At 44.4% G+C, this 144179-nt stretch overlaps 2 protein-coding genes across 3 annotated transcripts; one reads left to right on the forward strand and one right to left on the reverse strand.

Moving 5' to 3' along the window:
- The first annotated feature begins 656 nt into the window (after nt 1-656).
- On the forward strand, nt 657-5180 carry LOC130188672 (uncharacterized). 2 transcript variants are annotated; one of them, XM_056407093.1, is made up of 14 exons: nt 657-805; nt 980-1071; nt 1269-1397; nt 1513-1558; nt 1664-1714; nt 1812-1908; nt 2013-2102; nt 2172-2297; nt 2411-2479; nt 2631-2684; nt 2801-2854; nt 3471-3560; nt 3796-3895; nt 3996-5180. In XM_056407093.1, exons 1-14 carry the CDS (start codon nt 745-747, stop codon nt 4029-4031), a joined length of 1095 nt encoding a protein of 364 aa, XP_056263068.1. In that variant the 5' UTR covers nt 657-744; the 3' UTR covers nt 4032-5180. The 2 variants fall into 2 exon arrangements, with proteins under 2 accessions (XP_056263068.1, XP_056263067.1); XM_056407092.1 differs by having other exon boundaries at nt 662-805; nt 980-1086.
- A 2032-nt stretch (nt 5181-7212) lies between these two features.
- adgrl1a (adhesion G protein-coupled receptor L1a) lies at nt 7213-98062 on the reverse strand. The gene is given in 28 exon segments (XM_056407378.1): nt 7213-13223; nt 13299-13370; nt 13373-13573; nt 13717-13734; nt 16866-16988; nt 19731-19827; nt 20835-20990; nt 21201-21369; nt 21485-21576; nt 21741-21807; nt 22111-22331; nt 22583-22792; nt 23371-23544; nt 23641-23849; nt 24989-25111; nt 25258-25438; nt 27099-27137; nt 27327-27512; nt 28338-28441; nt 29769-30062; nt 31112-31439; nt 32654-32918; nt 33145-33352; nt 42468-42482; nt 48627-48736; nt 49837-50050; nt 61801-61985; nt 96381-98062. Coding segments are annotated over 27 exon segments (4590 nt in total). The 5' UTR covers nt 61871-61985; nt 96381-98062; the 3' UTR covers nt 7213-12579.
- Between the last annotated feature and the right edge of the window lie 46117 nt (nt 98063-144179).

The raw sequence follows: 144179 nt of genomic DNA on the forward strand, positions 1-144179 counted from the left end.
TGCAGGATACGCTCCTCTACTGACTCCTCTGAGCAGTCTGTTCATACTGTGTCTCTGACCTGAAGGACAATGGCCTCCCCTTGTGTTGGGTTGCAAAATTACAAATCCTCAATGTTGCCACATTTATAATATACTATATATATATATATATATAATATCAGTTCAATCAACAAAACCTACAGGTTAGAAACTTAACCCTCCCGGGTCTTGCGACGCGTGTCATGTCTCAGTCCCATTTTTGTCATTTTGGTGAATGTTGTGACGGACCACATTTCTACTCAAAAAATGCTAGTAAAAAAATTGGTTTTAGACATTTATTTACAAGTATCTACTATTTTATTCATATGTATCACTGCTTTTGTGAACCAAAGACCTTCGGTGAACCAATTTCAAACACCAAGGCAGTTTGTTCACACGAGTAGAGGTTTGATTTAAGAAGAGAGCTGAGATTTTTTTATTTTGTAAAACACATGGGTATGTGTCATTTGCAAGTTCCTTTAAAAGGTAACTTTAAGAAATTGTGTAAAATCGAGAAAATGACCCCAGATCCCATAGGGTTAAGTAATTAATTTATAAAATCCGAACACTGTCGCAAATGTATATCTTGAATTTAACTGAATGATGCAACTTAGTGAATGTGGGTGAAACTAGTTCTTGAATGACACACCTACTGCTTCGAGTGCATTACTTCCTCATTGAGAAATCGTTCTACATTTTGGCGGCTCTCTCCATTCCTTCGACAAAATGAACATTTATACTGGTCTAACCTTCATGAGTTTTGTTTTCTGTATCAGCACATCATCAGGTAAGACATGGAGCATGGCGAATATGTCTTTATCTCAGTTTATTTCTGTTTTTCAGGACATTCTTTACTTCCTTTAGCCTTGTTTCGGTCATGTTGTCTCATTGCTATCTCAAGATGTTTATAGGGAGCTACAAGTGTGTTTATGATTTCCTGTACATATGTTTTGTCTCACAGAATGCTCTCTGAAAAACATCTCCTGCAGCGACATTAAAACTGATGGGGGATTCACGTTCCCCCATGAGTGTCCTCAAGGCAGCGTGATTGAGGTGTACGATAATGGGGTATTTCCATTTACTTTCACCCTCTGTAGTTGTTCATCATTTGTTTTTCGAAGGTTTTATGGTGCGATAATATGTGTGTTTGATGAAAGTAAAAGACATAAAGGGGAAGGGATCAAGAGAAAGGGAAGGTTTGATGAAGTTGCCAATAACTCCTTGTTAATCACAGCTTCTCTCCCCAACAGACCCTGGTTGCCCTCGCTGGGCCTGGCATTCCGAAGACAAAGTTATCGGATAAAAAGATAATCATTGGCAACGATTCAGTCGTGACAAGAAACTGTCGAGACCTGAAAATAAAATGCTTTGTTCCTGTCGTGAGTCTCCCCCTATAACATGTACTTCTATGAATTTAATCCATAAAAGGCATATAGCACCTGTGAAATACAAACTCTGCACTCTCACAATACAGACTTTGATTTTGCTTTTCAGAAAAACGACACTGTAAAAGAAACCTGTTTGGATTATAAAGTTACTGGTGAGGCGATGAGATGTTGTAAATGACTGATTCACCTTTGAATCTTATATTGCTGATCATTGATACGTACATACGACATATATCACTATTTTATGCTCCGAACAGGGATGCCCAACCCAGATCCCGTTCAGCCACCAACAAAAGAGAACGACATCAGTGAGTGGAAGTTTATTCTGAGCGACATTGTTCTTATTCAAGGGCCTCCCAATGTTTTTGTTGATGATAACTTGTTTTCATTTGGTCTGTCCTCCAGATGCTTTAACAATCACCCTTTGGGTTCTCGGCGGGCCTTTCGTTGGGGCCAGTGTTTTAATTGTGGTTGTTATGGTTTGGCTTTGTTGCTGTAAAAAGTGAGTTAAATTCCATTTGCAATTGGAATCGACTATTAATGTCATATTTTCATTTACCTACACAGTGTCGGATTCATAAATATTTGTTGTGTTTCCTATGTTAGTAAGTCCTCGGGAGTCCCCTGGGATCTACAATACCTACGTTCTTGTCTTATAAACAACATTTCACAGACACAAAACAACGGTGATATCAGGTGAGTGAACGTTCAGGAGCTACCTTTAGGCGAGTTGGAGACATCCTCATCCTTTCTTTTTCATTGTAGGCTCAGTGAAATATCTGCCACTGATCCACGTGGAAGTGGTGGAAGTGATGGAAGTGGTGGAAGTGGTGGAAGTGGTGGAAGTGCTATCGAGCATGGAAACACACTTGAAAGTGTGCATTCTCACAGGTTATGCTGCCACGTTAAAAATTATTTATCAAAACCATCACTATCAAAAGTGTTTCATACAATAATTAGAAGTCTGGACTGTAATCTGCTCAAAGCTCCCTTTGTCTCCACAGTATCGATGCCACGGCTCCTCAGTCCTTTCGTCTGGACTCCACCACACAGGGAATCCAGGCGACTGAAAGGTGAGAATGAAAGCTGTTCTCTTTTGCTTGTGCCTGTAGCTCCACTTCCTTTGAGGATTCAGGTGAAGTGTCTCTTTAACTGGACCGGTATCGTTCATGAGATTTCTCAGAGGAGATTCAGAGCCTTTCTTATCCAGTATTTGTTTTGCAGTGGACTCGTGATGTCAGATGGCAACGGGGCCTCGAATCATCGAGCCATGAACAGGTAAGTGCTGGATAGAGTGTGTTAATTATTGGCAGTATGTTTTAGAGTTAATAATGTTGTATTATTGGTTAATTAACACACTTATTTAACAACTATTGTGTTTGTGTGCCCCGTAGCTTGAGGGATGATCCAGGAGGAGTGAATGACAACAACAGAAAAGCAATTCTTGAGTAAGTCTGTATTCTGCTAATTATAATATCATATAGAGTTAGAGATTTATTATAATTGTTTTACCTTTTTGTATCACATTTGTGATGTTTTAAGTGTGTTTGAGGTGGGACTTTGTCCTGAGCGGTAAATCGCTTCTTCAGTATAAAGTATGTGTTCATAATTGTATCAGCATTTTACCACAACTAACACATTATGGTAACTTCTGTTTCGGATGTCTGCAACATGAAGAATAATCAAATAAAATGTAGGAAATAGGATAAACTATTATTTCCTGAATCTTTGAATAAAAGTGTAAAAAAAGAAGAGAGCATCCTGGAGCTTCGGCCAATGTCAGCTGGGATCGACTCCAGCTGACATTGGCCGAATGCAGGCAGAGTGCATCCTGGGTAGGTCAGCAGACTACATCGCAGGGCTCTATAGATTGATGCCAAATCTTTGATCAAATTTTCTTTTAATTTATTTTTATTTTGTACCTTGGATAATTGGATTAGCCATCATTGATGTGAAATCCAATTGTCCAAGGTACACAAATGCACATAGGTACTGAATAAACGAGCTCCAGATGTTGTTCTATGCACATCTGTGAAGTGGTAACAGCTGGGAATTCCTCTCCAGGACCGGGGAGATGCTCAGTGGATGGACTGCTGGTGTTCGTGGTCCTGAAGATCATGGGCATGAAGACCAACCGCTGCTGTCGAATCAGAGGTGAGACCTCCCCTTCCACTGTCACTTTCCAATTCTCCAGTCCTTCATACCTTGTTTCATTGTGCCTGATGTTTGGACAGCTGTCAGGAGTAGCTTTAGGAACTGCTCCCCTACCTCCACACCAAATCTGACTTCAGAACTTGCCTGACGTCTGCATGGAGAGTGGGCAATAACCACGCTTTGCTGTTTTTCTGCAGAGGCTCATGTCTCCATTCCTTGTTGTTTCTGTCTCCAGAGCTGCCAACCGAGGTCTTGACATGACAGGGAAACCCGCAGCTTTGGTGCACAAGCGCGGCGTTGACCCGGACCGGGTCAGCAGGCGCTCGACTGAACCCGTAAGTGGGAGGCTTTCTCTATGCTTCATAATACATTTTCTCTGGAAATGCTGTTTTTTATTATTTATCTGATTTGGAAATTGTTCTGTTTGCTGCACAGGACACTGACGTGGAGTCAACGGATGAACATGAATAACTGCAGTTTACATGAATAATTATTTATAAAATAGATACATAAAGAATAAATACATTATATTTAGAATAATAATAATAACTTAAGTATACTCACAGTCAGGCTATGTGGTGAATTTACTGGCAGCTCCTTTGGGATCAACTTGCATCTAAATAATAATTTCATCACATGATGAGCTTGCTATTCAGTGTATTCATTGGCATGTGATCAGTCAATCAGACGGATTAGATAGCATATTCATTTGGGTAATTATTTTTAAATATACATTAATAGCAACAACAACAACAGCAAAAAACAACAGTTCTACTGAGAATATAAAGTACATGACTTGACCAAAGGATGGGTGGACCATGCCAGCTAAAGAACCACATACAGAGCTGTATATTAATATATTTGTATAACAGGTATAATGTATGGTATAATACATATTTATGAACTAAACATACAGTATATATATCGTTTTTATTTCTATCAGATTTTATATACAGTATATATATATGTATATTTATATTATAACTAAATATAATGTATGCTCTTAACGAGATAATGCATACCATAAATGCATCTTTTATATATCTTTAATTTCTTTGAGAATTTTCTTTGAAATGTGTTGTAATTTCATATGTATACAATCAGTTAAGTAAGCCAGTCATTACTTACATGTTTAATCATATCACCTGAATCACAACACCTTCTTTTCCTTTTTTGTAATACTCTGTATTTGTGAATTTGGAGATCTTATTGTATTTTCATGTATTTTAACTCTAAATCTGTCCTTCTGTACACATGACATATATTGCACCTGTCCATCCTGGAGAGGGATCCTCCTCTGTTGCTCTCCTGAAGGTTTCTTCCCTTTTTTCCCCGTGAAGGGTTATTTGGGAGTTTTTCCTGATCCGATGTGAGGTATTGGGACAGGGATGTCTATGTGTACAGATTGTAAAGCCCTCTGAGACAAATTTGTGAAATTGGGCTATACAAATAAACTGAATGGAATTGAATTATTGTGATTCTGTATTTTTCTTTTCTTGGTTAAGTTTTTTAGCTGCATTACTTTAGCTTTTTAAGTTGATCAATTTGTATTGAAATGATGGTATTATTAAATACAGTACGATCAATTATATTTTTCAAATAAATTGTTTAAATCTTGGACTTCATTGCCTGGTCATTTTTTACCCTGGTTTCTAATCTAACAATTGAGGGCAACCCAGCAGAAGTATCAACCTTTTACCACAAGGGGGCAGTAAATACTCATGAGTCCTGCACCACTGAACGACAAAACAACTTAATTACACCTCTCATTACTTTTGTTGAATGACGCTAATGCAATTATATGCGTATTTATTCCTGATCATTTTACTTTCACCTATAAGCCATATATTTTAGATACTGTATTGATATGTCAAACACTATGGGTGGGGCTAAAAGGCTTTTTTTCATTAAATGAAGGCCTCCTCATGGTTGTAATTTGTTGTAAGTTGATTTAGTTTCATTTGATGTCTGAATCTTCTAGTATAGGGCTTTGATTTGTTAATAAACCAATAAAGGAATGGTATAATTACATTAAACATCACTTGGTAGTTAAAGTGTTAGAAACCTATATACTTTAGAGATGTGTTACTCCTGTGGCTTGATGTATAGTTTAATTACATTTACCCACAAACACGGGTTCGGGCTGAATTTAATACTCCCATCTCTCTATCTCTTGGGATCTGCTGAGTTGTTGATACTCAATGTCTTGTTCTATTTTAAGTATTCCCAAATGAGCAATGACCTTGAAAAAGCCCCCTTTTTACCTCTCTGGTGCACTGAGTACCCAGAGGAGAGTGAATCAAGGTGGTTGTCGCTCGTGTTTGGTGCGTCTGTGTGTGAAAGCGTTACTGTACCAGTGGAAAGAGGGTGATTGAATGGTCAAAGCCTCAGAGCCTCCCCTCTCAGGGAGTCTCACTGAGGGGACGTGAGTGAGGCAGGGGCTGCAGGGCAGATGAGCATCACGCGTCGCCATACATGTACACTGTGACATGGGTGGAGAAAAAAAGCATGGAGGCTGTAATTATGGAGGAATCCTGTATGCTCCGATACACATAATAATTAGAGATTGGCTAATTAGTTATCAAACACACTCGGCTGTGAACGGAATCATGAGCAGTCAAGGAAACCCAACTCAGTGGGAGCTGAACACTGATCACACCACTTCGGGCATAAGAAGGCTTCAGGGAAGCTAGATGGGCTGCAATAACACAGACACTTAGTTGTCTGATCCCTAACTGATCTCTCGGTGATCACAATGTTTATGATTCCTCTGGAGTGTACTAAAGGTCGCCTACAGTTGTGTGCTTCTGTGGCTTAGCGGACAGCTGCAAGCAAACAGGGCTGCATTCAGAAGTCACTCAGTAGGCCTAAGCTGTACTCGCACGGCAGTTATTAAAAGATTACATTGGGGATCACACCACGCTGTATGATTAATTAACCTTGACTGATGCTTTGTAAAGAGGAATCCAGCTGAGCGAGTATATGCCCACAGGTCTGCTTGTACATACGTGTGAGAAGGTTGAAGGCAGTTGGTCACGATGGTACTAAGTCAGGGTGAAACAAAACTTTAGCTTTCTCCAGATTAGTATGGGACCCGTCCCCCCGACCTTCCCGGTGCACGGATCTATTACTAGTCCCTGTCTGAACACTCAAAGTGTTGTTGGGGTTTGTCTCCCTAAACGGACTTCTTGCTTTTTCTCTGCACCTCTTTGATCTCTTTGTGTCGTATTCTTTTGCCACATACCAGTATTTGGCTTACTCATCATCTAAACCACCGGGTCAAATCTGCATAAGCAAACAGTGTGTTGTTCAAAGGGGAGCTGACACAGGAAGAGACTCGGTTGCTTGCCTTCAGTCCCCTGCCTCCCACAGCGACGAGCAGCACAATGCTGACGTATCCTGCAGCGCAGCACATGAATAAAACATAGCCACTGTATTAGTGCTAAAAGATGTCTTTTCATTTCCAGTCTGAATCATGAGGTAGGTATATTGAAGTGCATATCCATGTGGCACCGCGAAAGATTCATTTTTAAATCATGTCTGTGTGCTTTGATCACTCGGGCATCAATTGTGCTGCACATCGGCGTAAAACCACACACAACAAATGAGCTGTTTGAGATGTTCCCAAAGAAACCCTGACGCATAAACAGTGTATATTTTCAGTAGTTTTTTATTAATATGTGCTGATACAAGGTCGTTATGACCTGCGATGACGCAAACACTCACACACAAAAATCATCCCCTTTGGCCCAGACAGCTGTCGAAGCAACAATCGTGAGAAAATGAAACAAAAAGAACCGATTAACATTATTCTTTAAAGAAAAATAGAAGCAGAATCAAGGTGTTATATTAACCTCAGTTTACAAATGTCTCAGTGGTACATGATCAATTATGTATTTTATAGAAAAGTCACAGAAAGCTCTGTAAATGGTGGTAGATGTAGAACCCGACATGACACAATAATAGCACTCATCGTTTCTACCAATGCCTACGGCCCGTTATGTAAAACCACTATTTCAGGGATGTACAATACTGTCCAGGTTCTACTGTGCTGAGCTAATTAATACAGCCCTTAGCTGAGACTCAGAACACCCCACTCACACCTGCTACAGCCAGCTATTCTACCTCTGATGATGGACACAGGTCGTCTCAGGCAGCATTTTCTGGCCTGTCGCCACGGACGATCATGGGATGGAGATCATTACAGCCAAGGACAGGCACATGCAGGCACAGTTCTGCTCCTCCACGCTCTCAGAGACGGTGCACTCGGCGGAGGAAAAGGAAGAAATAGAAAAGTAAAAACATGCCTACAGATTCATCCTGCTGTATGTGTATATATGTTAACGAGAAAGCAGCAGATGCATGTCTTTCTCCAAGTCAGTGTATAAAACTACCTATCCTGACTGAGGATACTATATGATACTAAAAGATATGTTTGTTTTGGTTTTGGACCTTGGGGTCTCTATGTAGAGTGCGCCTCGCAGGTTTAAGAGAAGCCCATCCTACACAAAGCCCCTCTGATGTTGGTCCCACCCTGTGCATCAAAGATGGCCTGAATTTGCTGGCACAGCACCACGGACACATACTCAACACGAAAGAGAAACAGCACAATCCTCATCACTGGGGTTATGCCATACCCCTAGATATTCTTAAAACAACTCTATAAGTGTCTATAAGAGTCATCTGGACACGTAACAACAGACCGATAACAAAATAGTACTACTTTATCATTGTTAACATTTGCCTTTTAAAAATCTGTATAGTAAAATCCGCATTTGTTTCTAAAAATCTTGCTCTACTCAGGCTGATGCGGCAGTGGATTCATTTTCACATTTCTTTAAGGAAGCATCCATTAACCAAACAACAATCACGCCATCGCTCTCCCTCCACAGACAGATGTATTCAATGAACAAACTTGAGATCTGACATGCCAACTCGATCAATTCAGACAATAAAGTGATGACCTCTGGACTGCAAACCACCAACAGAAACCCTCTGAAACAAAGCAGCACATCAATCTCCTTATCTCCAGATCCTCCCGGCAAACCCGCCTTCACCCGCCATCTTCTCTCTCTAGAACGGCCTGAGGCGATGCTGATGTTGTCTCCTCTCGGTCTGGTATTCGCAGACATAATGACCTCCTCTGCTGCAGTTAAACTCACACACCCACCTCCTTAGAACCCTCCTGGTGTAATATGGGCCACACAAATCATTGGTAAAAATAAATAGATAAATAAAAAGATCTGTGTGTGCAGGGGTCAACTGTGAGTCAACGTAAAAAGCCTGCTGGGACCTCCGCTGTCTAATGACAGACTGAACAATGCCACCGCTCACTCTCCACTGACACTAAACTGCAGGGGTGAGACAGCACAGTGTCAAAGGTTGGGCGTCCCACCCTTTAAACAACTTCCCACCGAACCACTGGAGCATGTGCACGACAGGCTCGCTACCGATATCGATGCGAGGAGTTTTGTCCAGCTGAGACGGAAAAAGAAAGTAGAAAAAAGAGCGAGGGCGAGTTCACTGCAGTAAATTAGTACCCACTGTGCGATTATTCTAATCACAGGTTTGGAGGGCTATGAATGGTGCAGAAACTCCCGTTGTGTCAGCCTCCATCCAACAGCATGCGCTGCAGACCTCCTATAATCACTATCATTTACCACAGTACAGCACTCCTCTTTTTATTGAGGGATTAATCTGGGATAAACAAAGCTTTTGACAAAACAAATTAACACTCTCAAAGAAGTGCTGCACTAATGGAGTCCATTGAGATTGATATTAAAATGTGCATGATATGCGGGGGAGGGGGAGGAGAAGAAACAGAGGAAAGAGGTGCTGGAAAAGAAAAGAAAAAGGGAAGCAGGCCCAAGGTGACGCACATTCCTCCTCTCAAGGGGCAGCCTGTCTCAACAGTGCTCCTCACCTCGTGGCGAGTCCCGGCTGAGCAGTAGAGATCAGCATCGGCACATTATGTCAAACACAATGAGGGAGGGATGGAGTTAATGATGATGCTGATGAGAATGATGGTTATAAAGATGATGATGGCCGTCTTGAGGATCCCAATAACACTTCTAGCCCTGGAGTGAATTGTTTCATCTTCCGTTCTGCTTGTTAAAATACATTCAGTTGTCCTCAGTTGACCAGCGAGTGCCACCACCGAGCCACGAGAGCCACGCTTCACACTGTCCGGCGCCGCGGCAGAGCGGAACACATGTGCATATTGTCTTTTCATTTGTAAACACGGACAGCTCCCAGGTTCAGCTGCACATCCAAGTCATGTACCCTCACAGGAGTATTGCCCCCCCCCCCCCCCCCGTCTCTCTGAGCCTCATCGCGCTCCGTGCCCCGTACAATAGCCCAAGTGATTTGAATAACAAGAATACATGGTGGAGAATCCTTGTAATCCCTCTCCTTTATCTGTCTTAACCCCCTCTCTCTTTCAGCCCCACGAGCCACAGCTAAACGCTGTCCTTTGGGTTCTCTTAGAAGTGGGACAGCCAGGCTCTAACAAAATGTCACACTGCACTGGAAGCATCTATGTTCTGCTCCCGTTCTGTCCGCACATCACACTCTTTCACTTAGCGCAGCTTGAGGAGGGAGACAGAAGAAATCAAATGAAACAACCCATGAACAAATCAATGTGAATTAGTATTCGAAAAAATATATTTTAAAAACTGATAAATAAACCATAACAAATACAGCGTAGAAGAAGGCAAACTCAGTATTTTTTTAAAGGTCAGGCAGATTTCAGCTGGGTGAAAGGAGCCTCCTGAGCGTCTCTCTCTTGACAGCTAATTTCTCAAATGTATCGCTTGCATAAGGTGGCCTATTGGAAACATGTTCCTCCCGATCAGTCAACCCCGCTTGTCATTTTCATGGTATATGGTTATCATATGTCATCCCGAGGCTGTCTGATTCATCCTGTCCTCCTTGTACATAAACGCCACGGGAAGAGTAACTTCCATTGGAGGCGGAGAAGTCTGGCAGGTCTCTGAGATGCATCCCCCTTTTGTCTGATGAGCATTCAAGTCATGTCACACACACACACAACAAAAACTTAAAAAGTGTGCGCACATACAAAAGTCTGGTGTGCACAGCTCGCACACATTGGACACGTAACACACACAAGCAGCCATTCAGACACATTCATACTTACACACACACGCATGGGAAATTGAGGAATTGTCACATTAGGCTGTGGATAAATGCTGCATCTATCCTTAAGAAACAGCAAAATGCAATATTCTCTGATAGCAATCATTATTATACATGCTAAAACCCATGTTGTTAAAAGTATGTAATCTGGTTATATCTTCCAAATAATACAAGAATAAACCAAATCCCTTTGTGGACTCTGTCGCTCACACAATGCTTTATCGTGCCTGTGAGGCACACAATGACATTTTGACGACATTTATCTTGCTTGCCTCACAACCCCCGCTGCCTCCTGCAATTCCACCCCGGGAATGGCAAAGGTCAAACATTAACAACATGTAACGGATTATATTACATAAAAATTGTGCCGGAATATTTTTTTTCGTTCCGTTATATCATTTGTATAAATACAATCTACTACACATTTTAATCTGTCTGTCTCTCTCTCTGCCTTTCTCCATTTTTCACTGAGTGGCACACAAGAGCGAGAGATCGGGAGAGCGAGAGATCAAGCAACAGGGGAGAGAGAGAGAGAGAGAGAGAGAGAGAGAGAGTTCATCATTCAGTTCACAAACTCCAAAACATTTTATTTTTTTCTTTCGTTGGTTTGTTGCAGTACAAGAAGTCATTTTTCATATTATTTGTTACTTTGTGTTGCTTTTGATCATCTGGTGTCTTTATTTACATCGTAGGAATAAAGTAGATTCATGTGTGGTTCCTATGTACACGGCTATACCAGTTGGTCGACCAGTGAGTTGGCGGTGTTCACAGTCTTGCTTGTCACAACCACACACAGGAAACAAGTCCATTTCAACTGGCTAGGCTCTAACAGCAAAGTACAGGGGGAGGGAGGGGGGCGACACCATCCACTCTTGCAGCCCCCAGAGGATGCAGACCCAAAAGTCAACAAATTGAATACTCTCTTCAAAACAAAAGCAAGGCAGTCATTTAACTTTTCAAATGCCTGAAGCAAACAACCAGAGAGAACAGTGGAGATGATTGGCCAGCCTTATGGATGCAGGTTCTGCTGCTCTAGAGGGCGAGTGCAGCGGCTCTTCAGTCTCCGTCTCCGCCTCTACTCCACTTCTGTCCATTGTCGTTGATTCACAGCAAGAGAAAATGAAGGCACCTACTCTGAATCTGCTCCCACTGCCTGCTTGGAACAAAGGCTCTTGTTCCCTTTTACTTAGATGGAGTACTGTTTTCACTTTTGATGTTCAGTAATGAGCACTTCTGGATGTGTGTGTTTGTGTGTGTCTGTGTGTGTGTGTGTTTGTGTGTGTGTGTGTGTTTGCCTTGACAATGCTCTAGTTTTTGTTCTGGCTCAATAAAAGATATTTTTGGCAACAATGAGGAGCTTTCGGTGAGACATTTTTGTAGGTTATAATAGTGTACTATTTTCCCCGTCTCCACAGCTAACTACTCCGATCAAATGATGATTAAAAAAAGAACTATGGACGTAAAAGGGAAATAAGAGTAAATATAACATGATATTCCCATCTCAGGAAGCAGGTCTGAAGAGAAATTACACACAAAAAACGAAGCTTCTAAGTTTTTAACTATCTGAAGGTAAAGGGGGTGGATCGGTACATTCAGAGTGCTGGACTTGGCCTTAGGGTACCAAAGGAACTGGGGATAACTGGGGTTGGAGAGACACCCACCACTCATCTCCTTAAGACGAGGGAGGGTTCAAGATAAAGGCTGACCCTCCTGAAGGTCCCTCTGCTCATCTGTTAGCTAAATAAAAGTCAAGAGAAAGAAAGGCAACCAAACAAGCAGAACGTGGAGAGACACGAGAACGAGGTGGGCTGGGAGGCGGCTTTGGCCATCACATTAGTCTCCAACTTCCTCCTCCAGGCTCCAGTCACAGGCTGGTGACCAGCTGCATCTGTCCGTCTCCCTCATTGTGGGCAGGCTCCTGGGCCTGGTGTCCCTCCCCACTCCGGGGTGAAGCCTGGTAGAAGGTCTGCATGGGGGCCCCACGGGAGCCCAGGGCGGGCCTCCCGGAGCTGTAGTATAGCTCCTCAGGGGGCTGGGCTGAACGGGGGACCACCTCCAGGGGCTCGGGGCTGCTGTCGGGGTAAGGTGATTCTCGCAGGTTGGTGATGCTGGTGTACAGGGAGTCGCGGGCGGGGGAGTCTGGCGCTCGGTTGCCCGCCTGCCCACTGGCACTCTGGCCGCTCTGGCCGCTGCGGCCGAGGCTCTCGGTGAGGTCGGCCGTGTAGCTCTCTGACTCCTCTGGGTCGCTCTGGTAGAGGACCGTCTGGGCTCGCTGCAACAGCAGGGGCTCCTCCAGAGCTTTATAAAGCAGCTCCACATCCTGCGGGGTGCGCTGCCGCCCCTCTCTCATGAAGTCCTCGTCTTCATCCGTGCTCATAGACAGCTCTGGCCCGGCAGCTGTTGTCCCCCGACCGACTCCACCGTGAGGACGTCCCCTGGCCAGGCTGCCACACACCCTGTCCCCTACATCACCTCCAACTCCTCCTCCTCCAACTCCTCCTCCAACTCCTCCTCCTCCTCCTCCTCCTCCTCCTCCTCCTCCTCCTCCTCCTCCTCCTCCTCCTCCTCCTCCTCCACCTCCACCTCCTCTTAGGTTGTTGTGCACAAGCTCAGAGATGATCATTTTTTCGAAGGCAGCGGCATCAGAGAGGTTTGTCGGATGCCGCCGCCTCCCGGTGCCTCTGAGCCACGGGGATTGAGGGGAGGGGGACTGTCCCCGCCCCCACCACCAAGGAAGTCACAGCTGCCCCCGCCTACACCCCCTGGGCCAGTGCGCAGGGAGTAGCTGTTATTGAAGTTACCATTCAAGGGCAGGGTTTCCATCCCACAGGGGTCGCGGGCCTTTGATAACGTGCTCTCTGGACCCAAACACAAATAGAAGAGAGACAGGAGACAGAGGGTTTTGTCATTATTATCATACAGTTAGATAAAAGTGTTGGTAAGAACAGAGGAATACATATTAGATAGTAAAATTACGTGAACTGGGGTGAATTAAACTTACTTGGATCACGGAAGGTTCCTATGTGTCCCAGAAAGTCATGTGAAGTGAATACAATGAAAGACACTAGTCAGAAAGTGTTCTTTAAGGGTGTAACATTAAGTTGATAAATTCATTATTAAGACATTTCAAAAGGGAACCATTAACGGAATAAAAAATATCCCTGTCCATTGACCCCTTTTCCTTTCTCTCTATCTCTGTCACACTCGATATCACACGCTCCATCTCTTAACACGCAGAAACCCATGCACAGTCATATTAACTCTGATTTTTGCAAACTTGGATCTGTTTGTTTGACACCGAATTCCTCCAACATTTACATCTCAGCCAAAGAAAATAATACAATAATATAATAAATACTCTGGATATTTGTGGTGATGCTTGGAGAAATACATAATTCACACAAAAACATTGTACAGGAGCAGTTATGTTTATTTTACGACCTCTAACACACCACAGATGTTGTGCTTTATCTCTCAAATTCCGATCACTTCAAAAGTATTTTACTTCTTTTTTTTGGATGTGTAGTATAAATGTAATCAACGTTCTTCAGTGGCGGTTTGGGTAATTAGACATTCTAATGAAGTGCTCTCCCTATTTCCTCTCTCACTCTCTTCTAAAAATGTCTTGGCTGCCAAGCCCGTGGCCATCAGGCTTGACGTATTGTGCAGAGAGGTTTTAAAATATTTAACAGAAACGCCTCCTTACATTTCAGTCCTCAGACACGCGGCCTGATACTGCGGGTGCACCCTCAGCCAGCACCCAGCCACACGCAGACACAGTTCACCCTTACCAAGTAAATATTAGAGCTGGAGTGAAGAAATTACCAGAACATTCAGCTCAAAAACACACACACACACACATACGTACACACACACATACACACATACACACCTACTGTCCCAGGACACAGAGCTGCCTGGTCCTTTTCTGCAGCCCGTCATGATTTAAACTACTTTTTCTGCCTGGGAACAGAAAAACTGTCCTCAAGATATTTGGCAGTCACAGCTGTAGCTAAACTTCTTAATCAATTTGTGGCTGTTCTCATGAAGATTCGAGATCTGACCAGATGGCTGTTTAGGCTGTAAGCGCTGTTTGGCTCAGTTCTGCTCAGCTTCGGGAATCTGTCTGACAGCTACAAAGTCTGAAAGAACAACAGACTATTGCACACGCACACACTCATGTGTACACACACACACACACACACACACACACACACACACACACACACAAAAGAAGCTAAAAGCTATATATCAGAAGCTAAAACGAAATGCTGAGATTACATGATGGGTTGTAGTATTTATTGATCATTTATTTATATTCATGATACGTCATTTGTTTCTGAGTTATATTATTTATTTCATTCAAAATGCTTCATTATTCGTCTCAGGATTACAAAAACTCCAGTCAAGCTCGTGTTCTACTTTTGTCCCTTGCTCCTCGAAATACCTTTCTACAAACAGGAAGTTCAAGGTGTCGTAGGCCAACGTCTATGAAGATACCCACATGTGTTGTCGCCACTCATCAACAGGTCGACATTATCTTTTGAAGATAAAAAGAGCTGCGACCCCGAACGGTAAACCAACACCTGGCCTTTAGAAATTGAAACTTTTCAAACAGAGAACGGAGAGAAGGACTGGTGAGTGGCTTTTTGTTTACCATGCCTGCTCTTCTCCTCCAGCAGCGACAGCGTGGAGATAACACGGGACTACTGGGACTCGAACAGCTCTCCTGTTGCAGGACAAAGCCACGGCCCATGTCGGCTCTCAGATCACCATGACAACCCTCAGCAAAAGTCGCGTTGACACGGCCCTGGATGAGCAACGCAGGCCCATACCATGGTGCTGCAGCACGCACAATGCAAAGGTTACCTTGCCAAGCAAGTGTGAAGCTTCGGAGGACACGGGGAGAGCAAAAGCTCTGCAATCTAGGAAATACTGTTGACGGTTGCGTCTGTTGTCAGAGAAAACAAAAGATGAATAAGGAGAACGCTGCCACAAATCCTATAAAGCGATGAGTGGGAAACAATATATATATATATATATAATGTTCTTGACAGCATCACTGTACAAATGCAAGACATGTTTGTCCAGCTGAAAGAGCTCGATATGCGTGGCTTAGTTGAAAGCAGACATGTCTGCTAAACTTGATGACAACACATTGAAGAGCCTGTCCATACGTGCAAAATCCTTCAATCTGATTAGATTAAAGTTTGATTTTGTGGGATAATACTGTTCACAAACAGTCCCGGTAATGCGCCGGTACAGCTGCTTACTTAATTGACAGACACTGATCTGCAGGAGACCCGAGGCCACAACGCGTTTGAAGCTGGTCATTAATATCGCCACATCTGTGATGTGTAACAGCGTCTAACAGCACCAGCAATTTCAAACAAAAAATATTTTGCCCTTTGTTTTAATGGTTGTCATATTTTGCGATGACATCACCTTAAAAGCCCAATTCGACAGCTCCAGTAGAGGATAAAAAAAAAGAAAAGACATTCGTTACAGCCCTACATTATTTCTTTATTTTGGTAATCCTTATATTAGCCTTGTGTATGTCGTCTGATGTTAGGATATCTACATCTTTATTTATACTGGTGCACCGCCATCAGACGTGCGTGTGGGTTTTCTATTGAGCAAGCGATTCATGGCTTTTCTACCGGTGCGCCAACACGAATATTGATATCTTTTTTTCTTTTCCCTGGTGGGTTTTCGCATGTATGTTAAACTTTTCCACATTTGGTAGTTGGTGAATAAGCTGTTTCTGATGATGTGCTCCACCAAAATGTCTCTCTTTTGTTCTTTATCCTGGTGTGCCGGCGCCAGATGCTCATTGTGTGTGTGGGTGTGCTGTTGTGCATTCTGTAGGAGTGAATGAGCCGTTTGCTCCTCTCTCTTTGTTGTTTGTCTGGCTCACTAATATTAATTGTGAAGTATATTTCATGTATCTATGTGTATTGTAGGCTGATGATATGCCACACGGATTTGTTCACTGCAAAGATTCCTCCGCACACACACACACACACGGTGATGCATTTATGTCTAACATGTCAAACGGTCAGAAGGACAGCGACTGCCTACTGCATACACACACACACACACACATACTGACAAGGGCGCACACACACACTGGAGTGTTTCGGAGCTAACCGGTAGAGTTGAAGACACCAGGGGAGGGTGGTGTGAAGCTCTCAGCCAGCAGAGTGTTGTAGGGAGAGGTGCCAGTGCGAGTCTGTAACACCGGGTTCGTCAAAAGGTGGTTGCCCATGGTCGCTGCAAGACACAAACATTTAAGAAATAAACAGTCATGAATAGGCTCTTATCTTTCTCTCAAATGTAAGCAAAGCAATCACAAGCAGAAACGCAACACACAATAGGTGTAACGCTCTGAACTTCACGTTTCCAGACTCGGTAATAACATCTGGAATCATAAAAAATATTTACTGTTTATTCAGATGGGGTCATTTTTTGTTATGCCTGTGCTTTATGGAGTAATGCATTTCACTTTGTTCTCCTCAATGTTTATGACCGCTGATTGTAACCTTTGAGTAAAAATACAATTGCAGGGGAAAGGTGCCGTTTGCAGCATTGCCATTATTTGTTTCCCTTTTGGCTCCTGACAATGAAGTCAGATGGGGTAGAACAGTAATGCATGCCATTATGCAGTCTAGCAGTGCAGCCATTGAAACACAGTTAATTTCCCAGTGCAATGTGAATGCCACTACAAGACAAATATAATTCAAGGAAATGGCACACGGAATGCTGTATAATGCCCATGTATGGCTCCAGCCTGAGGCAACTCCAACAGAAATGCCATGAAATTAAGAATAGGACAGCATGACGGAGAGTCGTCCCAGGCAAAGTGCAACCTTCAGGTCTCACGCCATACCGTTCATCACACAGCAAGGGAGCAGGGAATTCAAAAATAAAATATAATGTGCACTCACACAGCTATTTATTTGTCATTTCCCCTCTTACACTTCCGCTGTCCATCTTTCTGGCATGCCCTCTCCCTCTCTTCTCTGGCTCGTTTGGCTGCGTCTTGACTAAACCACATTGCCTCAGTTCCTCGTGCCAGAATTTTTACAAACAACACCAAATTAGTTGGGATTGGCTCTGTGTGCGTACCTCACAGGAATATCCTGTAGAAAATTAAAGGAACTAGTTTTAAGTGGGAAGAGAAAGTAGGGCACGGGGATCCATGGGAGGCTCTGTGTGTGTGTGTGTTCTTCATGCCGTGTTCTGGACACATTACTATTCTCATTTGTCGTTGATAAAGAAGTGAAGTGGAGGAATCAAAGAGATCCTAGATGCCAGTAATACCGACGCAGCGTCTCGTCTCCAGATTTGGCCTCTTTAATTCCTCCTCCATGATGGCGCCTCTCTCTGTCTCTCGCTTCTCTTCTCCCTCCCTCCATTCCGTCTTTAACTTACTGCCAACTGACAAACTTTTCTCAGAAGCAGAAAAAATAAAGGCTTCACCGCACAGTTGTTTTGTGTTTGACAGCAAAACATGGAAGGATCCACATTGTGTGTCTCAACAGCCCTGGTGATTGCTCTGTCGTGACGAATAGCCCCGGAAACTGACCCGCCCGACCACACACACACACACACACACACATACATAGATAGATACGTACACCCCCTCATCCGTGCAGCTCACTTGGTCACCCTCTCCCTCACCCCCTGCCTTGCTACTGTCACTCTGCTCGATTAGAATAATTACCCCCTGTTCATTCACACGCTAATCAGTTCATTAAAAACAAAATGGATGAAATTAGCATAGAGAGTGAAGGCTGATTTAGCAACTGCCTCTGTTGCCATCATCAACACCCCCACCTCCACGATCCGGAACCTGAGCCAACCTGGACGGTCTCCGTGTTACTGATCAGTGATGACTGCAGCGGTGACGCCACCAGTTGCTGAGGCTGAGACAATCAGTGACTGCATACACATTTGTCACTTCTTAAATAATTGCTAGTGTGCTATTCATGTGCTGTGGGGAGTTCAGAGGGGAGGGCACGCGTCACTGCATTCAGGAAAAGAAGAAAATGGATGCAATTGATCCCATGACACTATAAAAACGAGTTCAAACTAGGGGTGGCAATCTCCGGTTAACTCGCAGCTATAACAATGTTTTTCTATTATGATGAATCACAACACATGCAATTCTATATACCCTTTTACTGCCAACGTCACAACTACATCACTGAAAAGACTGGAGGAAAACACAAATCACCTCAAAGAGTGGGCTGAAGTTAAACATCGAATATGTCATCTTGTTGTATTGTTGGGTGCCAGAATCAATATCTCATACATTTGAGAGTATAAACTGTGATACGAAGCTCTAGAGAGCAACAATATCAACACAAACTGGAAATCACAAAACAAATGAAGAAGCTAAGATGAATGACTCTTCTTTAATGATGCACTATTTCATTGCAACTGGCTGCAGACCAGCTCTGGGTTGAAAAACAGTGATAGCCTGTTGTGGATGTGATCTATGATGTAGCCAGGTGGAGACACTCCCTCTTTCCTTAGGATAAATGAGTATTAATGACTTTAAATACCCCAGAAAAATATTAAGAGAATTACAACAACAGGAATATATTATGACCCACCCACACACATCTTTACAGAGCAGTGTTTGAGCTCCATCCTGTATAAGTGCCACAAACCCACCAGCCAGCCTCCAATCATGTGTGATTCAATTCAAACCCTTCCTGCTGCTAACTGCTCTTTGCTGGCTGCCCTTCTGGCTGCACGGCGATCTGAATCATTAGTTGACCCTAATACACCCGGCATGGGACCACATATTTCATCGTCCTATATACTGTCACATGTGCACATTTAACACTGAATCCCAGTGCTTGGCCTGGGCTGGTCCACTCATACTTCATGTGTTTTTGGTCAATACGTCTATACGAGTGTGCTGGACTCTCTAGGTTTTGTGTGCATTTAAGCGCGTACAACTTAACAGAGGGGAAGCAGAGCAGTGATAGAGGGAGGCCTCACCGCGGTTGAGTGTCGGGGTGCTATTGATATCTCCCGCCATGAAAGACGATTCCGTCTGCTTTCGAACCGTGTCGTTCCACATCCTGCGGATCCGACTCTGGAAGAAGGAGCAGAGCTCAGTGAGTGGCAGCAAACAGACAACAAGTTAAATATAGAAACGCGCCAGGTAGACTTTGGAACTCAGTGGGGCTGCTGTAATCAAAACTGTGGGGCTCGCTCTAATCCGCAAAAGAACAATAGGAAAACACGGCAGACAAAGAGATCGAGGCGTTGGGTAAAGAGGCACACAGCCATGTCATGTTATCATGAGGGGGGCTAATACACTGAGATGTGTAAGACATGATTGCAGTAGTTGATCCAGTTGTTCTTTGGAAGCGTCTTGTTACAGTGTGGGGAAGCTTGTTTGTTGATTGTGAGGACTTACTGTCAATGTGTGTGTACAGTATGTGTCTGTGCCAGCGTGCACAGTATTTCCGGATGTCTCGTATGGTGCCTGTGTCTATATATAGTACATGGGCTTCAAAGGACATCTTTAATAATCAGTCATGTTCTGCGTGAAGCACAGGCCTGCCAGTAATGGATGGAAACTTAAAAGTGAAAAACTGGTCACATCACCATCATATTTATTTAATTCTGCTCTGTCACTGAGAAAAATATTTATTGTGACACTGGTGTTTCACTTTTAAGTCTTTTTGTCGTTTAGCAAATGAAAAAAATGTGACTGTGCTGAAAAGTCAATGAAGCAAGTAAGTAAATTTGTGTGCTTCACAAAAGTAATCGTGAGTCATTTGTGTCGATCAGGTGCACTCATTTCGTATCTTACATAGCAGACCTTTTAAAATATAGCAGCAGGGCGAGGAAATGTCCATTGTTTACAAAGCTTTAATCTTTCTTTTACCACCCTATTTGACATTGTTATAAAAAACCCATCAGATGGTATCAAGAGAGTCTGGGGGGCTGATTTCCACAGAAATAATCTTGCCGCTCAGGCAGATTTATTTTAAATGTGTTCAAAGAACAATAACATTTAAAAACCTGACAGTGCTCTGTGTGCACTGCTTAGTATGCGCCATCGTTCTCGGTGTGGGTTGGTCTTGCACGCACCTGTCGGTGGGCGGCTGCGTGGCGAGCTTGGCTACCGCTGTAGTAGCGGTTGTTGGCACGTAAGCCCGAGTTCTTCAGGGAGCCGTGGGAGCTGGTGGTGGAGGTGCGGCTGCAGCAGTAGGAGTGACGCAGACACTTACTGTACTCCTTATGGACCTGTAAAGAAACAACACCACCGGCACAGCGGGGAGGTTTTAAAGCCGCTCGTAAACACAAACACTTAGTATCAAAAGCAGGGACCCAATGTGGAGCAGCAGAGGCTTTTAACACACAGCAACAGCAAAATACAATCACTCTGAACATGTACGCTGAATATATATTTATACTTTTTATTTATATTTATATAGACTAGTCTTTCGTCGTTACCTTCTTCTGAAGGGCACAGTGGAAGATGAAGATGAACATGCCCTGGAAGGCGTTGAAGGTGGTGAAGAGGTAGGCCATGATGACCGTGTTCTCATTGATAAAGAGGAGGCCAAAAGCCCACGTCATTCCCAACAGGAACAGTAGAGCAATGGCCCCCAGAGCCCACGATCTGATGGACATGGAAATATTGATAAATAATGACTTGCTACACAGAGTTACTGAATCAATGAGGAATTCATCTGGCTGTGTTATTTGTCACAAATGATTAAATAATTAGAACTCACTTGATGTTATCCAGGCGGCTGGAGTCAGGTTTGAGTGCTGAAGAGTTGCGGATCATCTTGTGTAAAGTGATCATGAGGAAAATGAGGTTGAGCTACGGATGGAAGATAGGAAGAATCAAATAAATGTGTCGTAAACTTTACAGTCTTTGCACCATTAATAACCTCATGAAAGCAAGCATGGTGAAATACTTTTGGTATGACTGGGTGATATCATGACAGCGTGGGGAATAATACTGTGTGAGAGTAAAGCTAATACCGTAATAACAAATGAAACGGGTCCAATGAAGCTCCAGATGAAGTAGTTATCCACTCGCAGCCAGCATCTGGAGTGGCACAAAGGAGGAGAGAGAGTTACACACAACTAAGCTCACCAACACACCCACACACCACACACTCACACTCACTCAGACACACACAGGCAGGATTGCACACACTGTTTCCCTGTCTCAGCGGATTATTTTACAAAGGCTAATCATCAGGCTTTGGCGAAGTGTGTTCAGAAAAGCCAGTCCGCTGGGAGGTGCAAGAGCCGTTCACACAGCACTGCATATTACATTTCCAGCTGGGGGAATAGCATAATCCAACTTCTCAATCTGCAGGTGCAAAACACCTGTCTTCACACGTACGCTTTCTTGGTCCCATAGCTCCTGTAGTCTATGGCCGCGGAGATGCCCACCACCAGTGCGGGAAAGCAGTAGCCGCACAGATAGTAGTACTTTTTGCGGGAGTACTCGCTCTCAAAGACCTCCACCAGCATGAGATAGAGTTGCACACCCTCCAGACACATCCAGGAGAAGGCAGCCAAGAAGAAGAAATGCAGAAGGCCTGCAAAGATGGGACAGGCAATCTGAAGACAGCAGGAAGGGAGAGATTAGAGAGAAGAGAAGAAGTGGAGAAGGATTGAAAATATTAGAATTAAAGAGGAGAAATGCTTGAGATCACGGACGTAGTTTTGAAAAATGAAAACCTGACCTGATGATGTTGAGTTTTATAGAAGAATATGTTTTTTTAAAGAGACGTATGTCGTTTTCGAGAAAACAAGCAACACTTTTTTCACGAGTGAGACCCCAACATCTTTGACACTTGGCTCAAACTCACATGGTATTCCGTCTTGTCGATGCCGATGAGGAAGAGCAGCTCGGCGATGAAGAGATTGATGCAAAGGTTCTTGTGGATGGTGTTGCGGTCGGTCTGTAGACCCCGCAGGAAGCAGAATGTGGAGATGCAGATGGCTAGACACACTAGGGAGATGACAATCCCCACCCAGGTGATCACAAAGAGGATCAGTTCATGCATTCGCTCCTGGTACTGAGGTCCGGGCAGCGTCGCATAAAGACGGGGGTTGAGAGAGTGGAGGGGGATAGGGTAAAGACAGAGGGCAGGGAGACATAGATACACAGCAGGATCAGATAAATAGAGCAGGAAAAATATAGGAGGACCGGGGAATGGGAGATGGATAGAGATAGGTGGGAGAATAGTGGAAGGAGGAAACAATAGAGGGATAGATGGACAGAACAGGGGGAGGGGAGAGAAAGAGCAAAATTGCTTTATTTAATATTTGTAAATATATGCAAGGAGCTAAAGTGTAGAGACAAGAGACAAGACATCCTGAAATACATGACATTTAAATTCATGTGAATGTCTGCGAGAAGTAGCGGGACATGAATTTTTAAGCATGTGCCTCCCTGAATGTCGGAGTGAAAGAAGGAAAATCGAAAAATTCAAAACAAAGAGCTTGTCAGCCTTGAGAGGGTACATTAATGTGCATGTGTGTGAGGGTGTGTGACTGAGAGCCGGCGAACGCTAATGCTCGCACGAATGAACGTCTGCATAAATTACTCCGCCTCAATGTTAACCGTGTGCCTGCCACGCCCTTGTTTACTCACATCGGGCTCGCGGTGGGCCATGAGCACGGCGAAGTTGGTGAGGTGGCTGCAGGAGCAGGTGGTGTGTGTGTTGTTGGTGTCCAGCAGCTTGCAGCCCTGCGACGACCACTGGCCCGTCATGGAGCGCTCAGAGTAGTTCCAGAAGGAGCAGTTGGGAGTGTTGTAGTTATCCATCTGGCAGAGACAGAAAAACAAAGCATGTGATGATGGAAACATTTTTTAATTGCTGTCTGTGTGAATGAAAGTAGGATATTGGCTGCATGAAGCCACCTGTAGGTGTTTGAGAGTGAAGACCACCGGCTCGATGAGAAACACCCTGCTGGACTCTTTGTTGATGGAGGCAGCGATTACATGCGAGTTGACCGCCAGGCGCTTCTTGTCGTGGCTCGGCCCGTCAACTTCCATCTTCAAAGTGGCGTTCTCAGTGGACAGGAAGGATCCCAGGTTTTTATAAAGAATGAACACCACCTTGACTTGTCCTGCACATGGAGGAGGAGAGAAACACATAAAGGTGAAGAGAAAGAGAGTGAAAGGAAAAGCCAGCAAAAAAAAGGCAAATTTAAAAAGGAAGATGCAGACAGAACAAAAGAGAGGAGGGAGGAGGAGTAGGAAGGAGGAGGGGGAAGTAAAACAAAAAGACCAAATACAGAAATGGGGGCATAATATGGTAATAGCAGTGAGAGTGACAGAGATAGAGAGTGGGGAGTGACAGGGTGAGCGAGAGGGAGACAGAGAGAGAGAGTTAGTGAAGGTTAGAATGATGGTAAGGACCGTTTCATTTTGACTGGGGGAAGAGAGCGAGATTTAATGTGGAGGGCAATGGAACATTCATCCCTCAAGCATTCACATATCTCTTATTATTCCATATGAATATTTCATGTGCGTTTGTTTCAATCATTCTAATCTCGTTCCCACTGCAGAGCCGAGCGGAGACAGAAAACAGAAAGAGGTATGGGATGAGAGGCCACGGAGGGAGGAGGGGAGAGATGGAGAGAGGGATGACAGTGGTGGGGGTTAGAAACAAGAGAGATGAGAGAGGGGGATAAGATGGCGAGGAGACGGAGCGAGGGGATGGAATGGGGAAGAGAGAAGAGAGGGAGTGCTGAGATTGCTCTGTCAGACTGGGGCCGATTGTAATCTACACGCCTCCCCAGCTATTCTATTAAGACTGCTGTTAAGAAACCATCAAGAAAAGAAATTGTCTCAGCAATTTTCTTAATCTGATTAGCCTATTATTATGAACCAATAATTTAGTCAACTGCATGCAGATTGTTTTAAGCTGGCATGAAATGGAAACATAAAAGTGGGCTGCACAGGACAGTATAGTTCTAGTATAGTCAGGCCGTGGGGTGATGACGGGGTCAGGTGAGGACGGGGTGGGGTAAGGAGACAGAGTCGGGTGAGGACAGGTTGGGGTGAGGACGGGGTGAGGACGGGGTGAGGACGGGGATGGAGTGAGGACAGGTTGGGGTGAGGACGGGGTGAGGTGAGGACGGGGTGAGAAGACAGGGTGGGGTCAGGATGGGTGGGGTGAGGACAGGTTGGGGTGAGGACGGGGTCGGGTGAGGACGGGGTCGGGTCAGGACGGGGTCGGGTGAGGACGGGGTGGGGTGCTGACCGTTGCGACTGTACTGTTTGATAGTGGAAGCTGAAAGCTGGATGGTGCTGTCGCTGGCATAATTCTGAGGGAAGGACAAGTCCTGCAGGTCCATCTCTGTGTTCAGGACGTGCACCTCGAGATCTGATGGAGGAAACACAGCACGCAGAAGTTAAATGAAGACTTCCACAGTCAAATATGCAAAGATACAGTGAGATCCACAGCCTGGAGGTTTATTATAGGTTCATCCATCCATATCATCAACACCACCATCAACGCTGCTTCCTTACCAATGCTGGGCGCTCGGTCAGAAAACCGATTCCCATACATGTTGTTGGCCAGCAGGAACGCTCCCTTCTCCAGCACGTCCAGCAGCATGGTGGCCGTGTGGGCCTGCTCGGTGCTGTTCATGTCCTGCCACGACTCCAGGGCCTCAGGGCGCAGCAAGTTGTCCACTGTCTGCACCACCGCCTGGAACACGCAGAACGCAAAGCACTCTTTACCAACACCGAGAACACTTTATGAAACCCAGAGTCATCGACAAGGAACGAGCAACAAACAAATCAAGATCCCACATTAATGAACAAATCGTTTACACGTACCTCCAGATATGATGTGAATATTTAAATACATTTAAATGCTCTGAATACTGATGTTTTTTCTCTTTCTCCTCCTTATGTCATTCAAAATATAATCACTCTTTACCACTTAATCTTTAGTAGCTATTTCTCAGTCCACTAGGATTTTGTAATTGCAAGGTAAATATCCACTCATCACTGTTTATTATGATATTTTACTGCACATGAGGGAAGAAAAACATGATACTATGCAGAATTACACATTACTACAGTGGTAGCTTATTATGAGTCACTCCAGAGACCGTCTGTTCTCGGTTTTCAGCTAGTTATTATCAGTTGGTTCTTGATGAGTTTATCACATGCCCTTGGTAATCAATCACTCAGTTTTTTGTGTCATATTGTGAAGTGAAATCATATTAATTTAAAGGACAAAATCCCTACAATTCCACTACAAATTCCTAGAAACTCCCTCCTCCCCTGCACTACATCTATTACTGTGCTATGTCAGACATATTACTTTTCTATTTCACACTTACAATTCATTTAATGGCAATTTTGATGGTTGTATCAGCTATCCAATTTATTGGAGTAGCCTGCTTGATGAATCATGTAATTCTCTTGCTCAGGCCTCTCAAAATGAAGGATTGAGTGCTCCGTGGAATAAAGAGCATTGCTGTTAACAAAATGAATTCGGCATCAGAATGCGCTCCGTCGGCTAGAAAAGAAAAAGACGGAGGGTGTTTTTGGTTCATCATCTGAACGCTACGGAGCTAACTTGCAGCGAGTGACAAAAAACACTGGTCGGTTACACACTACACAGCAGCTCCTAAATTCATCGTGCGCCAACAGAGATGGGTAGGTGTGGTATCTTATTACAGTCTGCTGTCGACGGGTCAAGATACACGAAAGACTGTGTGCTGCAGAGCGCCGCATTTCATCATTACGGAGAGGCATACACATGGCCTTTTCATGATATTAGATTACAGCTTTCTCACAACCAGAGATATTGCACACATATTGTAAAAGAACAGAAGGGTGTAGTAACACAAACTGTTGCCTTTCATATAGTACCTATACTCAAATTACATTTTCCCAGAGCAACAGATGGTGTATCTTTTGGTGCAATGCACATGAAAAGGGCCAATATTATACACGTAGGCTGAAATAGTCCAACACAGATAAGATTATGTCAAAGACAGATGACCTCCATATGAGCTGACCCCATATTTCAAACATATGCACACCGTGAGCATATGCAAAAACTACAAACCAGCTTTCACTGCTCTGGGATATACTGCAACAACGTCTGCCAGGAGTTATACCGAAACTTACTCTCACTGCTCTTTGGGAAAAACACAGAAAAAAACAAACCAGAAATTCTATAAGTGATGATTCCAAAGGCAATATAAATCAAAATACCGAGCACTGAGCCAAAGGAATCTCATCTTCAATCCCGTTCTACTCAAGGATTTATCTTCCTTCAGTTATTCTAAGTCGCAGAGCAGTCCTCCTCCACAGGCATGTAAAGCAGGCAGATAAAAGAGAAAAGCTACCTGGATGTAGGCCCGACAGGTCCGCTCTCGCTTCTGGAGCTGAAAGGGAGAAAAAACAAAGGATGGAATTAAGCAGCGAAAAAAAAAAAATCCCTAAATTAAAAACTCACTTGTCCTTGCATGTGCACTAGGGGGGGTACATTTGCATTAACCTCAGCACCCTTTTCTAATGCTTGAATTAAATACAGGCGCGTGTGTGCTTATGCGTGGGTTTACACGTTGCGCTACCTTGTTGTAGTTTCGTGCAGCTGACTCCTTGTTTGCGGGCCTCAGGGCCTGAAGCTGGGCGTCCAATATGTCCAGCAGTTGCTCGATCAATCGCACGGACGAGCTGACATCTCCGGCCTGGATGCGACCCCGCGTGTGGTTCACCAGCTCTCCGGCTATGTTGGCTGCGTTCTCACCGCTCTTTATCTGCACGCGACCACAAGCAAACGCAAACGTGATGACATGACGGTACGATGACACAGCTGGTCTGGTTTTATTCATTGAGTTCCTATTCACAGTGACTGTTAAAGGTGTACATGGAGACGATTAGCATCCTCTCTTGCATCATTGTAAACAATGATGGACCTTGTAGAACACATCGTGAACTTTTTCTGCTCCCTTGTGCCGTTTCACTTGCAAAATCACACCCCTAGCAACCACTTTGCAATTGCAATTGATTTTCGCCTAAAAGGATCCTATAATGGATTCTTTCAACTGTGTTACTTTTCACCGTGATGCTGGGTTACCTTCCAGGCACACAGAGTAACTTATAAAAAATCTTTGAGAGGGTAGGCATGGCTCAATAATCTGGGTTATAAATTCACATTTATATGAACTGAAATCTGATTACTGCCCAAATTGGAATGAATCATATTACTACTTTGAATATCAGTGAGTCGAGGTCAAATCATGAAGTTCAGCTTCTGCACAGGTATAATGCATCATATGAGGCGATGGTGGAGAAATTGAAGCGGCAGAGCACTGATCAGGCTCCGGGGCCATAAGCCTGATTTTTCAAAAATCATTTAACCAACTGTGATTAAAGTATATTATGGAAAGAGGAGGGTTAATTAAGTATCAAGAGCATATGCCTCGTAATGAAGGGCCAGTTGAAAAAGAGTCTGTGTTTTAATCAGGCCAGCCTTGGAGATATGTTAATGTTTGTGTGGCGGTGGACAGGGAGGAGGGTCAGGGCGGTGGGGCAGAGGAAGGGGACAGACCCGTGGCCAGGGGGTATGCTCCAGGTCTCACCTTCTGGGCCACCTGGTTGACCCACGGGGAGGTGCAGTTACTCAGGTCAGGACCCCGCGGGTTCCACATGACCTGCTCCACCATGCACTGGAACGAAGCGATGCCTGGAGACGAGCAGAGGGAGCGGAAACAGAGGAGCGGGAAGTAATGGAGAGATAATAAGCGTTAGGTTTCTGCAATTAAAAAGGAAAGTGTGGAGGAGAGGAATGAGCACAAAAAAAGTGTGATGGAATTATCTTTCTCTGTCCAGTCAAAACGGAAGGAAATGAATTTTAAAAATGCAATAGTCAAAGTGTTTGAAGATGAGAAGTTAAGAAAGGAGGAAGGAGGAAGAGTAAAAATGGGTCACAAGTGGAAATGGTTCAGTAATGGAGTGTAGAGCAGTGAGAAAGTAAGGGGGCGGAACGGGGCTTCATGCACGAAAAGGAACGGTTTAAAAGAAATACATGCAGTTGTACGACATGGCATTTACTGTGCGCACACACACATCAGGTATCATACCTCACTGTCAAATCAAAACACCTTAAGTAAAGCACCTTCCACCAACTCTCATTTCCAGCCTGGTTTTTCGTGTTCCGTGGGTTCAGAGAAAGGACACCACGCAGAGATAAAACCAGAGAAGGCTCTATATACTGCTGCTAAAACAAATAACCAACGTCATGTCACAAAGACAAGTCTGGGAAACGAGGAGATGAAAGACCACAGAAAGAGAGAGAGAGAGAGAGAGATAAAAGCACAACAGTAGAGCAGAGATGACAGACAACACAGCAACGCCTCACAGTTGGAGAGGGATCAGAGCAGATGTGGCATTGCATTTCACAACGCCCTCTTCTTCTCTCTCTCTCTCTCTCTCATTGGCTTTTGTTTTCTACTCTCTCCTGCTTTTCTCTATACTCTCCTCCAGCGACCTCAGATATTAGTGCTCTGCCAATATGGTGCAATGAAGCCAGCTGCTAATACAACGTTACTGTTTTTCACAGAGAGAACATATAGAAAAAGGGAAAGGCGTTGGAGAGGGAGACGGAGGGAGACGTCTTTTAGATTGCTGCATGTTAAGAAGTATAGAAACTAGCATGAAGGTAGGTAAAAACCTGTGTTCTCTAGCATTTCATTTCATTATTTGCCACATCCAATCAGCTGTTTCTGTGGGAGATGAGCCTTTCATATGTGGAGGACGGGCTTTCATCTGCGAGTCCTCTGGGACTGTGCCCACTGGTGGGACCCACGCGGGGACAGAAGAGGACAACAGTGGAAAAAAACAACTGTGAGCGCACAAACATGCTGATCACTTGGGCACATGCTGAGAGATGTATTCCATGCATACAAAAACATGCCCTGGGAGTACACTCTGACATGATGATGACGATTGTTTAATGGAGAGGAAAAAAATGCACACCAGTTAAAATAATATACACATATAGACGTCCTCACCTAGAGACCCTTTGGGACATGGGCGGTCTACTGTTTCTCCTCGCTGCGTGGTGGGCCACCGGACACCGCGGACCAGCTTGGCATCACAGATATGGTTCTCCGGGCCTTGAGGAGGGCGAGCTGGCCGGCGAGTGACAGGCACAGTGGCTGTGATTGGGCGAAGATCAGGGTGCTTGTTGATGGAGCCGATTGGGCGTGAGGTGGGGGCCAGAGGGCGGGCGGTAGAGGGGCTGGCACTGGAGATGAAGGGCCGGGCTGGAGGAGTGGTGGTCTCTTGGGGGGGGGTGAGAGGGCCTGAGGTAATCCAAGAGTAGTGCACAGAGAACAAACCAGTTAGAGGCCACAAATGAGAACCAGAGTGAGTGAAGACAGAGTTATTTAAGGATGTAAGAGATTTGTTAAAAAGCATCAAAAGCCAACAGATATCAAGAGAGTGAAGGACATATGGATGTGAATTTAAGATGTCTCCCAGAAGTTGAGTTCAAAAGTGCGCGTGACAATAATTGGGGTGATACAATTTTTTTTTAGCCTCTCAAAGCCTTCTTTCCAGAGAGATGAGAGAAGCTGGGGAGGAGGTGCAGAGAACGCACCATCTCAAGAAAGGGAGAAGTAAATAATTGATCAAATGTATCAGAGAAGTCACCATCACTAACAACCAAACCTAATGCAAAGATAAAAGCAACACATCCCAACTACAAAATCCTTGCTGATCAAACGCAGAACTGAAAGTTGCTGCCTGTGTCTGCCTCTTCTCTCTCTGGGCCTTATACGAGCTGCAGGCCTTTATGCGGCTCAGATCTCGGCCTACAATACATCCAAACTTCCCTCTCATATTGATGACCTGCCAGAAAGCAGTGAGGTGTCCTCGTTTTATCCTCCAATTTATTGTTTCAGAATGACTTTTTCATTATCCATGAAATAGAGAAGTTGATAATGAAGCGCTGTCGCAGTCAAACCTGAGAGGCTGCTCTTTACTGTAACTATGGCTGGGGATATAATGATTTGCTATCCGAGGAACACATTCTGCATGAGCCCAGGTCAAGAAAAAAGCATCTTTTGTTTACCAAACACTAATAAAGGTTCTTCAAGATTTCATGTCATATGAAAATAAAATAATGACAAAAGAAATCCAGTCATTGCAAGAGCATAACCCACCGTGGGTCAGGGGACGATGTTATCTGCAGTCGCTGCTGAATGAGCGATGTGCATTGTGAATTAGCTAGCCAGTGGGACTCTCACATCACGGGGCATCAAATGAAGTGCTCCTGTGGTGTCGGTATCACAGCTGCTGTGCTTCTCTACGTACTGTGTTTCTGCGTGTTCTCAGTGGGGTCACGTCTTACCCGTGGTGGGGTCTGGTGGGCCAAACTCCAGCGGGTAGCGCAGCACATGATAGTTGTTCCAGACATAAAGCTGGTTGTCTCGAGGGTTGTAGTCCACAGAGGAGATGTACTGATAGGGGTTGGGGAAAGGGATGTTGACGGGCTCCTCGCGGGCTCGGTTGGTATTGTAGGAGTACATCATCAGGTCGCCGCCTGCTTCGCTGTCATCGTCCTGGTAGACGGACCGCACGGCGTAGAGCACACCACACGCCATGAAGGCATTGGACGCCATCCTCTTGTCAAAGCTGGTCTCCCAGGTGCCTTCAAAACGCAGCGTGTAAGGGTTCACCTGTAGGCAAAGGAGAAGGGCCAAGGCTTATTGTATAAAGGATCATAGGGCGAAGCTTGAAGAAGCAGTTTGGTTTGGGTGTGGGGGTTTTACTTTTTAATTCAGTTTCTCAGCTTTAGAGATCATAAAAGTTAAATACCTTCACGACGAAAAGAGCAAGTCTTTTTGCATTAGATTTTTGCCATTTTCAGTTTTTTACAGATATTCAAAAAGTAATGATACCTTCATCTTTGGCTTTGGTGAAGATATTTTTCTTTGCTTTAATGCAAAGCTGCTTCAACTCAATATGCTGATGATGAAATGCAGAGGGGGAATCGGGACTTCCAGGTGTTTGTTGCACTCTGAGTAGAAAACAACTCCCCAGGACCAAAACAATTCCTTAATGAGGAAAGTGATCACTTCCTTTTTCAATACTTTGTTGCGCCATTATTCCAATCTACACCCTCATAGCTCATGCAGCGTTTTGATATCGTAGATGGATAGCAAAACTTATACGGTTAGAAAAACAATTTCATGGTTAGGTCAAAGATCGTGATTATAAATGGGACCTGTCTATCCGAGCAACACATTAATTCAAACTCTGTTTGTGTGGAAACTTGCTGGCTGATTGCAGTTTTGTTTGTAAAGAAACAAAGAACCTTGTATTAAAATCTAAATGTCCCAAAGTTCACAGAGATGGATTGTGTTTTTCGAGTTTATCAAGTAAGCAGGGTAAAGGAATCTGATTTGTTTAAAACGGTGTACATAATATATGACTCAAAACTATTTCTATACAAACATGTCCATTATCTTTAACCGCCTATCCCCATGATATCACTGGCTGACACAAAGACAGACTACCATTAACACATTTACACCGACGGGCAATTTAGAGTCATCAATTAACCCAAGCTGCATGTCTTTGGGAGGAAGAAAACCCACACTCAACATGTCCCATTTTAAGTCATTAAATCTGACTGATTACAATGTTTTCAGCCATAAAGAAACTAGTTGTGGAGCTGCACATCATATATTAAAATATTTGTATATGAGGGGATTTTAAATGAGGCCCAGCCTTTTGCAGATCACTTCACGTGACTCTTTCCATCTCATGTAATCTCGATAGTAAGTCATTCACGTGTGACATATGACCTTCCGCCTGACTAGTCAGATGAGATTAAGATATAATCCACATCTCATCTCATCCTCTCTTCTGTGCAACGCTGCTCTCCCACCTGGCTGACTACCAGTCGTCCATTGTTGGCCTCCGTGGCGTAGATCACCCAGAGGCCGTTCTCATCCACAGCCAGGTCAATGTCCGATTTCCCTCCCCAGCGGTAGGGTGAGGTGTCGTGGTAGTTGGCGTTTGTGATGATGGCCTCGCCGCTCTTGATGCGCGTCCGTAGGTCGTACTTGACAATGTTTCGTGTGCGTTCTTTGTTGTAAAACACTGCACCATCGTACACCACAAACCCTGTGCCGTCAACTCTGTTGGGCAACCTGTTGGGAGAGAGTCACATGAGCGAAGCAGGAATCGAGGAGAAGTCCATTCATCACCTCGGCATGAGTGTCATGACACAATCCTACACGATGGCCACACTGTGAGCAAGTCGACGCCACAGTGGGAGCATTCTGCCATCACCATTTATATCCACATCAAAAGCCAATAAATCAATACAGAAACAAATGCTCCTTGATTATCCAGGGCAGGGGGAGGCGCCCTTACTTGTAGGTGGTGGTTGCTCGGTTCTGTTTGAAGTCTTCCCAGGAAGCGTACTCGAACAGCATGTCAGTTCGATAGGGGGTCCAGGGCATGACGTACAGGCGGTCCCCAGACTGCAGCGGGTCCTTACACCACGCCCCGGCCTGGTGCTCCGTCTCCTGCAAAGAGCTGGCCGCCTGAAGCCGCAGCAGCTTACCCGGACAGACAAAGACTGGAGCAGGGGAGGCGTGTCGCAGCAGAGAGGAGCAGAAAGAGGAACAAAGGAAAAGAGATAGAAAATGAAAACAAAGCATTGTATTAGTGAAAGATATCATGGAGATGGCAGGGGAGGGATAGAGGACATGGGAAATAGCCAAAGACCATAAAGTATAGAATAGAAGAGAAAGACACGTAAGAGACAGAACGAAGATGTGAGTAGATACAAGTAAGTTGAGGATTGAAAAGGAGACAAAGAGTTGGAGAAGAATAATTGTTAGAGGCAAGAGTGTGGAGTGGGGAGATACAATATCAGATTTAAAATGAAGGAACAAATAAAGGCTCATTTGTAGAACATCAGCATTGTGGTCGGAAAGCGTCTGAATATGATAAATTAAAGATTTCTGGCTAGAGCTGCGGCTTAGTTGTAGTCCCTAATTTAATTTATCTTGGCCTACTTTTTATTTGATTGTGCATTTTCTATTTCAAAGGCTTTGCTCGGCTACAGGGTGGTAAAACGGTAAATGTGCAGCTTGTTTTATTAGGACTCAAATGTTGGCTCTCAGTCAAGTGTAATGCCTCAAAGAAAAAAGCATCCCAGGGTAAAGATGAGAGGTTGGCCAGGCCTCCTCTTCCTCCACACACACACACACACCCACACACACACACCGACACCGACACACACACACACATTCAGACACAAACAACAGCCCGCACTCCGAACGGAAACAGATGCACACACACAAATCCATGGGAACCCCGACACACAATCTGTATACCAAACAGGAACACACAGAGGATGTCTACTTTAGGCAGGTGGAGGTCATCCACTGGGGACTGGTGCAAATTGGCTGGCGGACGCACTGTGTCCCTGCCTGACAGAGAGAGTGCCCTGGGAAACACTGGGCACGTCAGGTGATATATGAGGAACGCTGCTGGCATCCTCACCACTCTGACATCACAGTGGTAGCGGCAATAGAGAGAGAGAGAGAGAGAAAGAGGAGTCCCCACATCTCCTCTGCCAATTTATATATGTGGCTCTCTGGCATTGGGTTGCGACAGAACCAGACACCTGCTGGTCACCACATGATTGAACGTATCTCTGAACTAATTGGACACTGCAGGGGCAATAGGACACAGACGACATACAGCACACACAGATGCATAGACACAGACACACACACACAGACACACACACACACACACACAAGTACACACGAATAGCACACGGCATGCATGCAAAAGCATGCATACGCTGTCACACATTGAATGTTAGAGTGATGGATCAGTGAGCGCTCAAACTGCCTTGAATACTGCATGTATTCCGGAGCAGGAGGTGAATCATAATAGAGAAATGGAGCAGCTTCAGGCTTCTGGAAATCCAGCTTTCTCTTTCCGCTGCCTGTCGTGCTGCTGCTGTTGTTGTTAGTGGCTGGTGATCTGTGGTGCTGGGCCACTTAGGAATCAGCCTGTTCTGTCTAAGGGGGTCCAACAGGGATTGAGACCAGCAGCCAAACAGGCATCTAATCAAGCTCAGGCATAAACAAACAGTCTGAAGACAAACGCTTCACAGGGAGGAGGCTTGTCATGCTCCATTGTCGAGCCGAAATGCTCCCATGAAAGCAGGAATGCCTCAGGTGTTTGCTTTGCTAATATGAACATGAAATAATGGTGGGAGCAATGGTTAAATATGGCACTTTCACACAGCTAAACAATGCTTTTCTTGATTTACGTCTATGCCAATTCGAATACTTTTGACATGTTTATTAATCCGAAGTTCACTGCAAAAAACAAAAATCTGAAGTTGTGCTCCATAGCATTTCAAATATAGGCTGTAAAGGGTGAGCTATTATCCGAGGAGAATACTAAAGGATGGTAAAAAACAACCACTAAAAGTAGGACACAAAAGTACAATGCTACTGTAAATAGAGAAATAAACGGCATGCAGAAAGCAATGCAGCGGCATGTAGGTAGGTGACCCATAAACAAAGCCAGGAACACTCTCAAGGTAGAATAAAGGACAAAGAGACATAATCTTCTACCCCGAAAAAGCTCGAAGTGGCCCTGCTCGCTGGTCTTTAAGTTGTACATGATGCTCTTGTCATGGGGAGAGATGCAGCTTGTTGCCAAGGACAAAATGTGAAGGAGGACTCTCCCTGCATACTTATTACCCTTCGGGGATAAAGAGGAGCAAAGAAGTAAATAAGTCAACATTAGTAGGCTTAACATGCTTTGAGCTGTTGCTGAGTTTTGACACCCAATAGTTAGCTCCACGATATTGTCGTCTCAATCACTGTCAATGCAAACCTTGACTGCCGAGTGGCTAGCTAACTGGGGACTTTAAAATGAATAGTTGCATGTGTACCTCATTGACCTGGGTTAAACCCCCTAATGCTGCGCGAGTGTCAGAAGGTCACAGGTCAATGTAGCCTACTGTGTGTGTGTTTATGTTTTCAAGGAGGTTTAAGAACAACTGCAAGCTACACAAAATGTGCAGTCAATTTCATCGCATACTTTTTTGCATATTTTCATCCTGGAAGATGTTTCCAGCCCTGTGATGATGGGATGAGTCCTGAGTACAGTACAGTAAAGGGCAGAAACATACTGTCTGCATATGCCACTGGACTGATGGCTGGACCTTAATTATCATTGCTCAATAGAAGAAAACAAACATTGTAAATATACAAGTGTTTTTTTATACACTTCTTTTAATATTATTATTATTGATATTTATAAACAATAATAATAGTTTAGGATCTGATCTGGAGCTTTAGAGGAAGAGGCATAATGTTCTGTGTCTTGATTGGCTAAAAAACGTGTGAGGAAGAGACAAGAATGCACTACAATCTATCTATCTCCCCCCTAAATTGTATTGCACCTAACCTTCTAGCCCTGTCCTAAATAGGGTTCATCGTCACAACAACACTGCGGCACAGCATAGACCAACTGTCACGGACCTCCTCCTCCTCCTCCTCCTCCTCCTACATGCTCCTCTCTCACCCTCCTCTCCCATACAATCCCTGCTGGCTGCCGATCAGCGAGCCTCGGTTTATTCTAATGAACCGAGCGTTGGGTGGGACGCTGTCAAAAGGAGCTCATCAGGGGCCTCCAAGCTGTACTGTAAACACACACACACACACACACACACACACAAACACACATACAGACACACAGGCCAAACCGAGACAGTGGCCACACTTCACACCCTGCAAACCCTGCCTAGGGGGGCTTCATTAACTCTGACCTGCGATCCCCAGCCTTCCCGGCTGCTTCTCTGTTTACCAGCACTATCTGTGTCCGCTTCACTCTGCCTCGTTCTCTCTCTCCTGCTAGCTGTGAAGGCCGATGATAGAAGTGGTAAGCCGGAGCAGGCAAACCCTAACAGTAGAGACGATAGTACAAAAGGCTATTATGACCACTATTATGAATTAGGTATTGGGCAACAGGCATTAAACATTAGGCGTACATCTTGAGATTAGGCATTATCCTAGTCTGGCTAGAGCAGGTTAGCTGGAGTGAGGGCCATCTGGGATTATGTGAGATAGTTAGATTAATAGATTAATTCCGGTTTTGGTGCAGATAGAATTCTTGCAGTCAGTAAAGACATTAGGCAGCGCAAACACAGCAATTCTTTACCCCAACAACTAGCCAGATGGCTAATAAAACGTACCTTATCAGGGATTAAAACCCAGGCTGTAGCTATCATACTCTAGCATGCCAATTACTGCCACACATACAGGGAAATACTGCTGTAATAATTGACTATTTATCTCCATAATCCCCTACCCAGGCACAGGTCAGCTGTTACTTGTCAATATGAGGCTGCAGTACAAAATTATTAAAGTGCTCGTACTTTTCAGAAAATGACAGTAAATATCTCCCATTAGTGACTCGCTGCAATTTGTGATCGACTGGTAACGCAATTAAAAGTGCACGCTGACAGCTTTAGGCTAAATTTAGACTTTTCATTTTGGTTGTCTGCGATCCATGGTGTTTTTATGTTTGATGTGACAGCGCCATGGTGATGGTTAATGTAAGACTTTGATGATCTAAATACCCCCTGCCAATGGCTGGCAGCTGTTTCTAAAGGAGCGTGGTCATGTTTTTTTTATTGTTGTTATACTTTTGCTACAGGGATCTGAGAGCTCTGCTGGGCTAGGCCTTTTCCCAGTTCACAAACATGGCCTGCTCACAGGACTGACTGCTGAGAGCATGCTGCTCTAATTGAATCCTACACCTGTTACTGGCAGGTGCAGTACGTAGGCAGCAGGGGGCAGAGTGGAGCATGGCACGGTACCCCTGTGTCCATGCGGGACAGTTAATGGGCTTTAAGGGCTCGTGTGTGTGCATGAGTGTGCAGTGGGTCTCCTGATGGTATGTTGATGTGCATTCAGCAGCGTGGGTGTAGGTGTGTGTGTGTGTGTGTGTGTGTGTGTGTGTGTGTGTGTGTAGGCATGCCTGTGTGCAGTTCAGTAAGACAGAAAGGCAGAGAGATACAAGAAAAAAAGTGGAAAAAGGATTTGAGTGTCTTCTGTGTGTGCAAACAAGAAGAGAGCGAGAGGAGTGAGGTAAGGAAGAGTACATAGGTTATTTCCTGTGAAATGAGAATTAGGAGTGAGTTCATCTGCTGAGGATTGACATAAAGTGAGAGAGACAGAGAGAATATAGAAATAAGGAGAGCGCCGAAAGGGGTTCCCATTGTGTTTCTGCTTCCTTTTAGTATCCCAGGGGGTCAAGTCATGGGAGTAAAAACACAATAGAGGACAAACAGCCATGCAAAGACGGACACACTCCCTGAGGACACACAGACTCTTGGGCAATGCGCAAACGCAAGCACGCACACACACACACACACACACACACACACACACACACTCCAGACCAGTGGCGGCTCCTGAAAAAATTCTCAGGGGGGGCAATTTTTTTGTTAATGATTAACCCTCCCAAAACCACAGAACTTCAGACAGCTGTCTAACAATGCCATCAAGTCATGTGACTCCAGTCAGTGTGACGACTGTGACTGAACTCTGTCTGTGAGCTTGTAGTTAGTTCATAAACAGACAGACAGTCTGACGCCGTCTGTGAGCTGTCTGTCAGTAATCCAGCTCCTGGTCTTTGATTTGGTGATTTTTTTCAACAATATTTAAATAATTATAATAATAATAAATATGAGATCCCCATTTGTGATTCCTGCATCTGTGCTTTTTCAAATAATAGAAGAAATACAATTGCAATCACTTTCAAGTAAACCAGATTGCTCCACCAGACAAGAAAAAGCTAAATGTTGAGCTTTTGTTTTGAAGGACAACAGCAGAAAACCCAACTCACGGAGGTAAGACCTGGCAAGTCGCCAAGAATCTCGGCTGTCGCGCATGCGCAGGCACAACTTGTAAATACCGTAACGTAAACATTTACATTAAGGTACAGGCATTTCAACATTTATTTATTCATGACTTAGTTTTATGTCGGTGTACTTTGACCGTGTGTAATATGTGGAGTTGTGAATAAAGTCTCTTTCTGCATTTCCTGCGCTCACTGTCTGTCCTACCTCTTCCTCTTGTGGAGAGCAACACTGACAACACTGTCAGAGAACCCACCAGGCGTTCTTTAACATCAGGCGGAGATCTTTTCTGACGTCCATCTTCCAGTCAGGAAGAAAACGTTTTTTTGTTCGAGAATGAGGAACAATGTGTTTCTGATTTTATCTTCATTTTATTTTGGAGAGCGACAGGGAACATCTCCGAGGTCGACCGATCGACGTGTTGGCGACCACTGCTCTAGGAGGTCCTACTTCTATTGTTGCCGATGTGTCTTCATTGTTACGCCGACCGAAAGGTCTCTTTCAAGAAAGAAAGAATTGAATCGCTGTTGTTGCCTGCCTGGGCCGACTGAATACGCCTCTGTGTCTGAAGCTGTATACGCGTTTTGACGTACGTCGATTACTGATGACAAGACCTGGAGGGCGAGTCCTCCCCAGAATAGAAGAGAATGAATTGAGAGCTCTGTTTAAAAAAAAAAAATTAATTTTATCAATGGAGGAGGGGAGGGTCTTTTTTTTTTTCATTTTTCGCCCAGTCAAGGGGGGGCGGGGCCATTTGAAGCACGACTTTAGGCTGGCTGAATGACTGTTACCTGATTGGACAATGACATACAGAGGCAGAGCAGACGTCTAGTGGTAGAATGCGACTTTTTTCTTTTCCCCCGAGGCAGTGCGTCGCCCCAATCGCCCTTATGGACAAGCCGCCCCTGCTCCAGACAGTGGAACAGGCAGGTGTCAAACCGGCACCTTTATCAACCCAAACATTCACCCCAGAGAATACCCTTCACTGATACCAAAAGCTGGCACAGCTAGAGATAACGTCCATTGAGAGCAAAGTCTTATCTGCGTTGGACTGAAGCTGACACTGATTGACAGGAAAGTTGGTCTGGACATGGCTGCAGATACAGTAAGCGACATGGGGGGGGGAGTTGTACACGATAGACTACTGACTGTTCGCCGAGCATAGCCTGGACTGCCACCGCCCTGCACGATCCTAATCTAAATCTGGCCTCCCGAAGGTGCTAAAGGTGCTGAGATTCATATTCATGTCCACCTGCCTCACTCACTCACCTCCCTGTTATTTGGCTCTAATAATGCAATAACTGCTGCATGTAGTCGATCCCCGCACTCTTCCCTATCTCCCTGTGCCACTAAACAGGGTGTCTGCACTGCCTCGGTCACATGACTATGCTTGTGTGTGGTGGGTCATCTCTAATGAGGTGATTCTGCCTGACTCATCGTCTCCATTGCTACCGCTCTCCCTCTCGTTTTCCATTTGCGGCGATCTCTTTGTGTTTTTCTGTCGCACGATTGCAGTTGTTTTTCACTCATTCCCTCTCACTTTTCCAAAAATCACAGGTAGAGAGCATTTTTTTTGAGCAATGGCTCTGTCCTTGTAAGCCCCTCTTCCCTCCTCGTTTTGTCCCTTTTTCTTTGGAAGCAAACAGACTGGAGGTGAGAAAAATATAGCGGACACTCGTTTGGTCCTGTCAGCAGTGATAAATGAAATACTGTAATGATGTGGGTAGTGCACTCTGCTAGACTGTCAGCAAAAAGGGTGAGAAAAGGGACAGAGGGAGTGATGGGAAGAAGGGGAGGTGGCTGACGCCGACATGGTCTTAAAATAGCCGAACAGTATGTAGGTTGACAGAGTGTTGGACATTCATTGAGCAGGATCTCCTGCATGTGACATCATCACAGCACGGTGCACGTCATCCCAATCCCAATCTGTCAATCAGCTAATCAATCAGTGAGGATTAATTTGACAGACACGGACAAGACACAGGCCTGGAATGTTAATTCAGCCATAAACGGAGAGGAGAAGTGTATTTAGGTGGGTAAGTGCAGACATTAGAGAGGGGTTTTCATCTCAGTGTTAGTGGGAGGGAGAGTAAATGAAAATAACTAGTTGGGTGAGGTGGAAGCAGGAGCAGGAGGATGGTTTTGTAGCTTGCTATTCCACCGCAAGCAGGGGGAGTGAGCTAAAATGACTGCTTGCGGTGGGAAAAAATGTGAGATGTTAATGAAAATGGACACGACAACAGACGAAGGGGTCCATAAACCGTTAATGGCAACCTCTATCTATGAGTTAAATCCTCCAACGGATGGATCCAGCCATGGGGCCAGACAGGGAAATGGCTGAGGCTGAGACAGATGTAAGTAGGGGGGTTCAGAGAGAGTTGAGGAGGGTGAGGACCCGAGAGAGGGACTTAAGGCTCATTGGGACTGGCAGTGATGGCCACTACTCTCACCCTGACCGTGGCAATGGGTCAGCTCTATCTCTCCTCTTTAAGAAGCTAGTGATTGGGGTGCCTGGCCATGCTGATTGGGGCTCTTTAGGAGTGCTTGTGGCGAGGCCTGCCTGTATCAGAGGCCATTATGAGAAGCTGGAGCACTCCCTGCAGGGGATACACCTCCCTCCCCCATCCCATCCCCTCTCCTCCCCCTCCGGAGCCTCATTGAACACATAAGAAAACAGGAGGAATTGACTGATGTGGATGGGTATTGGGTGAGTGTGTGTGTTTGTGTGTGTTTGTGTGGGGGGGGGCACAAGTTCACAGTGCATGTGCAATAAAGAGAGCAGAGACAAACTGTAGAAAGAGAGGGAGAAGGAGTGTAAAAGATGCTCAAGAGAGCCTGCAGCTGCTTGTGATGGCCAGATGTGATCTGAGAGATAAACCAATCAGAGGAAGACGAGAGAGAGAGAGCAAGAGAAGAGGAGGATGAGAAACTGAGACAAATAAGAAGTAAGGAGACAGTGAAATAATAGGAGTTAGATGGAAGTGTGATTAATTGAAAAAGGAAGAGCAAGACAGAATGAGAGAAGGACACTGAAGCACCTGGAAATGGGATACTGTAAAATTATACTGAGAGCAACTTTGGCCAGTTATTGTGTTAACTTAACACAATGTTTTGCTTCGAGATTACAGCAATAACAAACTTTGAATCGGTCCTGAGAAACCAAAACAAGAGGGGAGGGGATTCAGTGTGAAGAAAATGAGCAGCTGGGTAATGAGAGCATTTTTTCTTAGCTCTGGAGGGACAAATAAATCGCAATAGCAAAATGAGATGATAGATACTTGAAATGTAATGAGAAATGTTAATTGTCAGTTGTATGTGAGGCAACATTGTGAGATAGTTTTGGAAAGGCATGAAAAAGAGAGGAGAGATTTGCCATCCATGAGATGATATGAATGTATGTGGTCAGTACATTTAGGCTGAGATGTACTTGGTAAAGGAAAGGAATGAAGTTAATCGCTCGTTTATCTCTCATAGACCCCCATGATGTGTTTGTATTTGTGTGTGTGTGTGTGTATGTGTGCGTGCGTGCGTGTTGGTCAGGCTGGTGTCATCAAGGAGGAAATCTAGAAGGATTTTAGAGTTTTGGTTATAGTTTAAAGCAAGATAGAAAGAAAAGGGCAGAGGAGGCGATTACAGAACGAGAAAGAAAGGGGAAGGATACCAACATCAAACATGACCACAACACAAGGTGCTGGGTTAGGAGGGGATATGGGGGGAGGAAGGGAGACAAGGGAGGAGGAGAAGGGAGGAAGGAGCGAGCTGTGGTTGTTATGTTCATTGTGGTCTTTACCTTTTTGATCCACTTCTATTCAAGCATCGGAAAAAGGAGAAAGAAGGAGATAGAAAGATGAAAGAGAAAGACAGTAAAGAAGAGAGAGAGAGAGGGAAGAAAACGAAAGAAAAACAGGTGCAGGAAAAAAGAGAAAATTGAGATTAAATAAAACGCTGTCCTTTCTCTCTCTCTTACTCTCTCTCTTTCTTACTCTCTTTTTAAAGCAAGTTATCTGTCTTTTTTATGGTTGGCTACTCAGAGAAAGGATGACTCAAATGGAAAATGAGGAGGGGAAATGGCCTGACCTGGGTTTAAATCCATTTCCATTTCATTTCAGCTTTATCAATAATCCCCCAACAACACAATTCTCCCCCAACCACACACTCTCGACCCCACCTCCCACCCACTTCCCCTTACGCCCGAAAAGTGCAGCTCCAGGAACCTGTTTGGAGAGAGAAACCGAGGGAGAGCCTCTTTGCGTTGGAGTCCTCTTCAGCTGTGGAAGCAAACAAAGAATGGGAAAGGTTGAGAAAGCGATGAGGTGATGGTAGATGGGAAGGTGGCGATGGGGATGTCTCTAGCTGAGGCTCGTCTTCAGCGGGATTGTGGAATCCCTCTCTCTCAATGTACAGTCTGTGTTGACATTAAAGCGGCCCCTCGGACGAAGGAAAGTGGCGCTTTAGGCTTTGCTCAATTTACAGAGTTAGGATGCTCGCTATAGAAGCCAGCGAAAACACTCAACCCATCGACCGTCCAATCAATGGGGAGCTGCTGGCTTGCCTGACCGATGCTGGCTCATCAAAGAAAAAGAGAACAAACAACAGGGGAAAGGGAGGGCTTGACAGAGTGGAACGTCTCAGAAACACAGAGAGAAACTAACAGACACGGTCGGGGGGGGGGGGGGGTGGGGATGGTAGAGACAAAGGAGAAATGAAAGCAATGTCTAGCGCGGACTCATCTCACGCGAATCAATAGGTTGGCGTGTCGAGTCACACCGAGGCGACTGACAGCAGGTAAGGCACGGCTCCCTCCACATCCATGACGCTGTTTGGCACCTGCTTGAGTTGCCTCGCCCTGGGAGGTCCGTGAGCATCTCAGCTCAGCCTTTCGCATCACAGGGCTGGCACGCGCCTTTCGTCTGCGTCTGCTGAGGCGCAAGCGCCTTGCGAGCGGATCGTCGTGTCTCTCGGGAAGACACGCGTCAAAAGGCACGTGGCTGGTGGAGCCCTGCTGCGGCCGTGATTGTCATGTATGTGACGAGGGAGGTCTGATGTCCCGGGGGAGCCCTGTGAAATTGTCTCGACGCCTTGCAGGGTTACTCATAAATAAGGAACACAAGGGGAAAGAGAGAGCAAGAAAGAGGTGGAAAGAGAGAAATAGTGAGCAAAATATAAAGGAAAAGAAGGGATCAGCTGCAGTAGCCCGATCTGAGTGGGGGATGGCCTCGCATCTAGCCAGCGATACAGCAGAGGCCGTATCAGTATCAGCCGCACCACTGATCATTTATCATCTTGTGCCAAGATCAAACTGGACAAACAGCCCGCATGGCGACCCGGGGAATGGAAGCCATGTTCAGCCTCGAGGAGTAAACATAGTCGTAGAACGCTGGGGCAGGGGGCAAGAAATCATTACATCCCCGCCACCAACTGTGAGTGCAATCATTAGCTCTAAGATCAGGGGAGGGAGAGATCAACCGGAGAACAGCCTGCTTTCATCCTCACTGAAACAACTGCGGGTGGGCGGGAGGGGATTCAGGATTCAGTGGAGCTCGAACATAGACGCGTCTACTGACAGCAGAGCTTGTTCACAACCATTTATATTTAACATTTTATGAATGGACTGCGAAGTATGTTTCCCTGACCAAATGATATGTGTGATGCACAGCAGTGAAGTGTGAAGAGAGAGAGAAAAGACAGAAAGCAAAAAAGAAAGAAAATATCTTTATATACTGCAAAAAAGGAGAAGACGAATATTGGTGGAAGACTGCTGACTTCATTTCTTCTGCTTTTGGTCGACCTGAAAAATAGACACGAAGCACACTCGCACACAAGATCATCAGACGTAGCCAAGGACACACACACACACACACACAAAGAGAATAGAGACAGAAACTCATCAAACTGTCCTCACAGTGAGCAGGGGGTTAGTTTAAGGCCACCTTGGTTGTTTGTCTGATTCATTCAGCATTTCTTTTTCAGGGCCCTTTTGAGAAATAAGCCACTGCCCTCTCTCCCCTTAATCACTCTGCTCAGCGCTCTCTACAACCCTATCAATTACTCCCACACTAATGAATACAGCTAGAAACACACATTCTCAAGCACGCACACACACACACACACAGACACAGACACACACACACAGACACACACACACACACTGCAGGACATCTTCAGCCTCGTCCGTCAATTTCACAGTGCTGAGAGATTGTGTGTCCTATCCAGCTTCTTCCATCCTCTCTCCTTCTCTCACTTTAAATCGTTCAAAGAGTTATCCCATTCAACGGCCCGAGCAAAGCCGCCTGCTTCTCATTCTCCAAGCATTTATGAGCTACATCAAAGTGTTTCCTTTTCTTCCCCTGAAAACCTGTCATATTACAATGCCATTATTCCTTCTCCTGACAAACTCTACCCAACAAGTCAACTATCATTTCCAGCGGCTTAGTGTCCAGAAAGCAGTGTCTCATAATGAATAGGCAGCTGAATACATTTGTGGCAAGGAATCGTGTTCATGAACGGAAACAGTGGCAGAGCCACACGATATGGATTTTAAAAATGCAGAATACGGAGTTACTTCAGGAGGCGCTTTTACAGGCAGCTCTTTAGCTACCTGCACACTGTGCATATCAGCAGAAGAAATCGCAGCTGATAAAGTAGCAGAGGCACCACACTAAGTCTCATGGCTCTGGCATAGCTAGCATGGATGGCCTTAGTGGAGAGCATTAGGAGTCAATAATGATGGAGCACTGTGTCCCGGAGGAGGAGGGGATGGGGGACAGGTGGAGTTCTCTCGCAGGGTAGATTTACTTTGACTCAGTTTACATCTGTGCTCAGACTGCAGGGTAGGGTTTCCACTGCAGTAAATACACGCCGCAGCTGTGTGCGTGGATCCGTGATGTCTTAATGTTGCCCACAAGTCTACAGCAGGCTGTGACAGTGCAAAATGAGAGTTGTGTTGAGCCGTTTTGTCTTGCTTTGTTCTGGCTGGCAAGAACAATTCTCTGTGGCGGGAGGCCTCGCAGGGCTTTTTGGCTCGATGAGATATGACTTGACTTGTTGGCGGATAGTATTCTGCCAAGTCGATCCCACGCGCTGCAACAAACACACACGTTCCGGACATTTGTTTGAGCTCAGCTGACAGAGATTTGTGTCTGTGTGTGTGTTTGTGTTTGTGTTTGCGTGTCAGCTCGGGCTCTGGCTGTCACCTCGCCGTTTCAGGTGACTGGTGACATGGCGCCGGTGTCACACGCACATGGAGGACCCTGTCAGGCGTTAGCATCACACACAGTCATCAACGTGGCTGCACATCATCTCAGCTGCCATGACGCACGACCTCAACACATCATCTCTTTTTGGTTCACCTTTATTGTCGACATTACCTCTTAAAAACATGCGTCGGCCTTGGGTGATGCCAGAGTGCCCAGCGTTGCCAGCCAGATGTGAACAATGGGGCATTACCGGAGCGATTAGCAGCAGCAAATTCAATTAATCTTGACAAATCTCTGCTGAGGCAGAACTGAAGAGAGCAACGCGCCCCCTCTCCGGGTAATTAAAAGTGGCCGAGTTGAGTGGCGTGCGGTGCGACTAAGTTTTGGGACGAACAGCGACAGCTCTGAGTCTGAATGTGTCAGGTCGCATTTACTTTGTCAAATGAGAACAAACTTGTGGAGCAGCCCGTGGTGTAAGTTGTGTGCGTGCGTACTTGTTTCTCTTTCTGGGCGCGTGAGCGACTGTAACGTTGTGCTTCTCCTCCGGAGGAGAGTGGCAGAGGACAGGGGTAATTGGCTCTTCTTTGTCAGCTCAGACAGGCAGGACTTTTCATCATAGAGGGATCAACTTCCAATTTTCTAAGCCACGCCACACTTCAGACGCAATCATGATTGTTTTTTTTCTCCAAACAGGGCGGGGAAAAATGCAAGTCAGCAGCTATTTAATCGTCCCTTTGATTGCCTCGCAGAGAGAGAGAGAGAGCAAGCTCCCTTGTGCAGTCAGAGGGAAAACAACAAGGTTAAAATGCATGAGGAGAAGGAGGCAGGTATAACTCCACAATGCTACCGTGGCCCTCTGTGGACTCTACACTACAGGACACTAAGCCACCGCACAGAACTTCCAGAGAGCAAACTAAAGTCAGACGCCTGGAGAGGATCCGTCTGAAAGACAGGTGTAGACGGCAGAGGAGACTTGAGAAGAACACTTGTTGCCACTTGGGCGGCAGTGACGAAAAGATTCACACCGAAGAAAAATTCCCAATGGGAAGAAACTCAGCTAACTTCTTATCTGTGACTGGTGCTGCAACCGGACTCAACAGAGACTCTCAAAAGGTAAACCAAGGGCACCAAGGAACGGAGCAGAGCGAGGGCAAAGACTGAGGGAGGTGCTGGAGCTTCTCCGAGCCTCTCCATCCGAGCTGGATGGTTGGATATTTGAATGTTTGTTCCACCTGTAGAAGAAAGATAATGACAGAGACAGCAGAAGAGACTGAATAAAATGATATGTGTCACAGACAGAGAACATAAAGAAAAGAATAATGAGAATATTGGTGGTTGATGGTTAAAGATTAAAAAGTGTAGACGGGAGGTGAAATAGAGAAAAGCACAATACAGAAAGAGAGCAAACGGGTGATATTGACTGTGAGAGATAACAAGCAAAAGAAGGATGAAGCAGAGACCTCGGAGAGAAGAAATGAGATGGAGAGGAAGAAGAGAGTAAAGGAGGTTAACGGCTTGGCGACGACTCCGACCCCGTGGCTCGCCGCAACATCTGTGCCTGAGGAAAAAGCAGAGAGAATCACCCCATATCCCCACCCCAATCAATCAAACAGCCCCTTGACCCAGAGAAGACCCGCGTCTCACAGTTCCCCACCACCCCAACACACTTAATCTTCCTTGCACCCCTTCCTGCACCATGATGATGCTTCTGTCTGGTGCCCCTCCCCTCCAGCCAGGTGTTCCCGCACAATGAGGGGATCAATGCTGGAGTAATAATACATGAGAGGGAGGAGGGGAGACTGAGCGGAGATTTTCACATGAACGAGGATCAACACAACGCCATATCATTTGTCGTGTGTCTGCTCCCTTGGCTGTGTGCTTTAGCTTGTGTGTGCATGCTTGCTCTGGGGAAGACGAGTCAGAGGGAGGAAGAATGAGAGCAACTGTGTGTTCCCCTTTTGCAAGTGTGAGGTAGACTTGTGCGTGTGTGCGTGTGTGCGTGTGTGTCACACCTGCCCCGGAGCTCTGAGCAGCCGTTACCATGGGGACATTAAAATGTGTGGTGCTCCAGGTCATGTGGTCTAAAATAAACCCTTTTCTCTTTGTGCTAACATTCCTATTGTGAGGTGCAGCACACACACAACGTCCCCTGCACCCAATTTTAATTTTAATTTCAAATCCAAGGGACTGCAAAGGTGTTTGGCAACCGATAAAGGCAGTGCATGCCCCAGGGTCAATCAGTGTGTGAGTGTGTTGGCCGGTGTGTGTTACACTGTTGTGATCGACAATAAGGGCTGACCCCATGTTTGCAGTGGGTCTGTGTGAAGTGCTTATCGGACCCTGTGTTTCCCACCCCCATGTGAAAATCCCTCTCAGCGACGTTTGCGTTGCTCTGTCGATAAAGAAAAAAGGTTTAGCGTTCTGTGCAAGTGTGTGCATGTGTGTGTGTGTGTGTGTGTGTGAGTCTGTGCATTGTAAGTGTATGATAGAGAGAGAGAGAGAGAGAGAGAGAGAGAGAGAGGCACAACACAAGAGAGAGAAAGCAGGTGAGGATGACCGTCTGTCGTGTTTTGTTGTGCTTGTGTTGAAAACAAAGCCGTAGAGAGCAACTGTGCCCGTATAGGTGTGAGTTTTTTTGTGTGGGGTTGAAAAGGGGGTGGGGGATTCAGGTTGGAGGATGGGGGAGGGGGGGGGAGGTGAATGGGGTGAGGGGGTTGGGGAGGTGGGGAGGGTGACAGGGTCTCGGTACTCACTGTAGGGAACACACTCGTACTGGATCTCCAGGTACTTGTAGGTCCCTGGACAAGGATCTGGGAACACATCCGACCCCGCTACCACCACACACTGGGTGCGGTTATTACACCTGAGAGAGGAGACAGACGGGGGAAGGAAGGGAGAGAGAGAGGGAGAAAGAGTGGATGAAGTAAGTGATACAAGAAAAGAACGAAGAGTGGCATTGTAAGAAAGGCAAAGAGGAGCGGGTGCAAAAAAAAACATCTTCAGGCTCTGAAAGATGAGGAGAACGGTAGGGAAGGGAGTAATTTCACACTAGACTAGATCATGTGACAGCTACACCCGAGGGGAGTTGGGAAACAGAGAGGGGGGAGGGACGGGGAAAAGGAGAGGGATGAAGGATAGAGAGAGAAGGAAGCGGGGAGGTAAGAGGCAAAGAGGGCGAGTGACGTAAGAGGCTCTCTCCTGGGGGATTGTGAGTGGGAGCAATTAGAGGTGAGAGAAGAGGGAAGGACGCGAGGGGCGAAGGCAAATACTCCACCGCCACATGCACAAGGAAAACATTCATATGCACATAATACCTAAACCGCAGCGCTGCATGCCTTCTCACGTTTACACACCCAGAGAAACACCCAGATGAAAAGACACACACACACACACAGCTCACTCATCACATACTCCTTCTCTATCCAGCTTTTAGCATCTCTCCCCTCTGCTCTCTCTCTCTCTTATTCCCTTCACATCTCAAATCTCTGCTGAACTCACTCCCTCATCCCATCATTTATATCAGTCTCTCTTCCTCCTTTACCCCTTCCATTCCCCACTCCACCCCTTTCGCTGCCACTTCCCTCCCTCCCTTGCTCTCTCCCGACGATAGCACCCTGTGCCTCCATTACATGCGTGATGGATAGCTGGGAGAGGGCTTCCATTGATCTGAGCTCAGAGGAAGCAGATGCTGAGCGCAAACCCAGTGAGCAGCTGTAAGAAGCCCAACAAACACTCCAGAACATTCACATGCATACTCGTAATAAACCACCATATGCATGAACGCCCGTCAATACGGAGCGGTGTCAGGGATGCTGAGTTCAGTATTTCACACAAGACATGAACACCTCAGGAGGAAAAACAGGACATTCTGGAGGAATTATGTTGTGAGGGTATCTTGTTCCTTTGGCCAATAGCAGGCTCCGTACAAACACACATACACGATCCAAACAGATCAATAGTTACCTCTGGGACATTATCTTAAAGGCGTCGGGCAGGTAGCACTGCACGTTCTCCATCTGGTAGGGGTCTGCGTCACAGATCTTGTCATCTGTGCGGCCGTAGTTGGCCGTTTCAATCATGATGACATCACTTCCAGGGCAGCGCAGCTCAATCGGGTAGCCTTCACACGCCAGCTCTCGACGCATCAAGCCGAAGGGCATCATTGACCGGCTCAGACCTGTAGTGGAAAAAGGGAGAGAGGTAAAGTTATTGATAATTCAATGAACCTTAATTCTTTTAGCAGCCACTTTATTATTCGACCACATTGTAAATATGATGTGTAGTAGTTGACAAGGAATGAAAGTGGTTCCCATTGTCCTCATGTAGAACACAAATGAGCTTTTATCGACTCGCCTCGCAGTAACGTTTCGGCACTGTTGATTCACAGCCTCACAATCCAGTTTTCACATTGGAACATCGCAGACACATCTTGGCATGATGGAATTGCAGCCGTCCCGGCTTTTCCCAGAAGATATTGCACCACTTGTGAAACAAACTGTGAGAGTTTCAAATGCTAACAAACTCCTACACACAGCCCGGCAGCCGCTTATCACACTCCAGAAAAGAACTGTGTGTCTCCCGCAGCATCCTTCCAGTCTATTCCGCCACCTCGGTGGGGTGTTAGAGCAGCACCTTGGCATTCCCTCTGAATAAGAGAGGAATTCAGGGTAGAGGCAGCAAAGAAAGAGAATTAGTGTCTCTGTACACCGGCACCTCTGGCGTGTACACCATTTGCACAGCCGCTGCTGTTAATCAGCCATCTGAGAGGCATGTCAATTCACCGCTGTGACCAGCAGCAGGGCTCTGTGTGGAGATGGGTCAGCAGGGACAGCGAGGTATTCAGGGTTAATCGCTCAGCCAAGCTGAGAGGCATGAAAGAGGGCTGCAAAGAGGCGCTGAGAGAGACACTTGTTGTCTACCAGCTCTCTTAATAACTGCATACCTATCCAACTTCTCTTTATTCAGCCACACACACACACACACACACTGACACAGACACAGACACAAATGACAAAATGGCTGCCGGCTTCCTTTCCAGCACAGGTGGAGACAGGGGCGCAGAAACAGAACAGAAGTAGAGACAGAGTGAGTAATCTGGCAGTGAACGTCTCTGTGGTGTTGAAGGACAGCCAGTGTTCCTCTGTGCCGAGGCTCGAGCCAGCGACTGTGAGAGCTGCTGTCCCTGGTCCTGAACGGATAAACCCTCTTTGGGGGGAAATGACTGCTGCATCAGAGACTGGTATGTGCTGTCCTGAAGGAGTCGAGGGCTTTGATTGGGCTCTGCTTTCCATCGTCAGCGGGGCGGACATGACACGTAGTAAGCTGATAGTGGGCATACTGTCATATCTAAACAGAGCAGCTCATGTGCCACTTAAGCAGGCTGGAATTTAGAAGATCTCTGTAAACTGAGGCTCCCCGTGCACAGCCTTTCACCCTGCCAGACGGGCTCAGCAGCGGACGAGGGCACTGAGTCAGCCCCTCTCTCCCACTTCTTTTAGTGCAGAAACCCACAGAGCGGGACTGTTTTCACTCGCTGACACTGAGCTACACTGCTTAGGTTGCAGCCGCTGTCCATTCAGGCGCAGTGCCCATCTGGGTCAATGTCAATGTCAGTCATCCCCGACGTGCTCCGCAGCCGTGCGCTACATGATTCACTGCCAATCGGACTTTCTCATATTTCTAAATGCCACCCATTTATGCAGCAGGGACTTGAGTTCAGTTGTGTAACTCACAACATTAAGGCTGAATGACTAGCACAGACAGACTTCAAATATTGTTATGCCTCGCCAGCATGCAGTGCCAGTGCCAAATCACAAAGGCCTAGATGCAAAAACGCATACTAATTAAAGCACGCAGAGATGCAAACAGCAGGCGAGGCCCGACAGACAGATCCGCACGCAAAAAAACCCACACAAGCAAATTAGCACGTTCACAGTTAAGAGCTCACATACTTGCATGCATGCAAAGTCGTAGTGTCACAGTGGGATTACAATGCATAGTGTCAGTGTGTGGCCTTGTTCTCTTAACTACCCTGTGGTGTAAGTACACAACAGCGTACAGCTGGCCAGCTATTAGAACCACAGAGTGAGCCAAGATGAGTGTTAAACTGAAGCGGACCACCAGGAGCGATCGCGCTCATTCCACTTAGCCCTATTCAGAGGCGGCACACCACATGTTAAACATACTTTATATACAAAACACACTTGATATGGTAACTATTTCTGGCTATTCAGGGCAGACTGTGACGCCAATGAGCGCTAATACTTCAGTGGAGGGGCTCAGCTCCTGGGCAAAACAGCCCAAGGAGGAGTTTATTTTCTTGGCTATTGGTTGAGTTAGAACAGGGGTGTGTTAACGGGACAGAATTATATAATGTCTGCACTGTTTTTGATCAATAATGGGCCATTGCATTGCTGATAGTTATGCTGCTCAGTTTGTGTTTGTGAAGATTATTCCAGCGTGTTACCATGACTGTTATGTCTGGTATATCGCTTTTATTTTGAGAATATTGAATCAACGTAAACATTGGAAAAGTAACGTCACCAGCCCAATTTCACACCGAGTGTAATATGTGAACCTAAATCTCTTAACTTTTTCCAGGCATTTCTGTAACACCCTGTTCTGTGTCTCCTGTGTTCCGTGTCTCCTGTGTCTCCTCTGTGTCTTCTGTCTTAATTGTTTAATTCCCTGCACCTGCCCTCAGCCACTCTTGTCTCGTTACTGTCTGATGTCGTACACCTGTGTTTCCCCCCCTATATATTGTGTCAGTCTTTCCCTTGTCTCCTGTCGGATTGTCGTCTCTAGTTCCGTGTCCTTTTCCCGTCGTCCTGTCTGTCTTCCTGGTTCTGCCTGTTGACCCTGCCTGCCCTGAACCTGGATTCTCTGCCTGCCCCTTTTGGACCTTGTTTTTTGTAAACTGTTTTGCCTCATTAAAGAGTGCTTTTTTTGTTATTCATATTGCGTCCAGTCTGTCTCTCTGCGCCTGAGCCTCACCCCGTCACTAGAACCTGACAATTTCTTTTTCTGGCCTGACTGTTACTGTATACATTTAGCCATAATTGAGCACACTCATTATTGAGCTTCAATGCTGACAGCAACCACCGTAACTAGCCTATTTCTGCCACCACTGCGATTTTCTACTTATGCCATAGTGTATCATATTTCACACCTACATTGTTTGACATGTTCGAGGTTGAAGGTGTAATTCACCATGTAAATACAGCAGGGATGTATCTTACATATTGATTTGCGGAGAGATTTCTGAATGGCGTATATATACACAAACAGGTGTGGGACTTAACTTCAGGCACTCACTGTCTGTGTGTTTGTGTGTGTGTTTGAGAGAGAAAGAGAGAGTGTGTGTGTGCACGTAGTTGTGTGTCATCCAGATGGCCTGAGGCCTAGCTGGAGCCGTGGGTTGGCTCTGAGATGAGATGAGCAGAGGATAAGCTTAGACTGGCCATGGGCTACGATTGTCCTTCACTCTGCAGGAATCCATTAAGGTTTCAGGGTCTCTTCAGCAAACACACACACACACACACACACACACACACACATACAGATGCACACAGACTCACACACGGCCATTTAGTCGTGCCTGTCAGAATCATAATAGCTGGATGACAAAGTGTCTTCAGCAGCAGCCATATGTATAGGTGGATCTAATCCCACTCTGTGAGGCTATGACTCATCTCCCATGGTATATAAAACTGTGTTAATACCTGTCAACCGCAAGAAATGGTGTCCAATTGTCCCACGTACTGATGCTGATATGAGCCAATTTGATAATTACAGAAGTGGCAGTGTGCAAGAGACGGAAAGGAGTGAGTGAGCAGGGCCTGGTGTCACGACAGGGCAGCTGGTGTGAGGGGCTGAAGTGGCTGTCTTCATAATAGAAGCTCCGTACAAATTAAGAGCAAGAGAGAACCGATTTGATTTGACTCATTATCCTCACACAGTAATGTAAGCATGAGGGTGACTAGATGTTTGGACCCTCAGACAAGAACATCATTCTGAAGAAGCTAAGCCAGGCTTTGCACAAGCTCATTCGTTCCAAGTCTCATGTACACACACACACACACACACACACACACGCACCCACACCCACACACAAACACAAACACAAACACACACAAATATTTGCCAGGTTTTAACATCATTTCGAGATGAGGAGACATGAACTGCAACCAAGAGTTTAGACCAGCACTTAAAATGAGATCTGGTTTTGTTATTTGAAGACTGATTTGGAGAAAGATTTCTGAGAAGTTCACAGTGTGAATAGAAAAGAGATTTCTCTTCATTGGAACATGATGATGAAAAACATTCCTCAGCGGTGTGCTTTCAAACATAAAAGCACTTTGATTTGATCATAATTTGACCTTTGACTGCGTTATCACAGAGAATCTACAGCGTGTTTTCTCTGAAATAATTGAGTTGGGCCTCACAGGTAGCCACGAGCCAGAGACTCTGATAGCAACTTTGCAATTGACTCACAATAGGACATTATGTAGAGCTTTGTGGCCCGAAGGCTGACTTGTTAGCTGGATGGCTGACCGTCTTTCGGGGGCTGGAATGTAAACAGCCCTTGTTAGCCCATCTGTGTGTTCCAGCAGTCGTCTCCTAATGTTACTCATCATCATGGCACTGAAGCAAAGTGACAGGGAATATTCTTGCGAAGTTGTAGTTGCATGTTTCTGATGATGTGGGATTATTATTATATCCCCGTCCTTAAAATTAATTTCAAGTGGCATGAAGGCATTCAAGTGGCATTATCCTCTTTTTGTCCAGAGATCGTAGTGGACTATTACTGTTAAAGTATACTGAATACATATACCCATGCCTTTTAAGTCAGCTCTGGATAAACTATTAAAGTCCATCATGAGTTTCAGGTTAGTTCCTTCGTAAACGTGACAGAAATAACAACTCATTCTACAGCCATCGGACAAAACTAAGAGGTATCAGTCATAGGAATCCCTCTCGAGTGCAGAATTAACCCAACAAATGTCTCCAGTAGTTTATCAGCTTAGTGCTGCATCTTAGCGACTCGTTTAGCACTGCAAGTTAGCGTAATGACTCGCTGGAGCATGGCCTGTTAGCACAGACAAGCTGAGGCGATGCGGCCACAACTGTCAAATCCAGGCGGCCGTCAAGCTGAGGAGTTGTGACAAAGTGACATCCTGAGACAAACCTAAAGGCCTAACATGGGGGTGCAGGGGGTGGGGGCTGTGTACGATTGTGGGACTGTGCCTGTGTGTGTGTGCGTTGATGGGATGGGGTAACGCTGGCCTCACAGCTAGGATGCTATCTCATCTCCTCTGACTCCTTCGCCTGTCTAAGCGAAGGAGACCGGGGAGATGAGATGAGGGGCGACTGTATGGGGAGTCACCCGTCGTGCTATAAGGTCAGAACACAAAGCGGCGCCAAAATGACACACATCCACGGTGATGGAGCCGATTCCAGCCAACACACAGGAAAGGAGAAAAGGAACGGCAGAGCAAATTAGATGTGGAGAGGGTAACAATAGAAAAAGGTAGGAACCATCAAACCAGATGCCGGCCGAAGATGAACATGACGACCGTTCTTTGTGAAGGCACAAGGTCACCGGCATAAAAAGAGTGAGGCAGACAGATTTGTGGGAGCGAGGACCTCATATTGTTCTGATCCACTCAGCACATATAGCCTCTCTCCCCAGCAGCCCTCTAACTGAACTGCATTACAGCGCAGTCCATAACATTACATCATTCAGAGGATAATTTACCCCCAATACACCACCTCATGCAACCCATACTCATGCATTTGCAATGATGCATGCGCGCACACACACACAAACACACACATAAACACTAGAGTTCTTGCAGGTACACAAGCCCTAGCGCTCATCCACCCTCATCCTCGAGAAGTCTCAGTGTTTGTTGACAAACTTTGCTGTGGGGGGAACAAGAAGGCATAGCAGAGAGATCAAGACAGGCGGTTAAAAAACCGCTGAGACACAAAGCAACACACATACGCACACACACACACAAACTTGAGGAGGGAGGCGAGACAGGACGTGCTCATACTGTCAAACAACTTCATTGCTGGCCCTGGCGCCTAATTATGCAATAAAAGCGCCTCAGCGGGGGGGAAACAGCAAAGCCCAAAATAAAAATCAACCTGCCTAAAAAGTAAGAGATTCACCTGGTGTAAAATATCCTCCATCTCCCCAGGGATGGAAGCTGTGCTACAGGCCCAACACAACTCTATTCTGTTCTCTGTTCCCAGCACATATCACAAGAGGCAGGCCAGCAGACGGTGAGTGAGACCTAGATTCATATGAACATTGTGGTGGAGTACAACTGCAGGGGATGCAGGGGGAAAGCCACAGGGATGAGGGGAGGATAGGGAAGCAGAGAGAGGGAAGTTAGGAAGGTGGTGAGAGGCTGAAGCAAATAAAGTGAGAAGAAAGAGGAGGGTGTGAGAAATAAAGTGTGAAGCAGAGAGAAGGGGACTGGGTGAGTGTACCATGCAAGGCCTGCTGTCAGAACGATGTGGTTGCACATTGGGAAGCGTTGCAAGCCGCATCCAGAGACCAGTTAGGAAAGATGAGCGTCAAAGTTCATTGAATGTATTTTAACTCTAAATCTGTCCTTCTGGACACATGACATCTATTGCACCTGTCCATCCTGGAGAGGGATCCTCCTCTGTTGCTCTCCTGAAGGTTTCTTCCCTTTTTTCCCCCTGAAGGGTTATTTGGGAGTTTTTCCTGATCCGATGCGAGGTTTTGGGGCAGGGATGTCTATGTGTACAGATTGTAAAGCACTCCGAGACAAATTTGTAATTTGTGAAATTGGGCGATACAAATAAACTGAAATTGAAATTGAAATGCCGCTGCATTAGACACTTAATTAACCTCCGTGTGCAGTAAGTCAAAGGCTTGGATGTGTTGACGGAGTGTGTCTGGGTGTATTTTGCCGTGCATGTTTATGAGCTGATCGATCTGTTTGCCAGTCGATATCTACACTGCGCAGCATTGCAAGTGCCTTCATTCTTCATTTGAATAAAAAATGAATTTGACTGTAAAACGCTACTGAAGCCCTCTTATTCTTGTATGCCATCTTGTTCACCTGCAGTGCAATAAACATACTGTATGTCTCCTCGACTCTTTGTGTTTTCTTTTTTTCTTTTTCAACTCAGCAACATCCCTTGATCCCTCATCAAATTTCAACCACCCGGAAACTCTCTCATTTACCCTCCCCACCCGTCCTCTTCCCCCCGTTCTCTCCATGTCTCCTCCATCCCTCCCTCTTGTCCTGACCCTTCACTTCCAGTTTTCCCCTCTTCCCTTCCCATCCTTTTCCCTTCCTCCATCCCCCCCCTCTCAATTTTACCAGCATCCTCGCTCATCCATCTCTCTTTTGCTGCGTTTCTCTCTCTGCCCTCGTCTTCTAGCCGTTAGCTGCGACTGGTAATTATGAATCTGTAGTCCACAAAACACACGAGAAGCGAATGCACACATTCTCAAGCTCACAACATGTGTGATGTACCAGCATTCCTGCACGCACTCCCAAACCAGGACACTAACACACACACACACACACACACAGTCCTTCACGGCTACAAAGCCTCAAAGTTGCACGGTGAGGCCCTGAGCGAAAAGAGGCAGCTATCACACGACTGCACAAACAGGAACACAGTCCCCAATCCTTTATTAGGAGTTTGTTCGCGGCACACAAATCAATGTACAAAAACTAACATACCCCGTGACACACAACCAGAAGCAAACACAAACACGCAAACAAAATGGGCACATGCACAAACACACGTACACTAACAGTGTGAACAAATGAATAAACAAAAAGGCACAGCCGCCGTATGCAGGCGGCGACACATGAAAGCCGTGCGCGTCATCTTCAAAGGGAGGTTTGAAAGAACACACCGCCACTCCGCCTCGGCCTCTCCCTCCTTCTACCCGCCCGCCCCCGACTACCAATATGTGTTCAAAGGCCAACCATTAACCTTTCACTCACACAGGCCTCTCTGTGATATACTGCTCTCAGCCAAGGGCTTTGAAGAGCACAGCCACCACCAAGACTGGGAAGGGAGCAGAGGAGGTAAAGGAAGATAGAAAGAGGGAAAAGGGAGAGAAAGGAAAGAGGAAGGAGGAAATGATAACAAGAGATAGTACTGTAGGCATAGGGTAAGGAAAGAAAGCAGAGCCAGGGGAGTGACACTCGAGGAGGGAGGCTGGGTAGAAAGAAGGGTAAAGTGATTGGCAGAAGAGGGAGGAGGTGAAATAGAAGCTGGAAAATGGAAAAGAGGAGGAGAATGGAAGCAGTAGAGGGAATAGGAGTGGAAGGCCGGCAAAAAGAGGGGAGTTCGGGGGAAGGACATCACGACGCAGAGAGAGGGAGTAATAGCTGTGGCGTTAGGGGAGAGAAAGCAGAGAGATTGGTTGAAAATGAGTGCAGAGTGAGAGAAATGAGAAGCACCGACTGTTGCTCTAAAGATGGGAGGCAACGAAAGCTTGAAAAGAGGAGAAGAAGAAAAGGGGGAAAGGGCTTTACAGCTGTTTCTTTATTGCAAAATCCAAATGATATACGCTGCAATATTCACAAGCCGTTGGATTAGTAATTAGTGTCAGCTAGAAATTTGGATTTCAGCTTTATGAAAGAAAAAATACAGTAAAACATATTCAAAGGTCATTTTCAGACAAAATTAAAGCATTTACTTGTCTCTATACACACATAACTAGCCCGTTCTGATGGTCTAAAACACAAAGTTATTAGAAACTTGAAATTGCCAGTTGTCTTTAACGTTCTGAAATTAAAGTAAGTAAGTCATCCGTCTGTATTCTGCAGCTCATACTCATGTCACAGAAAATTGGAGCTAGCATTTATTGTGCTGTTGTATTTGTTGATATAATTAAGGATACGTCCCAAAATTAGTTTCAAGTTGACAAAACACACAATAAAGCAATATTCTGTTGAGCAAATTATACAACAACAAGAAGCAAGAAGCCCAGTGCACATACAGGAACGCGCTTAGCGGCACTATCTCTTTATTGCCTCCTCTCGAGATATTATTGCTACAAGCCTGTCAGAGAATCAATTCTTATGAATTAGTGAGTAGGTTGCAATTTTGAAATTATCATTTTAATATTGTAGTATTGCAGGAGTCTCTCTCTCTCTCTCTTTTTCTCTCTCTTTCTCTCTATCTTTGCAACAATTAAATATATGAGCTGTGGTTTCAGGTCAAGTATAATGTTATTTACTTTGAGCAACACTTAGACCCAAAACAACTGTCGGCTCAGTCATAACCAGGCATCTGGCTCACAGAGGCATTCTTCATGTGGCCCTCCGTGAAAAATATCTAGCCATCCCTGCATTACAGAAAGCAAAATACTGCATCGAGATCAGTCTCCATTCAGACATTGTCACCATCCAAGGACAGTTGAGAGACTAAACCACTTTGTTGAGAAGATGTGTAAAACATCTTTAAAAAAAAAAAAATCGATTCCCCAATCCTTAAATAATAACTCCCGTTCAGGAGCAAAGGCACAGAAGACAAGAGACGAGGAAAGAAGGGGAAGACAGATAATGTCTGCGTGTGCACTAAAGGACCACGGGTCTTTCCACGCGACTGATCTGAGAGCAGAGGCTCAAATACTGGGGAGACGAGAACAGATTCCACCAGTCAGCAGCCGCCGGTGTCCTGATACGAGTGGCACACACACACACACACACACACACACACACACACATACACACACATGGACATACATGTACACATTTACAAATGAACACACCTCACACGTATTACAGGCTGAAATGACCCACAAGTGGGCTTCTTATGGTCCAGCTTTCACCACCGGTGCACATAAATACAAACACACACATACACACACACACACACGCCGAAGCTTGTGCTGTGCTAAATGAAAGCTCTGTGTCAGGACTTCATCATGTACGGCGCAGCTGCCTGCAATGCCTGCCACATTAAGCAAGCCTAATGGGCTTTCAGAGCAGCAACACTTCGTATGAAGGGCGGTACATTCTCAAGCATTCTGTGGAATCAGCGGGACATTCACTCTGTCGGGGTTTGCATGTCAGTCTATCAGTGAGCCCGCCGGGTCGGGCAGGTGGAGTAGTTCTCTGTATATTTCAAGAAACATGACTTTATTTGCTGAGGCTAATTTGGGTTTGCATACACAGATGAAAATATTGCTTTTGTTTCACACTGCCACTGTATTTCAAAGATAAGTGGGGAATTTGGATTTAACAAGATAATAGGGCAGGTGAGTGAGGGCTGTGGTACAGAGCGGGGAAGAAGTACGTGTACACAGCTGGCGAGGAACACTTGCATTGCAGAGCTGGTTCCAGAGGAGAATAACTGTGTCAGTGTTAGGGGTAAATATTAGAATGTGCAGCCAGGAGTAGCGTAAGGTTAAAGCATGGCAGATTAGTTGGGACACGGAGGCGGAGCAGAGGTACACATTAGACTGTGAAGCCATGTGTGATGATCCTGCAGGTTTCCAAATGAGCTCTGATTAGCCCGAGAGTGAATTTGGCGTCTCCCATCGCATCAAAAACCCTGCCCTCTTCCTTCAGACTCTAAATTCCTTGCTTCCTTTTCTTATTCTCTCTCTTGCTCTCTGATCACACGAACAGTATACAGAGAATACATTGCAGCCAAAATTCAGCTGCCAACATTATGAGCACCAGAGCGGTGTGGGTGTGCACGAGCATGTGTCTACGTGCGTGCCCGTGTGCCGAATCCCATTAGAAATATTCTTTATTTCATCAAACCAAATGTTGCGCCAGTGCTTTGGGGCTGAATATAGATAACCGTCAATTGATTATTAATGCATTATTAATACCCCCCAAGTGCCAGGTCATACAGATAGTTGGATTATTTTCACACCCACACACACGCACAAACAAACACGTCACCAGAGGCCAAATGTGTCCGATGGAACAGAGCGTACGCTGCTCGAATTCAATGTTACAAAAGCAGCCAAATTAAGATTGAAATAAATATCACCTACTCCAATTAGAAAATTAGAACTGCACCTGGCCAATCAGAGCTCACACACAGGGAAACTAAAGCCACCGCTGACACAGGTGTACACAACTTTTACATTTTAACCTCCGTCGACTCCTCCTGCTTCATCACTTGCCCCTCCCTGTGGCGACTGTGTCTCTCATGCTCCTCCCCCTGCTCGTCCGAGCTGTCCATCACCCGGTGGCTCGTTGGCACGGAGATGACTGAGAGCATAGAGCAGATGGTGTGCCGCTGTCTGTGCGGCAGGCCACTAGCAGGACACCCAGCAGCCCCTCCCTTCCCGCCTTGGTCCTCCGCCTCCCCCTGCAATCCCTGTTCCTTCCCTCCTACACATCCTCCAACACACACACACACACACACACCCTGCAGCATCACTGCAGCCCAACCAGGTCACCTGCTGCCAGGCTAGCGGCTAGCTCACACACAATGACATTTCTCATGGTACATGGCACATTCAAGGAGGTCACACATATGGCGCCATTACATGCACGGATTCCCCCTTATATTCTCGCCACGCTCCAACTAACATCAAGATGACACGAAATGTTATTGGCATTCACACACATTCTATTCCCTGTAGAGGCCGTTTGGTTAATCAAGTGCAGTGCTTCTAGCCTGGTCAGCAAGTCAATATACTTACAACCTCCATCACGGAGCTGACATAAATATTACATCCTCATCGGCTACAACCTGGTCAGGCCACTTACAGTGAACCCGACAGGAGCTCATGTGCTACATTACAAGCTGGTTCAGTGGAGCAGCACAACATTATCTGTGTTACTGAATATATGAATGAACAAAGATGAATAAATACAAATACATTGTGAATGGACCTCATTTTAGTGACAGTATAAAAAATACCACATAATGTCAATGTTCATTACGCACCTGGCGAGGACGGAGCAACGTTGTTGAAAGCCACAGCACAGGTGAGGATTATCCAGGCTGCTAGAGCCATGTTGGGGGCAGGGCAGGGGGCAGGGCAAGGGGGGGTGCTAAAGGGTCGAGGCGGTCAGCAGGCACAGGTGAGCGGGGTGGCACCTCCTCAGCTTACACCCTCCCGGAGGGAGATCCTGCAGAAAGAAACGGGATGAGAACATCAGAGAGGTTAGGGCCTTGTACACATACCTCCTTCTGTTTCATGGATGGTGGAGGTTTTCTTCCATTTATTCCACGTGAAAGTTTTTTTTCTTCTATTTCTTGGGAGTTTTTCCTGATCCGATGTGAGGTCCTGGGACGGGGATGTCGTATGTGTTCAGATTGTAAAGAGGAAAATACATCATTTATGCTAAAAAATAAACTGAATTGAATTAAATGTATCTGTATGTTCATAAAGAGCAATTATTCTACTTCTACTCTTTTTCACCCTTCTCCGTACGTCATTTGAATTAGACGGCGTAAACTGATTTATTCTGCATTCATCACTGAAATATGTGATAATAACCTCACAAACCTGAATGGCTCTCGAGTGGTAGAGCATACTAACTGGTAGCACAGCAGGCGGAGGAGAGGAGAGGAGAGGCTCCCCTGTGATGGTCAGGTATAATGATCAGACAGGGAGATCTGAGGCCATTTTGTGCAGGATGGCATGGCAACAGCTGTTACCACTACCAGCTCATCACTCGACAGCATTTGAACGCTTGATTGAATCCGACGTTCGACATATGTTGTCGGGCTGTAAACGGGGCTGTATTCATTCAACATGTGAGAAATGCGCGTCTTGTGTGCGTGCATTTGCGCGTAGCCTATACGGGCACGCACACAAAGCCAGGCGGTGAGAAGCGGTGACTCTGTCGGCAGTGCCGTGGGGCTTACACATCTCAGTAACCTAATAAAATAAATCATAATCTGGAACTTTAGCTCTGATTTCCTCGAGAAACGGTTCTGCCCCTCCGGGTGCTGAAAGGCAGAGAACAGGAGAGACGGTATTGTTGGAGCTAAAGCTCCTCCTGCTGAGCTCGCTGATGAAACAGACAGATTGGACTGCCGGACTCTATCTGTGTGCACTTTTATAGTTATTTTGAAGGGGGTTTAGGATTTCCTTTGATCTCACCAACCCTCTATCTCCTTTATTTGATTGATCCTTACAACTTGAAACTAGAAGAGGACATAATATAATAGATTAAGCATGCACACACACACACACACACAGGCTTAGCTACTATTCAGAACTTCGTGTTGACTTTTAAATTACTTCATTCATTTCGGAAATTCTGAGTCAGAATATCTTCAGCTGACCCATACAATGACATGTTCAGCCTAATCAACTATTGGACAGCTCCAATTCTACAAAAGTGTCCCTGGCTGACAAGCCAACAGACCTTTTCAGAGCCAAACATATTCGACGGAAGCAAATATGTCATTCTAAACCACACACAAACTCAAATATTTTTGTTTCACAATCTGTTTCAGCCATAAAGCGTACAGATGCTGGATTGAGAACATACAGCAGAATCTGTGAAAATACTGTGAATTTTTCACCCCAATAACCGGATTTTAAAATCAAATTATAAATGAAACATTTGGAGCTCTAACACTGGCAGGAAACCAAAGCACTTTTGTAATCTTTTGATCTTTGAATGTTTGCTCAACAATACACACATCAACATGCAGGCGTGGCACAGCTCCCTTCTCCTGGCAGCCAAGATGGCAGGTCCTGAGTGACTGGGTGTTTTCACCCTCACTTTTCGTCATCACCGATTTGGCTTCCCCTCCACCTCTTCAGCCCCTCCTCTTCCTGACCTTCTCTGATATTTACCCTCCTCCCCTGTGGCATCGCCCGGCCCGCAGCCACCGACCTGCCTGGGTGTCGCCGCGTGGATTAGTATGTTGGATGTCGTAGAGTACGAGAAAGCGAGAGAGAAGGGGGAGAGCAAACAGCGAAGTGGGAGAGAGAACGCGAGCAGAGCAGGGTACAAAGCACATCCGCAGCAGCTGTTGTCTACACCAGCGTTTATTTCTATAACATGCACAGCACACAAACACAACCTCTGCACGAGTGAAGACTGTGCCTTAATTTGTGTTTGTTTGCGACCACCCTCTATGACCAGAAGCTGAGAGAAAAGGACACGCTCAGAGGGAGGGCAGGAGAGACAAAGAAAGAGTAGAAAGCCATAAACAAATAGCAATAGACATGTGATGTGGTGCTGTAGAGGCCGAGGCCGCGCCGCCCCCATTCTCGCTGTGTTATTAATGCTCAAAAAGTCATCCCCTCCTGTGCAGTGACAGGCTGTCGTTATTTTTCTCCAACTTCTGTGGTTTTAATAAGAAAAATGTGTCTTTCCTCTTGTTTTTTTTTTTTTTTTACTCTGCTTCTGTCCGTACTTTTCAACAATAGCTCTCCTGTGGTCTCAGAAGATGAGAAGGGCGAGCGAAAGAGCAGGGAGGGAGGACAGATTTGGGATTGAGGGAAGGAGGGAGAGAAAAGTGCAGGTCGGATAAATTGATTTCATTTTGTGACAAAAAGAAAGCCGGCACTACACAACACTTCATTTCAATGTGGTGAGAAGGGAGAACAGAAGGAATGGAGGAAAGAAGGATGTAGTGGTGGCCAAAATGGAGGAAAACAAGAAACAAAGCAATGAAAGGACGATGGAACAAAAAAGAGAGGAAGCATCACGCTGCCTGACTAGCAAATAAACAAGGGACAGAAGGAGCAAAGGAAGTAAGGAACAAACAAATTAAGGGAAGGATGACTTTCTGCACAACGAGAATAAATATGAGAGTGGGAGGAAAAACTGCTGAAAATAGCCAACTGAGAACAGCAAAGAATAGTAAGAAAGCCGGAGGTGATATCAAAGGAGAAAGTGTTTCTTCTGCCTGTGTCTGTGAGTCAGTCCGCCTCTCGGAGGAGAGAGGTCAGGATTCTTTGATGGGTGTGCTCTCCCTACTTTGCGAATGTTACCCACCCGAGGCCGGAGGATGACCTTTTTGCGCTGATCACATCCACCATTATTATCATCACTATTTCTAATAGAGTGGAATATCATACCGCGATGGGACCGGAGCCCACAAAATGGGAAAATGGATGACAATTTCACGACACTGATGGAAAGGTGAGGAGGGCGCGCACTGGAAAAGAGGAAGGCAGGGCGAATGAGGCATGCGGCTCTCTGAAGGAAGCAGTGGCCCTGAAGTCAACAGCTCCGTCATCCTTTTTGGGACGCTCCCCTCTATTTCTCAAACTCATTTGTAGGCTGCCTTGATCCAAAGCAAATAACCTTATTATCCACTTCTATTGGGTCATTATGATAATGACCATGATCATTAAGAATCTGTTTGCTTGAGCAGACATGCTCTTCCAGAACCGGGTGTCACAAGTCATTTTAATACAGGGTTGGGGGTACTGTGTGTGTATGTCACGGAAATCATTCATGTTCACCCCGTCCTGCAAATTATATCTGTGCAGAAGAAAGCGACATTTAGGGACATTACCCGACCAGAATCAAAAGGAGGGAGAACAAAGAGTTTAAGTCGACAGTTTTTGCTGCATAATTTGAAAAGCTGGAGTAACGCTCCGAGCTGCTGTAGCTCCAGGCTTTCTCTCTTTGTTTTTCCCCCTGCGAGGAGAATCTGATATCAAGGTGAGAGAGGCAAGTATGATTAGTCGACTCGGTGTGTGCGTGTGTGACTGAGCAGCCCGTGGTCAGTAGGCTCGAGATCCACACTGCTGATTGAACAACAAATTTAAAAGGAAACTATTTTATGAAGACGCTTTGCAGACATGAAGTTCTTCACTATATTTCAAAATGAGGTAGATTGTATGAACAAGTACAAATCATGCATGGCAATGGGTAGCAAAGCAGGGAGTGTGTTAACACAAACACACGCACATTTGTTTGGTTAGGAAAACAGTTTTTGATTGATTTAAAGATTTAACAGTCATAACTTGTGACCGTCTGTTGCTTCATGCAAAGAGAAGTCTTTGCATCCTAAGATGAAGCAGCAGCATTTCCCATGCTATTAGGATTGATGTTTATGCCTCAGATGCTTCAACAACAAATAGTTGGTTCAGTAGCAAAGCTCCCGCTATGAAGGAAATGATTGCCTCCTAGCAACCGACTCAGTCGAGGGTGCCAAACTGAATGGCAATCACAGCTCACTTACAAATCCAAAACTGATGCAAGCTGCTGCATTAAATATTTGTAATCAAGTAAAAATTGACTTTAGGTAAACTTGCAACAGCCACTTACATTGGAATAAATGGAAAACAAGTACTTCTTTTGCAAATGCTGCTGGGATTTACTTTCAGTCAGGTCTGAGACAGGCCCTTATTATTTGAGAGCAAAGTATCACCAGACTCAAAGAACGACAAAAACGTGTGCTTCGCCTGGGGGCCTCTCAGTATTTTCCCTCTGACTCATTGGTGCTGAAGCTTTGTCACACTCGATACTCTTTTGTACTTTTTTGAGTTGGGCAAGAGGGAGCTATACAACGGGATGTAAAAATAAATGAGGATAAAATAGAATTAATTAATTACTTCTTTACCTCCATAAAACTAATCAGTTGCCAAAGTGAATATAGTTATCATACTTGTCCCTTTGAAACATAACAGACATACGATGAAATATCATTACCATCGCCATCTGTGACTAAGCTTTGCTGAGTGGGAGGCTGTGTTTTACTGTCAAAGCTGCCTTCCAGGATGCTGAGGTATGACAGTGGAATTTAATTTAATGATTATTCAAATTAGCCAGAGTGTAGCCAGGGTGATAATTGGGACACACTTCCACTTGCATTGTGTATTTGTGTTAAAATCTCCCAATAACGGAGCGAGTGAAATCAGATCACTCTGACTTTGAGAAAGAGTTAGCTTCAATCACTTTGCAAAAAAGTTGCATAAAAGTGCAACGGCTGGCAAAATCCGACATCATTATCATTATCCCTGGAATTCAAAACAACAGGAAGTATGCCCTCTTATCATTTAATGTCCTAAAACTCTAAACTGTATAATTCCACATCTGTACAGTTAACCAATGCCAAAACAAGATCAAATCAATGCCACTGAAAAGAAAAAGACATCAGCTTATGTAACACCGTCCTCTTGCCCCCTTTAATGTTAACTTCCAGTTGGGCCAGTCGCTAATCTCTCTAATCCTTTTTGGTGAGGCGATCGCGAGCAAAGACAACATAATAGCATTAGATATTATTCCTTCACAACTACCTCTATTACATTTGCATTGACGCTCAACAGCCCACTTGCTCTCGTCAGAGTGAGAACTGTAGCGTTAACACCAGAGCATTCATTCAGGATGGATAATGTTGTTAAGATAGCGACTACACAAGCACATTCAGGTCAGCTCATCCCAACACTTCCCCATTTACTCGGGTGGGTCAGCTAAGGCTGGGGCTCTGCTGTGGTAGTATCTGGCTGGCTGCCGCAGCAGGGCTGTTTATATAATGACACCATTGTGCCGGCCGTGTGCAGAAGGAACATCAGAGCTCTTGTAATGGCCTGTGTATTAGGTCCAATGTGTTTGATTACTGACTCACGGAGAGCGGGGATAGGCTGTGTAGTCAACGGGGAATAAGGCTCCCTCCAAAACAGCAACCCAGGGAAAAAACAACTATTTGAAGAAACAGAAGGAGAGAGGAAAGAGACAAAAAACAGGGGGAGACTTTAATGGAAGTGTGCTTTAAGGGAATGCAAATGAGACAAGGGAATCTGCAGAGCTGCAGAACACAGCGGAGGAATATCAAACACGGCTCGTGTGGCTGTCAAAGAGGTAAAGGAAAAAGGAAGGGGCTGGAGAGAGATCCCCACTCACTTTATTCAATAGACACTACTGTACCACTTTTTGCTGCTTCAGCGTCTGCCCTCAGCTGCAGTTCTCGACAAACACCAACCCACATGCCTCCTCATCTCTGGAGTCGACACTTTAACTTATATATGTTTCTGAAACAGTTGTCGGCCAATAAAACAGCCAGTAAGAGTCCAATATTCCCAAGTGACAGTTGTACTTGCTAATCGAGTCCTGAGTGTCTGCAAGGGGGCTGGATGACTGTGTGTGATAATGTGGGCCTCATCGGTGCGGTGAGTGATAGAGACAGTCTGCCCCGAGCCAGCCAGTCCGTCCGGTCGTCAGCAACGACACCACGCAGCAGACAGAGCGTGCTCTCCGGCCCGTCTTCACTGTCTCCTGTGTGGCCAGTGATTTATTGTGGCGGCAGAGAGCTCGTCACTGTTCATTATTACTGATGCAACAGGAGGCAATGCCACCACCCCATCAATGCTTGCCCTGTGATGCCGGCCACAGCTGCCCGAGGAAGTGACCCCAGCACCCACCTGTCTTCTACCACAAACACTGGCTGCAGCCTCGCTCTAATGGGACTCCTCTCCATGTCTCTGACCACTTCTTCATCTCTTACTCTCTCTCGCTCTCTGGTACTGACAACCCACCCATATCTACAGACTCTGCACCTGTACGCCGCAACATTCGCACCCTCTGCCCCTCCTCTCTGGCCTCCTCTGTCCTATCTGCTCTCCCCTCAACTGACTGCTTCTCACTCATGCATCCTAACTCTGCCGCAGACACTCTCCTCTCTTCCCTGTCTTCATCTCTTGATTCTCTTTGTCCTTTTAAGACACGACCGGTTAAATCCTCTCCGGCTCCGTGGTTGTCGGACTCGGTCTTGAGAGAGCCACCCTGCGGCGGAAAGAAAATGGCGCAAATCGAATCAAGCGGAAGACTTGCTCTTCTATCAATCTCTCTCTCCTCCTTCTCTTCCTCTATCTCTGCAGCCAAAAGCTCGTTCTACCTGACCAAAATTCAGTCTTCCTTCTCTAACTCCAAAACTCTTCTCTATCTTTTCCAACCTCCTTGATCCCCCTGTCCCCTCCTCCTTCCACCCTTTTGCCGAGCCACTTTGTCGACTACTTTACAAACAAGATAGACGACATACGCTCCTCCTTTACAAATCCATCTTCTATCACCCCACCAACACTAACTTCTTCATCCCCTCTTTCCTCTTTCACCCCTTGTCTCCCAATCAAGTTCTTAGCTTGGTGACCTCCGCCCGACCGACCACCTGCGCCCTTGACCCCGTCCGTCTCCCATTCTCCAGGCTATTGCTCCTGACCTTCTGACCTTCCTCACCCATCTTATTAACAGCTCCTCTCAACTGGCTGTTTCTAACTCTCTGAAGGAGGCGAGTCAACCCTCTCCTGAAGAAACCCACGCTCGACCCGTCTGAAGTCAGCAACTACAGACCGGTCTCTTCTTCCTTTTCTCTCCAAAACTCTGGAGCGAGCTATCTTGAGCCAAGTGTCCTCCTATCTCCACAGTAACAACCTTCTTGGCCCTCACCAGTCTGGATTCAAGGCCGGCCACTCGACAGAGACGGCCCTCCTTGCTGTCTCTGAGCAGCTTCACACTGCTAGAGCAGCCTCTCTCTCCTCTGTCCTTATCCTTCTCGACCTTTCTGCAGCATTTGACACCGTGAACCACCAGATCCTGATCTCTTCTCTTCAGGACCTGGGGATCTCAGGCACTGCACTCGCTCTTTCTCTTCCTACCTTAAAGACCGCACCTACTGGTAACTTGGAGAGGATCTGTGTCTGATCCTTGTCCTCTCACTACTGGGGTTCCTCAAGGCCCGTCCTGGGTCCCTCCTCTTCTCTCTGTACACAAATTCTCTCGGCTCTGTCATTCGTTCGCATGGCTTCTCCTACCATAGCTATGCTGATGACACCCAACTGATCTTCTCGTTTCCACCGTCCAAAACACAGGTGGCGGCCGAATCTCTGCCTGTCTGACTGACATCTCTCAGTGGATGTCTGCTCACCACCTGAAGATCAACCCTGACAAGACTGAGCTACTATTCCTTCCAGGGAAAGGCTCCCACCCACGACCTGACTATCACCTTCAACAGCTCTGTGTTGGCCCCTACCCGACTGCCAGGAACCTCGGGTGACACTCGACAGTCAACTCTCCTGACGGCCAACATCGCTGCGGCGTTCCTGTAGGTACATGCTGCACAACATCAGGAGAATACGCCCTCTTCTTACTCAGAAGGTGGCGCAGGTTCTGATCCAGGCTCTGGTCATTTCACGCCGACTACTGCAACTCCTCCTGGCTGGTCTACCTGCTGAGGCCATCCGACCCCTGCAGCTCATCCAGAATGCAGCAGCTCGACTGGTCTTCAGCCTCCCGAAATTCACCCACACCACTCCGCCTCCGCCTTCCACTGGTTACCGTGGCTGCTCGCATCCGCTTCAAAACACTGGTCCTGGCGTACCGTGCTCTGGACGGATCGGGCCCCGTCTACATCCGGGATATGGTCACACCGCACATCCCGACACGTCGCTCCGCCGCAACAGCCAATCGACTTGTGACTCCTGCACCTCGAGCTAATCACTCTACATCCAGACTGTTTGCTGTCCTGGCTCCTCAGTGGTGGAACGAGCTCCCCACTGACATCAGGACAGCAGAAAGTCTCTACATCTTCCGTCGGAGACTGAAAACACACCTTTTCCGACTATATCTGGATTAAAACACAGATTAGCACTTCAGTGGCACTTAGATAGCACTTACTTATGGTACTTTTGTAGTTCGACTATGTTGAGGAAATGTTACTTCCTGTATTCTTGTTGTTCTTAGTTTGTACTCTAGGTTGAAATGCACTTATTGTAAGTCGCTTTGGATAAAAGCGTCTGCTAAATGACATGTAATGTAATGTAATGTAATATCTTACAGGGATGGAACCTCTGACCCAATCTGACAGCCAATCACTAACCAGTTGAGAAATGATACATCAGTTCAGCCTCAAAATTGCAATTTAGTCATGACAAATACATTCATACACAGAAGTCTGTGAAGAACAAAACACCGAGAAAGTTGAGCCACCACTTGTCCTCTCACCCATTCTCATCCATTCCTTCTCCCCTGCGTCCCAGCCTCACAGTCAAATTAGATATACTCCATATCATTCAACCTGCGCTGTCAACTTTGTCAGCACAAGTTGCATCGCAAATCAATAGGAGGCAATGAATAATTCATTGTGACCATTAAGTCTACACAAAGAGTGATAACTGCCGGCCATGACATTAATCTTATGAGCGAGCAACAATGGATTATGATGATAATGTTATGAAATTGTACTCTGGTGAATCTTGCTCCCTACCGCCCTTTGCATTGAGCTGTTCCCAGATGTCACTTGGCTGTGACTGGCAGGCTGCCACCCCGAGTGCCTTTGCACCGCCAGGCCCCGGCTACATCCATCTTCATTAAGGACAGCAGCGCTGTGAGTTGTGTGTGTTATTATCAGTGTCTATCTATTAATCTGAAAGCTCCAGCAGGGCAACCCCCGTCTCACTGCCGCGGTACGGTTCACGAAAGCCAAGGCGCGCTTTGTTGAAACGCACAAAACAAACACACACAGACACAATCATTTCACACTCCCGCCTATCCACAGCGCTCTAATGAGCACAGCACCAGACAATTTGCAGATAATTCATGCTCGCTCATAATTGACAATAATTACAGGTGGAAAAAAGACAAATGTATTTTTATTTTTCAAATTCTGCTAACTGTAGCTCCTCCTAAATGTTGATGTCAGTGTAGAGTAAAACACGCACATGATCATGTCTTGAAGCACTCACATACGTGTTCACCCCCACACACACACACACACACACACACACACACACACACACACACACACACACACACACATGTACACACACACAGAGAAGGGCCCACCAGGGTGCCACATGTGATGTTGACCCAGTTTAGATCTGTGGCACAAAGTAGAGCAGGGATTCAGAACAAAAAGGACAGTGACATTTAAAAATAGGTTGACATTCTTTTCATCTCATTGATGAGGCCCATACAATGAAAGTATCCATCTTTTGTGTCAGTAGCGCCATCAACTAATTATTTCATCACATCTTCAATTTACAACTTCAGAAAGCCATCCTCTGTCTTGTATTTGGTTTCAGTGGAGCTAGTTGGAGGAGGGTCCGACAGACCAAACACCCAAATAAGGCAATCATTTTGGTTTTCAACACAGATATTGATCGTTTCTTGCTTCAGTAGTTGGAACGTGTAATGCACTGATATTGTGTTTTGTGTCTTATTCGCCCAGATGATTTGTTTCCTCCTCTTTACTTGATATTGAGTTTAACATGCTTCATCCCTTTCAATGCATTTGGTTTAAAAAGTGTGCTGCAGACTGCTCATTGAATATGAAGCCAGGATTCTTATTGCGCCGTGCTGCATTCAGTGTTTGTAAGACGTTTAAGTTTCCAAATGTTGGCAGAACAGCCTTTTATTAAAAAGAAGAAGAAAACAAATCTATGATGTCCATTTGACAACGTCAATATTTCATTTGCCAGGTTTCTGTTTGTTTTCAAGGTTTGGATTTCTGGCCCGATATCTTGAGAGTGCTGTTTATTAGCAATACTGCGAATGTTGGAGCTTCACACTAGCAAGTAGAAGCCCCTCCCCACCACACACACACACACACAGTGCCTCATGAACCTATATGGTTCTAGCTTTTAATGTGAGTGAACATTAATTAAACCTCTATTTCTATCAATTGCATTCAAGTGCGTTCTCTCTTTGGGACGGCTGGGCAGTTGAGCATCCAATTCAGGACGACTTTAGCAATTCTACCAAACTTTCAACTTCTCCTTGACCCTCGATATCTGTCTGGAGTTATCCAGATGATGTTGTTGTGCTTTGCCGAGCACAGCAAGTTTGCTTGTTTATGCAGATGCAGACATGTCTACCTTATCCAAATGCACGTCGGAGTGATTTGTGGGCAACGGTGTGTGTGTGTGTGTGTGTTTGTGAATGTGATGTATCTAATTTGATAGTAGTGTCCCCAATCTGCCTGCCAAGGTTATCCGGCTTTAGGATAGGCGGAGTCGGCATCAGGAGATTCTGACACAGCAGGCCTGGCTGACATGCCCCAATTCTGAAAGATGGCTGTCGCTCACTTCCTCTCTCTGTCCGAAGGCACACTGTCCCATGTGCATACAGTACAGTAGCAGCCTTCATAACTATTTATGGACAACAGGAGAAATAAAATTCTCCGTACAGATATGCGAGCGCTTGCAAACATGCGGTCGTTTTATTTACCTAAATCTCAAGTTAATGCTCATTTATTTATCAGTCTTTGCAATTTGAAACAACTGAATCTGAGGCAGAGAAATTGCTAGCTTTTTAAAAACCAGTTTTTAATGGAGGTGGAAAAAATATACTGTTGACCCATTTATCCTAAAAGGGTCAAATCCAGTCTTTAGTACAACAATAGTTAAATCATCACACAGCATTAGTCTATTATTGCAGCTGTCTGGGAACCAGACAGGTAAATGTTTGACAACAGCCTGCTCATTTTCTGGAAATAACACTCAGGAACCACACAGAGCCTCAGGCAATGTGTGGAGCTACTATTACGACTGAAGAAGTATTTGTAGAATAGCTTCTCCTTTGTCTCCACCTCCTCTTAATCTGCCTCTTTTTTCCTTGGTATGAATAACCCACGTAATCACACAAACACACAAGTGCATGCATTCATGCTGCGAGGAGGTGGTCTGATTATCAGAGAGGAGCAGTGGGAGCCACAGCCCAGAGCCCAGGGCTCAGGGCCCAGGTGCTGCTTTCCACTGCCTGCTTCTGTTAATTACCAACAGCACGATGCTGGAAACGTTTTGCCGGGATCCACACAAGGTGAACGCCCATTAATGCATGGAGAGGATCCAGAGGGTCGGAGCCGACCGCCTTCCCCCACTACTGCTCGAAGTCTAAAGCTAGGATAAAGGCACAGAAGGAAAAATATATTATGATGCAAAGCATTCACTGCACACTATTTTTCAGTTGTTGTGTGTGTGTTATGGTGTATCTGCCTTGAGACACCCTGACAAACATCTTTAAATGTACACACACACACACACACAGCTCCACACCCACACTTTTTTCCCTTTTCTTTCTTTTTGTATACTAATTTTTTTTTCCTCCATCCCCTCCTGTCCCCGGAGGCCTGAGTACATCAGTTCATCGAAACATTTCGTTCTGGTCAGTGGTCTCCATGGAGCCTCCTGTTTCATGTGACCTTTTCCCCCCTCTGTTCCGGGAGTCTCGGGCGTCTGGTCACTCTGAATCACTCCCTCAGTCTGCCTTTGTTCGGCAAAAAGGTTCGGTACAGAAGGAGAACCGAGCGAATAAAGGGAGATGAATCAACAGACATCTCATGGCGTCTGCCGCTGATATCCAACTGAAGGATAGTACTGTGTGTGTACTCATCCACCTTATCGCCCCTCCCCCACGATATCTCTCTCTGCAGCCTCACGTCTTGGCCACTCCATACCCCCCACCGCCTGCTTTGTACTCACATGCTGCCTCCATCCCTCTGCAGTTCTCATCCCATTTTCGCATCTCATCATCAGATCCAAGTTTGCTTCATTCCCTTTAATAATTGAAGAGTTTTTGACTGAATGAAAATAAATAACTCTCAACCAATCAAGGGGGTGCTGACTGGAATTCCACCAGCTGCTGTAAGCCAATGGGAACACAGCTCCGGTGGCTCAAATGAGATCAGTTGTGAGCCGATGCTCCGATCCCATTGAAAGTAAAGTAAATTATTCAGGTGGCACTCTTTATATGCCAACCCCTCCCCCCCCCCTCCCTGAAACTAGCACAAACGTTTTTTGAGAAGACCGGTGCATCGAAGGAAACTCTGTTTTTTTCCCCACACAGCGATTCATTTAAAATGCAAATAGGCATTCACTTACAGTAGCACTCAGTCATACATTTAAACACCCTGAAAGATAACTAAACACATGCAAATGAGCTGATAAGGTGAAAATGCTAATTGGATACTGATGTGCATTGATATGTTAATTGACACAGTGGTTCACTGAATATTAATTGTATGTATTAAACATTAAGTATAGAATCATCTATAGCAATGGATATAGATAAATAGGATAAGGATAACAATTAGTTGCCGTTAGCACGTCTCTTTCTTTCCCATTGATTTGACATATGGCTTCGACCTAAGTTACAAATTGAAGGAATCTCATTCTAATGTTCATGAAGCGGAGTCGAGCCCCCGTGAATATCCAGGTCAAAGCAGAACACTGGCTCTGCATTCAGAGAGGATGGGTGAGCAGGGAGCTCAACTCGCTGTAGGCTCACTCTCTTTTACTCTCGTCTCTCATCCCCACTGTCTCTTGGCCCTCTGACCCGAGCAGGTCTCACGTTCCTGACTCTTCTCTCAGCAAGTAGCCGATCGATACATGGATCCAACTCGACCCTGACTCGATAACCCCTCATGCGCATCCTCTTCCTCTGAGGAGGGAGTGTGCATGTGTGTGTGTGTGTGTGTGTGTGCCAGTAGTGGGGTCTGTATGTGTGAGTTTGTGCTTGCAAGGCTTTTGGGCATTGTTGGCAGAGCTGCGCATGTGTGTGTGTATGTGTGTGTGTGTCTATGTCTGCCAGCGCCGGTCTCTCACCCCAGGGCCTAGAAGTCACGGCAGTGGGAAAACAGATTGATTTCTCCTCTCCCACGCACAAACGATTAACTACACAGCGCTCAATTAGACACACGCTGGAGACGCCTTCAGACAAGCTTTTGCCTTGACCTGTGATCTGTTACCCGCAAACCAACCTATAGCACTTCTTTATCCCCCCGACCAAGCATCAGAGGATTGGGAGTGGTGGGAGCCAGTGTGATGACAGTCGGAAGGCGTTTATGTGCCCCGCACTGGCAACATGAGCTCTTCCTGTTGTTCACGGCATCGTCCTCGGATTATGTGTCCCAGCATAAAATGAGCCAAGATTATCTTTAATGATGTCGACGGTGTGCAGTTTCATTATCGCCAGTGTTCACACAATGCTCCACAGCTTGTGCCGTGATCTGAGTAAGCAGAGTTAGGATGCTCATTTAAAGGCAGGGGGATTCCAGTGGAGCGTGGAACCCTCTGTATCAGCCGCCCCGTGACAACCTTTGGGACCCATATCCGCATAACACATGTTGATCATTCAGTAAAGGACAAACAAGGTTGTCCCTCTGTCAGCTTTCTGTCACTTTTCATTTTTTCATGTGAAACACTCTGGTGAGCATGTCTCTCTCTTTGTATCTCTCTCCCTTTCATTTGAGCCAAGACATTTGTCCTCCTGCTGGTTCAGTGCACTGGCCTCTATTTGTTGACTGCCCCAAAAATAGATGTCTTTAGTCTATGTTTATTCAAGGACATCAAATGCAATTTACCATCTTTAATTCTTCTGGTTTAGAGTTCAATTTATTTATGCAATCGCAACGTGACGAAATCATACGATATATATATCTTGCAATTCAAATGAATTAGCACATTTGCAACACTCACAAACAAACAATCACTGCACTGAACAAATGAATAACGCTATGTACAAATATATGTGAATTAAAACCAGTATTTCAAATTAAAAGTAGGGAAAATGGGTCATCAGCACATTACAATTGAGCTATGACAATTACTTCCACAGATGCTGGCTTTAACGTTAATTGTGATCCAGTGCTGCATGGCCAAGTCATTCCAGGCTTTAAGTGTGTCATTCATAACACGGGCTGAGGGAGATAATGGAATTTGAGAGTGTGTATGTGTGTGTGTTTAGACAGGCAGAAGAAAGAGAAAATGAGAGAGAGAAAGAGAGAGAGAGGGAGAGAGAAAGAAACTGAGAATTCATAGAAGAACGAGCTCCAGTCAGTGTTAACATTTCTAATTATCTCACTGTCACGTTTGGATGCTAAGAAGATAACACCTGAAGTCACCAGGGCGGCAGAAGGGGCAAATACAGAGTACGCACACAGACACACACACACCTACACACACACACACACACACACACAAACACACAGTCCCACAATCTCAAACACCTCCCACCTCCTGCACCTCCACGCTGGGCTCTCAGATGTGTGTCTCTCGGCATGATTGCCTCCTCCTCTCGCTCTTCTTTTGCTCTTCCCCTAATTTCATTCTCTCTGTGTGAAGTGTAAGTGAGGTCCAGCGTGGGGGCTCTCCCCTGTTTACTTACGTAAGTGGCGATGTCAAGACTCGCCTCAGCCCTGCTGCCGTTATATATGCAGCCGTGCCCAGCAATACGTTGCATGTTCTCACTGATGTTTATCCTTGTCATGCCCATTGAACACGGCTTATGGCCGGTGTTTGACAGTAATGCTGGGGGGTTAGCTGGTTGCTCACTGATCAGATAAGCACCAGAAAGAAGGAGGGTGGATTTGACTGGTTTTAATCACAACAGTACATGGGGATGTGTTCCTCTATCCATGCTACTGTACATCTGAGGGATTTGCATCAATACTGGAGGCTAATTTGGACTCCACTACCATATAAATGAAAATCCTAAAGCACAAGACGATATGAGGCATCACGGTATAGCACTGCATTACTACTAATCTACAACTCGCTTAAGGGCTGTTGAAATAGTGCTACAGCAATATATGGAGCTGTGAAGCTTTTTAAGGTCAACTTTCACTGAGACTCTCTTGTCACCCTGTCCCGCTTCCCCTCTGATGCCCTGCAGAGGGCCTTTTCGGTAGTGACAGCGACTCTCCTGAGACTTCCCTCTCTCTGTCAGCCAGCCTCTGGCCTGCTAACCGCAGGTGGTGAGAGAGCTGGGAACAGTTCCCCTGTAGGTCCGGGTCAGGGTGACTCACTGGGTTGCACTCTTTGAGACTGTTTAAAATGATAGAGGCATTCATACAGAGGAGAGCCGTGAGATCACATTAGAATGAACAGGGCTGTCAGTCACACCAGTATATATATATATACACAGTGTATTGTCCTCGCGCTCTACACTGCCATCATCTGCTGACTGAAACAATGTCAGAAATGCACATTTTCCACAGTAAACACACTAAAAGCACAAATAAGTGTACAAACTGCTCCCCCATGAATAAGGAGAGCTTGTGGACAGGCCAACAATTCCTTCTTGTCAGCAAAGCACAAAACAATGCTTCCCGCATTTGTAGGCACACAAGTGACAACAGCGGGTTTTTCAGTGACTCAGCATCCTGGCCAGCAGCACAGTTCGCCCCCTCACGCCTCAACATCCAATTGGTTGATGCTCACATAGCTATGGCCTGATAGTCTGCTCCGTGGTCTAACTAGCTGGCTTAACCATCACAGAGGTCCAATGTGATTCATGGCATTTACTCCTCCCAGCTCCCATGCAATCCAGAGCTCTGCTGCTGTGACATCCCATCCAGGGCCCTGATTGGTCACCAGATGGCTGCCCTGATTGGATTCAGGCCCAAACTGTGCCGGCTGAATCAGTAGCTCAGTGCTGCACTGGATACTGATCCAGCCAACCTGCGCTGCCCAGCAAACACGCGCATGTGCCGACGTGGACCCATTGACATAAGCAAAGACACACGCACAGAACTAGTATCAATGACATTTAATTAAACAAGTCACTTAACTGCCAACAACTACACCTTCTTCTCAATCTGTCTTTACCTTTTATATGTCTTGTCAATTGATTGTAAAGCGCTCCTTTTTGAAGATTATGGCCCTTTAAAATCTAAGTGCCCTTGTTTAACTTAGCTTAAACGACTCTCCCTCTTTGCTTCGTGGGTTAGGCCCCATTTCAACATTTCTGAGCACTGTCCTGGGAGACATAAAGCGAATGAGAAAGCAAGGGCATTCAAAGAGAGAGTGAGAGAGAGGTTTGCTGTGCTGTGTGTCAGTCTCCGAGTGTACCAAGGCTTTTATGCATGTATCTACTTTCGTTCACTGTCTCTGTTCTGCTACGTGAAGCAATAAGTAGCCCTTAAGTGCATGCATTCTCTTTTAAATACACTACAAATGGACGTTAGCTTCTACTTGAGCCTTGAGAGGTACTCCTGAAGCTTTCCAGATTGAGGCCTGAAACCAGAGTACTCCTCTATTCCCGCCCCTTCCTGCATTCCCAATGGGAAGCCTGCAGCGTGCCTCTCTAAAGATACCCCTGGCACACACATCCGCACCAAACAGCGTTCCCTGAGGACAGCTGCCGGCACACTGCAGTGTCCGTACAACAGGACCACTACTTCATTTCTGGTGTGTACCAAAGCTGCACAACACTGAAACAATTGCATCACTGGCTGTTGTAACTTGTTTTAGTCATGAGAAATTCTCCATACATATTTTTTTCTCCCCTGTCGTTTCAATATCTTTAGTTTTCTGTCTGCACTTTCGACTCACTCACTCCCGTTTGCTGTTGTATCGGCAGGCTGATCAAACACTTGCATCTGCAGCTTTTCAATCCCCCCCAGAAGCGAAAGAGAGAGCTGCACAACCCACTCATAAGCCCAAAGGAAACAGACGCACAACATTTGGCAGTGGGACAAACCCCCTGCTGCACCTGTGCCCGTTCAAGCAGATCAGTCTTTAGCTGGGGCTGCCTGCTGGCCCGGGGACAATGAGAGGGGATGGACGGATGGACCGAGGATTTGAGAGGAGGACTTGGACACGGTTCCCCGCCGTGTGTGCCAGCGTTATGGGTCGAGTGGACCAAATGTCTCCTCATTGGCACTAACACACAGCTGTTTGGTGATCTGCCTTTGGGCCATCCCCACACAGACACACACGCGTGAAGAGGAACACATGCAACATCTTGTCCAACATCTCCTCTTTTTCTCTAGACTATAAAGAAGAAAAGGGAAAAGGGAGGGTGTATCGGAAGGGATGGAATTGGAAATATGGCCACAGTTAACAAGCACTTGCAATTAACAGACTGTTTGAAATGAAATGGCTATAAGCAGGAAGTAGCAAATTTAAAAAAGTAATACCACTATGCGCTTTGCAACTGTGCCTCTATCTACGCCGACATGCTTTGCATTTCAATGGATGCTGCTGAGGCTTCAGACCCGTCTTACACTCTTTCCCCGAGGTCATCTTGACAACAGAACAAGCTTTTGCTCTGTATTCAAAGAGAAAACGTTGCTCCTGGTGCTCACCAATCCCTCACCCCTCCCTTCTAATATTTAAGAAAGCTGTTGATCACACCTGTTCCCGCTCCACCCTTGGATGTGGAAATTACGATGAAGGGAATGGCACCGAATGTGTTATCTGCTTAGGAGCTGTGACGCTGCGTTTCTATGGCAACACTCCACCCGGTGTTACAGTCACTTTGCTGTATTTTCTTTCACTGCCAGATATTCTGCGAGACAGTCTGGGTCCTGTAAAAAAGGGCCAAAAGGAGTGAACTCGGGAAAGGAAGCCAGGCACCCGATATTGTTTTGTTTATTTCCCCCAAATGTTTTCGTTCCCTCTCTCAATTTTGCTATTAAGGCCAACTTTAGGAAACTCTTGTACTGTTGAATAAACACGTTTACAGCTTATTATTCACTAAGGAAGATTTAATTCATGAATCCATTGACATCCCCTACCGACTCAGAGCTATGTTTACCTAATTATGCACAAAATTATGCACATTTGTTTGTGCCTATGTTTCCTTTTGAATAAATGAACACGGGCCTGTGGCGAGGCCGTGACACCCTCCCCCGGGAGCCTGGTGTCCTACAGGGACGTCGATCCGCATTGGTGACAAACTGTTGTTCCGATAGATACGGCCCATTATCGATCATTCGTTGATGATCAATGCCTCCTCCTTGTCTGCATCATTATTGCAACGAGTGACATTAATGAGCCTTGGTGTTCTCATTAGCCAATCCTATATATACTCTCACGCTCTCTGTTTTGCACATACTTGCACTGTCAGCTCTCAGGCACACAGAGGGAGCTAATATGCCTTATACGCCATTAAATTAATTAGATCACGGCATATGCAGGCGATCACACACATGTGTCTGAGTGCCCTCACACATGCACACAGTTGTTTAAAAGGCAGAAATCTTGCGGTGGAGTCTGCAGCAGAATGATAAACTGGACCTCAGTCCACACAGGGGAGAGATGGAGAGTGAGAGCAGCCGAAGGAGAGGCAAGATGAGAGGGGAGGCTAGAGAATAAAAGACAGTGGAGATGTACACTAGCCGATCACTCTCTCCTTCTTTCCCTCTGGCTCTGGAGCTTTGCTGGAGAGAGGGGAAGGAGAAAGTTGGTCAGTGAATGAGATTCAGGGCCGAGAGACTGACCGCTCTCTGAGGCTCCAAAGGGCTGAAGGGGGAATGAGGCATGCAGTATGAAGGCAACGTTGTGCACAGATGACCACCTTACCAACTCCTTTCCACTTATAACAGCACCTCTGAATACAAACTCATGTACAGACATGCTGAGGGCGTAAAACAGACAGTAATGGAGACATGAGGAGAAAAGACGAGAGAGACAGCAGCGCAGAGGGGTGCCTGATGGGAAAAGACAAAGAGGAGGGGAGGCAGCATGAGGAGAGAGATTTAGCGCATAAAAAAATTGTAATTTGCCTAACGAAAGAGAAGAGTGACAGTTAGTGGAAAATGTCTATGTTTAAGGAAGGAGAAAATGATGGGTTAGCGAGCGTGTTGGTGGGTTCAAAAAGGTTGAAGGAGAAACAGTACGAAAGAAAGCCAGAAGAGTGTGTGAATGTGAGATATGATGGGCCTGGGAGGGGGGGGGGGGAGACTCTAAAGGACATAAGCAGGTGTATCGGAAGTTGGCACCAGAGAGGGAAAGAAGAGCTGATGAAGATGGAGGAGGGCCGGGGTGGGGAGGGTGGTCTTTAATCAAAATGTTTTTCAATTAATTTTACAATTAGGGCGCTGCTCGTTAGCTTTGGCACACACAAGAGATGACATTGCTAGCAGTGCTATGCGTGTCATGACTATAATGATGACAGATTGGCGCTCCGGTGGGACTTGCCTCTGCTCCGTGACAGCTGGGCCCCTCGAACGTCACCTGACCGGCATGACATCACCTAACCTCATTCAACATGGCTGCCAGTGGTACACGGGACGCGGCCAGGACACAACAGATACTGCACCCCACTTGGCTCAATGACACAGACGGAGAAGCAGCTCCTTTCCTTCTCCCTCCCACCATCCCTCCCGTCTATATTCTTACAAGGAAAATATGACCAAACAAACAGTAGAAGGAAATAAACTCCCACCCACCTCTTTTACAAAAAATGCCCAAGGTGCACTTGTGTTACGGTATCGTACTGTTTATTTTCTCACAGACAATCAATCACTTGAGGAGGAGAGCCCGCGCACACACATCCACATACCACAAACTCTGCTGGAGTCTGACTCTCTTATACACTGTTGTCATGGTAACCCCATTAAGGGAGGACACTCAGGCTGCAAATGTGGTGAAATCAGCCTGTCTCTCTTCTACCTCTTTTCCTCTTTCTTTCTCACACACACACACACCTTCCTTTTCTCTCACTTCCTTCCCAGCCACTTCTATTTGTCTCCCTCCATTACTTTCTCTTCCTCGCCCATTGTCCTTCTCCTCCTATCCTTGCATCACCCTTGGTGCACCTCTCTGCCCGTCTCTCTCCATTACTGTGCTACCTTTTCATCTTCTCACCTCCCGCCTCCCACTTCCAAGGCAAACGTAAATATGTCATCTAACTCAAATCCTCATTGTATTCATGTCTCTGACTTTTGTTTGGTCTCCACCCACACATCCTGAGGACCTCTCTGTCCGTCCGCCTCTCTCCCTCTCTCTCTCTCTCGTCCTCTCATTCATCCTTCGAGACACCGAATACATTTGTGATTGAGGCAGCACCTCTCTTCTTGTGCCCTTTCCAATTAAAGGGGAGATTTACAGGGGAATCAGTCAGAGGGCAGCCTTGGAGGACAGCTTTAATAAGGGCTCTGTGCTGCACCACTCTCTGTTTCATGCTCCCTCTCCTTCTCTCTTAGGAAGATGGCGTGCCATTTAACTGGTGCGAGGACAGGAGACAGGAGAAACAGGTTACATGATAACCCTCCCTGACTGGAACATTAAACAGTGGCTCGGCCGTGAAAAAGCCAGCCGACCAACAATGATCAATACCAATTTGCGCCAGCGCAGTTGAAATAACCACACAAAAGCAAGCTCAAGAACTTAACTGCTAAGCCAGATATTATTCAAGCTCATGCCTGGAGACTAAACTGCCACATTAGTTCCAGCAGCCATGCCATCCATCTTGTACCTCGCTAGCAGTTGGTGGGCCCCACTGCGTAGCTTCACAACTTCATGATATTGATGGCGAGCTTTAACAAGTAATGTCTTGTTGTTTAGAAACCATGCCAGTTCAGCCAAGATTGCTATAGAAACGCAAACATCCTCCCATGCCTTTGCACTTATCGCTGTTAGTGCCCGTCCCTATGGACCACCTGTTTGCCACAAGCCAGAGCATCAGGCCTAAACCCTCACCAGTCCTGATCCACTCCAACCCATTTGATAAGCTATAACACATTATTGTGGAGAGCACACAGGATGCCCCCCTGAGAAATAATCTGGAGATACAACGAACGAATACAGAAGATAAGCAGCAGGGCCCAGGGCTTGCAGGCGGTCTGCTTGATGAGAAGAGAAGCAGAGAGAGAGAAAGAGAGAGAGAGAAAAAAAAGTGACAGAGATGGAGAGAAAAGGAGAGTTTGGGACAACGTATGGGAGAGAGGAAAGAATGGGGAGGCAGCTGAATGAAAAGGAGATTGAGAATAGAAGGTGTAACTGGTGGCCTGGTGGGGGCCAGTCTTCATTAAAGGAGGCAAAAAAGGAGAGCAAGAGAGAGGGATGTGAGCTGTTGAGAGGGAGTAGGTGGCAGGATGTGAGTGGAGAGGAAGGGGGAAGCAGGAAGGCATCTACTGCTGCACTACATCGGTGTTTATCCAGCCTGCAGCTTCCTTGGAGACACATAGAAGAAGTTCACCCCTCTCACTTCACTCCGTGGGGCTGCATGTTTGTGCGTGGACTGAAGTCCGGATGCATTTCTGTGCTTCTTGGGCTTTGCATGTACGACACACTGGCCCATATGTGCGCCTGTGGTGTTCCTGTGCCTGTCTTAGGATAGCAGGGGTGTCTTTTTTGCACGTGTGCTAGTTTGCGCGTCCCTGGCTCCGGCTGTGTTTCAGTGTTGTGTAAAGCGGCACGACCCCTTTTGCAGGCTGGTGGCTGTGCTCCGCCCTGGGTGAGGGGGAGGGTTGGAGGTGGATGGAGGAATGGTCGGTAAAGAGTGTTTGTATTTAGCGCCATGCAGTTACAAGGCCAGGCTGATGATTCAAACCGTGTCTTAAAAAGTACGTTCTGTTAATACACACTGACCGCAAAGCAGTTGACTCGGAGAACAGGAACCGTGTTCAGACTAACAGCAGCTCCGGCCGGAAAATTGCCTCTCAAAATGGAGAGGCTGCAAACACGGAGCACAGGGCTCCGTGTTTGCAGCGTGGCTGTTAGGAATATTTGAAGCAGCCATATCGCTCGGCTCCTGGTTGTTGCTTGAGGGGGGAAACATGGGCTCGGGCACAGAGTGGTTGGCAGTGCAGAGAGGCCGAGATGGAGGGGGTGGCGGGCAGTGGCGGAGGCAGCGGCCCATCCTGAGGCTGGCAGCAGGCGGCTCAGTGAATGAAAGCAGGACAGGTCATGTGTGGGTGGGGAGGCGGGACTCTCCTGCTGCTGAGACAGATGCCATGGTTGTTAGGCTTAATCTCTTCTGCCAAGCACCACCCAGCACTGGCCAAAAACAAACTCAGATGCTTGTGGCCAGTGAGTGTGTGTGTGTATTTGTGTGTGTGTGTGGTGGGGGGGGGGGGGGGGGGTTTGTGTGTAGGGATGTCTGTGTGTGTGTGTGTCAATAAAGAGAAGTAGCACTGTTTGAGTCAGTATCAGGCTCTACCAGGAGCACGAGCAGAGCAGTAATCGTTTACTGTTCAATCCCGTCCACCTTCTATCTCCTCCTCTGTTCTCCGAGTGTCTTTCTCAGTCCTATCTCCAGTTCTCAATTTCTCATTGTCCACCTTCCTGACTCTTTCTACTCTCCCTTTCTCCCTCTATATTTACTCCATCTTTCCCTCTGCAGCAAAGCTGGCTCCCACTGCAGTGAAAAGGAACAAGGCAGAGAGAGGGTAGGGTGTGTGTGGAGGGTGGAGGGGGCCTAGTGAGAGAGTGAAAGAGAAAGCGAGAGATGAAGAAAGAGCAGCGTGGTATTTGGCTCAGTGTTGCATTATTGGCTCTGGTTGATCTGATCAGAGCAGATTACAGGAATACAATACTCAGATATCACCGTTCTGCCTCTTGAGCCTCACACCCTGTCACTCGCACGCAAACACTGACTCCCTCTCACACACACACACACTCCCCTGATCCGACACCCACACCTGTGGCCTGTCTAGCCTTTGTGTAGCCGCTGCTCTTCATACCCAACATTACATGCTGCCGCAACACTTGAGCGCACACGTCATTCAGCACACCGCTGCCTTCCTTGACAAGAGGCATCACCCATGCAGCAAGACATACTTACCTCTCAACTAATAATGAGCCAAATTAATACAGCAGCAAAAATAAGCTAAATGCATTTCAATTCACCCCCCATAATGTGTTCATTACAAATGAACACTTATTTCTTCTCCACACGCTCCGTTGCGTTTTCTTTCTCTTCGCTCCTTTCTTGACTTCTCCCAGCCCAGCTGGGTTGGAGGCTGTTGGGGTGGAGGGGGGCGGGGCAGCAGCCTGTGCCAAGGCCAGTGCGACATGCGTTGACTCTTTACTTAGACATTAATTCAAGTATTGATCATGTTTGTGTTAACCCTTGTGTTGCCTTAGGGTCATTTTGACCCGAATCAATATTACACCCTCCCCCCGCCTTAGGATTAATTTGACCCCATTCAATGTTTAATGTCGGTGTTCTTTCGGTAGTCAACAAACAAACATAAAGTGCCTCACACTTAAACTTGGAAAACAATATTAATTCTAATAATTTTCTGGAGGTTTTAATTGCTGGCGTCAAATTGAACCCAAAGGGTAAAATATGTTAGTAAATATAAAGGTAACAGGAGGGTGAAACATTGAATCGGGTCAAAATGACCCAAAGGCGGGGGGAGGGTGTAATATTGAGTCGGGTCAAAATGACCCTAAGGCAACACAAGGGTTAAGAGCAATGAAAAAGAGAGCAGGGAACTCAGAAAAACACCAAACAGAATTAATCAGAATCAACAGCCACCATTGACATTCAGGAAACAAAAAGGCTGCTTGTGCACTGGCATGAAAACACACATACAAACACAGTTGGCGCACACCCCTCTACTCCAAAGGACAAACACGTCATACAAATACTTCCACACCTATACAGTGGAAGTAGCTTCACAGCAGGCTCGAAACACAAACTCACCGCCACCTCTACATTTATTTCATCTGCAGCCCAGCAGGTCTTTGGAATACGATCCATAAACATTGATTCACACTTCGACAGCACTTATTCATTTATCTATCCTCATTCAATCGCTTATACATTTCGCATCAAAAAAGGGGCCATCTGCTAAGGCTGAAGTCTGGTAAATGACTCATGTAGGTATTTCTTTCCTCTTCTTTTCTTTTTTGAACTCATTGGACACAAGTATGAGAGCAAAGTTTACATTTGTTGTTGTGGAAGACTGTGGGGCTCCTATGGACTGAATAAGCGACAGACTTACAATCTACAGACTGTTGGACTTTCTTGAATGGAACGGAGCCACACTGCAGCACAAGGACATTACAGGGCTTTAAAAACAACACACATCACATCACAAGTGCTACACTTCCCATTGTGCAGCACACAGGGGTAATCTCTCTCTCTCTCACACACACAGAAACACACACACCCACACACATCACACAATGGTGAAAGCACTACCAAAGCGCGTCATGCTGTCTGGGTGGTAGACAGGCTATGGAGACAACAACGATGAAAATTAAATTCCATTTAAGGATAATCCCATTTCCAACCTCCGCTGAGTCTCTGGCATTGTGACAGTCCAGCAAATCTGTCTCAATTGTTCCATTGCGGGAATTGATGGCGTAACACGATACAGCATAAATAATGGAGCTAGATCACCAAGAGACAGGCCCTGAAGGAGACTACGACAGGGTCAGACAAGCATGCTGCAGCCAAGGGTGGTGGAGAGAGCATGAGACCGAGCCACCGACGGTGAGAGAGACGGGCGAGCGGAAGAAGTGAAAGGTTTGAAGAGAAGAGCAACCATGTGTGTGCATTTATGCAACGCTAATTCTCTTGACATTTCACGGGCAGTGTTGTTCTGCTGTTGTCGTCTCTGACAGAGACGAGGTGAGAGGGGGGACATATTTGAGTGTAGCGCGGGCTGCGGGACAGACAATAGCCTTGTCCCAAACGGACCCTACATCAACACGCCGTCGGTGTCACCCGCATAAACAAACGTAGACACACACTTATTGGCGGTGAAAGCAAATCGGCCATTGGCATCCCAGGGGGAAGAGAGCAAGAATAAATTATCTTGCAGCTCTCTAGAAACAGCTCCTCTCAAATCGAACACTGGCATCGCATAGTGTTCCGCTCCCTACATGAGTAAATATACTCATCTATTACACAAAACTAAATGGTTCCCGTTTACAGCGTGCCAAGATGGTTGGGATTATTATCGAATAAAGTTCTACCTGAATCAAAAGTACAAACCTTTATTTTGGGAAACTGATTATGAGAAGAGGCAAGGAATGCGGACCCTCCGTGAAAAATAAAACACGGAGCAATCCCACTCGCTATAATGACACAGAACATGAAGATGTTCAAATAGCTGCATTGATGTGCCAAAGATGCTTATTTCCTGGGCTCGTCTGAAATGATGTTGAACCGACAGGAGACACATTGAGATAGATGCGCAAACACCTTCCACCTACTTTCCAAATTTGCATTCATTTCACATCCAACTCGAAATTCACATCCACATTTTACAGTCAGTCCACGTCCAAGCTGCGACTCAAATTCAGCCACTTGTGCATGCAGCCTGTACAGGCGGGTCAGTATGGTTAAAGCCGACACTTTCTGTCAACACGCCCATCACTAACCCCCATTACTCGCTCACTTAGTCTTTTCCATCTCTCACTCATTCATTTGCCTTCACGCATGTGCGCTAACATACACAAACACACAGTCATCACCCACTTGTTTGTTCAGCAATTTGTTCATTTGCTCTCGCCGTCACTTGATCACAATATTCTCACCCACTCCTCCATTGTCCCCGCCACTAGTGCCCTCATCTGTTCCCCCGATCTCTGCGCCCGCTCCTGCAGTCACATGCTCGCTCTTGCTGTCACCCACTCGCTCCTTCTACTTCTCACCCATTGTTTCCCGTCGCACACTTTCTCTCCCGCTGACTCTGTCACACATCCACTGCACGTCTGTCTGTCTCCCCCGTGTTCAATAACCCTCTGGATGGCACAGTCGCTCACCTTGCCCCACTGTTAAGACTGCCGTCTGCTGCTCTTTATAGATTGCCTCCACCCATTCCAATAAAAGATTTAGGAGCTCCTTTAAGTGCTAATCAGGTTGTCATCCGTGCAGCCAAAATCAGAGGCTTGATAAATAAAGGCTTGTCTCTGTTGGCTATTGGCTCACTGTGTTTAAATAGGTGACACCGGAGTGCATTCTGAGCACACCGGATCGATGCCAGAACCCCTGGGGTCCCCTGAAACGGTGAACAGAGACAAAGCTTAGCGCTCGATAATAACGCAGGAATAGTCGGCTCGCTCCCTATTTTCCGAGGAACTCTCCGTGCGCTTGTCTTCCAATCCCCTCAATCTTTTTTTTCTTCCCGTCATGATGGGCCTTTTCAACTCGCCAGTTGGCAGAATTGCATAAACATAGGGACTCAAAACCTTTATTTTCGTCCATTACACAGAAGGTTAAGCTGTTGCACTGAGAGAGGTGCATTAAAAAACAGGCACAACAAACACTCCTATCTTCAATCCCCAACCAGCACACTCTCTGCTATCCAATCATAGCATCACGTCGCCCGATGGCCAATTTAACGCTTTGCCCAATCTCTCTTCTGCAGTCAAACTGTTCGCCATCACTCGAAATAGCATCTCACCAGTCATCGGGGTCACCCGTCACGCCAAATCACCAAAACCCCCGCCCTCGTCTAATATTTCCAGCACCAAGCTCGGCATGACATGTGCCGTCACTGACCCATGACAGTCCTACAACACGATGTGCTCCTCATTATCTCTCCTTATCGGCCCATACCTCATCTCACCTTGCGTACACTTACATTCCCTCCCATAAAAACAGTGATGTTAATATAAGGGTTCACCTCTCCCTCTGTGGTTCCTTTCCTTCACTTTGATTTTCTGTCCATCAAGGGGGCGTGGATTTGCGGTCTCTTGTTTATCTGCTCGTCAGTTTTATCTATCTATCACTAAGCCATCCGCTGTGCTGCAGCGGCCTCAGCACTGCATTAATCCCCTATCAGCCAGCCGGCCATCCATCACGCTGTTGTCTATCACGTCAGATCCATCATCCGCCCATCTGTCTCACACTGCCCATGCTCGGAGATGATCTGCTCGGAAAGCCCCACCGGCGATTCACCCAGGGTGGAGGGGACAGTGTGGCAGGAGAAAATTAGAGGGAAATATAAAAATAGCAGACGAAGGGAGAGGGAGGGAAGATTATAACCTGACCTTCCTTCTCTCTCTCAGTCGGCATGCTGCTGAAAGCTTTATCATGTCACTACATGCTTATTAACTGTTGCGTTTGTTTCCTTGTAATTTGTTTGTTTTCATCCGCCTGCTAATTTTAGCCAGTGGAAGAAGTGCCAGTGGAGGAAGAGATAGCTGCAGGGGACGGGGGTCTTAAATCCCATAAAACCCAGATGTAGTGAGAAACCCCGGCCCCTCCTTCTTCAGCACATTGCAAGGAGCAAAGAGGGGATATTGTCTAAAGCCTCCAGCTTTAAAACAGCTCAATATCTGGGTTCATCAGGGGTCATTTATATTTCCATCCATATCTGCTACCATTGGAAGGTGAGTGAGGGGAGCACATGAGCAGGATAGAAGGTGAGTGGAGGGCAAATGTTAGTCGAGTCACAGAGGAAGGGGAGTCCACTCAGATGCATGTAGGTGCAACATACAGGGGCAAGACAGTGTAAACAGGCACATATTAGGAGAACCAGTGAACACATAGATATGTAGGTCTGTAAACGGCAAACGTAGGTGAGCAAACAGATATGTATGTGGGCTGAAGAATCGTAATTGTTTAGACCAGTTGACCAATAGAGCCTGTGAAAGCAGAATCAATTGTTTAGAGGATAACAGAGAAGAGAAGAGACTCCAGGCTTCCAGCAGTAGATCTGACTTAATTTAAAGACGCACTCTAACCTTTTTGGAATAACCACCTTAAGTGTCTTGATTGTGATCTGCAGTAACTCGTTTTGTTTGCTAGCCGTTGTTTACATGATGTGTTTGATGCCAATTAGCCGAGCAAAACATCCGGTTGGCACCACTTAGGGCCTACGTATCCATGTTGTATTGTGACGATGAATTCGGAAGACGCTGTAACACAGACGTTGCCACTTGAAGAACGCCACTTTGCTGTTGTCCTAAATTTTCATTTATTTGTCTTTGTTTTACATCGCCAGCCATGCAGCTGCTTCATTATTCAGAGAATGAAAACAGCCAAATTAAACAGAATGGTGTATGCCAGAGTACAGCAAAAGATCAATTTTGGGATCAGACAATTGAGTTATATTCTGGATTTATTCAACTAATATAATCCAGTTCACATGTTTTCATCACAGCTGAAATAACTTGAGTACTGGCTTATGCTGGTCATAATGAAGTTACTGGCATTCATCTAACCTCTCAGAGTGTAAAATATTGTTGTATCAACACATTTATTTTTAAATGCTGAAGGTTAATGTTTATGTGTGTGTCTGTGGAGGCTGGTAAGGAGTTCCAGGAATCCACAGTCTGTACTTTATGCTTTCTGTTAATTTTACGCGACTTTGGTTTAAAACTAACGACTATACAAAACTAAATGAATTATTAGTATTTCTTATTGAATGGAAGATCTTCCTTATCCTCATTGCCTGTAAACACAAGGATCATACCGTGAGTATCTCCAGTCTTATTAACTATAGTCACTGTAATATAATGCATCGCAGAAATGTCAGGATAATAGAGTGCTGCCCTTTGCATTTATTTGAACTTGTATGGTAATTACAACCTGAGCTGTGGTTCATGTCATATAATTAAATAAACACAGAGGAGGAGTTAAAAATGTCAGCTGTGTTCGAGTTTGCCCTTCAGTTACTATCACTATTCTCACTGGATCTTCAATAGTATACTGCACAATAGCATACCGTCTAAGGACTCTATTGTACATGCACAGCCTTGGAAAGTCATCATTTTCTTTGCTGATGAGCTCTCAAATCCAGTCCATTGTTTGTACTCCTGTGTACTTGAATATCCTTGTAGGATTAGCGCCGAACAACATCTGGTGCATAGAAGTAGCTCTATGAATGTGTGCAGCCAAATGACAGCTGAGATTCTCGACAACATCGTCGTCCATTGCACATGGAATAGGGAGAAAGAGATGTGTGAAGCTTCTGTTCTTATCCATAATGAGACTTAACAAACATCTTCAAACCAGAGTTCTTCTTTCTCATAAGATAAGATAAGATAAGATAAGATAAGATATTCCTTTATTAGTCCCTCAGTGGGGAAATTACAGGATAGTATAGCTCACTGATAAACGAATAATAAAATAGAAACAAGTAATATAATAAGCATTAAAAAAGAAAACATCAGTAGAATATAATAAGCATTAAAAACAGTAGAATATATGTACAGACTGAATAAAAAGTATATATATATATAAAAACAAAGTATATAAACAAAAAGTACTTCAGCATATTGCACATGTTGTTGCACCAGGTAGTGGTAGAGTGATAAAGTGATAAACTGCTGAGTGACCAAGTTCAGTTTGGTTGTGAAGTGGCTCAGCCGGTTGTAGCTCAGCGGTTGTGAAAGGCGGCAGCATCCGACGAGACAACTGTCAGAAACCATCCATATGCATCCTGAGTTAGCTCTAATTGGAGAACTACTCTCCCTCCTCTAGCCCTACTTGGCAGATACCGCTCAATCACCACACCGGTGCCAACCAGTGCTCCCGCACTACAATATGCGGCCTGCAACTACAGCACATCCTGCTGTTACCCAATGACACCTCGCTCCCTGCATGCACAAAGGCACAGTACTCATACATGCCTGTACTGTAATTGTGTGTGATTTGTGGTGTGTGTTTGTTCGTGTATGCATGTTCCCATGTGCATTAATGCTGAACATGTGCTGAGGCTGCATGTAATGTGTCATTTCATAACATACGAGAGCAGCTTGCTTTTGCATGTACAGAAAAGAAAAGGTATAGATTGTAAACGCTGTTTTCCAATAACAGGGTGAAACCTGCGATTACCAGTTCTGCAAATATACCGATAGAGAGAGGGAGAGACACACACAAACACTCACACAGCCTCATAAATGCACACCTACATTATTGCATACACACTGAATTAATCAGCTCTTAGACAAATAGCTAAGTAAATACTGTGGATAACCAGATCAATATTGTACACTCAATTCATCCGAGTTCACAGAGATGTCACATTCTGCATAGTTCCATAGCACACTGATTAAACTGGCACCACATTAATTCAGTAAATCAATAAAAAACAATCTTTCAAATAAATCAAGTCACATCGACGGCTTGAGCCAATTGGAGGGCAAGAACACATTAAAATTATCTTGCTAAAACTGCGTATCTATGTCATGCAGGCAGCCCACTGATTTGCTCTGTGGATTCTACAATTTGTGGAATGAAAATGATTAATCCATGAAACAATAACAAGGGTGCCAAGAAGGCACATGGTAATTCTATAATGATCAAAGACTCAATTAAATCCTTTTCCATTCTGTTCCCTAAATGCCGAGTGTCCGTGGCAGCAGAGCTACTGTGTGTTTGTGGGTGTGTGGGTGGGTGTGTGTCTGTGTGTGTGTGCGTCTTTAGTGGTCAGTTTGTGTTGCGTGTTTGTGTCTTTGTGCTGTGAGTTGACCAGAGGTTAAACTGTGATCTGGCAAGTTCATTTGTGGTTGGACGATGTATTACGTGTGGTTCATTTTCGTATTCTAATAGCACAACAGGATGGAAACACAAGTGGTGTGTCAGTAGTTGTTATTGGTTTCTAAGCACATTCATATCCTGAAAAACAAGCCTGTGTGTTTATGTATCAAGATTCAAGATTCAAGATGTTTTATTTGTCACATACACACACAGGGTGTGCAGTGAAATGAAAGTGGCAATGCTCAGCAGGAATGTGCAAGGGCAACAAGTACACACTATTTACAATAAAAAACAACACAATATTTACAGTAAGTGTGTGTGTGTGTGTGTGTGTGCCTAAGAGGGGCAGTTGTGTGGGTCTATGTGGGGGTCCTGGTGAGGTCGGAGTTCACAGTCCTGATGGCCTGAGGAAAGAAACTCCGTCTCAGTCTCTCTGTTCTTGCAGCGTGACTACGGGCGCCTGCCTGACCGCAGCAGCTGAAACAGTCTGTTGTTGGGGTGGTGAGGATCCTTCATGATCCTGCCGGCTCTGGTTCTGCACCTCCTGGTGTACAAGTCCTGCAGGGTGGGGAGTGTAGTTCCAATAGTGCGCTCAGCCGAACGCACTACTCTCTGCAGAGCCTTCCTGTCCTGAGCGGAGCAGTTGCCAAACCAGGCTGTGATGCTTCCTGTCAGGATGCTCTCTACAGCTCCAGAGTAGAAGGACTGAAGGATCCTCTGGGAAACTTTAAATTTCCTCAGCTGCCTGAGGTGGTAGAGGCGCTGCCTTGCCTTTCTCACCAGAGTGTCTGTGTTCGTTGACCATGTCAGATCCTCGGTGATGTGGACTCCCAGGTATTTATACCGCTCACCCTCTCCACAGTAGTCCCGTTAATCCCCAGTGGTGAGTACGTCCTCTGTTGTTGTACCCTCCTAAAGTCCACAATCAGCTCCTTAGTTTTGGTGACATTCATGATGAGGCTGTTGTCCTGGCACCAGAGTGACAGATCAGCAACTTCCTCCAGGTAGGCCTTCTCGTCGTTGTCGGAGATCAGGCCCACCACCACTGTGTCATCCGCAAACTTGATGATGGTGTTGGAGCTGAACCTGGCCACACAGTCATGTGTGTACAGGGAGTACAGTAGGGGGCTGAGGACGCAACCCTGGGGATCCTGTGTTCAGGGTGAGGGTTTGGAGGTGTGTCTGCCCACCCTGACCACCTGTGGCCTGGCGGTCAGGAAGTCCAGGATCCAAGCACACGGGGGTGTTCAGTCCCAGCTCAATCAGCTTGCCGGCCAGTCTGGAGGGACTATGGTGTTGAAAGCTGAACTATAATCAATGAACAGCAGTCTCACATAGCCCCCTCTGGCTGTCCAGATGAGAGAGTGTGGTGTGCAGTACCTGGGAGACAGCATCATCCGTGGATCTGTTTGGGCGATAAGCAAACTGCAGCGGGTCCATGGAGGAAGGGAGGAAGGCGCAGATGTAGTCCTTTATCAGCCTCTCAAAGCATTTCATGACCACCGAGGTGAGGGCCACCGGTCGGTAGTCATTCATACATGCTGGAGAAGCATTCTTGGGCACAGGGACAATAGTGGATCTCTTGAAGCAGGCGGGGACCACGGACTCAGCCAGGGAGAGGTTGAATATTGTGGTGAACACTGGAGCTAGCTGGTTAGCACAGGTCTTCAGTACTCGCCCAGATATGCCATCTTCTGGACCTGCAGCTTTCCTGGTGTTCACCCTCAACAGAGCCCTCCTCACACTGTGCTCGGTCACAGAGAGTGTGTGTTCATCCCCAGCGGTAGAACTCACCTCGGCTACGCTTAACGGTGTTGTTGTTAGCCGCGTGCTAGCGCTGTTGTTGCTAGCCTCAAACCGTGCATAAAATGAGTTCAGGTCGTCCGCTAGGGATGCGTCGGCACTCACCATTGCGCGGGGTCTGCTCTGGTAGTCTGTGATAGTCCGTAGCCCCTGCCATAGGCGCCTGGTGTCGCGCTGCTCCATCTGTGATTCCACTCTGTCTCGGTACCTCCTCTTGGCCTTCTTCACCGCCCTCCTCAGTCCATAGACCGCTGCCTTGTACTCGTCCATGTTGCGGATACAAGACCGGAGTTATAGGCAGCAATGCAGGCGTTCACAGCTTCACGGATGGATCTATCAACCCACGGCTTTTGGTTAGGAAAGACCCTAACTTTTACCGTGGGGCGATGGTGTCCGCTAAGCGTTGCTATGAGGCTCATTGCTACTTCCAAACTCGCTGGCGTCACTGGAACTGGATTGGATCATGTCCCAGTCGATGACACGCAGAGCGTCCTGTAGCTCAGCCTCTGATTGGTCAGACCACCGCTTCGTTCCTCGTCACTACCGCTTCCAGCGATCTTTTGCGGTACTCCGGAAGCAAGAAAATGGCGGCATGGTCCGATTTGCGAGCGGAGGAGAGAGACAGCCTTGTAGCCTCTCTTGAATGGCGTATAGCAGTGGTCCAACGTTCTTTCCTCTGGTAGCACACGTAATGTGCTGGTGAAAGTTCGGCATGACTTTTTAGGTTTGCCCTATTAAAGTCCCCAGCCACCACCACAGCGCGTCGGGATACTTGTTCTGATGCCGACATAACACATCATGTAGGTCCGATAGTGCTACGTCGGTGTCCGCTTGTGGTGGTATGTAGCGGCTGTGGTGATGACCGAGCTGAACTCCGGGGAAGGTAGAATGGGCGGCATGAGATCGTCAGATGTTCCAGGTTCGCTAGCAGGAACGAGAAAGAGTCTTAATGTCCTTGGGGTGCACCACTTGTTGTTAGTCATGAAGCAAACCCCTCCACCCTTAGATTTACCAGACTCTTCCGTTCTGTCTGCACGGAAAACAGAGAAGGACTCGGTTGGGCATATGACTCGATCCGGCACCAGCGGGGTCAGCCATGTTTCCGTCAGACAAAAGATGTTACAGTCCTCATGTCCCGTTGGAATCTGATCCTTACACTAACATAATCAATCTTATTTTCAAGAGACTGGACGTTAGCAAGAAGAATGCTTGGCAGAGGTGGACGGTGGGCTTGAACTCTCAGTCTGTTCGAATTCGCTCCGTTTCCCTCGATGTTTCGTCGTCTCCCGTAGTAGCGGCTCCACTGTTGTTGTTGTGGTTCGCTTTAACGATCTCCGCCGGCCACGCTGGATCGATGGAAAAAGTGGACAAAACCCCTTGTTTTGCGCAAAAGTTTATGTCCAAAAGTGTGCTGCGGTCATATGCTGTTAGTGCCGATGTGTTTGTGGCAAAGAAAATATTTTAAAAAAACACAAAAACTAAAAGAGCGCACAATCTCCGCGGAGCTACCTCGACGGCGTCTGGACACAGCCGCGCCGTCAGCTTTTCATGTTGCCCATCATTTGGATGTTTGGTTTTCTCCTTGAAACTCCCTATTTCAAAGGAGAGACAAATTGCTGCACTGCGATGTAGTTTTTAGAGACAAACTGCAAACATGCTGAGAATGCATGGTCATTTTTAGCAGCAGCTTACTTCACAGTGATTCTGATCCACACCTGCGTGCTAGTTGTTGACCATTGTGAATCTTCACTGGAAAACATGGGGCGCTTTCCTCTGAATGGCATCTTAACCTTAACCCTGAAAAGAGAAAATCTTAAACCAGAAACCTCTGTCTCCAGAGGTTGCCAGCAGCCCCGTCTCTGCAACGGGGTTAAAGTTGAGGCCTTTACATACCGGGGCATGACAAATAAGATAAATGTCTTTATAAAGGTGAATACTTGCTCGTAAATATTTGTTATCTAAACCAGCGGTCCCCAACCTTTTTTGAGCCACGGACCGGTTCCGTGTCAGAAATTATTTTCACGGACCGGCAATATAAATGACGTAATAAATTTGACGTCATACAATTATACGAAGGGCATAAAGTGCCAAAACTACAACTCATCATTACGCTGAATTAGTGTGAGCCGTGCGCTTGTTTACCTGCAACGAGCCGCTAATGGAGACGGCGACACAGACGTGTGTTTGTTTGGTACGCTGCTCCTAACCGAGTTCTGGTCGCTGTCATTAGAACACCGGCAGAGTTATTGTGTGAAATGTCCCTTAAGGCCACCGTCATTTGCATCTCAAACAAATGTTCTTCGAGCTCGGACGGGCTCGTTCACCGGGTGGGTTTGTTTACAAATGGGTTGCAGGTCTATTCTTTTGCAGTCGGGTCTTTTGTGGTTGGAGTACCGCTCAAACTCTTTTAAAAGCCTCTTCCACCCGGTCAACGTCTGAAACATGTAGAATATTCCGCTGTTCACTCGCCCACACAGCAGCGACTTTATCGGCCAACTTGAAAACAGTTGTCATTTCCCTGAAGTGACAGAATTCATTGAGCAGGTTGAATATGTTTTAAGATTCTTTGTCACTGAAATGTGCCGCCAGCAGAGGGTTCGACGCGTGTGACTCGCCTGCAGCGATAAACCCGAACTTTAAGACTCCTGAACGCGGCTCAGACGTACACACGGGTGTATCCGGTCCTTTTTCAAAATAATATATTTTTACGACTGATTTAAAAAAAACAATTTAAAACTTTTTTTATTCACTTTTTTTCCGCGGCCCGGTCCCAACCAAGCCGTGGACCGGTACCGGGCCGCGGCCCGGGGGTTGGGGACCCCTGATCTAAACTATTCACTCCACCGATGCATATTTGGGACAGTTGCAACAATTTTTCCAAAACAAGGTTTGAACATTTGTGCAAAACGAGGTAAATTGTTGTATAACCGCTACTGTAAGCTCTATTATTGAGGCTCTGAGTGAATTGGAGTTCCTCTGGCAAACAATTACAGAGTGTGGATCTGCTCTGCGTTGCCTTTGTCAGAGTTGCAAGGAGTAAGAAAGTTTGCAAATTGTTTCGGACTACCGAGCCTCTGTTTTGTTTTGTTTTTATATATATTTCACCCATTGTCATTGGTTAATACCCCGGTGTTTATAGGCCTGATAGCTGTGGTTTGTTTTATTTACATGGTATTTAGTAGTCCCTTAAATCTCACAACCAACTTGTCCAATGAACAGACGTGACCATATATGGACAACAGAGGAATGACATAGAGCTGCAACAACGACTCTGGTGGGGTAGTGGCATGTTGCCCTAAAGCAACCTGCTTTATCGTCTTAATTAGTATAAACGGGCCTATCATTTACGAAATAAAACATCATGCTGTAATGAAGAAGAGTTAAAACTAGCGATTGAGACCATAAACTCATGTTTACAAAGGTAACTGAGGTGATAAATCAAGTGAGAAGTAGGGTCCTTTTCTCATAGACTTTTTTTTGCGAACAGAGGCGTCGTCGTCCCCCTGGTGGTCAGAAGAGTTTAAGAGACATTTCCGCATTGGCTTCACTCTTCAGAACCTGAGGTTTCCATCTGGGTTTTGCATCTTTAAGCTCATCGATTTGTTTTGGCCCGCAACTTTGGTTTTGTGATTCATCCAGTTTATGTAACAAAGCTCTGATATACCCAGTGCACACGACCTGCTTAGCACCCAACGACAGACAGAACAAGTCAACTAATAGTGGAGCATTTAAAGAGGCAGATATTTCCCTTGGGAGTTGGTGGAGACCGAAAACAGAGCATTAGGAGTATTACATACGTCAAAAATATGTCTCCCAATAAATAATATGTCATAAACTTTATAAAATGAAATTATGTCAATGTTGTATTTAAAGCGTGTTCCACTGCCCCCTAGTGGTAAAAAAATTGAAGTTTGAAAAAAAGAAATTGCATTAATTTGTCTTTTTTCCCTAACAGTTAGTGATGTTCATAAACCAAATTTTTTTGTCTGATAATAAACCCTAATGTACCAAGGAAAGTCTTATTGTACTTTCGGCATACCGATTAACTTGGCACATTTACAGCGTGAACACACAGTAACAGTGTTGTAGTGGGTTGATTAAAAAAGCAGCCATAAAGATTAATATGCCATTGCGCTTATTCACTCTTCTTTAGTGTCATGAGAGGTGAACCTATGATACCGCTATCGTGGGTAGTATTTTCCCGTGGTTTGTGTCCATATGTGCAGAGGATCAGAGGGCATGAGGATTGGAGAGGAGAGGAGCGGCACGGGGCAGTCTCAGGTGAGACATGCATAGTCCCAACATAATTATAATCCTTAATTAATCCACTCCGGATGCTCTCTCTCTCTCTTTTCTCTTTTTTCTCTCTCTCTCTCTCACCATCTCTATCTCCTGAAGTTTATTGCCCTGGGTGTTTGTGGACTTTTTCCATCATGGTGCACCCCCCTCTCTGTCTCATCTGGCATCTGCCTACTGCATGTATTATGCTCTAGGTGTTTTTGCAGCTGTTTATGACCATACTTGCCCTTTCACACCTCCATGTAGGAGCTTAAGCTCCCCCATCTCTCTCTTTTCACTACCAGTTTCCCTCCAACCCCCATATTGGCAGATGGATAAACAAACAGCTTTCTTCGGTCTGTGTTTTTTCTTGGCGTTGCCTCTTTTCACAACTTACTGCACAGAAACACACAAATGCAGAGACGCAAACATGCTCACACCAGTCCAACAACCAGATACTCCAAGGGGAATACTGCCGACACAAATACGAACCCGGAGCCGTCCTCGGTGGACTGACTCAGGTGAGTCTCAGGTGAACATCCCTGCCTGTAAGGGCCAGACAGCCAGACGCACACACACACATGGTGATCCTGTTTAGATACACGTCTCTCCTGATTCTGCTGCCTGACCAAATGCGTTGATTGCCGAGATGATGTTGAGTAGCTCCTGTATTAGTCATTAAGTGTGAGGGGTCAGTGGCAGAAAGCGAGAAGTGGATCGTGTGAAGGGAGGCGAAAAGAAGGAACATTGAAGTCCTCTCGCAGCAGATGAAAGGCCTGTACATGGCACTAAGCTCAAGGTAATGAGGACAAAGGTGTCAGTATTGACGCTGGTAGAGTGAGAGCGCCAGGTGTGAGGAGGGGCAACGACTACTCCTGCCATTACCACTCAGCCTCACACTCTGGCCGCTCTGGCCAATTAGAGGGGCTCATCTGCCACTCTGGTCTGCACCCTCCGTCAAGCTATCAGAAAAAACATAAGGATTGATTGGACAAGCTATTAGGTCAATTGATCCCTGTTTCCTCTCATCTGTGTGTGCCTCCTTTTTCAGATGGACAGATTGGACGTGGAAAGCTATTCCGATTACCTGAGGACAGGAGTTTATTCAAGATGGCCTGATGGACATTCTCTCCATCTTTCTCTTCTGTCTTCCACTGCTCAGTGATTTTAGTTTTTGTGTAAATTTAGCACTCAATTTGTGTCAAAATATATCATAATCCAGCTGAAATACAGTTGTTATTCTCTGCCAGTGCCATGTGTGCATCAGCATTACATTTCTCTCTGCGTGTGCGTGCTTTGCTACGGCTACAGAAAGATCAGTATCCATCTCTCAGTGTTAAGAGCACCTTTAGCATCATGCACCTTTGGCAGGAGCTGCCACAACTGATTTGCTAAAATGGCAGACAACAGGCAGGATAAGATTATATTGATTTGTAATCATTATTCCTAAGTGCCTTCAAAATATTATCTTGGCACAGGGCCTTGGATATTCATTAAATACATGTTAAGAAATGAAAACTGACAAACACGGGTTGAGCTGATAACTGGTATTTGAAGTTGCTTTTCACAACATGAATAGGATAATCAGGGAGGCTAAAAGGGCAATCAAAGCTGACCATTACAAACGGAGGTTAGAGTTTGGTTGTGAAAACGACAGTGACTGACTTTTTAAACACCAATTCAGATCAATCGGTGTATAACCAAATGAATTGCTGGTGAGGCTGATTGGTCCCATTGATGCAGCATCTCAGAGTCTTTTCACTGCCGAACATCAAGTCGCCTTCCAGTCGATAGACACCACCCAAATACACCAGGCACTCAATCCAATGTGTTGCTACATGGGCCCATCCAGCTAATTTAACACCCACTCAATTTATGAAAAAGAGTCCTCATCGATTTTTTCTGTTCATGTGCTCTTGTTGCTGCTGCTCATTTTCGCCACGCCGGCGCCTACACATGCTCAAGCCTGGCAGCAATTGAATTGAATTAGTGTGTGGTTTGGGTTCCTGTAAGACTGGCTACTCAAAGCCCACATATTCAGTCTTTCTCTCGATGGAGAAGAGAGCAGCAGTACAGGCTGCTGTGTGCAGGGCTACATTCACAGAGATCTCCACAGCACAACGGCCACAAGCTTCAAAATGGATGCACACTGCCCATTGCTTTTGCACCTCGGCACCACAGCAGAGTTATGCTTTGTGCCCATTATGTACCTCTCCTCCTTCAACTATTGCACTCTGAACTATTCGCCCTATATTTCTTTCCCCCTCTTGTCCTCGCCATGCGTCCCTCTTTCAAATCTCGTATTGCGTGTTCATGCTCCCAAAGTGTAATCTCGCAGTTTAGCGGAAAACAGAAAACACATAACGAAAATCCTTAGAAAACAATAGGGTATTTGCGATTGCAATAATTAGTCCAACAACAGCTGTTTAAACCCATTTCCAGTTTGTTTAGTCTACCGTGATAAAACACTGAAACACAATAACTGTCTTATATAATTATAATGGCTTTCTTGTCAGCCTTATCAGGCTGGTGACCACCACAGAGCTGCCAGGTAAACAGTGCTGCCTACGAAGGGAAGCAGTGAGGAAACGCTATCTGACACTCTATACAACAAACTGTTTCTAGGTCTCTCCAGTGACACACAGCATGTTCACAGAACTGTAAAGGGCATTCAAGATTAGAAAACACATGATTTCTAAAACTGCCACATCATTCACTGGATACCTCCATTCTCGTGACATGAAAACAGTTGGACAGAGCTCACTGATTCAGACACTAAAATAAACTACGGGGGAAAAAATCACAACCTCCAGCCTATTGTGAATACTGTATCAACCAATGCGTATCAATTTAGTTGCAAATGTCAGCACATTTGTAATCATAGCGTGGCAAATGCTGTTCCAAAATTGTTGTGATAAAGGTTGCAGCTACATCACAATGCCAAAATGATATTTGGGGGGAAAAAAGTTTTAAAAGCATTAAACTTGCAGAGGTTTGTTTTGAACGGAGTATATTTGCAAATGATCTTCAGAATTATGATAAATCAATATGAACTATGGACATGATTATTCCAAATATATTCTTCCTGTACAGAGGAGCTGTAGCTTGGAGGGTATATAGATCTAATCGGTTATCATTTCTGGGAGCCTTTAATCATCAAAAGACAACAACGAGATTAAGTTCATAATCAGAATATACTGCCGTGCCGAAGACGTCCTCTACTCTGAACCGCCACAAAAGATTCTGCAATCATTCTTCCTAAAAGCTGAAGAATCCTTAAGTGGCAGCATGTGTGTACAGTAAGTAACAGTGTGTGTGTTTGACAACATCAGGAAAACATCTGGATAGGTGGAATATATGGGGGTGTACTGTAACAATTCAACTTCACATACAATTATGAAATATAGCCGTCAATAAACAAAGACAAATGATTTATGCTTTAACTGTGAGTTGAAGGCTGCGATTCTTAATCTACTCTTTACAAGACTAACAAAAAAAGAACATGATGGGAAAAAATTCAAATGGCTAATACGTATTTCATGGTGTGTAGTTGTAGTATGCAGGATCATACTTGTTCATTGTCTCTTTTGTATTGTATAGCAACATTTAAAAGTGCTTTTTCCCCCTGAATTGATATTTGTCATTGTTGTGCATTAGAAAAAACATCCCTTGAATTGACTGAAAGGTGTCTTTATAATGTTTTTTGGATACTTTTGTTTTCTTTCAAAAAAGATATCAAATATGATGAGGTAAAAATTGTAGGCATGTCAAATTGTCTGGAGGAATTTAAGACAATGTATATTTAAAAAAATACAAATTAACACACAACTGAATCGTAGCTTTGGTGAATTCTTGCAGCCGCATAGATAATCAGTTTTTCTCTGCCTCTTGAATTATGTTATTTGTTACCCCGAAGCTTATTGCAAGTGCAGAATAATGCGCTGCTGCGAGAAAAAAAACTCAATTGAATTTCACATGATCATATGCATGGAAAAATAGATATGCATGTCTTTCTCAGGTTAAGGTCAAATCTCCATGCAGTGTTAGAATCAACAATCCTTTATTGACATGTAGCAGTCAATAAGTGTCCCCTGCTGTAATTAATAACCATGCTGGGGGGAAATGAGACGTGGTGAAATGCTATCTTTAAATAAAAAGCTTTCAACATCTTTTAAAATCCGGTTAATGTTATCCTCACATTTTTATTTGACCGACATACATTTAACTTAATTCATAGCAGTGCTGTATCTTTCTGCATATTTTCAATTAAGATATTAATTTAGTCAGGCTCGTCATACATATTGCATAATAGATAGGTTAACACAAATTCTAAGGAAATATAGTAGAACTCACTTTGGAGACAGCAGTATTCAAACAAAACGGTGTGCATGTGCGCATGTGTGTGTGCGTGCATATACATGAATACTGTATGAAAGCATGAGGCTGTGCATGTGTAGTGTGCACACATGCACCAAACACACTTTTTTTCTTCCTCAATGCATTTGGCAGCTTTTGCATATTTCCTTCGTGACTATCTTTAACCGAATCTGTCGAAGCCTGACCACTTGTATTGCAGAGCATCCCAAAATGCTGAACTCACGCCGAAATAAATCTAATTATGATTAGTGACTTATTAAAAGTCTGACGACCATTAATGCCATGCTAATGTATGACTATTATTCACCCATTGATAGGCGAGAATAATTGTTCTGATGGTGATGTGACACACAGACAAGGGGGAAATAAATCCTTCTGTCTTCCCGGGGAGAGTGTTTGGCGGTAAACCAATTCCAAGTCTGGCTTCTTGAATGCCCAGATAACGCAATCAGACAGTTGCAATATTGCTGTTTTACCACCTGAAGAATTAGAATTTCATTCAGCCCCTTCAGAATAGTAGACATGCCAATTTTTCCATAAGAATTGGCAGGACAAACACAATGCATCCCGGTGAAATGAGGAAAAGGCTTACCAGCAGAAAATAATTGTATTCAGGGTCTTTCATGTACTTCTGCTCAGGTTCAATTTTATCATATAACACACAAATAAAAATAGGTTTTAGGTTGTTTATGTCTTTTTATTAGATCTTGTATTATTAAATTGGGAATTAGTTCAGAACAGTAACAAAATAAGCGCGCCTCAATTTTTTCATCATGCCAACCCCTAAATATTACAGTCACATTTGATCAGATTTGGATGGGAGCATTTTCCCTGCTGTTATTTTGCGCTGTAATGAAGGCGATGCATTTATCATTGAAGACATGAACCCGACAGGTTTGCTATTGTGAAACGTGCTCTAGGAGAGATTTCAGATTAGTTGAATTTGAGGGAAATCAAACCGTCTCATTTAGTGGAGGACCACATTTCAGACCCCTCTGAGAGCAGCTGGTCCAGAGGTACAGGATTAATGGTGTCGTCTGGGACATGGGGGATTGGGCAGAGGAGTTCACTTTGAGGCTGTTCACTTTGCTCTGTTGCATATATTACTCTAATGGTCAATGAGGTACTCAATGTATTTCTCTCTTGCAAAGAACTTGTGTGAAAAAGAACCAGTGAGAGGGATGTTCGCTAAAATCACACGTGGAGCCAACATCACACAACATGTTGGCTACATTTCCTTATTTGCTTATTCTGGTGTGCAATTTGTAAAGAATGAGTTAATCACTTGACTATTTAACAGCCTCATAATCTGCGTGTTTTATATTTCCAGTGTCACCTCCCGACATTTACCGAACTGAAAATGTCTTCCTCCACTTTGCTTCCATGGGACAAGAAAACACGAACGTCACCTCCTTTTCAAAGAGTGTTTGTATGAATACAAAATTGCCAACATATTTTAGTTTGCAGGCCACGATGCAACGCATGGGCCCACACGCGGGACCCCTGCTCTAAAAGACCACTAATTTAGAGCATATCTCACGCATGTTTAATTTGAAGCGACTGCTGTTGACGCACAGTAAACACCAACTCCGTGTCTGTCAAAGCACAAGATTGTAATAAATAAATCGGCTTACACGCCTGGAGCCCTCGTGGAGCCTGATGCTGGATCCCGGAGTGCACAGTACATGCTGTTATTGTCACACTGTATCACATGTATTAAGGACATATAACATAGAAACTCTGCTTCGTTCTTACCTTGAATCCTCCAATCTCCTTTTCCTTGATTGCTCACTGTGTCTCATTCATTATCGCTTCCCTCCTCACTCGCCTCCTTCTCCTCCTTTCCCCCTCTGGTTACCACTCGTTTTCTCCTCTCTGGTCCCGTCTTCGTGCGGATGCATAAGAATAAAAAATGAATAGCCTGCTATCTGAAAGACAAACCGACGAAAAACGGGAGAGGGGAAAAAAATCCACCCGACTAAAAATATGATAACGGCAGCGGGAGAAAATCCTCAGGGACAGAGCAGATTCTCGCGAAAATGAGCCCGTGTGGGCATCAAAATAAATAACAGCGACGACACCATTGTCCTTAACAACAGTAATAACATGCGAGTTACTACAACGTTAAGCGCCGACGGAAATGTCAAACTGAGGTGGAATAGGAACACATTTGAAGTTGTAACCGGGTTGTCCGTCCGTCGGTGAGCACGTGAGCAAATGTTGCCACTGTTGCAAAACGTCTGCGTAAGACAAATCAGACTCTTGGATGTCTGGTGTGTATCTATTCACAGGACACTTCCATTGTCAAATTGTGGACTCTTTGCCTTCGTGTGCTGTAGTCTGAAAGAAGAAGAAGAAGAAGAAGAAGAAAAAGAAGAAGAAGAAGAGAAAAGCTCTCCGGTTTAAAATCAGCCGATCTAATACGGGCAGTGCACAGAGGCCATCTGCCGTTGTCCTGCGCGTCCTGACGCACCAAGCGGATCACTCCTATATGTCTCCCTCTTCGTCCGCAGGCAGCGCACACTCTCATCAGGACCATTCACACGCTATCCTCGACCACTGCAGTTCTACATCAGGCCTATTACAACCTGGCGCACTCATCGCTGCCTTTCACCTCCAGCGTGGTGGCCGAAAGACGGTTTCAGGACAGTTGTTATATAGCCGACCCAGACTTAAAGTTGGAAACATGTGCCACGTCTGCGCCCACTTGTTTAATTGTTTCCTCTGTATAGCAAAGCTATTTGGTCTTTTTCCCCGTTTCCTAACTAATGCGGTTTCCCAAGGTAGGACTCAAGAAACTTCAGGCTTCTGTAAAATGGTCATATCTTGCTGCAAAATGAGTGATTAAATTCACTGGTAAACTTTCTCCGGAAGTACTCCATGAAAGAAACGACTCAAGACTTTAAAACTTTCCCCACTGTTATATCCCAACTCACAGTTTAACACAAATGCAATCGTATTTATTCTATAAATGTTAAGTAATTTCTTACAACCTGACTCTTTTCAAATGAAGTTTCTTTGATATAGCTTTAAAAAAATCAAATATAACTGGTACTCTCTTGCAACTATTTACTATATGCCTGTGTCTTACTGCATTAAGGGGTAGTGCATGCGCATGCCCCACTTGTTATGGCCGTCACTCTACACCTCATACGACAGTTACAGCTGATAACACCACCCTGATCATCGAGGAAGGTAGCGCCCACCTGGTTCCCCCTCAGGTAAACACTGTTAGTTCTGTCAGCACTGTTAGCTGTAAGCCGCCGTCTCAGCCGCCGCCATGTTGAGAGCCATGTGGAGGACATAGATCGCACCTTTTCAAATAACTTTCATAGCGTATATGCCCAGCGAATAAATAAACAAAGCTGTAACATTGTGTGGGAATCATATACTGTACATGCCACAGTACAACTATATATTATCTGTATTAACAGACTTCTTCATTAGGGGCACCCTCTTGAATTTAAATGCATCTCGATTGGCTTTTTATATTTGTTCATTAGTTTTACAGCACTACAGACGGTGTGTAATGTCAAAGCACTGATTCTCAGAGGGGACAGAATCCTTCTCAGACAGTGTGTTGCCCTTGCGCACATGCGCAGATGAATTTTTCTGAAGATTATTTTTCTGGTATATTTCCATTGACAGAAAAGTTACTGAAGAATCCAACTGGCTGAGCTTAAGGAGTGGCAGTTTAGGGACAGAGCGAAAACTGAAAATAATCTGAAGAATACAAAGTTAAGAACAAGTTAACAAAAAAACTTTCCTGGATCATGATTTTGCGACTACAACACATACGCGTCATGGGTGAGGGGCTGAGTCCGGGGATGACACACAATTTCTAACTGAGTTAGACTTCCTGCCTGATGAACTACCAGCATGCTCCAGATTAAGTAGTCAGGTTTCTCACTTACAGTTTTATTCTGGAGGTAACAATAGAGAACTGTCCAGAGGTCACTTGTTCTAAAACATAGTGGCAGTGCAGGTTAGTGCGTAACTGCGAATATGTAATTGACAAATCAGTTATTCAATTACTTACCATATTTTTTAGAAATGAACTATCTTATCTTATTTCGCTATTCACATATTGGACACATGAAAAATAGTTTATATTTCTACTACACATAATAATCTACATGCCATATAGTATAGCATATGTTATGATAGACTGTACTGTAGTGGACATACATGCTACATACTGCATATCCTTTATGTTCACTGCATCATATATGTAATTTAATGCACTACAATATACAGTATATCATGTACGCGTGTATGCTTATCATATACAGTAAGTATCATAGTACATCAACGTAACAACACAGGGGGATATGTAACTCAATATATATAACTCCATATATATATCATATATTATATTATATTATACATAATAACCTGTGGAGGAGATTAATAAAGCCATTATATTTCCTAAAGCCATTACCTTCTTATCTGCACCCTCAAAGCTCCCATAATCGGTGATAGCTCTTCCTGCCCTTCTCACGGGTCTTCAGTCGTGGAATAGGCCTTCTTTGGTCCTTCTTTCTTGGCCCTATGTGGCTCAACAGGGCTTTCATCTGGCCTTCTGCTATTTATGGCACGCCTAAAATTTGCAATTGACTTCCCTTTTTTTCGTTTTCTTTGATAACATCATTGTAATCATAAAAGATCTATTTAAAAGTGACTGTAAGTTCTGTGTCTGTCCCCCAGTGTACATTGATTGTTCATTCCCTTCACCTGCCTCAGCCACTCCTCTGTCTCCCTGATTGTTCATTCCGTTCACCTGCCCTCAGCCACTCATCCCTGATTGTTAATTCCCTTCACCTGCCCTCAACCACTCCTCCCTGATTGTTAATTCCCTTCACCTGCCTCAGCTACTCCTCTGCCTCCCTGATTGCTCATGCCTTACACCTGTGGTTTCCCCCCTTATAGATACTGCCATTCTTGTGTCTCCTGACAAATTGTTGCCATTGATTCCTGTTGTAAATTCCTGTTGTTAGTTCCCGTAAATTCCCTTTCTAGTTAATCTCTTGTGTGACTTTGCCTTCTAGCATGAGTTCCTTGTTTGATTTTTCCTCAGTAAAAAGAGTATTTTTGTTTCACATTACCTGGACTCCTGCATGCCTGTTTCCTCTGCCCCTGAGCTTTGCCCCACCACACTATGCAAACTTTAAAATATGAGATTATAATATTTCTTCTCCAAAAAATGAAAAGTTGCATTCATTATTAAAACGGCACATGTTTTAGTGGAAATAATTCTACTCCATCTGTTATGAATCCATTAAGTATTTATTGAAGTCTGAATGCAGATTATTTTGTGTTTTATTGTTTAATTTATTCCAACCGCAACCTTGTCAAGAATGCTAATAACTCTGGATTCGCAGTCATTGTTCTCCAGGTAACCACAAAGTAGGCCACACATGCCAGATGAAATTATTTAACTTCCATATCACATGCAACAATTGCACCAGTCCTAAGTGCATGTTGCAATCCTTGTCTCCCCTCTGCAAATGCCTTTGTCAGTTTGTATTATGAAAGCTAACACTGGGCTCTATTGAATGGGCTCTACACGCCTTTACCACTTATCCTTCTGTCACAGTAGCCTATACTCTGGGATACTGCTCTCAAATCCAGTCAATTGACCTTCATGGGCTGCCTGACTCATTGTTGCAATAAGCAGCTAGCATAATGTAGTTTGTGCTCTATGGCAGTCACACACTATCGGGATTTTATATTTCAAGATCAAATGCTACCCATGCCAAGTCACAGTGCTCTGTGCAATCAGACAAGACTGTATGCAAACCTTGTGACCTACTTCACAGAATGGTCCAGGAAGAACCAAACATGAACACATTTACAGCAACAACTCAAGCTTTGCACCGTCTGAGCAGTTATTCATCCCACCCTGGTCTCTTAGCAACAACAATAGTGACGATACATAATTAAGTGGAGATTGGCCAACTGCATCGCTCCCTTCTTGATCACTTAACTCACAAAAACACCATTAGGGAAAGTTAAGAGTAAAGATTGCTATCCAAAGATGCTTATAGCCTCTATACTTAGATACTCAAGCTGGACATCATTATATTACAAGGTTGTGAGACTGAATTGTATCCTCATGTAATGCAGGCTAAACATTTGTGTTAGGTCAGAGCTGTGGTTTTAAAATACACCACAAAACACAATTGGTAAATCTCTACATGTGAATACAAACACAGTAAACAGTTACCTCATAACTAAAGCAAAAACGACAATATGACATTTCCAAATATATGGTTCGTCCATGGGCAATTGTTCGTTATAATCTGCTTCCAGGCTTTCCGAGCTGCTGACTGATTGTCATTTTGCAGGGAGATAAAATAAAAAAAAGGTACGTACATTCTGCATGTTGTATGAAGGATGATGTTAAATTGCTCTTTGCATGGTTGTATTGTCTGAAGAGACTCTCAAATCAGTAGATTCATCTCAGAAACATACAGCAAAGTGATTTAGGTGGATTGGGTACTGATCAAAAGTCTGGCAGCTCCAGCTATAAAGTAGAATTTTTCGACACCTTTTCATAATTATTTCCTTTCTTTTTCCCAACTAAAATGATCCAGATAAGTGTTGATAAATGCAGTGGTTAAAATACATAGGGTATAGGAAACATGAAAGGAAGTCCAAGATAAGAGCCTGCCAATGTGTGGCTCTGTCGTGGGCACGTTCTAGCTCTGAATAGATTCATTCAGACTCGACTGTGAACATTTCAGTCGTTGTTAATAATAATCATGTTTTTTCACTTGTGTCCCATGTTGCATTTATATTCTAGTGATGTCTTGCAGGATAGCAATAATAATCACATTATCAACAAAGCATCAGTGGTCCTGTTTGCCTGAATATGTCATGTTCTTTTTTCCTTTAAATTGTATCCAGATATTTTAGACTCTAAAATATCTGGATGAAATGGAGTCATACAGATGGCATATTTTAATTTGCTCTAGCACATGTTTGATTAATGCCATTTTTTCCTAGTCTGAGCTCATGCTTATGCATCACCATTATTTGCATAACACCTTGTCCTATTTTCAAATAGCTGACTTTCACAGATCTAAAGCTTCTTGTTCTGCAGACAAAAGTGTCACTATTACTGCAAAACACAACAAATCATTTTGTTGTCAGGTTACTCTGGTATGATACATTATGGGACATGTATAAAATAATCAGTACAATCATTTAAAAATTTTATATTTTGGTTAAAATACAAGGATTTGTTATTATGTCATATATTGAAAACAGCAAAGAATTACTTTAAAATACATCTGTTTAATATAGAAATCACTATTATGTGACTGTATTTAACTGGTGGCACATTAATCGCCAAAATACCTGCATTTGTTTTCATGGTGTTGATATGTTGAGAATAGAATGAAAGGGAACTGGATGGCATTTCCAGTCGAGGGAGGAAGAGAACAAATGAAAAGGGTCTAAAAGTCTAACAAAGCCAAACAGACGTTGGTATTTGGTGTAACACCTCAGCTTTTATACAGCGACCCTGTGACCACCAAAGAGCTCTTCCCATCAGCTCTTTCCATTGGATGGATGTTCACAAATTCAGAAACCACATCCATAAAGACACCTCAACCACCCCTCTCTTTCTCTTTTTCTCTCTATGTCTCTCTCCCTTCCTCACTCACCCTCTCAATCTTGCTCTCTTTTCTCTCTTTTTATCTCTTTCACTCCCTGCATCTCACTTTCCCTTTTGCAATATGACATAGTCCATTATCTGCTCTTAGTACTAATTGGTGTATTAACGCCATGCTGTGGGTGACACATTGAGGGAGAGGAAGGGAGAGAAAAAGAGAGAGAGAGAGAGAGGGAGAGGGACAGCCACAGGATGAATATGGATGAGGCACAAGCAGGGTAGGAGTAAAGCTCTGGGGGAGGCAAGTACAGAGTGATTCTGCGGGAGTTAGAGAGAATGGGAGGCCAAGGTAAATCTTTTCAGCCGCACAAGTGGTTAAGAGCAGCATGGCGAAATGACGAGTGAGGGGGGGGAAAGAGAAACATTCGGTAAAAGCGTGTGTTTTTTTTCAGTTGGCCTTCTCTGTATCCCTTTCTATCCTGCTCTCACCGTCACCACTTTCAACCCAATTATCCACTCTCTCTGGCGCCACTGGCAGCATATGTAAATGTAAACTGCAAGCGAGATGGGTTTTTTCAAAGCTGTAGAAGGTAAGCAGCTCTTGAGGATGTGGAGAGTAGGAGGAAGAAAAAGACGAGACGACAAACAACTGAAACTGAAGGACCGCCTTTAGTCCCAATAGCTTGTCAGTATTGCTACTCAATCAAATACACAGATCCACCCACGGAACAAAAACTGAGGTTGATTTCTACTGCTGCTGCACACACCCACACACACACACACACACACGCAAGGACAAAATACAGTTAGTATAAAATGTGCATACATTCTCCATGCTATTTACAATATGACTCAATACTGGACACTGAGTCATTGAGATTTACATGAAAACATTATCCATATGCTCACTCACATGCCCACACAGCCCCAGTGCTGAATTCACACATTTAATTAAATGCAAAGACTCCAATACAGTTGCTCCACAGAGGTACCCTTCCTCTGTGGTTGAGAGGCTTTTCAAACTGGGGCCAGGATGTAAGCCCTCCGGCTGGTGAATAGCTGCTGAAGCTCAGGATGCAGAGATCAAAGGTGCTCATCTTCTCCCAAGCATGTGACATTGAGACATGCACGATCAGATTATTCAGATAGGCAGGTTTATCCTCGAGGGGTGGGAGCAAAATGGAGGCGAGTGTTTTGTTCATTATCATCAAGATCAGGCTTTTCCTCTGTTCACCTCTCTTCTCTCCTCATGCTTATATTCCGCCCCCGCAGTGCTGATGAAGCCAACTTCTCAAATCTGCAATTTGCTCAATTATTTTCAATTATGCCGCCATCGTTGCTTCTATCATTCCCCTTAGTTCAATTGTGAACAGAAATCACTTGTTGATTGACAGCAAAGGCCAATTAGAGGCGGGAGAAAAACTCAAACCCCAACGGTAATTAGCGCTGATTGGTGTCACACAGACATTTTGCAGGCCATACCCACAGAACTGAAACTCTTGTTGATAAATAAACTTTTTACAACACAGCCACTATTATCACCAGCATACTGTATGCTGTAAATGGATTCCTGCCTGGGTAGTTTAACGTCTGCAGAATTACACAATGATACACTTAAATGTTTCTTTGCATGGACAAATGAAATTGAGGACTGCAAGTCCTCTCAAAAGAAGTGTTGAGATAGTATGAATTTCTATCTAACCAAAGCACCATATATGTATGCCTTTAGCACATTAACTTCAAGGTAGTGTTGTCTCAGGCTTTAGAACAACTCACCAGCACTGGGCACAGGACTCAGTGATGAACTGCTTTTGAGCACGACAGAGACCCACAAATTCAATATACCTCCAGCAGTTTTGCCGTCTGGGATTGTTCCACATTTCTTTTCATAGCTTAATGTAGAGTAATGACAGGCAAAATAGAAAATCCGTTTCTTAGTTTTCATGTTGTTGTGCATCTGTGGATATTTTATGTTTTATTAGGTTTTGTACGCAGTAATCCATTTCTTTCTTTATTTTGCAGTCTATAATTAAACGTTACGGTTTTACCCTGCTACTGCTTTTGTTTATGGGGTGTAACAGAAGTGACATGGTCAGCCCTCTTATTGATTGCTTGTTCTTTGAGCTAACTTCTGGAGACAACTATTGTGCATATGAGTGGGTCAGGTTTCAGGGTCAGCACAGGTGCTGGTCAATACTTAACCCATTTTCTGTTGAATTCTTTTTTTTTTAAAGGTTCTCTGAATTAAAGAGAATTATTAAAGCATCAAACAACTATTATAATGTAAGGAGAGTGTCTTCTAATATTTACCTCTGTGTTTGTTATTATACCTCTGTTTTTTGTTGGCATAGCTGAGCAGTTTAGTGCATGTAGTTTCACCTTACATTGCAAATGCACCCCTGGGTGGCTGTATCTATCTATCTATATATATATATATATATATATATATATATATATATATATATATATATATGTATAGAGATATATATATATATACATCAGCAATGTATTATTTTAATTTATAGCAATGTATGAAGGGACTCCAAGACCGTCTGACATCTTTGAAAAGCTCGTTTTTGCTCGTACTGTTTTGCTTGTACTTTGATGTATAACATTTTAAATTTCAAGTACAAACAATTGTAGTTCTGAGTAGACAACCTGGCTATTACTGTGGACCGCTTTCCCATCTTAAGTTGTTCTCATAGATGAGAGGTTGAACTTTTGGGTTTCTCTAGTTTGATAGTTAACTTCACTAAAAGGGACTGCACCTCCTCTCCTTGGTGCTACCCTTTCAGATGCAGTTCACATGGGCCACAGCGACTGACTTGCACCATTGTTTGTGATGAGTGGGCCGCCTATGCAAGCGGTGGTTACTCAAGACTCCCCTAATGACATTATGGGCCTAATGAGTTTTAATTGTGAGGAGATCTTAACTTGAAAGCCTAATTGCATCTGATTAAAGACAATATTAGTTTTACTGCTGGTAAATTGGATGGGGAGGGTGGTTTGGGGGAGGGTTGGAGAGATCGATGATGTCCTTGTGGAAATATCCTGAATGCCCTTCAAATAGTGATGAAGAGTTTGAGCAAAAGCACAGGAGGAGGTAGGGCCAGGTGAAGAAACACTCAGCATTCAGAAATAGTGTGTTGAGGGGAATTGTGGAGTGGAAGGGATAAGATGAAGGTTAAGAACTCATCCAGAACAACTCTTTGTCTCACCTCTACAGATTTTGAGCACACACTGTGATTGTGTGAAAGGTACACCTTTTGATTGCTGACAAATGTAGATGACTCCATTGAACATATCTTGCGTTTTTATTTCTCTGCTTCCCAACAACTTTCACTCTGCATTAGCTGAACAGTGGGAGCCTCATACTTCTGTGTGTATTTTTGGATATGACTCACAGTTTTCAATGAAGTAAATCAATATTTGAGAAAACGTTCAACTGGCTCTCAAAGCTGGGAAACCAGTTAAACTGGTGTTCTTATCTCTGCAGCTGTCTATCACGATGGAAATCTTCAGTTGAGATGTTTACATTTGCTTTATTTCCATGAAAGCATGTGTAAATATGTAAACATATGGCCATCTCTCTACAACGTTGCTGTCTTCCGTTGTTAAACCCTGCGGGACTTATTGGCTTTTGAGGACATTGTCTTATCTCCTGAGGCGTCTCCAAATAGTCAAACATTTTCAAAATAATAACATTTTAACATGATAACAAATTTTCTTCCGGAAGGGTTTATACTGGTTTCACTGGGAGAACAGGCTCACGCTTTACAGACCTTGCAGTGACATTATTAAATAATTCAGTAATTTGCATTTAAGTAATAGATTAAAACTTGCAGTGCAACCACATCAACCCAAGTTATTATCATAATTATGCATATTTATATCCATACACCATAGGAAGTGCACACATGTTTGCCTGCACACAAACATACACACACAGATTCAAATAAACAAAAGCAGATACAATGCTTGTTCCCTCTCCATGCCACCATAAATACGTGGCCTGGATCGGCGGTGATTTAAAGCCAGACACAAGAGAGTATTGTAAATTATGTGTGTATGAGGCTTCATTTCCTCCTCATCTTAAGCACTTGCTTAATTGCCATTCTCACCTGAGCAATTGTATAATTTCCTTTATTTTTCTCCTCCTCTGCCCAGAATATGAGTCTATAATGAGCTGTGGGTGTCCCCCAAAGCTAAGCCTGGCGCCTTGAAATAGGTTTCACTAATTTACCAATTAGTCATAAGATACAATTAGTGCGCAAGTTCCCTAAGTCCATGAGTGCCCCCCCCCATCCCCTCCCCCATCAGCCTCCTCACTTTGATTGTTCAATCTCTGCAGTGATCATCACTCCATTACTTGTCTCATGCTCTTGCCCTGCTTTGTTCAGCCTCGCTACGAAAGCGAGGTCCCACCTGCACTTTGGATATTACTCTAACCCTATGCGCCTCAGAGGGAATCGGTGAGGGAGTGGGAGTGTGTGAATGTGTCTACGTCCGCAGCTCTTGGTTTCTGTTTAAGTGCAGCTGGGACCGGTTTCACTGACCAGGAGGATGAGAGTTGGGGAAGAGAGGGGAGGGGAGGGGAGGGCGTCTGGAGACTAGAAAACTTATGAGAACTGAGACAAGTTACCAAGTAGCAAAGTGAAAGTTTGCTGGAGGTGCAAATCTAATGTATGGTTGGAGAATACCGCGTTGTGTTTCTCTCTTTGGTAGCTCAACCATTAAAACTAAACTTGAGGATAAATTAAAAAAATAAACAGATATCAATGCTACTGTGCTCGCTGTTTGTTATTATGCTGTGTGTGAGGGCCACTGAGAGCAGCAATCCATATGTGAGGTCATTTGTCAGTGCCCTTTTCTGTGCAGGGATGATTCATTTTTCTTTATGGCAACACAGTTCTCCTATATGTCATTTCTTGTTCTGTAATTTAAGTGAGTTCCCTGCTGTTTTCATCATAAAAGCGTGCATAGGTGTCCTCAAGATAAGGTAAAATAAGTACTTTAGGTCGTTAGATTATTTGGTATAACAACTAGTGTAATTAGAAATACTGATAATAAATTATTTCATTTATTATTAATACTAAAGTTCTTAAAACAAAAACAAAATCTTACTGTGTGCAGTTTGCACCTCAGATTTATTAAACAGATTTGTATGCATCTTTGGCCATGAGCAAGCGTACCTTCTTTTTTTCCACCAGAAAGCAAATTCACAGTTTTACAAAACAACAAATCTGTGCCTAAAGGTGTATTGCTCAAGAACATCTATTATGCGTCCCCGTAACTTTCAACTGTAGGAATAAAAACAATCTTTTTACCAGGTTTTTAGCTTCAGCAGCTTCTCAGTTCGCAGACTGAGGCAGCAGTTTGTGTGTCAATTGCAGTGAAAATGAGGGGACACTTAGAGTGTGATCACACCAAACATGTTTGGAGCAGTTTATTGGAACTGTGGAACAGTTAATGCTTCATAGAGATAGAACAATGCCTTTCAGTCTCCAAATAACAGCAAATAACTGCGCTGCGACTGGGGGAGCGCTAACTACGAGATAGAAAGAGACACTCTCTTTATGAGCTCTTCCTGCATAATTGTAGGCTTTTACAGTTCACGACAGACAAATGACTAATCACTTCAACAGACATGTGTAAGCTACAGATTACAGACTCTTTAGTCTTATTGGCGAAGATTCACTTGGTACCAAGGAGTAAAGCTCTCTTTCTTACCCCTTACAATTGGGGATGGATCCTATTTTAAAATTTGTAATCCTTAAGATTTCAATCCTGATTGATTTCATGACTTGCAAACCTGAGAGAAATACTCTGAAGAAGTAGCTATCAATTTGTACTTTGATTTGGTTCATTGATCTGGTGCTCTTGGTCCAAACTTGTTCCGTCTTATTTTTGGCTATACAATTAGCCACTGGTCATAGCTGACCCCTCAGTGAATTACATTGAAAACGTATGTGTTTTTTGATTTAAACTTGCTTAGAGTTGTCCTGGTTTTCTTGCACTTTAACTGTTACAGGCTCTGTCATCCATCTGTTTTTTTTTATTGTGCTATTGCATTTTACGCTTCGAGAAACAGTTGCCATCTTACCATGCTAAGACAACCACACTATTCCCCATGGACTGGATAGACTTACAGACTCACTACCTGTCAATTCCACTCTGGATCAACACTTTTAATGTAATTTAATATGTGAAGCTTTCAGGCACCAGGAGCCATGGAGCCTTCTACTTGAACTTACATTTAAATATAAACTCTTCCTCGCTGTTCAGATGTCGGAAAATGGGTGGGTGTTACTGACATAAGGTTACATAATGTATAGCTTTATTTGCATGTTATTGTATAACATCAATCAACCAGTTGATCACAAGGATACTACTGGCTATCTTTATTGACCTGAGCACATCTCTGAGCAGTATAGGGCAAAGGAGAAATGAAAGACCCTTTTTTTTCAGAAGTTTTCAGGACTATCTGGTCTGTGAGTCCGTCTCCAGGTATGAAAATGAGCCTATATCGGTAAAAAACGTACACCCATGGATAATGGTGTATAATTAATGCAGATAATGTATTCAATTAAGTTGTTTGAACTAAAGGAGAATGTTCTATCCCATCGGTGCATATCAAATATGCATTGTGCATTTATTTACTTGTCATTCGCTTCACAGTGTCTTTGACAATTCTTTATCTCAGCCACTCTCATTCTCTCTCTCTCCTTCACTGTACCTTCCTCTCTCACTCACTTCCTCTCAGTGGTTCATTCCCTTCATGCTAATGGAACCCCCCCCACACACACACACACACACACACACACACCACCACCCTCGTCCTCATGTCTATCTAATCAAAAATCAATTAAAAACACCTCGCCGTCGAGTCTCCAGAGCCGAGCCTAGGTTGAGGGTGGAACAGAAACGCTTCCCGCACTCTCTCGCTCTTTTTCTCTCTCTCACGCTCTCTCTGTCTCTCCCTCCCTCTTCCTCCTATGGTCTGCCGCTCTCTCTCCCCCTCTCCACTAAGCTCCGCCCTCCTGTCTACTGGAAGTTGGCAACATGATTTACGAGAACGAAGAACTTAATTTATATATTTTTTTCCTCTTGCATCCTCTCATTTATTTATTAGATTTTTCTCCCAGCCGCCTCTTCCTGTCTCTGGCGTGGAGGGGAGGCGGAGGATAGAGGGAGAGAGAGGATAGGATTAGATGGAGAGTGGTCTCGGGGCAGACCAGTAGACTGGCAGGCCTGCAGACATGGAACAGATCTGTCCCACACTTAATGGCATTAGTGCCGTCCCTGAAAGGGGGAGGGGAGGCCAGCAGGGAGACAGGCTAACATATTAAAACTGCTTCTATACCAGACGCTTGTCTACTCCTCTCAGACTCAAACTCACAACTTGGACTCCAACTCTCTTTCTTTCTGGGTGTAGTTGTGTCTCGTAGTCGTGTGTTGTAGTCGTGTCTCGTAGTCGTGTGTTGTACCAACTGTCTATTCGCTCCCATTAAAACAAAGTAAATGCTTCTAAATATGCTCGCACTGCAAACCCACACTCACACCCACACTCACACCCACACTCACACACACACACACACACACACACACACAGAGGATACAATTATACCCTTTATCCTGACCTGGACTCATGTGGATTCAGGCAGAAAACTTGCTCTCCCATTGTGTCAGGTGCAAATGGACTTCAGCTCAAAAGCTAACATGGCCCGCGGTGACAAGTGACATCTCTGTTGACTCTGTCTATGTGGATAAAACTACAATCATTTCCCTCTCTGCACTCTCTCCTTAACTCATTTACACTTACCTTCTTCCCACCAGGACGTTACACGTCTAACCGATCTGTGTGACTTTGGTGTGATCAGTGCTGGATTGCTGACTGTCAGCACACCTTCCAAAACTAGATCCGAGCCCCACGGCGCCCTCCCAGGCTCAAATTACCTTCTCTAACCTGCTTGGACAGCACACTCTTACTACACACTACTACTGTTCCAGGAGCATTGGGAAATTGCATACAGGAGTTGGACAAGAAAAGGGTAGAACAAGACTGGTGGTGGTGGCAGATTGGAGTCAGCAAGAAAAGATCGAGGACAGAAAAGAGTCGGGGACGACGGAGAGGAGATCGCTCTCCTTAAACATGCACATATCAAGTGTCGGAGGCCAATGGAGTGGCCGGAGGAGAAGAAGTGGCATGGGAATGTGAAAGGACACTGACAGACAGGTGGAGCCAACATGCTGTGTCTTTTGATTAATGGAGCACAGAGTTAGTGAATATACATGGACCCCGCCCTCCAGCTCTTTCAGCTGTCTCAGCAGCACGCCCCAGCATGGATGGATAGGGCAGGCTTTCCCCCGTCTTTAAGAAAAGGTTAAGTCGCGACAATATTGTTGTCGTGAAAATATTTGCAATACTTCCTCCTCTGTCATCGGAGTTTGATTTATCCATCTTCCTCTGTGCAAGTTTGACAATGGGGAGGAGGAGGAGGAGGAAGAGTAAGAGGAGGAGGAGGGGGGAAAGCAGGGACAGGAGGAGATCGGCAGACACTAACAGCCTGGGGAGTGTTTTCTCTTTATCTCTGTGTCACAAAGGCCATCCCGGGTACCGCAGGTGTGTCTGGGAACAGCTTTAGCGAGAGCTATTGATCCTACTGAGTACTCCTACTGTATATAGCCGAGCTCTGCCCACAACCTTGCACCCTGAGGAAAACTATACAGGAACAGGCCATGCTTAAGGCCACCCTCTGATGGAGATAGAGCGCTGCAACTGGCTCTGCATACCTATTTAGTGTCTTAATGGATCCAGACTTATTACCAAGTCAACCCACATTTGTACACCCTTTCAATTCAAATCAGCAGTTGTGTGTCATGATTGTTAACTTTGGAAAGTGAAGGCTAAAGTACTACAGAAAAGCCTGACTAGCGTGTAATCAGAAACTTGTATAGTGATGGTTGTTTACAGAATACTAGCTCCAATTAGGGGCATGTTGATTTAGTAGTTAGTAAGTTCAGCTATGTATCGGCTTTTGATTTATTTTGATGCATAATCAACATCTCTCTGTCACTTTACCAGCAGTTAAACCTTCTCAAAGCTTTAAAATGTGCAAGTTGATCTTCTAACACGCAAGAAACTTTGAAGCGAATTTTGGCGTATCGAAATCTAAAATTAGTCAGGTGTGTGATTTCACCAGACTTGGTTCTGAAAAGCACAGCTAAAAGCTTAAACCAGCCATATGCTATAATAGCATCATATGATGGGGCACAGCAAGCTGAGTTGAAGGCATTGACGTTGGCATGTATCCAAGGTGGAACTGACTCTTCCTTTTGCACGCTGTTACGCCCCCTGACTAAGCTCCACCCTCTTCCTAGAAGAGGGCTATCTATCTGTTTCAGGTCTGGCACCTGGAGCACCACCAACTGAAAGACATCTCTTAAGCAGTGGGCTGGATATACTCCCACATCCAGTAACACACGTTTAATTTATTGAAATTTTATGTATTTGGGTTTTTCAATTTCATAGGATATGAAATATAAACGTTTCAGTTGTATAGCCTGTTGTGAGCTTCAGTGTTTGTACAGTGTAATACAGAAGTGTTTAAAATGTTCCTTTTTTTCATTATGATTCATAGTTTTACAAATTTGGCATTGCATAGGTCCCCAGGAGAATTGTGGTTGTCTTTGATTATTGAACTACTTGCATAACAGTAAAGATTGTCTGTGTGCAGTCGGAATAAGAGACTGCAGTCACACAGAATTTCTTATTTTTGTATTGATGATTGACTTTAAATCCTTGAAAGCCTCTTTGTCATGTTATTCACCCCTGATGAGTTTAATTGCCTGAAAAACTATTTCTAAGACAAAAAAGTTTTTAGAATAAATTGGCTTCTTTTCTGATGTCTGAAGGTTACACAAAAAATTTCCTCTTTAAAGAGAAAGTTCATATTAGAGAGCCTTGGGTTCAAACAAGCAAATAGCACCATCATTTGTACGGCCCTTTTAGAGCAGGAACAAAGACGTACGTTCTGTACACACTCGGTTTGGTAAGGGATGATCATCTGAGTACAAGAGCTTGTCAAACTGCACAAGGGCATAAACCACCAACGATCCAGAACACTGACGTTCCAGATCAGTGTGCTGTTAGGGAAGTAGCCCCGTTTTTAGTGGCCAGACATATACATGTATTTGGTGGGGATATGTGTAATGTTACAAATATGAGCAGACACATCGCTAAATACTTCCCACTACGTTAGATGTGATCATGTACAGAGCCTCAAATACCATGACATAGACTCAGAGGCTTGACTTGAGTATCATACTGGGTGCTACAAAAACACGAGCATTTTGGATCAACCCAGTGGCAGTCAACACATTCAACAGCTTGCAGCTCTTGACGTCATCGGTGTTTTGGTAGAACGGGTGACTGTGTTGACTCTCACAGGAATGCGTCTGCTGTTACTCGTGTCTGTAGCTGGTGAGAACATGAACAAAGCATGTAGGTGTCCTCGTTGAAAGCCTGCATCAGTTTTAAATACACACTTCTCTGTGTTTACTATCGAAGCCAACGATTCATACAAGTTACTTCTGTCATGATCTGGAGTTTCTGTCTTGTTTTGTGTCTTATTTTGAAGTCCTTGTGTCATCTGTCTCCCTGTGATTGTCTGCCCTGGCCCTGATTGTTTCCTTCTGTGTGATTGCTGGCCCCGCCCTCATTGTGTTCACCTGTGTCTCGTTCCCCGTTGTCCAATCACCTCCACCTTGCCTGTGTATTTAAACCCTGTTCGTCTCATGCCCTGTGTGGCTTTGTACCGTTTGGTTCGTGTTTTGTCGTCTTGTCTATTGTGTTGAATTAAATGTTGATTTGGAAGTTATGTCGGCATTTGGTACCTCTCTCGCTGCGACATCCGTGACACCTCATGTCAACTACGGGCAGCCAAGGATACAATTGGCCGAAAGTCACCATTTAACACGGCCACTTGGTAAACTGAAACCCCTGTTGCTTTGATTCTGCCTGATTCTGTCCAAATTCTACAGAACTTCAGTCCGCTCTTGGAATATCTATTCGGGCAACCAGACATTTTGATGCAGTCCACAGTTTAATAGCTAACTCGTCCGGATGGCTGGGAGAAAATGCCACTTTTGTTGCCAACATGCACACATATTTCTGATCACAGTGTCTTCTGGAGACCAGTTTGTTTCCAATTCATTGAGGTTGAAAAATCTAATCTGGAAAGGCTCAGTTGATAAATAAATAGCCTACATTTTATCCATTCAGCTAACACTAAAACCTATATTCACAAAAGCGTTTTATTTTGTTTAGCTGTGTTCCTCAGACATCTTTTTTAAACACTGGATACTCAATTGGTTTGTTGGGCGCCGCTGCGTTATGCACATCTGTATGTGTTTAGCCTGCAGTTAATTCTGGATGCGAGTGAATGTCCATTAAATGTAATCTTGTTTTTCAGTCCAGCGCTCAAACCGCAACTTCAGAGAATTGGCCACCGATGAAGACATCATCCATCATCCCACTGACGCTCTGCCAGAACACTTATAATATGGAAGCTTTTCAAGTTGTACCTGCGTGTCTTTGAAAAACCACACAATCATAACACTCTTGGACTAAGAATACGCAGGCTCATAATTCCCATCTATTTCTGTAAATCAAATGTATCTTTCTCCTGCCAATTCATCATCTACCGCTCAATCTGTCAGCAGCAGCGTCATCCAGCATCATTATTCCACATCTTAATGGCTACTGCTGTATGTATATGTGTGTGTGTGTGTGGGGGGGGGCTCCTTTGCCCCATCTTACCTCATCAAAATGTATAAAGAAACCCAAAATGGTCCACTCAGAAATCTGAGTTCTTGGTTTAATGAAATAGTGCTTTTAAAGTTGATCTGAGGAGCCCACTAGAACACTTATCTCAGCATCAACAGTGCTGGAGAAAAAAAGAGCTGCCTTAATCGGATTGCTGGAGCTCTAAAAGGTTTTCTGCACATGGGTTCCTCTGCAGGCCGCTGGGCTCCAGGGCCAGGCTGGGCACTGAGGCCTGACTGCCCGACTCCGTGGCTGGACTGGCTGATAAAGTCCAGAGACTCATTGGTGTGTTTGTTAGCCGCTACGAGCCTACGAGTAAGATGATACCAATTAGAGGCTTTAAATATGTGATTCAATCAGTGAACACTACACACAGACGGATGCAGAAGCTCACAGATACACAGCCCCCACACCTTTTCCACACTAAAGAGATAAAGTATGTAGATATCATGCTTTTTGTACTCGCACACATGCAGACACACACTTTTAGACTCCGTGATTCGCTTTTATTTTATTTTTCTTACAGTACACCTACACATCACTCCGTGGGCCAACACTGAGGATTTCATTTATCAGTGGTTCACTGTGCCCCGCAGCAAGTGGGAGCTGCAGCAGACATTGATCAAACTGACTTCTAACATGAAGAAGTTCAAAAATGCACTTTTCAAATCCCTTTACTGCCAGCAACCTTCCACCACCGAAATAAAAGAAATCACACACTATCACACGCTGCTGGATGTTATCTAGCAAACATGAGCACATATACGCACAGATCCCCGCTTGCACACTTTTACAAAATGCAACATCATTCTGACATTTTTAGCTTCCGCTCGTACATCATCGCCGTACACATTCCTCAACCGAATGACTGGGGACATATTTCAGTAATAAAGGTGTTTTCAAAGTGAACAGTGAAAAGAAATCACTGATCTATCAAGGAAGCCATTTACCTTTAGGGGTGATGTTAGTTCCAAGAATTGTTCCATGAAATCAGCAAATTGCTGTTTAAGTGCAAATCGTTCTCTTAAATGACTCATTTGTGTGCTCTAGATCCTTTTTCATTGCCTCAAGTTGGTAATTTGTAGCCCCACAATACTCAATTTGCTTCTTTGAATAACTAATTTTAAATCACACATTCAAATTCCTTCCAGTTATTACCGTTATCACCTTCATTTCATTTGTCCTTGTTACTCCAGCATTCTTGCTATCAACACTTGGATTCAATACCGTTTTATAAGGTTTTTGGCTGTAAGATTACATGCTGTATTATCTTTGCCATTACTTAAACTTATTCTACATGATAACAGATGACCTCTGCTGAAAGAGAAGGAACACCAGTGTGACGACTAAGTAGTTTTAATTTCACCCGTGTCAGGTTGCTACTGAATCTCAACATCTCTCCCGTTGGTTCAGATAACCTCTCTACATTACTCTAGTAACACAAACTTGTATTCCTTCTCCAAATGATACTAAATCCTGTTTGGCTTGCACAAAAGTCAAGGAAATGTACCATCTTTTGTGCACAGCAGCTCCAGAGTTATTAGCCTTTGTTCCAACAGTTTTGCATATTCAGCCCACATAGATGTTAATGCACTCCCACACAAACTGATCGGTGTGAACAGGTCTCTCAATCTCTCTCTCTCGATCTCTAAAACCCACTCACATCACACATGCGGATACACACATACACACAGAGGTGCACAAACTAAGTTTTTTGTCCGTCTCCGGCAACTGTGTGCTGGATCAGCTGAAATAGGATCCATCCCTCAGATCCCGCTGTACCTCTCACACATACTGATGTAGCCTGATCTCCTGTCAGTGAGACGGCCTGCAGGGAGCGAGTCTGGGGCTTACTGCACAGCCTCCAGAGACGATCTCAGCCAGATGCTCAAAGAGCTGGAAAGCCAGGAAACAATAGCCGCTCCAGACAGCCAGTGTGGGGCCAGAGAGGCTGTGGGCCCGCCCTTCTTTAGGCTGCTTTGTATGACATCACCACGCAGTTCACGTCTGGCAAGTCACCAGTGTTTTGACGCAAGACGGTATCACAATATAGTGAAACACCTCAGGACACGTGCGCACATGCGAGGTAACACGCTCATGCGTACAAGGGCAGACACACACAGTTGGTTCCCTGTGGCAGCAGTGTCACAATAGCGGGCATGAGGACAGACTGTGTCAAAGCGAATCTACAGTACAAAGGCTGCGTGTCACTGCATGATAGCGTTCAAATGAAACCAAAGCCCTGGGTGGCTTGCAAAGTGTTTCAAGAAAAATAGTGGGTCTTGTTTTGCTTTATATTGGCGAACAATTACACTTTTGCCGACAGTTTGTTCAGCAACGTGTTTGTTGAGATCTGGAGCTGTAAATCTCAGTAATTAAGTTTCTTTGTTCGTAGCTGCCGTTTGTTTGTGGATGCATATGTTTAATGTGTTCATTAGTATGCCTGTAAGGTTTAAACGCTTGTGAATAAGAATTATAGTGAATGTGGAGAATCAATATAAATAATAACCCATAGAGGAAATATGAAATGATGATGTAATTGTTTGAACAAAAGTGAGAGGTATAGGCTATGGAGTTCTTACTGCAACTGAATCAACAATGAATATCAATTCATTAAAAGTCAACAGGACTTTCTTTACACAGAGGAGCACGTCGGTGAAATAAAAACCGCACAGACGCACCTTGTTGTGGCAATGTTGCCTTCATTTCCTCCTGTATTGCTGTGCTTTCTCCCGGGAGAGGGAAATGCTCCACTCTCTGCAAGTCAATGGAGTGTATTCATGATGGCTTTCTCCCTTCTTTATAACTTTCTTTACATGAGAATGTGTAAATATGGAATTATTGAGAAATTGATTGTTGCTCTTTTCTGTCCACTGTGGCCTTCCGCCCATTAATCTCTCATGCTCGCAGAAGAAGCTGAAAATCCATCTGGGGCCCTCGTTGCAGACAATTGTCTGAAAGACCCGTTCCATGCAAATTGAATTAGAATCAATGTGGAACATACACAAGCAAGAGCATCATTAGATCAAGAGACATAAGTAAAGACTGGGACAGTAAGGGAGGAGGAGAAAAGCAGCTGCTCGCTCTCCTCCCTTTGAGGCCATGTTATCCTCAAATGAGATCATCATGAATATGATTTTTTCTTCTTCTTCTTTTCAGTTCATCAAGTGTTGATCTCTGCATCTGCCTGTCAGTTGCTTTCTTGCACTTTTACACACACGTAGTACTTTGCATGCGCACACACACACACACACACACAGAAGAAAAACCCATAACTTTAGAAAGCGAGCCCATCCTTGAGTCTTCAAGTCATGTAGGCCTCACAATTTTCTAACTTTAGATAAGGAGAACAAAAGGATGCAGAGTTACAATGGGAAGAAGAGCAGAAGGAGGTGGTGGTGAAGCAGGAGAAGAATGAGGAGGAGGAGTGAGAGAGCACAGAAAAAGAAGAGAGGAAGTGCCGTCGAGTCATGTGTAAAGACACAGCTGGTGTGACCGGGCTGCCTGAGTGAGAGTGAGATGGGTGACAGAGACTGAGAGGAAGATGAAAGGCTGTGGGAGGGTACAGTGGAAGAGGAAGAGGAGTATTATAGTGAAGCTGAAAGCAGGTCAGCGACAAATGGAAATACAAGGTGATTGATATGCCTGTCACAGTGGCAAAAGCTATGAGAGATATGAGTTAGGGGGAAATGGTACAGAACCTAGAGAGAAGTCAGCAGGAGGTGAGAGAGTGTTAGATCGAGATTTAGTCGACAGGAGATGAAGAGATACTTTGGAGAGAGCAAAGCTAAAAAGCAAAGGAGGATATGGTAGGCGGACGATTTAAGTAATTTTGAAACTGATACAGTTCGTAGGCAGGGGAGAGTTGTGTGAGGGGGTTGAAGCAGCGAGACAGGAGATATGGTGTGAAAAAGAGAGATAGAGAGAAAGTACGATATGAGAGGGGTGAGATAGAGATAGATAGGCCGGCCTAGAGTGAGACAGAGTTATCGGCCATGATCGATCTGGCCGGCTGATGCCAAATGGGGGGTGTAATGATGGGTAATGATATGAGCCTGGAGAGGGAGCACAGTGTGTTAGTGTGTGTGTGTGTGTGTGTGTGTGTGTGTGTGTGTGTGTGTGTGTGTGTGCTGGATCCATGACCACACGGTGGCTCACACTTTCATTAATAGAGCGAAAATTCATCGCACCTCGCAGAGAGGGTTTAATACACGCCCCCATAACAATCTATATATACTACATGTCACAACTCTCTGTGTCTCACTCGTTCTCCTGATCCAGACTCCCTCACCCCTTCGGGTCCACGTCCCTCGCCATTATTTGTGCACTCTCTTCCGTCATCTGTCCGTTTCTTTTCCCTCCACCATTACTTTTTCATTTCTTTCTCGCCCACCACGGATCTCGTAGAATCTCTTTGTCTTTTTTTTTGTTTGTGTGTTTTTTTTTCAAATGAACCTGTCAAACATGCATTTGCCGCCGCCGCCGGGTAGTGCACCGTTTCAATCGAGGAAACACATAGCAGCCGATGCCAAGCCACACATGCACACAAGCACTGACATTGACGTGTTTATCTGCACACCCTTGGCAGACCTGCTGACTCTTAAACAGTTTCCACAGCAACATGAAGTGGCTAAGAATAATGTATTCTGTTATGGCTGGGGATGATTAGCATTACCCTGTTCTGTTTCAACATTAGTGTTCGACTCCTTGTCTCACACTAATGTATCAGAGGCATCACATCACAATCGAGTGTAACCTGCCACTGGGATGCTTTATGATTAAAATGAGAGGAGTTTTCTTTGAATGGGGATCTTTTGTAGATGAGAACTAAATACATCTAAAAATGCATGTCCACATGGCACCATCAAATCAATGAAGTAGTCTGTGGCCATTACTATGGAAACCAAATCCAATCCAATTCAGAATTAAGATCACATCTTTCAGAGCTGACTATTTTCCAGCTAATATATCTGACCGTACTGATAGCAACTCACCAACAGGCTGGATCAGTAACGAGCAGAATGACAAACAGTGTTTTTAATCACTGGCAAAGCAGCAGTCTTCAAACACTGAATATTTGCATATATTCTTTGTTTTGATTCAACACACATTTACTGACATTTGTAACAAATGTTCTCAATTGTAAAGTCGATCCAGTTGTAAAGTTTAAATCTTGTACAAAATGTATTAAAAGATTTGTAATGAATGACTTGACTTGTGTAACTATTTTCCACAATCATACATAAATAGTACCATCTCTCCCGGTTGAATTATGAAAACATGTTTCGGTTGAGGAGCTTCAATAAAATCCAATTGAATTGAAACAATGCAACGTCAGCCGAGTGGAGTGTAAGGTGCTCGCAGCATATCAGTGCAGAGGAAATCCGATGTTTTGTTTAACAATCTACATTCACATCATGATTTTCAGAAGCCAACGCTGCTTAAGGAATTTAAAACATTGTTATTTTTCTGGTGAATCCTTTCCTGGTTTGGCAAATATTCTAGATCCATGTCTTCATCGAGGTGCTGCAGTCACAAGACAAATGGAGAATATAGAGAAGAGGTGACATTAAAACGTCATAATGAACTGAATAATAACACTGTAATAGCTTGTGGAGGTGAGATAGTCTTCATCAGAAGCTAAATCAGTCAGTCAAATGCATCTCCCTCTCCACCTCACAAAGATGTCTTTTATCACAATTATAGCAAACCTGTTTGTGTAGCAGTGCACACAAAATGGTGGGCAGCAATGATTTATTTTATTCAGTAATACTTGCTCATACTGCTATTTAAAGGTTATGAGAGACTTATGAGAGGTTACCAGTCAGCATGCTTGGAAATATGTTAAGGCAGATCTATTATTCTTGACATTAGTGAATGATTGAAATATAACTTGATAGCATACTCATATTCCTTTACCTTTCCTCCGTTTGTCATTTATACAAATTGACCTAAATAAGACCAATGAAGCCGTACGCGTTCGACTCACAGAGACATAAATATTCACATTACGGTGCCGTCACAAGAATGCGAATAGAGGTATCTATTTGTAAGCCTCGTTCATAAGACATAGAAGCTACACTCAAAAAAACGATTCAAGCCCTTCTTAGAGGTGACACATTTAAATATTGTTTGATACATTTAAATAAATCAATTACAAAACGAAGATATTTATTTTGAATGGGTGTAACACAAAATGTAGGAATACTTTCATTTATTAGATTTATTTAGGTTACACTCACAAAAACGATTCAAGCCCTTCTTCGAGGTGACACATTTAAATATTGTTTGATACATTTAAATAAATCAATTACAAAAATAGATATTTATATTTAATGGGTGTAACACAAAATGTATGAATACTTTCATTTTTTAGATTTATTTAGGTTAGATGGTGCGCATATCAACTCAAAATAAATGTGTTTCATTGAGGACTACCCTTTGCTCATGCGCCAGCTGAAAATCAGTTGTTTACATGAGGTGAAGACTCTTTCAGGGCTGCACGGTGGTGTAGTGGCTAGCACTGTTGCCTCAAAGCCAGAGGTCCATGGGTTCAATTCCCAGTTGGGGCTTTCCTTCTGTTTGGAGTTTGCATATTTTGTTAGTTAGTTAGTTTATATTTTGAGTTGGACAAACACAAATTAATTTAATTTAATGAATATCATTATTTTATTTTAGATGTATTTGATACAAATGAGTTGGACTAACTTAATTACATTTTATTGCACTGATGTGCTAAATTTGAGTTGGAGTTGCATATAATTATTGGATGGAAAACCTGCCAACAATTTAATTGAGTTCATCCAATGAGTCATTTCTTTGAGTGTATAATATTTTTATATTTTAATGTAAAGGCTGCTGAGGCTGAACAGATGCATCAATTTACCATTGCGTCTGGGATTTACGACATCGATCATGCATTTTTTTATCAAAGTAAAAAATCCAATTATTCCAAGATAAAGTCGGTTGCTGTTGTATTCACATGAAACAGTAAGAACCGCCAGCTAGGGACCGACTTGTTGCTGAGGTGAGTTACGCCCCTCCAACCAAATGTGTCAGAAGTATGCGAGCAGGAGCCGAGATCCAGTGCTGATGGTGAAGGAGAGACTGATGCATCCCAAAGATGCAAAATATATACATGCCCCTGAGTGCAGGGTGAGTCATCAACAATTGTTATCTTGAAATTTAAAATAACTCACTAAATTACTCTTTTGTCATTGCTTGGCCAGTGACTTGCGTTTCGGAGATGACCAGAGCAACAGTGCTGTAATATATTATTTAGATTTAATGGAAACTTTAATGGTCTAAAATAAACTTGAACGCTTCTCTGTCATATTAAATATATGCAATGATAATTAATTATTTATATTTTTTCCTTTTTATTTCCTTTTATTATTTAAATCCTTATGTAATATGTCCTGCCCTGCTATTTTATATTTATCATATTGTATATCTTGTAAACATGCTTGCGGCTGCTTTAAAAAAAGGCCCCTGGCGATGAATAAATTATACTATATATATATATATATATATATATATATAAATAAATGACAAGGCATTGGAATGTTTCATATAAATTAAACCAGGAAGGCTGTTCTCATGCTCGCTATGGTTATACCTAATAAAAGTAATGCTCTGTAATTTGCATGTGATCCATCGTGAGCCAGGAAAAGGTGATGAAGTATAAGAAGCGATAAAGTCTGATTGGGTCGGGCTGGATGGGCTGGTCTAGAAACACAAGACTTTCAACCAGAAAGACCTTGTGAAAGATGTCAACACTCACTTATTTGTGATGAAAAAAATCCAGATATCAGTAACGCATTTCCAAAGTACTTTAAACCCAAACCATGGTCTTTTCCTAAAGCTCACAAAAGATTTTGACATAAACACTGAAGAGGCTCTCATGGCCAAGTAGGAAAACACATGATTAATAACAAAACACCCTTGTGGAAGATATTATACCTTAAACTGGAGCCTATTTGTGGCCAAGGTAAACTTTCTTTAATTTTAAATAAATCTCATTTGCAGTCTGTTTATTTAAATGCATAAACAAAGGGTACGTCAATCATTATTTCTTTAAATGTAGAACAGTTTCAGAAAACCAAATAAAGCAAATAATGTGTATGAAAAAGGTACAAAGTGATTTTTTTTGTCAAGAAAATCAGACCTTGAATATTAAACTACTTGCTGTTATTGACATTATTCATACCGAGCAGGAACCGACAGAACAAAATTAATCAGAAGCTTTTTTGAGTTGATCATTCAAAAGACAATGAGTTCCCGATGAAAGCCTGCTGAGGGCTGAATTTAGGAAGGCGCAGAAAGGAACGGACACCAAGTGTCGCCCCATTATCTTTTCTCCAGCAACTCCTCCTCACAACTTCACAAGCTGTGCCTAAAAAAACACTCATGTGGACAAACTGGCAAGTGAGGATGAGGAAAATAAATGAGAGGGAAAGGCTGGTTAATGAGAAATGCTATTTTTACTGCTTTGATGTCCCCCCATCCACATAAGCACACAGCTTAGACGAAAACAAATTAGAGATGTCGACTGCATCCCAAAGACATTAAAAACATATTAGCACAACAACCATTTGAGACTGTGTCCACACACATTCACATGTGGTGAGTGCGTCCGCAACTCAATCTCCGAAAAAAGTATTCTCGGTGTATTTCATACTGCTTGTCCACACTGGCTGGCATTATGCATATCACTGTGAGAAGTTGTTCCTTATAGCTAATAGTAGACAAAACATCAACATAATGACACCAACTTTCTGCACGGCTAGATGACTCAGAGGCATAGTGGCATGATACATTTCCCCACTGAGAACTGTATAGAATACAAATTAACATCATCAACACATCCACAAAGATCCAAAGGCACTTTGTCTAACTTTTCAAATTGAAACTGAACTTAATATTTTCATCAGCTCCTCACATAGCGTCCATCGTCACAGGCAGTGAGAGAGGAGGTCAGTTTGTGGAAAGAACAGAAACCCGTTTAGAGATTGAAAGGCTGGCCAAACCACAACTAATGCAGACAACTAAAGGAGATAAGAGCTTCCCAATTATAATATTCTTTGCTCAACTGTGGGAAACCATTTGAGTGTCATCACCTTTGCCACCTCTTGCTAGTGAGAGTGTGCTCAACTGTGTGCGCGGGTGTGTCGGTGTGTACGTGCTGATCTGGAGTCAGTTTGGTAGGATTTGGGTATAAATAAATTATTTCATTTTAAATATGGATTTTTATTTAAAGATATTCATGTAATTTGCATGCGAAATAGGTCTACCCGAACCAGCGGACAAAAAATTCAACCCGCGGCAACACTTAAAAAGTAGCCCAATTCCGCGGGAAAACCGCGGACCTGGCAACACTGGTCTTGGCTCGTATGAAAAGGGATAGCAAGCTACTCAAGCTACTGTGAGGAACTTGTAACTGGTTATGAAACAGCTCCAGATTAATAGCCATGCCTCTATATCAGGGGTCAGGAACCTTTTTGACTGGGAGAGCCATAAAAGCCAAATATTTCTAAATATATTTCATTGAGAGCCATATCGTATTTTTAACGTATAATAAATTAAATATGTCTTGCTTTTAATGCGACTTCTGCTGCATGATGCTAAGGGGGGTTGGGGGGGGGGGTGCAGGTGACTTTTTCTTTGCTCCGCCCCGCAACACGTAGAGACAGAAATGACATGCTGTTGTGTAGACTAATCAGTCGGAAAAATATATTATTTTGAAAAAGGACCGGATACACCCATGTGTACGTCTGAGCCGGGTTCAGGAGTCTTAAAGTTCGGGTTTATCGCTGCAGGCGAGTCTCACGCGCCGAACCCTCTGCTGGTGGCACATTTCAGTGACAAAGAATCTTAAAACATATTCAACCTGCTCAATGAATTCTGTCACTTCAGGGAAATGACAACTGTTTTCAAGTTGGCCGATAAAGTCGCTGCTGTGTGGACGAGTGAACAGCGGAATATTCTACATGTTTCAGACGTTGACCGGGTGGAAGAGGCTTTTAAAAGAGTTTGAGCGGTACTCCAACCACAAAAGACCCGACTGCAAAAGAATAGACCTGCAACCCATTTGTAAACAAACCCACCCGGTGAATCGAGCCCGTCCGAGCTAGAAGAAAATTTGTTTGAAATGCAAATGACGGTGGCCTTAAGGGTCATTTCACACCAACTCTGCTGGTGTTCTAATGACAGCGACCAGAACTCGGTTAGGAGCAGCGGACCAAACACACGTCTGTGTCGCCGTCTCCATTAGCGGCTCGTTGCAGGTAAACAAGCGCACGGCTCATATTAATTCGGCGTAATGATGAATTGTTGTTTTGGCACTTTATGCCCTTCGTATAATTGTATGACGTCATATTTATTACGTCATTTATATTGCCGGTCCGTGAAAATAATGTCTGATACGGAACCGGTCCGTGGCTCAAAAAAGGTTGGGGACCGCTGGTGTAGACGATCAATAACAGACATTTAGTTTAATAGAAGAACAAAGACGTCTTTAAGAAAAGGACCTTAAATTACTTCTGTTGTAATCTGGCGCGATAGAGAAAATTACAGGGTGGCGGGCGGAGATTTTTTTTTTTTTTCAACTCAAAATTGTCTGGGAGCCATATGCCGTCACCGGAAGAGCCATATATGGCTCGCGCGCCATAGGTTCCCGACGCCTGCTCTATATGATCAAACACAAATCAACACAAAATGAAAATGTATTGTCATATATATTTTGAACCAATTTTGTTCTCACATTGACAGTTAATTATGCATTACCTGCTATTCAACAGTGTTTAGAGACGGTATTTGATAACACGCCTCTTAAAACTGATTCCAATAACTAACAATAATTGCTTTCAAACTGTGCGCAATCTTTCTTCTATGTGAAAGGTAACATGACAAAATACATGTATATTGATCATATTTGAACTTCAAAGTTGTATTAAATTGATTGTCACAATTTTAGAACAACAGGAACTACAAAAAGAAATAAGGTACACTCCTTTTGGTGCATCCTGAATACATAATATGTAGTTCGGACACATCTGGGCAATACTCACATCTGTTCAACAAATCCCCCAAACCGATGAAGAAACAAGATTCTTGTCATTAGCTTCTAACATGGTCCATGGAAGCACTCTCTGAAGCAGGGCCTGTATTAGAAGGACCTCATATGACTGTTAAAATATCTTTAATATAATGCTGCATTCCCGTATTTTATATGTTACTTTGTATACTTCTTGTATACATCTTTATCTTTCATCCCTGTTTTTTATATTTTATTTTTTATTCTTGTGTGTTTAGTTTATTGGTGCTGCTACTGTTACGACAAATTTCCCCTTGGGGATTAATAAAGTACATATCTATCTATCTATCTATCGAATCAGGCAGACGGACAACACCTTCTGGATTGCACGCAAAAAACAAACATCCAGCCCAAGGACAGCACCAAAAAAAAATACATGACAATATGTTGCTATGGTGATGGAAAAAAAAAATCTTAAAAACATTCTTCTTGTAGGAGTGCGCTACGTGACATCGGGTGGTAAATTCTGTCTTGAAGGACAGCTAAAAGTTACATTTTAAAGGTTGAACCGCGATGCCTTCTACTGGTTACGTTGTTGGTTTCTCGGCTGGCCTGATACGATTTTCAGTTACTTTAAGGTACATTTAATTGAATTCACCAAATCTTCTCATACACTACTATGCTGTTGGTCGTGTACATGAATCCATGTAAATGCAGCATATGGTTTGGTTAGGTTTAGTCTCAAATGTCCTTTTGAAAGTTATAATGTAGACATGGTTTAAAGAAATCTACTCTGACTGACACTGCCTAGGAACTGCGGTCGCTCTGGTCAAAATCACATATTTCCACAGAAAGGTTTTTTTAGAGCCTAAGCCTAATTCTGGGTCCATTAAATCTTTGAACAAACAACCAAAACTGTAACTCCTCTGATGATAATCTGATATCTTTATTAAAAAGCAATATAGTAGTGATACTCATCCAGTGTATCTGGTATGTCACTAATTTGCATGAACATTTGTAGGATCCTTGTATAACACACATTCCATGAAACACAGAGGAAAAGAAGCGTGCAGACGAGTGACAAGAGACACGGGAAGACAACAAAGGAAGTCGAGGGTACTCATGACATTAAGGGAACAGTAATGGGTGACACTGAGCACTCGCACTGTATCCAGGAAAACAGAGGAGACAGGAAAGATGAGGCAAGATTGGTTAAAATGAGGAAAATAGAAATGGCTGCAATAACTGACCACTGACTTTAGACCACAGTCAATATATCTAAGTGGATTTTAGCTGTGGCGCGATGGAAGAAATGCTCCAGCACACCCACAATGCACGCACACACACACACACACACACACACCCCCAAACACACACACACCAAACAAGCTCAGAATTGGTTTAATTCCACCAGCTGGGTTTGAATGTGAAAATAGAAAGTGACATTATACACACACAGTGCTATGGTTTCGTGCCTGCCTGGAGCTTCATCGGGTAGGTGGGGGCAGCAAGGTTGCAGGCTGCAATATTAAACCATCAATCACCCCCCAAATTAGGCATTTTACATCACACAAGCACTTACAGCTCTCTCTCCCTCTCCCACAGGTGGGGTCCAAGCGAGGGGAAAAGAGATTACATCACAAAAGCAATGATGGTGCAGCAAGACCCATGAATACATTTCACCATCATATACACGCAGAGCATGGACTGAAGGTGGCAACACAATAATAAATCATAATGAAAAATATCAAATCATGGAGTTATTTCTTTACTCAGAGGTATTTTAAGTATGCATATATGCAGGAATCCCCGTTCGGTTATTAGCTTAGACTAATCAAATTGGAGAGAGTTATTTGTAATAATAGTTGCTCACAGTGTCTCATACCTGATTGGTAACACAATGTTTTAAAAAAATAATTTGTGTGCCCATGTCAAACACAGCAAACAGCTCATTTCTATCACCCATGTGGAAGAGACGGAGCCGTGACCACTCTGCCGTTTCTCATGTTTTTATTGTAATCAAAACAAAAAAACATCTGGGGCATCAGTGATCCGTGAAGCCACGAACAAGCACCAGCGAACGGAGCAATGGAGGAGGGGAAAGACGAGGTTGAAGTAGAAGCGAAGAAGGAGGAAGAACACATGAGGGGGAAAGAAAGAAAGAGAGATGGTGAGGGTAAATGATGCAGGGAGTTGTATTCATCCCAATTAGCTACTGCAGGGGTGTTGGGTGAGAAGGGAGAGATTGTCCACCCCCATTAACAGTGTTTACTGACATGCCTGCTGATTACAAGCTAGGGATAGAAAGTGATTGCACAGCTCTCTTCTCTTTGCAAAACATGAAGGGAAAAAAAACGGCAACACTCAGGCTCTGCACAGAGATACGCACACACACACACACACACACACACACACAGCAGAGCTGTCTTCTTTTTCATCCTCTTCCCTCTCACCACCCTACGACTCCCTCATTCTCTCTCAATCTTCCGGTGTGCACAAGCTAAAGGTAGATTTCACATGTCGCCTTTGTGAGTCCCCTCAATTCTCGCCATCCTCCTCTCTTTCTCTCCGTGTTGTGTGGCGTGATGATAATGGAAGTAATTACACAGGCTATGGTCACCGTGGAAGGGCCTGCACACCGTCGCACGGAAACACAGGCACCAGGGAATGAAATGGTGTTTGCCTATGGAGGTGCACAGAAAGCCTCCGGATGTTTTTTTGCAACGCAGTTTTCACTCCCTGTTCATTCTGCAAGTATTTCTCCAAGCTGGAATATGTTATGCATTCTCAGTAGGATTTACTGGAATCTAAACTTATTGCATTGCTGAGATAAGCTGCCCGTGGGCGAACATGCTGCTGCACTTTTGACCCTCCAATACAAAACGATATAACCTCTGTAGCGCAGGATTGCAAGTTGATAGAATGGAATAGAAGAGCAGACAATAAAGAGCAGGAAGGAAATGTTTGAGTTCCTATTGAAGAGAGGGGAGGACAAAGGAAAAGAAATGCAGAGCAGCATATCTCAACAAAACCAGAGTGGAAGAGAAAGAGAATGTGCGTTGGGCAGGACTAAAGGCCTGGGCAGGTTAAAAAGGAAGATAAATAATGAATACAAAGTGCTTGTTTGATAAATACAAACATGAAAAAGAGACATTTCATTCACTGGCTCCCTGGATTTTAGGAACATGTTATCTCTGCAGTACTTATAGGTCGCAGTTCTACATTCTGCATTTTACATCACAATGAGTTGAGGCAAATCAGTGAGCAGAATGCACCTGAAGGGTTATTCAGAAAAGCAACAAGCACAGTTAGGCACCAAGACGTTGTGTCTCTCAGGGCAACTGCCTGGTCTGTGTATACATAAGGGCACAAAGAGAAGCAGGCAACCGAGTGGAGTTTCCCGCGACTCTTTCTTCTCCTCCCTCTCCACCCTCTTCTCTGGGTCTGACCTCTCTCAGCCCCCCTACGTCAGCTCCAAGCCTCTGAAGGGGGACACCTAGTGGTGGAGAACAAACCCTCTACCTCTGGACGTGGACCACGCTCTCCATCTCAGTTGATAAGTGCACCGTTACACAATCTTTTCTCTTAAAATGACCTTTAACGAAGTCACCTTAATCAAACTGAACCAGCGATTATTGGTGTGATTTGCACATTGCTCGCAATCAGCTTCAAATGCTTTTGTCAAAGAATGAGTTGGAGTTGGAGGGGGAGAGTGGGGAGGGGGAGGGGGAGGGCTGAGGTCGGACAAAATGGAGATCAGTTGGTTATGGATGAGGTGACAGCTTTTGTTGCTGCTTAGTGTGTGTTATATAGGAGTAATGAGACTCATGTTACTGACCAAGGATGATTAAAAGCCACCCTTCAGGTAGGCGGTGTAATTACAAATCAATTAAATGCTGAATGCAAAAGAGTAGCCTGTTAATTGCAAGTTAATATGTTCTCCTACTTCCTATTGCTTTTAGTGTTTTCTGTGAGTAAACAGACATTATTTTCTGATGAGAAAACAAAAGAAACCTTCTATGTGGAAAAGTCTGACCAACCGGAAAAGATGTCTAAGTGAAATCCAAAACACCTAACGTAACATGAACTGCAGGAAACTGTGAGAATGAAACAATCACACCTCTCATGCTGGAGGTTCTCTTGGGGGGTTAATAACACTGTTTAAATTAATGTGACAGGTTACACACAGCATGTCATTATTCTCCCCAAGAGAGGGGTAGATATGACAATTATGATTGGACCGTATATTTAAAATCCTTGTCTCGCCTTATAGGTCTGACACTAAATCAGCTGACACCAACATCGCTACATTCCTTTCCAGTCAAAAAGCTGTTGAATCATGAAGCTCTTGAGGAGCTGATCTGCCATGACTACTCAATGGGCTTCTCTGATAAAGCCAGACAAGGTGGTATTACACTAGCGAGCCCCAATCAGAGAGGCTGCATCGATCTATCACAGTGTTATCTGAGGAAGAGGTATATTACCTGGGGCCCAGACAGCCATGGGCATGCATGGATGTATGGGGCCGATAGCAGAGTTGGCTGTCATCCCTCTGGGCTGATTAATGAGGAGCTCGTCCCAGTGTTTAATGTGTTTAATATGGGCCGCTGACGAGGCCGTCACACTGACGGAACCCACCTGTCTCTCTGACGGATGAAGTCACCTGAGGCTCTCCCTCTCTTGCTTTCTCTTTCCCAGATAAAGTCAAATAGAAACACATACTCACGCCGCGGAAACCTGCATAATCTTCACCCTGTTTACCAACATGCAAGGAACCTTTCAAGAAACACTTAATAATGTCTTCTGGTGCTATTTTTAAGTCTGGATTGTTTCGGTGTGAGTTGCCAAGTGTTCGCGATATTGGCCGTGGAGATTTTCTTTCTTCTGAATTACACCAGCCAACACAGCACAGAAGGAGGCGGATCTCTATCGGGTGCATCAGGAGTCCCTGTTAAGTCCCAAAACTCGGAAATGAGTAAGCGTGTTTGCACTCCCGGTTCCCTCGTCTGGAATCGTTGTTTGGTGTTTCTTCTTCTTCAGATGCCTAAAATAAGGTTTGTGGTTAGCACAAGCTTAAAAAAGGTTAATGTTTTGTTCTAAAATATTAAATATCATCGTAAATTATGAAGGTATATTTGTGTCTTTACAGAAACCAAAAAACATTTGTTAGAGCAAATTTCTCCTTTGTAAGTAAAAGTATAATAACTGAGAATAAATAATATCTTAGTTTTGCTTATGAAACGATACATTTCGGCTGCAAATCAAAAATATGTGCAAAAAAAACAAACTTCCCTCTAAAAAAAAAAACTTCTAAAATCTACGAGTTGAGTTTGGACGTACGCTGCTGAATAAGCCGGGAGTTTCTATTGGTGTATACGTAACATCAATACTGCTATCCCACCAGCACAAGTGAACTAGCCGATGTTACAGCTATGCCGAGGAGGACTTCATCAATGCTAACCTCTTGACCTTGAACAGATGCATGCTACTTTCTGCATGGCGATACAGGTGGTGGGTGTAGCTCGGTAGAAAGAAAATAGTTCCTGCATGAAACTGCTGTCAACAAGATCTGTGTTTGCTGGAGTAGGCGGGTAAGGATTTCTGGAAAGAGACATTGCTGTTGAGTTTTTCAAATGTATTTTTTTCGCCGTGTTGGTCCTACAGCCGATACCTCCAACATTCGGCAACTCACACCAACACAATTATGATCGGTAAATGGCACAGGAAAACAATGTAATTATTTTATTGTGTGTACCCCATTAAGTAGCTGTGTATCAGATGTGTTTGTTTTCTTTGAAATCCAAATCACAGTACCTAGAACATTGCCTGCCCAGAATAACATCTAGTCTTTTTTTTTTAAACAGAAAGCTGTAAACATGTATTTAACTCATAGACAGGTGAACACACACACGCACACAAACACACACAGACAGGACTGCTTACCACTCTGCTGTGACCCTGTTTTGAGGGCCAAATAGAGAGCTCTGTTTTGGGGTATTTTGGGAGCCTGAGCCCTCTAATGGAAGGTACCTTACAGTGTGGAAAGATTCAGGCTCTCTTGCTCTGTGTAATGAAACAGCTAATGTTCTTGTGCCTTCTCTGTCCAGCAATCAGACTCTTCTCCTCCATTCCTCCATCCCCCTTTCCTCCCGCTCCGTGATACGTCTATTACTTTCAGCCTGCCTCACTCTCCTTCTTTATTTCAGCTCTTCTACTCCCACCTGTTAATTTTCACTTCTTCTTACTTTTCCCTCTCCCTCACTATCTGCTACCTTCCCACTCCTTCTAAGCACATTTCTATCTCTCTTTTTTCATCTATCACCTCCTCTGCAATGTTCTCATTTAATCATCCCCTCAAGAAATATATTCACCTCCGAATAACTGGGCTCCTATTAGGCGATATACTCTGTTGTTACAGCTGTTATCATGGCCAATTCCTCTGCTCTCAGGGTGGCTGCCATGTGAGAAGTCTGTTTCAGGAAACACAGAAAGCAGAGCAAAGATGCATACTTTAGGAAGTCCACTATTTAACAGATCATGTTAGGTAATCGTCCACTCCATGTGAGAGTGATGGTTGCTTTGCTCACATCAGCATACGTGCTAACAGGCATACATGGGGAAAATCATATAACATTAGCTTGAACTCCTTAAATACTGCAGCAGAAGCAATGATTTAACTTGCTATGATACTTGGTAATCTAACAGCTGTTTCCTGGAAATGGGGATTTGGGCGACAACAGGAGATGTGTTAATGCCACTACCTGGTAGACATTTGGGTATGCTGGTATTCATAGCAGCCGCCCTGGACAAGATTATTCATAACATTTTGGCAAGCAGTGACATTTAATATTACATGTTTGGAGAAGTGGCATCTCCAGGATTCAAGTGCTAAGTGCTTGTTGAGTCACCCTTGCATGTGTGGGTTGGGTGGAAAAATTCCCAAGTCCAGAGTCCAATATGGATGAGCACAGCATGAGCTGTGCTCCCATCGGGTTTCTCCAGCTCTGCATGAGGCAGATACAGATCAAGCCAGGGAGCTGGGGAGGTTGGGCTCACTCAGATCAAAACTCCCTCCAGACTGGAGTAATGAAATATCAGCTCTCTGCGAGGCTTGCTCTGCCTTCAGGGTGGTTAGCTAAGACCCAGTTTAGTATAAATTATGGACAGAATCCTAATGACTCCTGGCCCTGTCCTCCTACCGTGATCGTTGCTGTTTTTAATATATATGTATCTGCTTTTTTAATTATCTTCATGTCATGGTACACTTCCTGTGCACCGCCTGTGAGAGAGGAAAGACAGGAAAAGCGTGGCTGCTGCTCCAGCCTTCCCTGCTCTAGCCACCCGAATCCCATCTGCGCGTTTATTCACTCATGCACACACACATAAACACACACACACACACATACGCAAGCAGTGAAAATAGAAACAATTGCACACTTTCATGTGAGCATGCAACCACGCACAATTGCATATGCAAGAGCAGATCGAGGAACATATGTAAATCGAATGAATATCTATTGTAGTTTATGCATGGCAGAACACCTGATGAACATAAGACAGGCACATCAGGCGCGAGCAGTGAACATGAACAAGGACATAATCTAGACACAGGGAAGAAAAGAAAATCACAAGACCAAAACATAAGTGTACCTACTGTTTGCCAACAGTGACCAATGCAGATTTTTTAAAAGAGAGTATACTTTTTGAATTACGTACATTACCGTTCAAAAGTTTGGGGTCACTTAGAAATGTCTTTATTTTTCAAAGAAAAGCACTGTTTTTTCAATAAAGATAACATTAATCAAAAATACACACTATACATTGTTAATGTGGTAAATGACTATTCTAGGTGGAAACGTCTGGTTTCGAATGAAATATCTCCATAGGTGTATAGAGGCCCATTTCCATCAACTATCACTCCAGTGTTCTAATGGTACATTGTGTTTGCTAATCGCCTTAGAAGACTAATGTCTGATTAGAAAACCCTTGTGCAATTATGTTAGCACAGCTGAAAACAGTTATGCTGGTGATATAAGCGATACAACTGGCCTTCCTTTGAGCTTGAAGTTTGAAGAACAAAATTAATACTTCAAATATTAATCATTATTTCTAACCTTGTCAATGTCTTGACTATATTTTCTATTCAATTTTCAATTCATTTGATAAATAAAAGTGAGTTTTGATAGAAGACACGAAATTGTCTGGATGACCCCAAACTTTTGAACGGTAGTGTATATATATATGTGGGTAATTCTGGTGCACAGCGTGCCGATACGGAATGGTGCAATGTATAGGATGTTTTCACCGCTCAGTTCCCAAGTGATGTATCATAACAATAATCACTGTCAGCCCCAGAATGGAGGTGTTTCTTTCAGAGAAGGGGATGAAGGCAGAACTGTGGTAATTATGCAGCCATAATGGAGTCGGTGCCTAGTGAGAGCCTAATGAGCTTACTGAAGTCTACCATCGAGAATTGATTCCTGGGAAGAAGGAAAAAAGGCAGTTGTGCTTGCAGGAGAGGGCCAGTGGAGGTGAGCTAGTCTCCATTGTTGTACACTTAATTGACAGGAAACCAACATGCACTGAAATTCCTCAAGAGCAATTAATAATAATGAAAGGCGAATGGTATATCCTCATATGAAGCCTTTCGTTCTACTGTAACCTGTCGGGAGGAAGACCTCCCATCACGTTCATAATAATGTATGAGAGTACGGAAGTATCAGTGCATCTCACTCTGTTTTTCCTTTTCTTCTATACACATTTAATGTAATACACACAATAAAATAAAACAGTTCATATCAGCAGGGGTAAATGAGATGTCTTTCCTGGACTGGCAGAGCTGTCACACACCTGCGACTGGACTGCAGAAGAGGAGGAAAAGAGAAGCACTTAACCCTGAAAGCAATGAAAATTAATCTGACCTCTTTGTGCTGCCCGAAGAACTGGCAAGTCTAGACACATGTATTATTATGCTGTGTGTGTGTGTGTGTGTGTGTGTGTGTGTGTGTGTGTGTCAGCTGCAGGTACAAACGTGTGTTTTTGCAAAGATATTGTACTCGCTGTAGTACAGAGGATCATATGTAAAACAAACATACCTAATGGTGTACATGTTCAGGCTGTTACATGGTATTGTTGTCTATTTCTCCTTCCCAAAAAAAACAGATTAGTCTTTGAGTCTGGTGAATAGACTCCCTTTCAACACATCTGCCACCCACTAACAAAGCTTTTAGGCTCAATTTTCACACATATTTCACCCAATAAGTGTTCCCTCAGTTTTTTACACTTTTCCTTCATTTGCAGGGTTTTTTATTTTGCCTTTCGCTTATCCTGTCTCATCATCTCCCTCTCTATACCAATGTTTATCCAATTTACTTTCAATTACAGTTGAAAACAATGACAATATTTATTTTAATTATGAAAACTAAGTTACGAAGGGACTGACTCAGGGTGGCGGTGACCATATGGACACTAGTGATATCATACTGGCAAGTCGGCTGGTAACAGATGCTGCAGACCAGTTTATTTTCCCTGGAAGCAGAGACTCAACGTAAATTTAGGGTAATCTTGTCAGAGATTTGCTTAGTTTTGAGAGACAATACTTTTGCGAAATACTTTTTTCATTTTGGGGGAAAAAACAGGTGTGCCCAAATGGAACGTAGTCCTTATGAATCCCTTTACCGCTGTTTATCAAATCAACTTGCTGTCTTTGTCTTCTTGATCCTATCTGGGCATTTAAAAGTGGGAGATATATTGAGCCTCGTAATAGTCTTTCATCCACCAAAGCTTATGAATTAATACCAGATGACACGTTTCGCGCTGAACGTGAAGCTTAGGGAGTATTTTAGTGGCTTTATCAGAAGCTCTGCTTTGCTGCACATCCTCTTAAACTGCTCTCCCCGAACATGCCCCTTGCCTGAAGCTCAGACATTTCAAATATGCACAGCAGCAAAAATAACTCTAACAGAGCTACAGTGTGTGTGCATGTGTGTGTGTGTGTGTGTGTGTGTGTGTGTGTGTGTGTGTGTGTGTGTGTGTGTGTGTTGGGGTGGGGGTGTGTGTGTGTGTGTCTTGTGTGTCTGAGATACAGAATTTGTGGGTACTGTCGGCCCATCTGCCATGAACAGACAATGCGTTTTTTAAAATGTTGTCATATTCCACTTTCAAGGAGGCATAATACTCGCCATGTGGCGTTGGGACCGAACGTGCAGCAGCTAAACATGCAAGCTGTCTAATGGTCGAATCTCAGGAAACTCATTTGACAGGTCCACCGAAAAGAACGTCCTCCGCTCTGGGTGTTTTTTGTATGTGCACAGTGAGCTGCTGTTTGGCCAGTCAAAGAGCTGAAGTAAACATTTT

This window comes from Pseudoliparis swirei, chromosome 23 (assembly GCF_029220125.1).
Source record: "Pseudoliparis swirei isolate HS2019 ecotype Mariana Trench chromosome 23, NWPU_hadal_v1, whole genome shotgun sequence".
Classification (NCBI taxonomy): domain Eukaryota; kingdom Metazoa; phylum Chordata; class Actinopteri; order Perciformes; family Liparidae; genus Pseudoliparis; species Pseudoliparis swirei.

What these genes read in the sequence shown, in the direction of transcription:
- LOC130188672 (XM_056407092.1), top strand. Translation starts at nt 745, where the DNA reads ATGAACATTTATACTGGTCTAACCTTCATGAGTTTTGTTTTCTGTATC. An exon ending in GAAAGTGTGCATTCTCACAG is followed by an intron (nt 2,298 to 2,410) that starts GTTATGCTGCCA and finishes TTGTCTCCACAG; the next exon opens with TATCGATGCCACGGCTCCTC. An exon ending in AATCATCGAGCCATGAACAG is followed by an intron (nt 2,685 to 2,800) that starts GTAAGTGCTGGA and finishes TGTGCCCCGTAG; the next exon opens with CTTGAGGGATGATCCAGGAG.